At 38.2% G+C, this 138,360-nt stretch overlaps 17 protein-coding genes, 1 non-coding gene and 1 pseudogene across 28 annotated transcripts; 11 read left to right on the plus strand and 8 right to left on the minus strand.

Annotated features, from left to right (window-relative positions):
* Positions 1–7,110: 7,110 nt before the first annotated feature.
* On the minus strand, positions 7,111–8,635 carry LOC116188928. The gene is made up of 2 exons (XM_031518380.1): positions 7,976–8,635; positions 7,111–7,859 (listed from the first exon to the last, which is right to left on the minus strand). Exons 1-2 carry the CDS (start codon positions 8,238–8,240, stop codon positions 7,363–7,365), a joined length of 762 nt encoding a protein of 253 aa, XP_031374240.1. The 5' UTR covers positions 8,241–8,635; the 3' UTR covers positions 7,111–7,362.
* A 4,681-nt stretch (positions 8,636–13,316) lies between these two features.
* Positions 13,317–15,984, plus strand: LOC116188094 (very-long-chain enoyl-CoA reductase-like). The gene is made up of 4 exons (XM_031517235.1): positions 13,317–13,618; positions 14,067–14,106; positions 14,751–15,511; positions 15,636–15,984. Exons 1-4 carry the CDS (start codon positions 13,550–13,552, stop codon positions 15,702–15,704), a joined length of 939 nt encoding a protein of 312 aa, XP_031373095.1. The 5' UTR covers positions 13,317–13,549; the 3' UTR covers positions 15,705–15,984.
* A 179-nt stretch (positions 15,985–16,163) lies between these two features.
* On the plus strand, positions 16,164–19,279 carry LOC116188093 (actin-1). 2 transcript variants are annotated; one of them, XM_031517233.1, is made up of 5 exons: positions 16,164–16,534; positions 17,173–17,239; positions 17,339–17,732; positions 18,142–18,755; positions 18,968–19,279. In XM_031517233.1, the coding sequence occupies exons 2-5, from the start codon at positions 17,180–17,182 to the stop codon at positions 19,031–19,033; spliced, it is 1,134 nt and encodes a 377-aa protein (XP_031373093.1). In that variant the 5' UTR covers positions 16,164–16,534; positions 17,173–17,179; the 3' UTR covers positions 19,034–19,279. The 2 variants fall into 2 exon arrangements, with proteins under 2 accessions (XP_031373093.1, XP_031373094.1); XM_031517234.1 differs by lacking the exon at positions 16,164–16,534 and adding an exon at positions 16,577–16,662.
* Positions 19,280–19,381: 102 nt separating this feature from the next.
* Positions 19,382–21,135, minus strand: LOC116188095 (clathrin interactor 1-like). The gene is made up of 4 exons (XM_031517236.1): positions 20,833–21,135; positions 20,418–20,540; positions 20,114–20,275; positions 19,382–19,982 (listed from the first exon to the last, which is right to left on the minus strand). The coding sequence occupies exons 1-4, from the start codon at positions 20,961–20,963 to the stop codon at positions 19,574–19,576; spliced, it is 825 nt and encodes a 274-aa protein (XP_031373096.1). The 5' UTR covers positions 20,964–21,135; the 3' UTR covers positions 19,382–19,573.
* A 1,421-nt stretch (positions 21,136–22,556) lies between these two features.
* Positions 22,557–22,629, plus strand: TRNAK-CUU. The gene has a single exon. It is a non-coding gene; the product is annotated as a tRNA-Lys (tRNA).
* Positions 22,630–22,706: 77 nt separating this feature from the next.
* LOC116187054 (glucan endo-1,3-beta-glucosidase-like) lies at positions 22,707–25,408 on the minus strand. 2 transcript variants are annotated; one of them, XM_031515637.1, is made up of 4 exons: positions 24,596–25,353; positions 23,889–24,461; positions 23,045–23,381; positions 22,707–22,955 (listed from the first exon to the last, which is right to left on the minus strand). In XM_031515637.1, exons 1-4 carry the CDS (start codon positions 25,070–25,072, stop codon positions 22,930–22,932), a joined length of 1,413 nt encoding a protein of 470 aa, XP_031371497.1. In that variant the 5' UTR covers positions 25,073–25,353; the 3' UTR covers positions 22,707–22,929. The 2 variants fall into 2 exon arrangements, with proteins under 2 accessions (XP_031371497.1, XP_031371498.1); XM_031515638.1 differs by lacking the exons at positions 22,707–22,955; positions 23,045–23,381 and adding an exon at positions 23,514–23,718 and having other exon boundaries at positions 24,596–25,408.
* An 847-nt stretch (positions 25,409–26,255) lies between these two features.
* Positions 26,256–29,460, minus strand: LOC116187055. Its single transcript, XM_031515639.1, has 3 exons — positions 28,668–29,460; positions 27,796–28,012; positions 26,256–27,312 (listed from the first exon to the last, which is right to left on the minus strand). Exons 1-3 carry the CDS (start codon positions 28,887–28,889, stop codon positions 26,813–26,815), a joined length of 939 nt encoding a protein of 312 aa, XP_031371499.1. The 5' UTR covers positions 28,890–29,460; the 3' UTR covers positions 26,256–26,812.
* A 5,974-nt stretch (positions 29,461–35,434) lies between these two features.
* LOC116187156 (DNA replication complex GINS protein PSF2) lies at positions 35,435–38,228 on the minus strand. Of its 2 annotated transcripts, none has more exons than XM_031515758.1 (8): positions 37,946–38,228; positions 37,787–37,861; positions 37,472–37,586; positions 37,110–37,209; positions 36,990–37,020; positions 36,822–36,914; positions 35,973–36,062; positions 35,435–35,726 (listed from the first exon to the last, which is right to left on the minus strand). In XM_031515758.1, the coding sequence occupies exons 1-8, from the start codon at positions 37,991–37,993 to the stop codon at positions 35,706–35,708; spliced, it is 573 nt and encodes a 190-aa protein (XP_031371618.1). In that variant the 5' UTR covers positions 37,994–38,228; the 3' UTR covers positions 35,435–35,705. The 2 variants fall into 2 exon arrangements, with proteins under 2 accessions (XP_031371618.1, XP_031371617.1); XM_031515757.1 differs by having other exon boundaries at positions 35,973–36,125; positions 37,946–38,224.
* Positions 38,229–41,082: 2,854 nt separating this feature from the next.
* Positions 41,083–44,339, plus strand: LOC116189562 (triosephosphate isomerase, cytosolic). Its single transcript, XM_031519275.1, has 9 exons — positions 41,083–41,240; positions 41,757–41,832; positions 42,144–42,267; positions 42,525–42,609; positions 42,721–42,853; positions 42,985–43,079; positions 43,233–43,311; positions 43,890–43,972; positions 44,058–44,339. Exons 1-9 carry the CDS (start codon positions 41,202–41,204, stop codon positions 44,106–44,108), a joined length of 765 nt encoding a protein of 254 aa, XP_031375135.1. The 5' UTR covers positions 41,083–41,201; the 3' UTR covers positions 44,109–44,339.
* Positions 44,340–51,428: 7,089 nt separating this feature from the next.
* Positions 51,429–54,347, plus strand: LOC116187622 (receptor-like cytoplasmic kinase 176). The gene is made up of 6 exons (XM_031516461.1): positions 51,429–51,733; positions 52,221–52,540; positions 52,857–52,992; positions 53,113–53,255; positions 53,345–53,468; positions 53,680–54,347. The coding sequence occupies exons 1-6, from the start codon at positions 51,682–51,684 to the stop codon at positions 54,138–54,140; spliced, it is 1,236 nt and encodes a 411-aa protein (XP_031372321.1). The 5' UTR covers positions 51,429–51,681; the 3' UTR covers positions 54,141–54,347.
* A 4,292-nt stretch (positions 54,348–58,639) lies between these two features.
* Positions 58,640–62,162, plus strand: LOC116187621 (probable dual-specificity RNA methyltransferase RlmN). Its single transcript, XM_031516460.1, has 10 exons — positions 58,640–58,861; positions 59,323–59,398; positions 59,521–59,618; positions 59,856–59,957; positions 60,089–60,175; positions 60,332–60,448; positions 60,897–61,000; positions 61,092–61,231; positions 61,331–61,467; positions 61,569–62,162. The coding sequence occupies exons 1-10, from the start codon at positions 58,661–58,663 to the stop codon at positions 61,743–61,745; spliced, it is 1,239 nt and encodes a 412-aa protein (XP_031372320.1). The 5' UTR covers positions 58,640–58,660; the 3' UTR covers positions 61,746–62,162.
* Positions 62,163–62,430: 268 nt separating this feature from the next.
* LOC116187623 (serine/arginine-rich SC35-like splicing factor SCL30) lies at positions 62,431–65,870 on the plus strand. Of its 2 annotated transcripts, none has more exons than XM_031516463.1 (8): positions 62,431–62,566; positions 63,051–63,216; positions 63,395–63,472; positions 64,271–64,429; positions 64,510–64,565; positions 65,087–65,165; positions 65,243–65,350; positions 65,488–65,870. In XM_031516463.1, exons 2-8 carry the CDS (start codon positions 63,062–63,064, stop codon positions 65,582–65,584), a joined length of 732 nt encoding a protein of 243 aa, XP_031372323.1. In that variant the 5' UTR covers positions 62,431–62,566; positions 63,051–63,061; the 3' UTR covers positions 65,585–65,870. The 2 variants fall into 2 exon arrangements, with proteins under 2 accessions (XP_031372323.1, XP_031372324.1); XM_031516464.1 differs by having other exon boundaries at positions 62,432–62,566; positions 64,528–64,565.
* A 1,719-nt stretch (positions 65,871–67,589) lies between these two features.
* LOC116187092 (16 kDa phloem protein 1) lies at positions 67,590–70,231 on the plus strand. Its single transcript, XM_031515685.1, has 4 exons — positions 67,590–67,854; positions 68,312–68,377; positions 68,819–68,957; positions 69,825–70,231. Exons 1-4 carry the CDS (start codon positions 67,788–67,790, stop codon positions 70,015–70,017), a joined length of 465 nt encoding a protein of 154 aa, XP_031371545.1. The 5' UTR covers positions 67,590–67,787; the 3' UTR covers positions 70,018–70,231.
* Positions 70,232–70,273: 42 nt separating this feature from the next.
* On the minus strand, positions 70,274–76,529 carry LOC116187088 (AP3-complex subunit beta-A). 2 transcript variants are annotated; one of them, XM_031515681.1, is made up of 11 exons: positions 76,126–76,529; positions 75,885–75,961; positions 75,370–75,619; positions 74,433–75,056; positions 73,999–74,172; positions 73,545–73,671; positions 73,360–73,469; positions 72,810–73,010; positions 71,719–72,698; positions 71,054–71,323; positions 70,274–70,788 (listed from the first exon to the last, which is right to left on the minus strand). In XM_031515681.1, exons 1-11 carry the CDS (start codon positions 76,339–76,341, stop codon positions 70,428–70,430), a joined length of 3,390 nt encoding a protein of 1,129 aa, XP_031371541.1. In that variant the 5' UTR covers positions 76,342–76,529; the 3' UTR covers positions 70,274–70,427. The 2 variants fall into 2 exon arrangements, with proteins under 2 accessions (XP_031371541.1, XP_031371542.1); XM_031515682.1 differs by having other exon boundaries at positions 75,370–75,579; positions 76,126–76,178.
* Positions 76,530–76,687: 158 nt separating this feature from the next.
* LOC116187089 (protein INVOLVED IN DE NOVO 2-like) lies at positions 76,688–80,575 on the plus strand. Of its 3 annotated transcripts, none has more exons than XM_031515684.1 (8): positions 76,688–76,919; positions 77,447–78,058; positions 78,224–78,408; positions 78,645–78,725; positions 78,869–79,069; positions 79,280–79,492; positions 80,078–80,290; positions 80,393–80,575. In XM_031515684.1, exons 2-8 carry the CDS (start codon positions 77,464–77,466, stop codon positions 80,462–80,464), a joined length of 1,560 nt encoding a protein of 519 aa, XP_031371544.1. In that variant the 5' UTR covers positions 76,688–76,919; positions 77,447–77,463; the 3' UTR covers positions 80,465–80,575. The 3 variants fall into 3 exon arrangements, 2 of the variants coding, with proteins under 2 accessions (XP_031371544.1, XP_031371543.1); XM_031515683.1 differs by having other exon boundaries at positions 76,688–76,909; XR_004151974.1 differs by lacking the exon at positions 80,393–80,575 and having other exon boundaries at positions 76,688–78,058; positions 79,280–79,646; positions 80,078–80,200.
* Positions 80,576–80,719: 144 nt separating this feature from the next.
* Positions 80,720–83,533, minus strand: LOC116187091 (annotated as a pseudogene).
* A 9,765-nt stretch (positions 83,534–93,298) lies between these two features.
* On the plus strand, positions 93,299–97,382 carry LOC116188917 (telomere repeat-binding protein 3-like). Of its 3 annotated transcripts, none has more exons than XM_031518367.1 (10): positions 93,299–93,607; positions 94,243–94,360; positions 94,443–95,163; positions 95,268–95,444; positions 95,538–95,600; positions 95,697–95,776; positions 95,900–96,144; positions 96,232–96,561; positions 96,638–96,701; positions 96,841–97,382. In XM_031518367.1, the coding sequence occupies exons 2-10, from the start codon at positions 94,280–94,282 to the stop codon at positions 97,060–97,062; spliced, it is 1,983 nt and encodes a 660-aa protein (XP_031374227.1). In that variant the 5' UTR covers positions 93,299–93,607; positions 94,243–94,279; the 3' UTR covers positions 97,063–97,382. The 3 variants fall into 3 exon arrangements, with proteins under 3 accessions (XP_031374227.1, XP_031374228.1, XP_031374229.1); XM_031518368.1 differs by lacking the exon at positions 93,299–93,607 and adding an exon at positions 93,632–94,113; XM_031518369.1 differs by lacking the exon at positions 93,299–93,607 and adding an exon at positions 93,632–94,001.
* A 2,069-nt stretch (positions 97,383–99,451) lies between these two features.
* Positions 99,452–102,452, plus strand: LOC116188061 (scarecrow-like protein 9). The gene is made up of 2 exons (XM_031517177.1): positions 99,452–102,052; positions 102,153–102,452. The coding sequence occupies exon 1, from the start codon at positions 99,938–99,940 to the stop codon at positions 101,987–101,989; it is 2,052 nt and encodes a 683-aa protein (XP_031373037.1). The 5' UTR covers positions 99,452–99,937; the 3' UTR covers positions 101,990–102,052; positions 102,153–102,452.
* Positions 102,453–102,508: 56 nt separating this feature from the next.
* LOC116188060 (actin-related protein 5) lies at positions 102,509–107,550 on the minus strand. 2 transcript variants are annotated; one of them, XM_031517175.1, is made up of 12 exons: positions 107,310–107,550; positions 107,112–107,182; positions 106,481–106,605; positions 106,250–106,294; positions 105,858–105,963; positions 105,534–105,643; positions 105,279–105,388; positions 105,100–105,190; positions 104,264–104,707; positions 103,885–104,012; positions 103,446–103,770; positions 102,509–103,200 (listed from the first exon to the last, which is right to left on the minus strand). In XM_031517175.1, exons 1-12 carry the CDS (start codon positions 107,408–107,410, stop codon positions 102,694–102,696), a joined length of 2,163 nt encoding a protein of 720 aa, XP_031373035.1. In that variant the 5' UTR covers positions 107,411–107,550; the 3' UTR covers positions 102,509–102,693. The 2 variants fall into 2 exon arrangements, with proteins under 2 accessions (XP_031373035.1, XP_031373036.1); XM_031517176.1 differs by having other exon boundaries at positions 105,858–105,960; positions 107,310–107,549.
* Positions 107,551–138,360: the final 30,810 nt, after the last annotated feature.

The following is a 138,360-nucleotide window of genomic DNA, read 5'->3' on the forward strand; positions in this document are numbered from 1 at the left end:
AACAAAATTCCCTTATTTTCTTCTTGTTGGAAGACCGCCTTTTCTAATTACGCTTTTCTTTTTCACTTTTGATTTAATTCTGAACTATATATAAGAGTAATCAGCATAAAAAACAATATGTTGTTATTTTATTTTATTTTCTCTGTAGATATAACATAGTTGTTATTTCGTTCATGATTCAATACTTAGCTGTGGGCCTTATGGAAGCCTTTCAAATGATTAACTCCTTAAAGCCCAAATATGTCCGCTTATTAATTTATTTTTTTTGTTACAAGGAAGATGAATGAGCCTAGAACTCTGCTTATTAGTTTTAGTTTAACTTCGCTTATCCTCGTGGAATCCTGCAGGACTCAGGTATGTGACATGGAAATAATAATCTTCATTTTTCTTCGATTACGACGGAGGCTTATGGGTTTAATGCAATAAAATAGAATTCATAATAATTAATAAATGAGCATGAGTAGATAGTGCTATCGAATATCAAATATGGAACTTTTTGATTACCATGCGAGGGCTTTTCGCCACTGCTCTATACCTTCACTTTCCTTGTGTGGTTTGGGCTTCTTGGAGCATTAGCCGCGGCCCCTCATGGGTTTCATGCAGGCAAGGCAGTGTTTGACGTCATTACCGGAGCCTAAGCCATGTTGCAATTTTTCAGCACAGAAGATTTATCGGTCGGGTCGGCCCACAGTTGCTGCTGGTGACATGCGGCTGTGGTGGAGGACCCGAGCAGGCATAGGAGCTGGGGACGGACACTCCGCATGCAGGCGGACCGTGCAGTGCTCAGAGCCGCAGCAGGAGCCGAGAAGCCGAACTCCTGGCAGGCCGCGTGTTAGAACAGATCCTCGTTCCTCAACGGCTTGAGCTCACGCTCCGGGTGAATCGTTTGAGCAGAATCCATTGAAAGATGAGTAATTGATGAACATTGTGTATGTACGGTACTCTCAATGTATATATTTACGTAAATAGAAATGATCAAGCAGCAAAGAAGTGACAAGCTCTATATATAGCTAGCTTCAGTTAGACTACGACACGACCAAGATATCGACATGTTTGACCCGGTCTAAGCTCTTTGCAAGTAGCCCAATACCAAGACAACAAGGTTTCTTTGAGGTTACAATACGTCTATGATTGGAACTTGTAATGATTCATTTCGTCGAATTCGACAGGGAGTCAATTACAAATTGAGTAATGAGTATGATCAGTTACAACAATTTAATTTCATATGACACATCCATATCTATATATGATTATGCCCTATCATTATTTTTAGAGCGCTGTACTTTAGGAGAGGTGAAGGGACGATGCGTTGGCTTATAAATGTTCTCCTCTTGACATGCGCAAAACTTACATAGCTAGGCACGTAATACACATATAGATCATATAATAACACTTCAGGAATTCTGAGCAAATATTGGGTGTAATATCCAATGAAAATGCCTAAAAAAGAAAAATTGGCCCTACAATAGACTCATAGATTCTCATTTATAAATATTTTGATTAGTTCTTATTCATTCAACGTGAATAAGTATTACTCATTTAATATTTTCTCCAGAAATTCTATGATTTTGGAAAGTCTTCTAGCTATACATATATCGGAATTCGTCTTTCAGCAGCAGTGGCTCATCCCAAGAATTATTGAGGCCAGACATGGCATTCCACTATTTTCTCTTTTTTAGAAATTGAAATTCTTTGGTCGGTTTTTGAGTTGTATTGGTGAAGCAACTCTCCGATAATTTCACTATGAGTTCCTATGAACGTTCAGTTAGCTAAAATCAAAACCATGTGTGAGTTCCTAACTTCGCTCGTGCATCGACCCCGTTCTCCTCCTATCCATGATCTTCAAGTACCTAGCTAGCTCCTTAACTGTGTTCGCAAAGTTCTCTATCATCGACCCAGTCGACTTGAAATGATCAAAGAAAAAATTATTAATAGAGGCTGTTTTAGGTTCATTAATGAAGGGGAAAATTGGCATGAGTATGAGCTTAGTTGGAACGATAGATGAATGAGCTACGGGCCAATTTTTCAATTTTTAAGTATCTTGATTGATCCGGTTATAAAAGGGAAAGGAGAGAGGAAGAGACAATACGTACATGCATGCAGACATTTCCACTTGACGTAGGCTTTATTCTCTTTGATCACTTTCCCAATTAAGAGGGTCCAGGTTGAAGAGAGTATATCAACGTGACTTGGTTTAAGCGATTTGATACTTGTTCTGTTTAATTAATGTTTTGGATTCGAATACTTGTAAATGCAGAAAATTCACTGTAAGAAAATTTTACCCTTTAGTGAGCCGACCCGTCTCAACTGAATTAATTAAGAGCTCAATTAGGCTTCTAAATACCAAAATTCACACAAAAAAAAGACAATTTGAGCGTGTAAGTACAATAACACACGTATTTGTTTGATAATTAAAAATTTTTAAATTAGATACTTATTGTGGCACTTATTGTGGTTTTTTTTTAATCTATGCTATGGAATGCAACATGAATTTCCTTTGCCTTTCCACAAAGGACAATACGAGTACACCAACCAGTCATCGGATTTCGGATTTGGATCTAAACCATGCACCCTTTGTTTTTAAAAAGAAAAAAAATACAATGAAAATGATCCAGGCGCGTTTTCCAAACTACTCTAATATCTATATAATTTTATATGAATGAGAAACATATATCTATATCTATACTATATATACAAGTATGACAAGTTTGTATAATTTTTTGATATTATAAAAATATCCTTATATCCTCGTGACTTTTCCTCTTATATTTTCGACTCATAATTTTTGATCGTACATTTTTACTATATATATAAATCGACTCTTTCTATTCATTATTAATTTTCGACGCTTTATTGCCTCACATTTCTCTCAACCGAGTTAGCCCTTCATCACATAAAACTCAAGCTAAATAATATCAGGGTGGTGGCCAAGCGGCCCCGATAACTATCTTTTATTCTGTCCCTAGCTTTTTAGGTCTCTTCCTCTCTTTCAGGATGCTATGGGGATTAAAATTCCTCGGTTTGTGGTCGACTCTACTTATGCTTAATTTATGAATGATCTTTTTCTAGCCAAAAAAAAAAAGAAGAAGCTAAATAGCATCAAATGCAATTGCCGTGCAGTCGATAAATACGATAATTAACATAACATGCAAAGCCCTTTACAGAAAACATATAGATGCATATGCATGCGGTAGTTGTATGAAGTGTAGAGGGCAGACACAAATGGTTTGTGGAAAAGCAAAGGAAATTTACTTTGCATTGCATTTGGATTGCAGGCACTCTCTACGCGTGGGATATTTTCTATATTAGATAAATAAATAAATATATATATATATATATATATGTACATAAAATAGAACCGGCCGTTGAAATTAATACTTTGAAAGGTCATTTAATTGGTGTTTAAGGAAGCGACCGGAGACAGCATGAATAAAGTACAAAAGATAGAGAAATGTGATTTAGTACAGTGACATCACTCTCCACATGAGACTAATATGAGTCTTAGATTCGATCCTCACCGTGAGATGTGCCACCCCTACATTTGCTCTCTTCTTCTATCAACTTCCAAACTCGTGAATAAAAGTGGGTTGGTTCAAGTATCCGGCACTTATTATCCTAAATCAAGGTGTCCGATTCGAGTTTTGCACACAATATATAAATATATATGAATTTACATTTAAATATTATATAAATAGATGAAGTTTTGCACACAATATATTTCCTTTCAATTTGAACTTTTTGGTTGGATTTATAAGCTCAAGTACTCTATATTATGAGAATTGATCAACGAACCTCTGATAGAGTTCTATCTTCGTTGAGCATTGTTTTTGGGATAGATATGCTCGGTCATTATTTCTTTGTTCACGTTACGGTCTGCTTAGTTCGACAGATATTGTGGAGTTGGTGCGATTTAAAGTGCATCTCTTCCAAATTTTTGCTTTGAGGGTAACAAATCAGTGCCCGGCCGCTATATGTTTTGTTAAGTTGAGGGAATCGATGTAATTAATCCGTCATCGAACTTTTGTATGTATTATTGCACAGTTAATAGCACCAGCATAATTACCGATAAAAAATAAAATAAATGTTATAGTCGTCACTGATTGTGTATATGAATCAGAAAAAAGTTTAGTGTAAATTTATATATCTGAGCGTTTCGTGTAAATTTATATATATGAACCTCTAGCTCAGAGATATGTTACATTGACCTTTTTCATAATTAATTTTTCAATGATTGTTGTATTCATTAAAGAAAATAAATATGATTTTGCTCGTAATTAAATTCGTGCTCGATTATAGATTCACAGCTCTGGCTGTAGTTAAATTTGTAGGTGTAAGGAAGAAAAAGTTCCAAGTATATATATTAGCTATCTGATCAATTTATGCCAATATCTATACAATATATGTATGATCGCTATATAAATTAGTATTTGTTAATTACCGATGGCATGCATGGTGGGTATTAGTAATACCTTTTTGTTGAAAAAGCAATGGAAATTTATGTTGCATTAATTAATTTCATGCTTCATGCAATATCCATCGAAACCTTTATAATTACTTTCTTGTTAATAAATTTTCCAGAATTTTTTGAGAAGTTGATGAGGAAAATAAGGGAAATAGTTTATAGAAATTGCATGGAAAGAGGGTCAGTGTTAAAGTATATATATGGAATAAGTGCTTCCGAACCTCTTGCTCATTTTTTTGAGAAAATTGCACTATGTTTCCCAACATTTACATGTTATTTTAGTTTTATCTCAATGTCTATTTTTTTCTGAGGTATGCTAAAGTTAAAGGCTTGATGTCAAATCTATCCCACCGTAAACATCCCGTCTATTTTTAATGGAAATGATGACGTGGCGCGTTAATTGCTTGGCAATGCTAACGTGGAGAGTGTGTGGATCCCAATATAAGGAAAAATAACACTATGTATCCCAATCATTTAATATTTTCTCAATTATATTTTAACCTTTTTTTCTCAATTTTATCCCTATCTTTTCATAATTTCTCAAATTTATCCCAATATATTGGGATAATATTGAGAAAACAGTAAAAAATTGTAATAAAACTAAGAAATTGTCAAAATGTTAGGATAAAATTGGAAAAGCATCAAAAGATTATGGTAAAACTGAAAAACAATAAAAAAAATTGTGACACATGGTGTAATTTTTTCTTAAATTAGAACTCACACACTCTCTACATCAGCTCTGTCAATCAATTAATGCATCATGTCAGCATTTCCGTAAAAAATGGACGGAACTTTTACGGCGGGATAGATTTAAAACTAAATCATTAGCGTTAGGATACCTAAAAAAAAATTCGACGTCGGAATAAATATGAATAGATAAATATAGCATTATTTCCTTTCATTTGTCTACGTGTTATCACCCATCGACCCATCATCTAACCATCTATCTGTCTCCGTCTATATCTTATCTATACATGTATATATATGTATGTGTGCATATATATGGATAGATAAATTGCTGTATTGATCAACGACATTTGACAAAGGAGGAAACTACCATGGAATTTCTTGTATATGAGTTCGAAAGACCAATCACAAAATGCTATAATTAAAAGGAAATCATCACACCGGGCTTTGGCCCCGTCTTCAATAAATAAATAAATAAATCATTACAAATCTTCAAACTATGTGAAATTCATAATTAAATAGCAAAATTTTCCCAATAACATTATTCAAAATCTTTCTCTATCATGATCTCGGATTTGAGTTCTTATGAATATAGAAAACTCACGTTGGGAGAGTTTTATCCCTTAGTGGACAAATCCAGCTCGATTGAATTAGTCGGAGCCTAATTGACTTTCGAATACCATGGTTCACACCTAAATCTTTCTCTATCCAAATGAGAAACACATACATAGCTATGTATCATATATGCGAAACCTGGTGATGATCACATATGGTTACAAAGAGGTCCAAAACACATACATATTATGCGATATGTCCATTGCATTATTTTTAAAACGGAAAAAAATGAGGAAAGATTTGCACATAAGCAATATTAGAGAGGCATTCAATTTTGAATAATTCATAGGTTTATTTTGCTTCCGATCTAGGTTTATTTAGAAGACAATAAGAAGAAGTAATTTGTTAGAGGAAATACATAACAGATACAGATACATGTACGCTAACTAGTCCAGCAAACACCGTCCCAAACTATATATCAGAAAATCAATATATATATTATTTGTTAAATTTTTTTTACTATTCATCTAAATTAATTAATAATGAACTCTGCAACTGCAATTTCTCTTAACTGCTTTGGCATGCAAGTATGATATATTTCTACCAAATATTAGGTTGAAAAATGAGTCTCCGGCAATTTTCCCCAACTGTTTCGGTTGAATAGTATCTTTAGTTTGTCTTTTAGCTGTTCGCTGATATGTGATAAATTCTACGAAGTGAGTATCTTTTTTTTCTAGCTAACCGGAGCGTACAGGCGTTGCCCGACTAATCCCAAGACTCTGTGAACTCCTCGCGATGTACATGGCGCTCTTATGGCTCTAGCGGGTTTCGAGCCCAAGATCGAGTAGATACTTATACTCTTCCTTACCATTGGGCTAAACCCCTTGAAGTTTGCGGAAACATTTATCAAGTAGTTTCTTCCCCTTTACATTGGTTTTACGTCTCCATGACGTTTTTTTAAATTTTGACTCTGCAATATTATGTTGAATATATGCATGGAATAAAGAAACAATATTGCTGTGTGCATAGAGAGAGACATGTAAATTCAGTAGTCTATAAATATACTAATCGTGAAATCCGCGCGTTGCATGGGGTAAAATGTGATATGTTTCAATTGGATTATATATCATATATATGCTTATTTTAACAATAAGATAAGTAAAACTATATAATCATTCTAAAACTATATAATCATTCTATATATGAATATATATTTATTTTAATGTTAATATCTATATATTCGATTAGATATTAAATTCATCTTAAATAAAAAAATTCAAGATTATCAAATATTATATAGATGATAAAATTTTCTAGAAAGTTTATCATAATTAGGTTATGTCATCGGTACGGTCCACATACATGAAGATCAAGGCAAAAAGAAAAATATAGCTAAAAGGTAAAACCCCAGCTGAATAATATCAAATGCAATTGCAGTACAGTCGATGAATACGATAATTAACATAACATGCAAAGTCCTTATAAGATAATTTACAAGACAAACAGAAAATACGTGAGTACATACAGAAAACATATATATGATGTGGGAAGCGTACATACAAAAACAAGACAACTCACACAAACAGTCTCCACCTACATTCCAGAAATTCAGTTTACGGAAATGAAGCAATTGTCATCAGTTTGAACTGATCACTCGATCAAGCTAAGTCTAGAAAGATATCCGTGAATCCTATTCCAGCAACGTCCAGGCCAATTTTAAGAACTTCGCTTAATATTGATTCCAACTCATTTCTATCAGAACTCCTCCTCCGTTTCAAGACGATATGTATATTGTCATCGTCGTCCAACTGAGCAATGCTCTTCAAGGCCTCAATCACCATTTCTGTGTAGCAGTGCACATGAATGCGGTTCCTGCCCCCTGTCAACCTGTATGACCAACAGTAGAAATCTGTCGGGCCAGCTGGGGACGCTCCCTCAGGTCGTTTCTTGCCGCACCACACACAGCTATGTCTTTCCCCCGTTTGAAGCTCAAGGGGCACGCGGCTGTTGGTGTTGAATGTGGTGAGCTCAGCACAGCGCGGGTGCATGTTCAAGTCCTTGTTTCCCGTGGTCTGAGCGTGATAGCTGTAATGCCTGATCGGCATCCCGCACACCAGACAGTTCTTGGCCCATTTCTCATTTTTCGAATTCCTCCCTGTTTTTCATTTCAAACTTATAATGTTAGGTTTGGGAAAGGAAACACAAAAGGGAAAGGAAAAACGAAGCTCCAAGCAAAACTAGTTAATTATTGATACAGATTCAGATGACAACCTTTCTGTGGAGTATCAAAAAGCATGAACACGGGGCCCGTGCTGAAGATGTTCTTGGGGCCGGGGCCAAGTTTGATTTCATCAGCAAGTCGAATGCAGCCCATGTGCCGATCCTCGCCGCAGTGATTGCACCGATATCTTTCAGCATCGTAACTTTCGACCCTGCAAACCTGGCATGTGAACGCCGTCTTGTATTTCTTCAACTCAAACCTGCAGCAGTGGCTAGCGGCTGGTTTTGCATCCGGGCCAGTAACAACAGCAGCCATACCTCCCAAATGGAAATTTATCGAGAAAAGAGACGATGGCAAACTCTTTAGGGAATTTGTTTGGTTGAACCAAGCTTCGGCCGGAAGAAACTTAATTGGCCTCCGTAAGAAGGAATAAGGATTGTGAATTTATGGAGAGAAAAACTTTGGTTGCCCAAGGAGGAGAGGAGAACCCTCTTTAATATATATAGCGCAAATGCATATGCATGCAGTTGTATGAAATTTATGGGCAAACACAAATGGATTGTGGAAAAGCAAAGGAAATTTACGTTGCATTACATTGCAGTGCATTTGATTGCAGGCACTCTCTCTACGCGTGGATTTCTCTCTGCATTAGTTGGTAAAATATGTACGTAGCATAGAACCGGCCGGTGAAATTAGTACTTTTCAACGGTCATTTAATATTGGGGTTTAAAGAAACGACCAGAGACAGGATGAATAGAATATGAAAAGATAGAGAAATAGGATTGGTATATGACTCGCTCTCCATCCACCTAAGAGCATGAAGTCCTACCACGGGGATGTCCCTTCCCTACATTTTCTCTCTTCTATTTATTAATTTTTAGACCTATGAGACTCCTTTGTGAAAAAAAATGTAAAATTATATATAATATATATAAATAGTGCATTTTCGAAAAAATATGAGGAAAATGAAGGGAATGTTGATAGAAATTGTATGGAAATAACAGCCCTGATCGTTTAACGACGGGATAGATAACTGCTCCCAATTTCCCAAACACTTGTTCGATCAACGCGTACACACGGCCAAATGACCCCATAACCTATCAATGTACATATGCATGTATACATATATATATATATATATATATCTCTGTGTGTGTATACATATATCTATAGGTAGAAAATGGTGAAGTAGGCAACGGCATTTGATAAGGAGGAAAGTATTGCGGAATTTCTTGCTTATGAGTTCGAAATGTAGAATAAAATCATACACCAAAAAAAGAAGTAGAACGTCAACTTATGTTAGTTCAAGTAGTTTAGAGCTTATTCTTCTTAAATCCGGATTTAGTTCTTGAAATCCGGATTTTGGACATCAAGGGCGTGTCTCGACTCTTGAGGATACTCGTGGGTGTTCATTGGGTGTTGAAATCCGGATTTGGGTGCTCAAATTCGGATTTTGGGTATCCTCGAGTCATGTGGTGCAAAATTCTCTGAGCATAACTCGGGCACATCCACGAGCGTGACAGGGGCACGTCCAGGGTCATGACTTGGTCACATCCACAGGCATGTCCTGGGGACATCCATGGGCATGAGTCGAGCATGTCCACGGGCATATCAATGGACGTGATTTAGGCACATCAACGAGCGTCGAATCCGAATTTTGGGGTTTGAAATCCATATTGGGGTTCTGAAATCCGGATCTTGGGTGTGTCGAGAACATGTTGCAACTCTCAGGGACGTTCATGGCGCTCACAGGGCGCTGAAGTCCGAATTTTTGGGTGCTCAAATCCGAACATGAAATATGTGCGATACTGCATGAAATAAAGCCACTGATTCTACACAATTTAATTGTTTAAATCTAATTATAACTTTTTTAATAGTCCTTTACCTCTTCGCTATAGTAATTTTAATATGTAGTTTAAACAAATTTCAGAAGTATTATGATCCCGTAATTAGTAGCACAGGCACAACATCAAGTTCATATATAGCAAAATTTACCTTGTTCGAATTTGAGTCAATTGGAACTCCTTCTGGTTTTCTAATATTAAGTGGTCTATCTTATATATATATATATGCACATCCATATTTATATATATTATTAGTAAAACTTAGCTACCAGTATAAAATCAATGGATATCCTTCTTTTTCTCCAAATGAAAAATATTTCTGACGTATATAAACTTTATGTTGATGGGGTAAAGAGTCGCTTAATATAATTTTTCCTATACGCAGATTTAGATGTGATCGCGTGATGTGTCTCTCGATCATAAAGAGGTTTGTCATGCATGTAATATATACCATATCTTTTGTTTAAGGATATGATATATGCAGTCACGGTATAATTATGTTATATGCTTGTAAAGCAAGAAGTCTACGTCATGTGGAAAGGTTTGCATGTATACGTCCTCTCCCTTTCCCTTCTTCATGTCTCCATGGGTCCTTGACGTCGTCTTTTGACCCTAAATATTAAAAGTATTAGGAATAAATTGAACCCCTAATCGATATGACAAAAAATAAAACTTAATTATATGTTAAGGAAAACCGTGTCGGAGTCATTAAGGGCTTGTTTGGTTTGTGGATATAATTTTAAAATCACAATTTTAATTTAATTCTACCCATAACAAAACAAAATAACTCATACAAAGTCAAAAAGTGGACCTCATTTATACCACTTTTTTCCACAACAAAACAAAATAATTTATACAAAGTCAAACGGTGGATCCCATTTATAAAACTCTTTTTCAAAATCAAAATCTAATTTTAAAATCTTACTATGAAATCAAATGGAGCATAAGTAAATGGCAGATCCTACTTTTGGTAGCTGCCCTTTTCCTTTTTTATTTATTTTATTTTGTTTTCCCTTTTGCCTTTTCCTTTGGGTCAACTTGCATACAATATCGCCTAATACTTAGATAATCAATTGTTATCTGCATGTCGTATCCTGGACAAGGCTGTTGCCTTATAAGTGTCGGCGTTGACTTGACTTACGGGGAAACTAACATAGTATTTATAATTAATATGGCTATGCATATACATATGTATATATATACACACACTAAATATACTAAAATTGTTTTTTGTTTCAAAGAAATTGAATATTTCATGCTTAATATAACATGATGGTGTTTAACAAAAGTAATGTAATATAATAATTAATAAGAAATATATAATATAATGCTCATATATTGTAATCGGGTTGCCACAGTGAAGCGCGGCCTTCCCCCAGTATAGATAGAACTAAATGATCCAGCAAATTTATGGCAGTGTAAGCCATATATATATATATATATATATATATATATATATATAGACACACTAAACCGCGTACCAAATTATATCTCAGAAAATCAATATTATGTACGATTTGCTTGCGTTGACTGTCCGTCTATATTAATAGTGAACCTACAAGGATGCAACTGCAATTTCTCTGAATTGCTTCATGCATGTATTATATATATCTTTAATTTATCTTATATTTTACTAAATATTTGGTTGGAAAAATGAGTCCTTGGCGCAATTCTCCGACATTTTCGGTTGAATAATATCTTTAGTTTGTCCTTTAGCTGTTGCTTATATATGATAAATTTTTCTTCGTAAATGTGAAAACATTTTCCGAGTATTTATTCCCCTTTCCATTGATTTCACGTCTCCGTGACGTTGTTTTGACTCTACAAATATTATTTTGAATATATGCATGCAATAATGAAAACGATATTGCTCAAGCGTGTGTTGACCGCGTTAAGGTTGGAGTTTTAGGAACCACAAAAACAAATTCCACGAAGCTGTTACCTCATAAATGTTGCACCTCATACTTTCTCCCTAAGTCTTCTTGACTTACGAGAAAATTTACACGCGTAACGTGATATGCATAGATATAATTAAATGACACCTATATAAATGACGAGTATATATTGCAGTAATAAATGCTCTCATTCAACATATGCAAGAGGTTATGGATTCTATTATCACCGGTGGAACAAACACACATGCCTATTGTCTCCTTTCTGCTGCCTCTCTATTGAATCATCTTCGTAACCCCAAAAATCAGAATCAGGTGCTGGAATGGGCCTCAGCCCATGGGCCTCATGGAACTCAAATCAAATGATCAAAGCCTCAAGGACCAAACAGCTCTCTGGCCCAACATTAAGCCCAAACGTATAATTAATTTCGCCCAGCGGTTCTAATTTGCCAAATTGCGCGAGAGGAGGACTCTTGATTTTATTCCAAATCCATCCCTGATCTTTCCATTACCGTGCAAATCAGACCATAGAGAGTAAACGCTAAAATCAAGTTTGAGACCATTTCCGTGTTCTGTTGGAGAGCAAGAAGTCGCAAGCAAAAGAACTGCTCGGAGTATAGTATTATCACAGGATGAACAGGAAATTTGGTGGGGGAAGGCCGCCGACGGGAACGCCATCGCTCGCGTGGTCATCCGTTGTGGTCGTCGTCTCCCTACTCGCCGGCGCCTCAATCGTCCACAACATCTATAAGCCAAACTTGGTGAGACTACGGCTACCCTTTCTCCGTTTCTCCCTTCTAATCTTATCTTTGATTATATGGAGCACGAAAGGGCCGATTGCTCCATCTCTTATCTCGGTCGATGGACGTGACCCAGAGGTGTTCGACGGAATGCCTGAACAAGTTTTGTTCGAAAGAATGACGCGACTTTTTCGAGTGCTGTGACCGAATTTCGAGTTGTTTGTTTATGCAGACTCTGCCTCCGATTGAGAGTGTTGATGGAGACAAGAAGAAAGAGTCCTACGAGGAATGAATGATGATGGAGATCATGCATGCCTTCTAACTGCCAGCACAGTTGCATTGCCATCAGTCAATTTTGTCAAAAACTCCACTCGAGATCTATGTTCTTTGATCAGGCATTGTAAATTGTAATGGTATCCTCTCCTAAAATCGGCATTGAATGACCATATCAAGTTCAGTGTTTCCAACTTTTGAGCTCAATTCCATAACTTTCCGAAACCTTGTGGTTGAACTTTCCATCTCGGTGTCGTGGTATACCAACATATGGAGGCTCGTTGAGAATGGTACAAGGCAAAATGTGGTATTTAGCAGCCTGTTTAGACGAGAATTTTGTTTGTTTCGAATACAAGTATGTTTGAATTGAAGGCCGAGCTCGCTTCATCCAAAAGGACTCGGCCCTTCTACCATTACATGAAAAAACGAGTTTCGTTTCATTCTGCAATAATCCAAAATCTCGAGGCGCGACATACATGTACGACTGGATCATAGCTTATTCATGGTATATATGTGTCCCGATCCAACCTGACCCGTTTAGTCCCATCGGAAGAGGGACGGCTAGGCACGGTTCATCAATACATCATGGTTAGCTCTTCAGCCGAACCTAACCCCCAACCGTCGCTTTTACTAAGACAAGTAGCCCATGACATTAATATTGTCGCCCCAAAAAGGAGTTTCGTACTTCCTTCTACGCTTGAAACTCTCCAACCCGCTTATCCTCGTATCGCGGAGATCTCATGTACGCCCCATTTCTTGCTCTGGGTTCCTAGATTTCTGCGACCCCCATAGAAATCCGCCCCAAATCGGAAGGGTTCACAGAGTCCGACAAGCTTTTACATAGGATTTGGGTGTGTCTTTGATTCTTGCCCGTCATGAAGGTGACAGTGGTGTCCCGCGGTGGGAGAGAAGTCATCAAGGGAGGGTTCGACCTCAATGACTCGGTACCCTCTCACTTCCTTCGCTGCCTGCAGATTTACTTTCGGTTCTATCACTGTTGTTGTCTGTTTGTTTGCCTGTCCGGTTCTTGAGGATTTGAGCTGAATGAAAATGAGATTCGGTCGGCAAGATGATGTCTTTCAGATCTCGATCTGGCCCGAAGCTCAGCCTCAGAGTTAGGGTGCAGTCCGTTGTGGGGAGCTTTCTAAAGTTTTCATTTTCTGGGGAAATTTTAGTATTTTCCTTCTTCATATTACTGTCACGAAGCAAGTTTGAGCAGTGAACCCCCAACAACTGCAGAAGCCTTTGAACTTGAGGGCAATGCCCAGATAAGCTTTAGAATTTTTAGAATGAATGAATGCCCAACTTGATATCAATATGTATCAAGTTATCGGTGTCCCGGAATTTCATATGGCTCACATTGTCGTGCATGTAATCTGTTCTGATTTGCAGGCTACGGTAACTGATTTGCAGGAGGCAATACATAAGCGAAGTGAGTCTTTCTATTTACACATTCCCTTTTGGCTAGGAACGGATCAATCATCATTCACTGAGAGTTTAAAGCTTCCATTCAATCTCATAAATAGCATTAAATAGTTTTGATCTGATGGTCTGGAATTAATTTGCTTAATGAGATCGAGTGATCTCTGGCTACCATTTGTCAGTGTTGTTGATAGTTTGATGTGAGGAACATTTTATTTTGTTGGATTAGCTCGTCGAAGCTCCTGCTGTTCGATGAAGGAAGCCCCTCGATGAAACTCATGTTCATATCTGTCTGTAACATATGCTATTTAAGCAGTCTTCTAGTGAAAAGCATATGTTACTGTAAAGATAAGAAAATGGCCTGCACTATTTGCAGCAGATGGTATCCTTTTTTCTTTTTTTCTCACAATCCCCCTTTTGTAATAAATGATCTAAAAAGAATGCCGAAACTATGAAATTTCCACATTTGAATTTTTCGAGTAAGCTTTGTTCGAATTCTTGTTGTGGTTTACCCTGTAATAAACTGTGTCATTCTACTGGCAAAGGTCCAAATTCTTATAGCACAAACTATTCAAGAATTTATACTTGTCTCATCGCTGTTCAATTTCATGCAACTTTTTTGTTCGCATTCTCCCTCTGTCTTCCAAGCAACAGCCAAGAAGTTCTACCCATCAAGGCAGCGGCTCACACTGCCCATCCCACCTGGGTCGAAGGACCGCCCCATCGTCCTCCACTCCAAGAAGAGCCTCAAGGAATACTCTGATGGAAACTCTGGAAATCTAACAGTAGTCTTCAAGGACCTGGGCCCGCAGGTCTCATACCGAACACTCTTCTTCTGCGAGTACTTGGGCCCGCTGCTTCTCTACCCAGTGTTTTACTTCTTCCCTGACGTGTACTGCTTCTTCGGCTACTCAGTCAGTTCTGTGACCCATCACCCGGTTCAAACGTATGCCCTCTACTACTGGTGCTTCCACTACTTCAAGCGAATCATGGAGACCTTCTTTATTCACCGCTTCAGCCATGCAACTTCTCCTATCTCCAATGTCTTTCGAAACTGTGCTTACTACTGGACCTTTGGGTCGTACATTGCCTACTATGTGAATCACCCTCTTTACACTCCCGTGAGTGACTGTCAGATGAAGATCGGGTTCGGTTTCGGGATGCTCTGTCAAGTTTCGAACTTGTACTGCCATATCATTCTGAGGAATCTCCGGGGCCCTGACGGAAATGGAGGGTACCAAATCCCCAGAGGATTCTTGTTTAACATCGTGACTTGTGCGAATTATACGACGGAGATTTATCAGTGGCTGGGGTTCAATATCGCGACTCAGACCATCGCAGGATACGTGTTCCTTGTAGTTGCAACTTCTATCATGTCCAATTGGGCACTCATCAAGCACCGGAGGCTGAGGAAGGTAACATGATCTTTCTTTCGTACAATGGCATTTTCTTGTGTTCGATAATACTCCACTATATCTTTTTCCTTCTTATAGCCAGGCCTTGTTTCATCAATCTGTTACATTTTCACGACTTGTGCAGTTGTTCGATGGGAAGGAAGGGAGGCCCAAATATCCGCGCCGGTGGGTGATCCTACCACCATTCTTTTAGACACGAGAGTAGCTTTAAAGAAGAAGGACGAGAGGGATCCAAGGCTCTTCAAGATCTATGTTTAGTACTAGTTCTTCTCGAGCTATGGATGCCCTAGCAATTTCGAATCTAGCAATTTCTTTTAGCTCCAAACAGCATTCTTTTTGTTGTCGGATTAATTCGAGAAGTGCTTACAACCATCTACTTGTCACGCTGGTCCTTCAGTACTACTACAATTGGGATCTTCTGCAATGCGTCATGTTTTGCTGTGAAATGCTTGAGAATGCTGTGCAAATCTAAACAATCATCGGTCACCGCAATTGACTGCTGTGTGGGTCATGTCGGTTCCGCGATAACCAAACGGTTATCGCCATTATAGTGTCACGATAATGCGAGTCTCGGATGTCATGTTTTCTGCATATTCTCATGATCATGACGATATGAAACTCATGCTTTCAGAAGAGAGAGATGCAATGCAAAATGAGTTCTTCGAAAAATAAAAAATAAAAAATAAAAAATAAAAATGAAATCAATATACTATGATTTCATAAGCTATGTGGGACAACGTCTACCTGAGCTCAAGTTACAGTGGGGTCCCCTGGGGACCCGCTTGGGCTGTGTGGAGGGACCAGACCAACTCCAAAAGACGAACAAAGCGCGAGATGCGGCGCGTGAAGCGGCAATCCACCCATGGGCGCGCGAAGATCCAACGGTCCAGATTGATTTGATCTCCACAGAATGAGCTCCACCATCTCATTCCCTTCCCTTCCATTCAAAAGACGAAAGACTCAGCTCTCTGTTTCTCTCCTTCAATCTTCTCATTCCCTCCCACCATTTGCTCTCTCCGCGAGGTCCCTCCCTCTCTCTCTCTCTCTCTCCCCGCCATTCTTGATCGTTTTCATTTGCTCGTTCGTTCATTCAATTGGGAAATTCAGATTGTTGATTGCATTGTCAGTGGAATTGGATTCTAGTTTCTGTGGTAGTGGCTGTCACATTCATTGCTGTGATTCTGATTGTCTATTCCCTTTTTCCCCATGATTGCAATGAGGATTTGGGTTGATGGGTCCTGCTTGATTTTGTGAAAGAGACTGTCTTTCCATGAAAGTCTGAACCTTTGCCTGCATTGCCTGCTCTGTAACTCTGTCTGTTATCTTTTTACTCTATAGAACATGTCATGTTCTTGCAAAATTTCCAGAATTTATATTCGTAACTTTAGATTAATATTTAGATTTTACTCTCTTCAATTATGGATCGTCCATTTCGTATTTTGCATGTGAAAGGACCGTTGAATTGCCGGAATGAACCGTTTCTGTTAAACAACGCAGGATGTACTAGCAAAACTACTAGCTCTTTGTCATGATTGCATTTTCATTAGCTCTGTGAATGGGACTTTGAAAAGCGATTGAATGGAGCTGCTTGGACTGATAGTAGTCTGCATAACAAATTGTTGTCCTCGCTGTCGTGACTGTTTCATGTCCAATCTGTATAGGTAGAAGATGGCAGACGCAGAGGATATTCAGCCGCTCGTTTGCGACAATGGAACGGGAATGGTGAAGGTAGACTAAACTCTGCTCCTTCCAGCTGAAGCATCTTCAATTTCAGTTCATAAATTTATTTGGTTTTAAGAGTGTGATCCCAATGCTTTTCTCGTATAGGCTGGATTTGCCGGTGATGACGCCCCTCGGGCAGTCTTCCCCAGCATCGTGGGGCGTCCACGCCACACGGGCGTCATGGTCGGTATGGGCCAGAAGGACGCTTATGTCGGGGATGAAGCCCAGTCTAAGAGAGGTATACTGACCCTGAAGTACCCAATTGAGCACGGGATTGTGAGCAACTGGGATGACATGGAGAAGATTTGGCACCACACTTTCTACAACGAGCTCCGTGTCGCACCTGAGGAACACCCGGTTCTCCTGACCGAGGCCCCACTTAACCCCAAGGCTAACCGTGAGAAGATGACCCAGATCATGTTTGAGACGTTCAACACCCCTGCAATGTACGTTGCCATTCAGGCCGTGCTTTCCCTCTATGCGAGTGGTCGAACAACGGGTAAGCAGTTCTAAGCCAATGTTGGCAGGTCTGTCTTAAATCAATTCAAGAATATGCTGTTAGGGAATTAAAGTCACTTAAGTCGCCGATGGATTTTCTTTTCATTCGGATTGAAATCTAACGGATCACTTTGATGTTGGTGCGGTTTAAAGTTTCAAGTTTAATGTGATTCTCATAGTCTCTCTAGTCAATCCAAGTAAAATATGTTTGTGTTCAGTTGAATTCAATTGTGAGTGAGTGAAATTATTTGGATTTTGGATACGTATTGATTGTTGGGTTAATTTTCAACTTAATCGAATTCAAGGCATATCTATTGACTATGCTGGTTTCAGTTCAAAGGTAACTCTTGTAAGAGTAAGTCAGATTCTACTGAGTCATTAATTTCTTGTGCGATTGACACTTTTCTCAGGTATCGTGTTGGATTCGGGTGATGGTGTGAGTCACACGGTCCCAATCTATGAAGGGTACGCCCTTCCTCATGCAATCCTCCGTCTTGACCTCGCGGGCCGTGACCTCACTGACCATCTGATGAAGATCCTCACTGAGAGGGGTTACTCCTTCACCACCACAGCAGAGCGTGAAATTGTGAGAGACATGAAGGAGAAGCTCTCTTACATTGCCCTTGACTATGAGCAGGAGCTCGAGACTGCAAAGACTAGCTCTGCAGTCGAGAAGAGCTATGAGCTGCCTGATGGGCAGGTCATTACCATCGGGGCAGAACGGTTCCGCTGCCCTGAGGTCCTGTACCAGCCCTCAATGATTGGGATGGAAGCTGCAGGGATTCATGAGACCACTTACAACTCCATCATGAAATGTGATGTCGATATCAGGAAGGATCTTTATGGAAACATCGTGCTCAGTGGTGGTTCCACCATGTTCCCAGGCATTGCTGACAGAATGAGCAAGGAAATCTCTGCACTGGCACCGAGCAGTATGAAGATTAAGGTTGTGGCACCACCTGAGAGGAAGTACAGCGTCTGGATCGGAGGCTCGATCCTTGCCTCACTCAGTACTTTCCAGCAGGTTCGTTCATTACCTTAATTACATGCGTCCAACTTCTTTTCCATGCTCTCTGTTTAAATCACTGATACATTAACTATCCGTTCATTCGTTTTCAATGTGATTCCATCATAACAGATGATCCATTAGATCATCTAGCAAGTGATCATACAAAGTTTTAATGCAATTAACCGAATCATATTCTGACGGGCGGGCTCTGTTTATTCTTGATACAGATGTGGATTGCAAAGGCAGAGTACGACGAATCAGGGCCATCTATCGTGCATCGGAAGTGCTTCTAATGAGTACATTTTAAATAATGTTGTTGAGGGAAGAAACTACTGTGCCGGAAAGATGTGCATGATTCAGCAGCTCTTTCTTTCTAGCTAGCTTCTGTATCCTTCTATGTTGTTCTCATATCGGAGTGATCATTCTTTTACGAGAAGGCGAGAAATTGGTTCACTTTTTTCGATTCCAAGTTCTATTGAGAGATTTTCTATTGTTTAAACATGAATTATATATATGAAATATTGATGTTATTATTGTAATAGCTGGTCAAATAGCTTTTCCTATTGGTTCAGAACCTTATCATTGGCATTTTATCGACTTCCATCCCGTTTACGTAACGAGGTAATTCTCGCTTATGTCGAGCCCATACGAATCAATTAAATCTCAATGCAGTGATGGGAGACTGTAACAGAAACTATGTAACTATGTACCCACTTTCTCAAGCACTCCCAAGTCTCAGGTTCCCAACCTAAACCTGCCGAAACGAAACTGAAAATGAACAGAAATTACGAGCTGTAATCGACCATATAGAACGCATCGGTAACAAATCAAATCTATCTAAGTTTTTTCGAAAGAAGGGATTCGGTGCCCTGATGCCCATTGTCACAGAAAGGATGATCTTCCATCACTGCAAAATACTTCACATCTTCTTGTTTCCTCTCGGGTTCTGAGCTGTCATTCCTTGATCTTGTGCAGACCTCCTCCAAGTTCTTGACCAGTAACTCGTCTTCCTCGTTGTCATAAGCATTTCCATGAGAGTTCCATCTCCCGTACATTTTCCATACCGAAGGATTCTCGAAGTCTACATCCAATGAACATTGCCTCTGGCAAAAGCTCCCGAACCCTTTGATTCCTTGAGTCAGCTTCCGAGCTCTCGTACGCTCCTCCTGCCAAAAATGCCTCTCCTGGAGCAGCTTCAGTACCCTCTCTGACAGTTTTTGAACTCTCAATCCCCAATTGAAACTGTAATGAAAAATAAATAAATAAATACATTGAAATGCTAACAAAAGTTTAAAATGAATGTTAGCAAAAAGATTTTCCTAAAACCGACGTGTTTTTATTTGTAAGGAAAAAGAAATTATATGTAGAGCTACCCTTTCTCGTCGATGAACTGAAACTGTGTCATCTCCTTGATGACATCTTTATCGTCCTGAAACTCATCGACTGCACTCTGAGGTCCATGAGTTAGAAGATGTTCCAACAGAATAAGAGCATTGTATGAGATCCGCCAGTTCTTTCTGTCAAATTGCACCAACCTACACAAAGGTATGTAAACTATGATGTACGAGTCATTGCAGCAAAATGATATATACATATATATATATATATATATATATATTTTTTTTTTTTTTCAACAGTTCAGTTATTTACGACGAAGGAATTTATAGCGAAAGAAACCTTCTATGGAGTATCTCGACAATCCTCCAGAAATCGTCGACCTCGAAGGCGGCTCGGGATATTATGCCCATAGTTCGGGTGTCTGGTGGCCATGGATTCCCATTTGTAATTTCCTCTGTCAGTCTAGATTCAAGTCGCAAGAAAATTTTCAGGTTAGAAAATCCGCTTCCTCGGATTATCTCGAGAAAAAGGATGTTCAAAGTCAAGTTTTGCATTTCCAAATAATAAACTTCCGAGCTAGTTAGTCCGAAAACAAAACGAAAAGTCGCCATGCCTTGCTCTTTCAATCAAAAAATTACACCACAGAAAAGGCCGCCCAACACGTATCATCATATGGAAGAAAAATGAAATATAAGCGATCGAACAACCATTTCCATCGAAGAGGAAGAAAGACGGAGAAAAAGATATGGCATACAGTTGGGCATGAGTGACGTCGGTGAGCTTCAACCGAGCGGTCTTGATCTTGTCCCTAAGGAAGAAGGAGGCCTGCCTTTTGAACTCATTGAAAGAGCTGTTCGCCGTGCTTCTGCTCAACATCATCGACATCTTCGTCTCTTCGTTCCTCGGATAAATAAAATAAGAGAAAGCTAACGAGCAAGGATATATCCAGTTTACAAACGCTCCTTGATTGCGAATGGCAGAAATATATGAGTCAAAAGATCATTTTCACATGGACGTAAGAACCACAACCACTCCACTATGAAATACTTCAGACCAACTAATCTCTCTTCAAAAGGGAATTTGCGTATGTAATCTCACGCAATGGAATCAACCCACACGTAACGTTAATATATATGGATATAAATATAATATATAGAGTTTTGAGCCAAAAAAGAAAAAAAGAAAAAACAGAGAGAGAGTCAACGTGACTGAGGATTTGTGAGAGTGGCACCTGATCAGAAATTTGGGTCAGATGCAATTTTGTATGTTGTTTTTTCTCCCTTTTTCTGACCGAACTTCAGATAGCACATCAACTTGATTTGACCAATCTTTGAATGATATAATCTAATTAGGTTACTCTGATCAGCAAATAATATATCTTAGACATTTCGAGGTACGAAGTAGACTTCTCGGACTATATATTTGGCATCGTAATCTCGAGTCGTTTATATTAAAGAGATATCATTTATTCCCCGTAGTTGACGCATTTAGCCACCACGTAGCATATTATTTGTTTTCATATGCGCCCTTTCATCGTGTATATGTTTTATAATTAATTTGTCGCCTCCCTCTTTCTTAAGTCGGTAAATAGATGACGACGGCAAAGCATCGGGAAAAAATCATGTGGTTATAAGCCATCGGTAAGCGAAAATCGACTCTGATTTGGCTCGGCGTCTTTATCCATCGTAACATCAAGATCTTTAACGTTCCGTTAATTTTTTTATGTGAATGTTGAGGGAACTGTGTGATTTGATTGTTGACATTCTATTGATATTCGAATTGTGGAGAGGAGAGCACAATCAAGTGGCCGCAGTCTACGGGTTCGGCGTTGTATTTCGGAAATGACTAATGAGAGCATTTGTTATTACTAATGGTCCATATCGAATTATCATCGTCTGAATTGGAAGTCCCGGCATTGGTTTTCATTTAAAAGCCGTTGGTCCAAATTTTCAACTTGGAAGTGGAATTTTTTATTCGTCAAATGGCAGACGAGAACCCACTCAATACTAATTTCAGATCAATAATTAATAAAACATCATTTCGGTAAATTCAGACGACACCACACTTTTGAACAGGCGTTTATATATGCAAGTAATATTGAACTTTTGGTTGGGTGTTTGTTTCTGCATTCTTCATCTTTTTTTGGGGACTGTATGCGAAGATGCTTACGATCCTTTTTTGTGTATTTGTAATTGTGAATTTTCTTTTCTAACAATTTTATATTCTATACCATCGAATACTATTCATATTTGAGTCGAAACCTTGTGAATGGAGAAAATATATGTCGAGAGATTTTTACCCCTTGATAAGTCAAGTCGATTCGAATTGAATTATTGAGGCCCATTGGTCTTCCGGTTCCGGATGAATTAGTGAAGAAGTTCGTCTACTAGAGAGGCTGGCTAGTGCATCGATAATCAGCCCAAAATGAGTCTTGTCTCCGGAATAAATATGAGGTGCAACCGAGGTTGTCAGAACAAAGCCCGTCTAGCTCAGTCGGTAGAGCGCAAGGCTCTTAACCTTGTGGTCGTGGGTTCGAGCCCCACGGTGGGCGCTTTTTTTTTTTTTCTTCCAGTTTTGCACAATCTGCTGTCTCGGTTTGTAAATTCAACGTGCGAAATTTTACCACCATAGTCCGAAACTGGCTCTCTGTGGCATGGTACATACAATCTGTGATGTTCTAGACATGTCGCAATGCTGGACAAACTGAAATCATAAGACGATATGAAGTTTCATAAATCATAATCATCTATGGTGAATCATCAAATTATACAATTGATGGTACAAAGTTGCAGAAGCTGATCTCCCTGCACACGTCGCACTGTGCTTAAATTAGTTTCTTTTTCGACTGATCTCACATGAACTTACACCCACCGTAACCTGCAACAACAACCCGAATCTCAATCCATTAGAATTGGAATACGATGTTATCCTTGCAAAAATCATGTATGGCTGAAAGTAAAACTTACTTGGGTTAGTAGAAGTAAGCATTCCGGTGCCGGCAAAGTCGCAGTTGTAAGGGAAGAGTCCCTTAGTCTGGTAGTAGGAGTTCATGAGGAAGGAGGCGTGGGACCGCAGATTGTTGGGCTCAAAGCATGGTCCACCAGCCTGAACCGGCTGGCAGTTGATGCCCTGGCTGCAGATGTAGTTTACGTTGGACTGAAGCGCTTGGTCGCTTACTCCCAGTTTAGGGACGCACCACTGCTTCCCTGCTACTGGAACTGGTGCAGCCCCTCTCTTGTGGTGCCCTCCATGGCGAGGCCTAAGGCCGGGGGCTGGTGTTGCAGGCCCTTGACGTTGAGCTGCCTTTACAGCACGGAAGAGAAGAAAATATGATGTTAGGGAGGGTAAGTTCCATCAAAATCCTATGCCAATTTGTCAAAAGATCGCACTGCCCCTTCTTCTAAAATAGGACATTTTGCCCCTTTTTGATGACGATATGAAACCTAATACTAATTTTATTGAATGGGTGTTTCCACGGTGGCGGCCGGTATGCCGTCCTACGGTCACTAACTCAGCCAAGATCACCTTACTACGGTAGAAAGAATAGTAAGAAGTGCCATTTAGGCAACGAACGGGGCGGTGATCGTCCAGTTTTAAAAGGAGGGGGTGCTGGTATCTTTTGAGCAATCGGCTTAGGATGCTGGTGGAATTTACCCAACTACTAATTAGAATCTTAACTCATATCATCGTATATTTAATGCGGACAAAATAGTAATTCACCTAAGACATGGAAACAGAAAATAAAGTAACGGTTTTGCACATCCTGTTAGTGACATGAGAAACTTGGAAATACTGCATGGGCACATGTACCTGCTCGCTGCGTAGGATGCCAATCTTGTAGACGGGCGAGAAGTTTGGCCAAAACAGACCGAAGTTCTTCTCCGCGAGAGGACCCGGTTTCTGGTTCTCATTGAACAGCGCGAAAATGTAGGTCTCAAACCGTCGGTTCGGCATCAGCGGGGTGCCCGTCGACTGCACGTGCCTCAGCAGGTTCCCGTTATAGGCAATGGCATTGTCCATGCCCGGGGCAAGGCCTGCGTCACCCTGAGAGGCCCACCCGGTCTCACCCACAACGATCCCCAATTCACCGTACCCGTAAACGCGCATAGCAATGTGGACTGCATCGAGCAAGGAATCGAACATGTTGGTGTACATCTTCCGGGTGCCCCTGTCATAGACGCCACGGTTGGGCTTAAACAGGCAGTAGTTAGCCTTCTCGGGACTGTAGCCGAAGTACGGGTAAGGATTGACCATGAATGGCGACTTGGTTTCACGATGGAATTGAAGCAGCGGCCTAAGGACCCGCTCGTACATCGGCCTGAAGCGGCACATGCTCGGAATGTCGGCGTTCTCGATGAAGCCGAGGGAGTGTGCTGTTGAGACCTACCAAACGCGAAGCATGTATGTTTATATATAAAAACATAAACTATCATATTGCGAAACTACATAAATGGGATTTGGACCACCATATAGGCAAAAATTTAAAGAGAACAGTTCTCGTATGGTTAATTAATTACCTGAATGGCCCCGTAACCAGCTTGGTTAAGCGCATCGCGAAGGGTCCTCATTGCCGGGACAAGGTTCGAGACTTGGCTCTCGTCCCCCCAGTGCAGTATCTCATTGCCAACGAGGACCCTAATGATGTTCGTCTGCGGGTAGAAAGGCGCGATGTTCGTGGCGACCCACTGGCGAGCATAGCCGATCTGCGTGAGGGCAGGGATGTCACCGTTCGCGGCAGTGATGGTCATGGCGATCCCGCTGTTTGCGAAGCCGCGGAGGATGTCCGGGTTCGTGTCGAAGATCTTGACGCGGTCGATGATGGTCTGCGTCTTGATGAAGTTGGCGACCTGGGCAGGAGGGGGGAGGTTGTCCCCGAGGGTGCCGTAGTTGACGCCGATGGCGGAGGCAGCTGAGAGGTGGAGGAGGAGGAGGAGGAGGGCGGCGGCCGGGATGAGGCGGCCGGCCGGCGGTGCTTTTCTAGTATACCAGGCCATGTGTATTAACTTTAGGGGGAAAGGATAAGACAGGCAATAAATAGCAAAGAGGGGGAAGAGGCTGTTGAGGAGCTTATATACTAATGCACAAAGAGGGAAAGTAGGGGGGAGGTTAATGTTAAATGTGGGGCGGAGAGCACCTAAGCCATTATGGTACGTTAGTTTCTTTGTCCCATTCTTTTCTCAAACTGAATAAGCCGGGTTTACGTATAGAAACAGGTGTCTCGGTCGAACTATACCTCGTGTTAGATTTTGCGAATCGCATGAGCTCGGCGAAGGTCATCCCGAACCGGGATTGGCCGTTAGCTTAGTGTAAATTACTGGTAGCTGCAGTGAGATTAGCTGAGCATGGAGATCTGGAAAGGAGAAGTGGGAAAACGCCGTGATGAGTGGTCGGTTGGTTAGCTTTACCATGTGCCTAAGGAATCCAAAGTCCCTCGTTGTGCGGTGTCAGGTATAGTTTTGGAGGACAAGTCGACAAAGCAAAGGTAAGGATTCTGTCTTTACAGTCAAAAAAAGCACATGTCTTTTTCCTTCTTGGCAGCTTCAAATCAATAGACGCGTAATCGCATTTTCTTTTTTATTTTTCTTTCCCCCTCCAAGAGCGCGTAATCTGATACGAAATTGCGCGTCCTACAATAGTACACGTTTTTTTTTATGAAAGCAAGATGCCTTGAATTTTGTTCTCGCTATTTTTCATATTCTTTTATTTATATCATTTCGAATCGATTTCTTCTGAAGATTTAAAACAATCGTGTCAAAACGTGTTATAGATGTTGATAGCATTAATAAGGGTCCGAGAAAACCACTAATGGGTTAAAACAGTCCACGTGTGCTGTATTTCATTGAATACTGCACAATGGTTATGCTTTCATATGGGAGACCAACTTTTCTAGTGCAAGCTGTATCACCTTTTGTATTAGCCATCGTATCTGACCAACTTCGTTTCACAAATGTTAAGACAAACAGAATTAGACCCACCCGAATATTGTCATGAACAAATGTCAAGACACACAGAATAGACCCGCATCACGTCAACGACTAATGTCAGGGACTTCGGCTTGAGAAGTAAGAATTCATTGCCAAAGAGGGAACCTTAATCCTTAATACAAATTCAAATCTCTTAAGTATGTACCGTCAGAAGCTGCAGCAATATATAACTAGAACGTTAGAAGCACATCGGTATCAGTAACTCGCATATAAATCCTCATTTCTCATGTATTGTTCAATCGACTCTACATAAGAAGTGCACATATCACTTATTTCGCATCCGGAAATACCCAAAAACAAAAGAAAAGGAAAAGAAGAAAATGAAACATCTAAAAATTAAGAAATCCAAAGACAACAAGCACGGCAAAATTTCCCACCTCAACAAAATAAAAGAGGCACGGATTACATTCAGCGTGTCACTCACCCGAAAAAGAAAAAACAAAATACCATGTACCTCCCTCCAAGTATATCCCCCTTTCCATCTTCTTTTTTTCCTAAAAGAAGGCCAAAGAAACGAAACAAAAAAAAAATTGTGTATACAGGTAGACTCAACTTGTTATCGGGCGTATTATTGGTATATTACTTGTGCCGCGTATGGGACTCTCGTTATTCCTTCGGAGTCTGCACTTATTCATATTATCTTCCTGGGACTAGAAAGAAATTAATCCAAAACCAAAAGCCGCAAAAGAAGTCTGCTCTCTTTATCACAAGTAAAAGCCGCAATACCCTGTAAACCAGGTTTTTCCTCCTTCAAAGAGTTCTGAAGTAAGAGTACCTCCGCCTCTCGAGCTTCAGTCTTCTGCTACTATTATTGTTCTCAACTTTCTTTGGCTTCAACAGCCGCTCTGCTTCTATCTCGGACAAGAGGGCAGCGTGCAACATCTTCAAATGCCCACTGCACTGCTTGTGGTCTGAGATGTTTGTGCTGAGTATGTTTTCACTGTCTGGACAGAGCTGTCTCGTGCACTGAGAGTGCCACTTCGCCTGCAAGTATGCGAGAGATCTCCAAGGAGGAAGAGGCATTGAGTTCTGCTTCAGAGAGAATCTCGCAGCCTCAGCCATTACTTGGAGGAACTGGTTCAGCCTCGATAGGGATCCCACGTATACAACTGGAAGAGATTTCAAGATTCTATCGTACGATGCAACGGCTCTTGCTATCTCAAAGTGGCTTTGGAAGTCGATATCAATGATCAGGCGATCAGTAATTCCAGACTTCGTCACGTGGACCACATCGATATATTCGTGATCCCCTGAAGAAAACGGAAAGATGCAAGTATTTAATATACCAGTCGAATAATATCTACTAACAAGTCAACTAATAAAAATTGAGATAGAGATGCCTGCAGCAGTAACATGGATTGAAGCACGACCCAGTGGCACATGCGGTGCATGTCAAAATAATGAGATGAAATAGAATAATATGCTATAGCGACTGAGGTTGATTGATAACAATTTTACAGAATTTACTTAAACCAAAATAGATGGATATTTTGGAAGGAAATTATCATTTCAGTGACAAAATAAACATTATGAAAGATTGGTATGTCCCATTAAATGGCTTGCCACTACCCTTATTAACTGGGCCATAAATCTCAGACACAGTATTCTCGATGAAGAGCAATATGGAAAGGACCTTATGAAATGAACAAAATGAGATTGCTGCACAGAAATACTTAATCAGCCAAATGAATCTAGGATGATCTTTTACGAAGAATTTCATGGTAATCGCTTACCTCCAGGAACCTTGCCCGTGCCAGGCCACCTAGATGAACACACCGCAGCATCATATCCTGAACATCTGAGAAGCTTCACTAAGGTGAACCTGATGCAGGTTGCATTACATGGATGTGCCTTGACGAATTGAAGATCGTTCTCACTGATCGACAGTATGAGAGAATGAACAACTGACTGCAGATCACTCTCATGTTGATCCATTAAGCGCTTGTGGAACTGTAAACAACAATAAGACTATGTTTCAGCTCTGTGTTTAGTCCAATCCAAACAATGCCAAAACAAAATTTCAGAATTAAAGGGAGCCCATCAGCTCCAACAGAATTAAAGGGAGCCTAATCTCAGCTCACATTCAACCTATTTAACAAGAACCCCAATTGCGCCCTCATTCTTTATACAGGAATGCCTCCTCGAGCATCAAGCTATCAATCACCAGCTTAAAATAAGTCCAAGATCTAGCTCTACTTACATTCCACCATGAGCTAATTGACGCAGTGCATAGCCTAAAAGAACCACTTTTGTTTCATCAAGTGGTCTGACAGTAACCATCAAATTCATCCTTCCAAAAGGAATTGCAGAGACCAGCAGATTGACGAATTTACTAATTTTCAGTTCATATTAAACTTCTATAATTAAGGGGGGGAATCAGTTTATTCCATCATAAGCACAGAACCAAATTCAATACAATCTGTACATGAGTAAGCTCATATGGCAAGCAAGAACACCAACGGTTACCACTCAATTCTAATAAACAAGACCAGAGTAAATTATCCACATAAATAAAAATAAAAATCAAAGTTTTTTTTTTTTCACAAGAACGTATCAACCAAAGAATAAAAACATGGAGGGATGATAACGTAATTAAATCAATTACCAAGATATTATCAGCAAGTTGAGCGAGATCGCTGAACCCTGAATCGCTGTCGCTGCTGCACCAAGAATCCCTCCCCCCGCTCCCACCGTTCTCCAGAAAGTCGCTCACCATCACCGCCAAGTCGTGCTCGCTCTCATGGCTGAACCCACCTCCAATTTGGCTCAATCCACCCACCCTCGAGAAGAAGTTATTCCCGGCGGCCATGCAAACCGTGCAATCCATCAGGCACGGCCTTAATAGGGATCAGATCACAAAGGTTTCTCCTTCTCCCACTCTCCGCTGTTCATGCCCAAAACCCAATTAATTGGACTGACTTCACACAGACATAGCTGCGCCGAGCTCTAATCCAGCCAGAATTCCGAAGACTGGATCAAAATCGATACGTTTAATCGATACCAGGTTCCAAATTGTGAGAAGTCTTCCTTTAACTTGGATTTGCTTGTCTAATTCAGGTGGTTTCCCCAACAATTTTTCAGAAAAGATGGAAGGATCGAATTGTTCCGTCCAAAACCCTTGCTCAACGACCTTCTATTGAACACGTAACGTTCAAAGACGATCAAAATTGACTCCCTCCCGGCCGGCCGCGGAACATCACGGAATTCCCTAAAGACCAATCCGACCCAGAGCTGAGGACGAGAATTTTGATTCGAATCTATGGATGGGTAGAGAGAGAGAGAGAGAGAGAGAGAGAGATGGAAGAGAGAGAAACAAAAAGGGAAAGGTCTCTTCTTTGTTCGTTCTGTTGCAGAGAGAGCAAATGATAGGAGGAAGGAAGGAAGGAAAGGAAAATGAGAGGCAATTGGGGAGAAGCCCATATAAAAAGCGTGAGCAGGACGAAATAACGGTTATGCCCTCCTGTGATTTTGTTAGTAATAATCGGAAATCTCGTGATTTATGGATAAGGTGTCGCGGGTGAGTGGTCCAGTTGAATGGAGACGGTAAAGTAGGAAAGGTTCGTTGGATGCACGAGGGCTTAATTACATGCCCAAGCCGAATAAATGAGAATTGCCAGTAAATTAACAACTCTTTCCCCTTTCCCTTTCGCAAAACCCATCCTGTTATCTACAGATAGATTCAATTCATGTGCACATCCCATATGACAAGAGTCGGTTATGTATGGGGTTGGTTTGTCCAGTAGGACCAATCGACGAAAATAATATCACGACCGGTAGTGGCATTACATGCGACCAACCTCGATAATTCACGTACTAGCGAAACTGTTATGTGTATAGTAGGCTTCGCTTTGCGTAGGAAAAAGAAAGTCCCCGAAGTATATATATATATATATTAATGAAGATAAAATTTTTGAAATAAAAGGGTGAATTTTATAAATATAAGTCATATTCGCTAGTGTTTTACATTATTGTCATTTCAATGAACGTATGAATTTTATCTTTCTTTTGAAACTTCAAAATTTTCGAGAGAAATGAAAAGTCATTTTGTTTGAATGTGACATATATATTAAATGTTGTTGAATAAGTACATTTAATGGTTGTAATTTCAAATCAAATACTTAGATTCGGACGGCACAAAAACAAGTTAACGTATTTTTTCAGAAAAATGCTTATTAATTGGAAGATGGTGCATCTATCTTTGGTAAGCTAACAGTCACCGGCTAATTTAACAAGTTATTAATCTCTTTCCGTTCAAATTGATCCATAATTAAAAAGGGGCAAATTGGTCAGTGCGTGATCCCTCAGGGGCAACTAGGTGAATTCGAATTTTAAAAACTTGGAGACCAAGTGAGCAAGCAGATATGCTAAATTTTGACATAAAATAAAGGAGATGGAGTGGAAAGATGGGCCATAATATATGGAAGATGACGTGAGTCACACGCACAATTCCCTCTTACGTCAGTCATTCATTTTTATATTTATTTTTTTGGTATTATCATTACCATATATACCTTACGTAGATAATAATTCACCAATGACTAGGGAATTTTTTTCATTATTTTTAATCTTAAAATGGGCATATTTACAAACGAATGATTGAAGATAAAAAAATTTACAACTAAATGTGCATATGACTTGTTATCATCGAGAAATTCTTTGGTATTTCTACGTCGCCACGTGATGCAAGGAAAAATCAATTATAAAGTAATAAACTCATAAATGGGGTGCTAGTCACATGAAAAATGAGGTGCTCATCAAATGAATAATTGCAATGGTTGTTGCTAATTTCAATAATTTTATTGGTTGTTACTCAAAGCACCATTTTGAGGTATGATCATTTAAAAATTTCACGTTATTATTAGATAAATTCAAGAAACTCGCAGTCCGAAATTATTGCAAAATCAATTATCAATTAGAGGTATTTCCAATCGATTCTCACATCGAAAAAAAAGGTGGTCGCTTTTTTCGAACAATAAATTTAGTTTAAAAATATATAAGAATCTACGTGCTTTCATCCATCTGATATCTGAGGAAATTTATATATATATATATATGTATATATATATATATATATCTTTTACATTAGCACATTGGCGCAACGTCTATGTAGAGTTGATATATTGCATTCAAACATGATCCTAGCACAGTGGGCCAACTCAAAGTTCAACGTTCTATCATTTACTTCATTGAAATATCTCGAATTCGTCTTGTAAATATCATATATCCAGTCAATTAGGCTTCCATGTTAAGATATCCTAGACCTATCAGATTTCATGCGGCAAGCAATTCGATCCAATTGCATTATGAATTATCAATATCTTTACTATGGAAAAGATATGGTGGATAAATATTCCAAATTGCCACGAGAATTTCAAGGGAAGGAGTTCCTAATTGGAGGAGTGATTAGCTGATGTTATTCTTGGCGTGCATCAAATGCCAAAAGATAATCCGCAAAGACGTGTTCCAATTTGAATGATTTTAAGAGGGAAAGTAATTTAGAAATTAATTTTTTTTAAAAAAATGCAATTTTGGATCAGATAGGAAAGAATAATCTAAATGGAGTGGGCCCAAATCATTAATTATCTGATAATAAAATTTTTTTGGGGGGAAAAATATTAGGGAGGTGAGGTGCGTAGAAATTACTGGGAGCCGGGGGGGTGGGTCGGGGGGCCCACTGGCCGCTAACAGTAGATGTCTTGTACAGCATCTCTCTTTCAGAAAGCGGGGACAGACAGAGCGACTGACAGCCGTCCGATGCATCGCACCGCATCGCACATTTTAGTTGTCAGTACCTTTCCTTTTCTAGCTATTGATTGATGTTTGATTGGCTCCTTTTTTTTTAATCTTTTGTTCTTTTTTTTCAGATGAAATCGCGACAAAAATCAGTTTTAAGATATTATTTTATATAATCAAAAATCACTTCGAGCAGTAATACTTTTTATTGCTTCAACATAGAAGAATCACCGACGGTGCATCAAATGTAAAAAGGACCCCAACAAGCCGAGTAAATGCTCTCTCCGCCACTCTGCCAATACAATACATAAATAACGATAATATTAATAATAATAATAGAATTATATTTATGTATAAAATCCTAAACGATCTTGTCTCATAAGGATTTGATGAGAAAAAAATTCAGTGAAATTACTACGACAAATTACGCGATGATGTAAAATCATCGGAAAATATCTCTGTCTCTCTCGTTGATGTGGGTGATGTCTATGCGCGATGATGATTCATGGGGTTGGTCGGCCCAATTAATGGACTTTCGAGAATCCAGTGGTCGTGCTTCTATGTGCGGATTGTGGGCCCCCCCACCTTATCTTCTTTGTAGCTCAACTTCCACGTGGGTGACGCGTCGCCCTCCAGCCTGTACAATAAGGCTCGCATCACGGGTCAAATCAAAACTCTTTTTATCCGGTTCCATTTATTTTTTACTAATCCATCCATTCATTTATTTATTATTTTATACAAAAAAACTCCTCTTATGTTTTTCTCTTTCCTCTCAATTCGTCAGATTTATACCAATAAATCCAATCCCAGAGTGTTCTGAAGAAATGGAGAAACTGAAAATCGAAGAATTAAAGCTTTATTTGATTTCAAAATTTTTTTTTAAGTATATTTCATTTAACTTCGCTTATCTTCAATTCAATAACATAATAATTTTTTTTTATTTTTTAATCATTTAATTCAATTTTTAATACTAAATTCTCTTAACTATTTTTTTACAATTTAATAATACAATTATTATTTTCTCTCAATTACTCATTTTTTTTATATTTTTTCTTATAATTCAATAATACGATCATTATAAATCAATTAAAATCAAAACTCAACTTAACCTAAACTCTAAAATCAAACACAACATTAATGGCTCAAAATTGAAGTAGTATTGTAGTGGGGTTGGGTGTTAGGCTATTGATTAATGGGTTGAACTTGAACGCCAATTGTTGTCATTTGGTGCATCAAAGACTCCCCGTTGCACTTTTATCCCATTTGCCTGCCAACCTCCAGATGACTTCCTATGCTTTAGCTTATACATCCCTTAATACTCATTTTCAGTTTTGACCGCCATCTTTCGGTCTCCCTTTTCTCTGGGTCAAGAGTAAACACGTTAAGTCGTAACATCATCACGGTCAGGCATGTTAAGTTCGATTTTTCATGCGACGGAAAACTATTTCTTATTTGAGGAGAATAGACATTATTATTATTATTGTTGTCGTCATAGGTATAACAACCTAGGAGGAGGTGGATGAAGAGGAACGAATCTGTGACTCCAATTCATCAATGTGTCTCATGTTCACATGCTAGCAGCTTAAAAAAATCGAGCATTTCCTCTGCTATAATCTCAGGAATCTAATCATTACGACAGAGGTTGAATAATTATATATATATAATAAGAATCTAATTATTGATTTTCAAAAACTATATTTTTTTAAGAGGTCAAAATATGAGGCTTTTTTCTTTTGTTTATTTATCATCATTATCATAAGGATGTCATAGAACTATTATGGTTAGTTGCCAGCAAACTATGCCCCGTTTGAATTGTTATATCGATTTTAGAATCATGATTTTGATTTTAACTCAACACTATACACAACAAAAATACACGTTTTCCAAGTTAAATTTATAATACTATCTCATTTGTCTTTTTCCACAATCAAAATCAAAATCAAAATCATGATTCTAAAATCACACTAACAATTCAAATGCAGCATTCGTATCAATCTCCTAAAGCGTGAAACATTTCAGTTGTATTCTGTCACCATTGATCTTTGATCACGCCAAAATATCTACAACTTTGAATTGTCCGCTAAATTTACGCATTCGACGCAACCACGATATATGGAAGTCTTGCATCGTAGCACCCAACATTATACCGACATTTTAAGCCTATGATCGATTGGGTCAGCGTTTATAGTTCTGGCCCACAGAAAAGTTCATGGAGATGGATCAAACCAGAAAGAAATCAGCATCAACATCGGAAAAATCTACCACCCCAAAAGCAAAAGATGATATCGGGCAGAGGATCCAGATCGACTAGCATTCACATTCCAACCCCAGAAAGCAGATATTGCTTTGATAAGAATCTCTTCACAGAAATCATATATAGCTAGACTCTTCCATTCCAGGTTTATTATTGCTCACAAATCATCAAATCAAATCGTAAGAGTAATATGTGAATGAATTTATTATAGGAGTGAAAGGAGGTGGGACGACAGAGATGCAGGGGAGTACCTAAGAGGTGACATGGCATGTCTTGGTTAGACAGCCTTGAGAGCATTGTATGTATCTGCAGACAGGTGGGATCATTGCCAGCCAGCCCGACCTCATCCCTCTAACCGGGGAATGAGCTGTTACAATAATAATAAGTTAAAACGACAAAACCCTCATAATAATATAATATTCAATACACTTGATTGATTGAGTTGAGCAACATCATATTCGTCGACAGGACAGGTAAAAGGCAAGTCGTCGTCGCTGAACATAGAAGAGCACCGAACAAACTTTTCCTTGTATCATCTTTACCTCATTCGACCCTTTTCAAATTCAGTGTACTGAGGAAAACTCGGTCGGTGCACCTTACTCGTGCATAAACTCGTTCTCGACGATGCAGACTCACTGCCAAATATCGTAACGTTCAATTGCTGAACTTGTCGAGATCATGTCTAACCACAAGGACATACGTTTTGATGATAGGACTTAATACAGTTCCTCAGTAATGAGAAAGAAATCAGAGCACTGCTGAAGGCATTTACATGCTTGCAAAACTGATCCGACATAATTCTTGTAATATGTATCGACATAACAGATAGATTTTTATTTTACTCTCAAGTTATAAATCTTTAACTCGAGAAATGTAGATGTCCAAAAAAAGCAAACTAGTTTTGCTTCAGATTCGAAATATACACGAAGAGATTGCTATTCTAATAAAGAAATCAGTGTGCAGAAAAAGACCGGCATATTAGATGGGATATACAATGTGCAAGAAACAGATTATGTCCTCGAAGAATGACACAGGGATATCGTGCAAGGCCACCAAATCCTTCAAAAAGGGAGAGCTCTGCTCTTTACAGAAGGGTTGACATTGAGGAAATAATGAGAAAAAGTTGCAAGACTTCTCATGGTGAGGCTGAGGCCACGCTTTGTTATTCTCACCCTACTTTTCTGCTCTCTTTAGCCCCTTTTTCAGTCCCTTTCTTATATACGGGTGAGGAAGGTCCCATATCCTATTCCTCCAAAGTGAAGATGCAATTTTTTGTTCGGAGCTTCGTGTATCTACCAGCTTCAAGGATGAGTCGATTAGACCTTGCAACATACGAGGTCAATCAAGTTCATCTAAGATAAATGCATGTGCAGACATGGAATATATATCTCAAAGAGCTCGAAAGAAACCAGCAACCAGCTTCTTTCAAAGTTCTAGACCTTGTATTGAGCTATAAACGAGTAAGATACTCAGGGAAATATGTACCTAGAAACGATTTCATTCAACAAATGCAAAACACAAGAATAATCCATAAAAGCCAGCACAAGACTCTGAAGTTCATAAAGTCGACACTCCATGCAGGAGTAAGAACCTCTCCAACTTGCTTTTGCTCTGGCTTCAAGAAAGCAGACAATGACCTCCAACCCATGAATATTCTCACCGTCCCCGCAGAATCCGCTGCAACAAATGGAAAAGATTTGGTAAATCAAGGGAGAATCATATTTATGTTTTGTACTTCACCCGATAGAACAGAATCTTTCTTCACAAATAACCACTGGCAGAGTAGAAAGAAAATTGGAGGGCTGCCTATCATGAAAATCAAATTCATGACCAACCAAACTGCTTTTTTCTATATGTTAACTTTTCTTACCAGCATAAACACTAGATAAAGATTGAGAGAGCATGAGCCTTCCAAGAACTTACCCGACCTCTTGCTGCTTTATCAGTTCCTTGGGGCCGGGTGCTGGGCACTGAATCTGTCTCAGGTACCATATTCCCAAGCTTCTGAAATGCCTGCAGGGCTCTTGCAACAAATGGACGGACTATATTCACTTCCATTGCAGATAACGATCTTATCTGCTCAATCATAAATTCAAGATATTATGTACCCAAACACGTCTTACATACTGAGCAATAGGCAGAAAATAACTTGACTAGACTTGCTTTTGGATTAGCACATTTACATGGTGGAAGAAGAAATTCACAACTTCTGAAATACCAGTTTCTAATTCAACTCAAGAACCCCTTGCTAGTGGGAGGTAGATGTGCGTAGCTCTTTCATTATAAAGAAAGAACCTTTGCGTATTAGAGAAGGCGGCCAATGACCTAATGCTTCCGTTATTACATGCCTGCAACATCTGCAGATTGCAGTGAATTTTTCGAGAAGGGAAAAGGCTATTCGCAACTCCAGCCACCATTTCTTTCTTCTAAGAAAGACAGTCCACCATTTCTCTCAAACTCTCATGCAAAATCATTTCCTGGGGCTATATCCCTGCAGGATTTCTATGTTCATGACTGTTTTCTAAAAAAGATTATATCTTCTACTGCGCAAGAATGCACATAAGAATAGCAGAGATATACTCTAGTTGATTTTAAATCTAGCCATTCATAGAGAAGAGTATTAACAATCGCCAGATAAAGATTATATCCAAGTCTCTGGTTCCAAGTTTGCAGCCAAGAGATGCAAAGTACTCTGTTTTTGCGAAATATGAGACAGCCATAACAGAATTTGTATTTTGATTTAGTAAGATCTCCAGCGAAGGAAAAGCCAACCTGTACAGCAGATGTACGACCATCAAATGTCTCTAAGCTGGTCTCCACTTTATGAAACCTTACGTCTCTAATGTCCTCCATTAAAGACCTCACCTATAAAAATCACCATAATATAAGTTCTTCCTATAAGTTCAAACGCATAAATCACGAGAAAGCTAGAAGTCCTACCATATAAATGTCAGGAATGTCATCCTGTGCACTATCAATTACAAAAATTTTAGTCAGTATTGCCATCAAAACCCCCAATCTATACAAGTGCTCACTTGAGAGATATTTCTAGGTACTCACTGGTCAAAAAGTAGTCTTGAAATTTCCACATAATGAAATGGTAGCACTTGAAACTCTTTCTCGGAGTCCCGCTCAGCTTCCAGAACTTGTGTCAGTTTTTCTGGACAAAAGCATATTGTCATTATAAATCACGGATTAGATACAATACTTCAGGGTCTAAGATAGCTATTTTACACCCAAATGAACGTTAACAAACATGTAAATTCCTCAGGGTCTAAGGAAAGCGGCTATTTAGCAATCATTCAGCCAAATCAGCATAGAAATTGTTCAGTTCTCCCCATTATATAGTTAGTAATTATAGCTCCCTTTGATGATCACTGGAAAATGTGTATGTTGAAGCTTAATAGGGTGAAGTACTATACCCACTGACATCCACTCTGGAGGTCGAATTCTACACTTCCCCCTCTTCTTCAAAGCTACAGCAAGCCAAAGGGGTACTTCAGTGGCAATTTGAGGTAGAAATGGACCAAAATCTCCCTGTTCAACAACACAATTGAATCAACCACTATTCAAGCAAGGAGATATCAGCAAGCACCACGCATTTCCCGTGAATCGCAGTGAGATTACTAGTTCTTCAGCAAATCAGCTACGAAATCTCCATGAACCAAGTGAAGAATAAAATCGTGCGTAACAGTGAGCTGCTGAAGAGGACAGAGCAGAGAGAGAGGGAAGATTACCCGGATCAAATTGAGCTGATCCATTCTCATATTCGGCACAATCTCGATCAACTCATCTTCTGCAATAAACTCGATCTGAGATGGGAAATTTCGCGTTAGTGAGCCAGTAAACTAATCAAGTCAAGAGGATCCAAAAAACGCAAAGCAAATAAGGAGGACCTCTTCGGCGGAGAAGACGTGGAATTGGGAGCAGCTCTGAGCCGCCATTTCAGCTGACACAATCTAGGGTTTCAACCAGTGAATTGGGAATGTGGACGAACTCCAGCAATTAAAGCGGTTGAGCTCAAGTGGCCATGGAATCGGTTTGAAGATCGAGCGGAAGGAGAGAGAAGATGAACGAGATGAGTCGTGAGCTGAGACCGAGACGTCGGACAGGATTGCGGTGGTGAGAGAGTGAGACTGAGAGACGGCTGATTGCGCGCGAAACCTCAAAATGGTCAGACTGTTCCATTTTTCGAGCGGCGGGAAAAAGTGCTTTGGATATTTGCGAAATTACTCGAGACTTTGCATCCATTTAAAATATACCCAGAAAACTATCATTTTTATCTTTCTTACCCCCCAAACTTCTCGCTTGTAAACTAATTTTCCCCTATACTAATTTCGTGCCCGAACTATTTTCCCTATAGTTATTTTAACCGCGACATGATAAGAAAATTCGGGGTGTCAAACATACGGAGCCCATTAGAAAGACTTCATAAAACAAGACGAAAATCACTAAGTCAACGAGTCTAATAGAGATATTTAAGATACTTAAGGTTGTTACAGATTTTGAATTCAAATAGAATTAGAATCATTTCAGTTGTAGCCATATCTCTTTTGTTATTCAGTTAACTTATAATCTATACACTCCCTTTTATATATAATGAGAACATACTCACACCCTTAAGTGTGAAGGTTTACAGCCAATCTATCTTTCTCTCATAGTGTATTTATGGTATCAGAGCGGATTATGCTTCCGCATGCCTACGCGCGTATGCGCGTGGACTCACACCACGCCAGGCCCAGTATGTCCGAGTGCAGCCAAGAGCGCGCCTCGTGTTAGTATCCCCCCTCGCCCGAGCACGGAAGATGAGCCCGGCTCGAAGTCAATTGTTGAGGGCGGGTATTTAAGGGCACGTGACAACGTGTAGGCAGAAATAGACCACACATTGCACGTGAGGGCGGGTGTTGAGGAGTAAAATGGGATAAATCCCACATCGAAAAAGAAAATGAAAATCCATGGGTTAATATATGGCTTGGGTACCACCACTTATCAGCTTGAGCTTTTAAGTGGATATGGGCCTGAGCTCGTATAAGCCCAATAGAAATTTAATAGAGTCCAATACTATCTTTTTAAATTTAGAGCAAATAAGCTAGCGCGATATAATGTAGAATGGTCAGCTTGGTCGAAAGCTGACAAGCCAAGTTAAATGATCGAAAGAAGCAGGAACTTGCAAAGCTGATTTGTTACTCGATGTAATGTAATGAGCTTGTGGAGCGTTTAGCTTCGTTTAAGTTCGATCCATTGCCAAATTAATATATAAGCAAAAAAAAAATATTTGAAGGAAAAAAAGAAAATGGTATGGATGAAAGTGGTGGGTAGACACGAGGGGCCCATAGATTGAGAGGGTGAGATAACGTGGGCTCAGTTCAGCCCGCTCACTCTAATCTAATCCGCTTATCCCCTCAGAAGAAAAGCCGTGGGTTCCACCGCAAACCCGTGAGCCCTCACCACACTTCACCTGACCAAAATCTCTCCTGCGAATCGACCAAATTGCCCCTCCCCTCCTCTGGTTGCAGGTGGGCGAGGAGGGCGCGGTCCGTTCTTCCATTTGACCCGAAGATATTCCATTTTCCATCTTGACAACTCATTATCATCATTCTATACTCTATACACTCTTAGGTGACGTTTGGGGGGATTGCCGGTAACGTGATTACTTGTAATCCACATTACCTCGAGATATATTCTCGCCAATTAAATTACCGATTATCCACATTTATACCCCTTTCGTTGTAATGATTGCCATTCAAGCGGAAATGTACGGGCAAGAATGTAGATTGTCATGACTTAACCAAACATGAGAATTCTGTAAATTCGTGGAATTTAAATCAATTTTCCTAGGAATTCACAATAATTCTCACGTACCAAACTCCTCGGTGGATAATATTATTATATAATATGACAATAAAGCATTCTTTTGAGAGAAGACTTTATAAAAAAAAAAAAAAGCAAGACATTTTCTTTCTTTGAGAAAGAGCGATTGTTCTTTAAAAAAATGAGTGGTGATTTTTAATTTTATTTTAAAGAACTTGAGAATGAATGATAGCCAATAGATAATATAACTTAAAATTTAGCTACTCTTTTTTTTAAAATAATTAATACTATGTTTGTTTATAAAATTAAATTTTACTTAACTTTACTTAACTTTTCCGTCAATTTAACAATACAATCATTATTTTTCAATCTTTTTCTGCAAATTATCTCTCATACTTTTTATTATTTACTATTACAATTAATTTTTATTACTAAATTTCCTCAACTATCCAATACTTTTTTTCTTAACTTTAATACTTTTTCTCAATTCAATAATACAATCATTACTTTTTTATTTCCTTCTTAAATTCTCCCACATACTTTTTCCAACTAATTTTATTTTCATCTTTTCAAAACAAACTAAATCAAACTTAACTTCATTACCAAACGCAATGTTCATATTATAATCAGGAATGCACGCGGAGTGGAAAGTGTGAGGTGGCAATCGTTCCGTTTCCCCCAATAAAATTTTGACACTTCAAAAATTTTACATATCCTGCATCAATTCTCGATAATTGCTCTCCAATTTGAAAATCCTGGAGCCACCCCAACTACATTTTGAAAGAAAAATATGCATGTACTATCCCTGCTCTATATAACAATTGTATGAGTAGATGTAGAGTTGCATTCAACTGTTATTGTATCGAATCCTTCAACAATAAATTGACATTTTTAAACGTCATATTCAATCTTATGATTTTCAACGTAAATTTTTTAGAAAATCTTGTTATTTTGGTAATTGAACAGCCATATCTCAGTCTCTCATTATAAAAAAAGAGAAGAAAATAAACGATTATACCAATATATAAAGGGTAGATAGAATCCGACCTCCAAAAAGAAAAAAAATGCCCCACAGCAAAACTGAAAAAAAGAAAGGGAATATATGAATAAATAATTTTAAAACATATTTCCGTCATATGACGAGAATATTCGCATCCTGCGTGTCCATAAACGTCATTTCCCTGTATAATCAACAAATCAATATTTAATTGGACGATACTATCCACGGCATTGTTCACACACTTCTTCGCCTTTTGTCTCTCCTCTCCCTCACTCACAGATAACGAAGCCATAACTAAACGCCTCCGGAGCAAGAGCCAGGAAGTCCAGTCACTGTGAGATATGGCGAGAAAGTTCTTCGTCGGCGGCAACTGGAAATGCGTAAGCCTCCGATCCATGATCTGTGATTCGATGGCGGTCGTAGTCTTAGCTCGTTGATTTGTTTATCTGTTTGATTGCCGGGATAAAGTGTTCATTGCCGTGTTCATCATCGTGGGTGGATCAGCTGATTTGGAGCGATTGTCAGTTGATCTGCTCTTGAATGAAGCTTGCTTACATCGCTCGATTTCTTAATCTTCTGGTCATTTCCTTTGCAACTCAGCTGAGCACATATGTCGATCTGTCTGTCTGCGTCTCGATGTTTTCGATTTTGATGATTAATCGATGCTGTTGGTTGCATTATTGGGACAGATTTATTGTGTAGTGATGGTAGTTGGATTTTCTGGCTGTCAAGCTAAATCCGGAGCAGAACTTTGTGAATCTGTCTCCTGTATTCTGTTGTTCTTTGGAAAGCCAAGCCTGCCTTGTGTCATGGTCACTGTTGTATGTCTATGCTCGTTCAATCATACTGCGAATGGTTTACGCTTGACGGTTGTGAATCGGTTGACATGTGTACAGAATGGAACCACTGAAGAGGTGAAGAAGATTGTGGCTATGCTTAACGAGGGCAAAGTGCCATCGCAGGATGTTGTAGGTAAGTCGAGTTGTCAAGTTTGTACATTCTTGCCTTGTCATTCTCTGCACTGCTTGCTTCCATGTAATGCACTCAGCATCAGGGATGTGTCTAGGGGCTTTATATGTCCTGTAGACTCGTCTTCTTGTTAAACTCCTCTTAAGTGGTGACAAAATTTGATGATTTTGATTTTGCAATAAGTTGAACTGATTCCGTATGAAACCTGCCTTTTGTCCTTTGTTTTCTTCGGTAAGTTCTTAATTGTTTTTTCTGTTTTCAGCTTCACAAAATGGTCTAAATTCTAATACATTTAAATCTTGTGATTTTTTAAGAGGTTGTGGTGAGCCCTCCTTTCGTGTTCCTTCCTTTGGTGAAGAGTCTGTTGAGGCCTGATTTCCATGTTGCTGCACAAAACTGCTGGGTTAAAAAGGGAGGTGCTTACACTGGTGAAGTTAGGTACGTTATTCATCTGGCTCACATCATCGTTTAGTAGTTTGTTGTAAGAACCTGTCAGCACCATAGGAGTGAGAAAATTTCCTATGCTTGCCAAGCTGCAAATTGTATCAGCTGCATCACTTAATGCACATACTTCGGCAGATTGTATTCCCTATACATCTTAATGACTTTTGTGTGCACTTGCTCTTCTTGTAGCAAAATAATTGAGAAAATGTATTTTGCATGACAACCGACTATCTGATATGTTATGCATGCAGTGCGGAGATGCTTGTCAATTTGGACATTCCCTGGGTCATTATTGGACATTCTGAAAGAAGACTTATTCTTGGTGAATCAAATGAGGTTAGATTTATTTTCTCTGGCTGAACATCCATTGTTATCTAAGAGAGATGCTACAGGTTTCAGTATCTGTGTTTTAATCGACTGATAATGTGTTTCTATTGATTGTCACAGTTTGTGGGCGACAAGGTTGCATATGCCCTTTCTAAAGGTTTGAAGGTCATAGCTTGTGTTGGTGAGACACTTGAACAGCGAGAAGCAGGATCTACAGTTGAAGTGGTTGCTGCCCAAACGAAAGCAATTGCTGGTAATTACCTAAAGAGAAAACCAAATTGTCACTTTCTTCAGTTTAGTATCTTTATGGATACGCTTGTTAATGTTGTAGCCCACATCAGATAACTTGACACTTCATTGTAATTTTGTTGACTTGTCTTGCAGAGCGGATTACAAGTTGGGACAATGTTGTTGTAGCCTACGAGCCTGTGTGGGCAATTGGAACTGGAAAGGTCGCAACTCCAGCTCAAGCTCAGGAGGTCTGTCAATCCCTTTAACCTGTTATTTCACCCCGTCTTGTATAGTCATTTTGTACTGCTTGAAGCAAACTTTTCTCTGTTGAAACTTTTATTTACTGGATGAGATGAGATGGTCTTCTTGCGTGGAACTCATAAGATTTGACCATACTGCAGGTCCACTTTGAGCTAAGGAAATGGCTCCATGCAAACACCAGTCCTGAAGTTGCTGCCTCAACTCGCATTATATATGGAGGTATCTTCATAAATCTGTCAAACAAGTTCATAAAAAACTGATTTAAGTATCCATCTTTTTTACTGTTCCTCAACTCGCATTATATATGGAGGTATCTTCATAAATCTGTCAAACAAGTTTATAAAAAAATGATTTAACTATCCATCTTTTTGACCATTTCAATATGAGCTCTACCCCAGCTGGTTTCATAGCCTTTGATGTATAATCTCTTGTGAGACAGTTTTATGAAGGACAATAGAAATACTTCTCAGCTATACGTAATATGCTTAGGCAATCATAGCCATTGATGTATAATCTCTTGTGAGACAGTTTTATTAAGGACAATAGAAATACTTCTCAGCTATACGTAATATGCTTAGGGAATCATAGGGCTCTACAAACACTGTGGTTCTTTTAGGTTCTGACTGCAAGAAAAGAACGAGTGTTTTATTTTGCATGCATCACCAGAATGAGTGAACATTCATATTTTGATTATCATCCTGAATGATCAAGAGTGTATTTATCATTCTCACTGTAGAATTCACCTTCGCCTTCTGTCCAAAAAATTGGCTGATTCTTATTTTTACTTGCCATCATAGGTTCTGTCAATGGTGCCAACTGCAAGGAACTGGGAGCTCAGCCTGATGTTGATGGGTTTTTGGTTGGTGGTGCTTCTCTCAAGGTAAACCACTCCCTCCTCCCTCGTCCTCTTGATCTGTCTACTCATTCCGGACCTTTGCTTATTCTGCTTATTCTCTTATTTTCAGCCGGAGTTTATTGACATCATCAAGGCCGCCGAGGTGAAGAAAAATGCCTAAGCTTCTTGTGTCTGTAGTTTGTGATGCAGTAAGAATTTTCCTGGAGAGGCCGTGAATCCTTTATTACATAGAAATATTTTTCGAGTTTAATAATTTTGGTAATCATATCAGTCCCCCGGAACTGATCCCTGTATCAATAAAAACCTAACTCAAGTTTCTGTACTTACTGTAAGTCTCGAATTTTGCTTGGCTCAACTGCCTAATTTGAAATCAGTGTGTTACAAGCAGCAACCGTATGCAGTATAAGTCAGTGACAGCTTGCATTTTTCCTTTTCACGTGTGTGTTGAAATCTTGATTGAAGTTGAAGCATGTTCGCTTTGGGAAAAATGGGAAACCCGAAAACTCGATGCCCGGTATCTTGGAAGAAAATTCTGTCCTAATGAATTGGTAATGTTCCGATTTCCAAGTTACAATCTAAGCAGTGCCTTCTCAGGTACACTAAGATATGATACATGAAACTGTGACTAAGATCGACGGAAAATATCCGTTCTTTTTTACCAGTTTTAGCTATCAGCTTCATGACCACAATCAGTTGTTAGGGAATTCCATCGTAGCAGACCATCTACATACAATCTTCACTTTTCTGTTGTGACTTGTGAGCCCGAATTAGACCTGATCACTGGTCCAAATTTGTCTCATGGTAAGGTCCATTTATCCACATGTGCCCGTACACAGTGTAAGGTGGACATATTACTGCTTCGAGAGCTACTGTGGATCCTCTTTGTATGGTCTCTCACAGTCCACTTAAAGGGGTAAAATTCTACTCCATTATACACTTGAAATGTGTGTATGCTACATACATATATCTACTTGGAAAATTTTCGAGGAATTTACTTATATAAATAAACCATGCAAAAAGCAAGCTCATGTATGAGGTTACAATTTACTTGGAAAAATATAAGTAATTTACTTACATGTACCATAGTTATATTGTCAACTCTAAGTTGGAAAATTCTATGATAATGGCCCAGCCTAATAGGTAATGGCCCAACTTTAATGGATTGTATGGTTGTGGGTTACAAGATAATTTTGTATTATCCTCTATAATTCATTTCTCCATGACTCACTATCACCCGTAATTTAAACAAGCCACAAAAGTTCAAACTCAATACAGGCCCAGCCTGATAGGAACGGCTCGTGGCTAGTCTATCCTGAAGCAGTGCTGAAAGGCCTTCAGTCATACCAAGAAGTGAAGTATCTAATCACAGTGTAGTCCACAGAAGGGGTTCGGAGTTGAATACGGTTCCTTGGTCGATAGTCGCGATGTCTGATGCTGCTTCTAATCGATGAAGCTCTACTATCACGGCTGTATTATATAAACATATATACATTGAAGGATCTACATATATATCCCAGACCCCGGGCGCGGTTGACGAATATATAATTTGAGGGGCAGAAATAACAACGGGAAGTTGAATAGACATCGATTCGTCTGTCCAGCCTGGTGAAGCAAATATTTTATTTATATATATGGTCAAATTGTTAATGTGCTAATATATATATTTATATATATATATATATATATATGTTATACACATTACAAAAAGCATATAAAAAGACTTTCCTGTCTATCTGCATCGCACGGAAAAAGTTGGGGTAGGGAGAAGACAGACAGAGAAGTCTTCTCTCAATCTTTCATTGAACCCAACACATACATTGGATCACATGAATCAACTTACATGCCTCCATCAACTTGCGCATTTTTTATTGTTTATTAATCCTAACAATTAATTAGCTAGTCAGTATACTTAAATCAATTTTCTATATTATGTGTTTATTTGTTGGGAGAATACCATGAGGTTTTTTTGAACGACCCAAGATACGTGAACGCATTGTATGTATATGTACTTATTAAAATTGTTCAAGGTGTCTAGCAAAGGGCTTCCATATGAAGAACAAAAATTGGAGACATGGCATATATTAGAGAGGGATCCATAAATCAAACCTTCATCTCGAAAGATCTATTGACTAGTATACGTCATGGTTTATCACTGTCTTCCCAACCGGGTATATTAGGTTCTCGTATAGTTGACGGATTCATGCATGCAGAATGCGTATATATACTGCTACTCTATCGCTACATCGCAAACTATCACCTTTCGGAATGTCGAGACTCGAAACTAGTCAAGTTTTGACTGGTTAATTAATTAGCAGAGCCAGTAACATAAATTTCCCCAATAAATACGTATCCGACATATATTTATTGGGCTTTCTCGTTTTCATTTTACCGAATGTATATATAATAGATAATAGCAAAACGAAAAAACAAGTTTAACGAAGTTGTGCCATGTGTCATCTTATGATTGACAAGGTGGTGCCCTATGTCAAGTCCTCGGCTCTTTATTTACCTAAATTTCATTATTTTTCTCTATCCTCTTTAATGCATTAGTAATTAATGCACAAGTAAACAAATTGATTTATAGGGATAATATATTTATATCAATTCAGTTTGCTAAAATTATTTCCATTTTCTAATTCTCGATTTAACAAGTATAATTATGTTTACTAGAATATATAGGAACTTTTAAAGCTCCTATACAAATATTAAATATAATATAAATAAAAAATAATACAAGTGAATTAATCTAAAAATTCATCCAATTTAGTAATAAATATATATTTTGAATATCGATTATTTAAAAGTATTTTCTTTTCAAATTTTCAATTCTACAGATGATTTATTATATTCTTGGAACTATAATAGGGTTTTTATGTTTAAAAAGGATATGACAATATTTTTTTCAAAATTTTGCACACGAGTAATTACTTAGATAATTGAAATTATAAGGGGTTTGAAATATTCAAAAAACTATTACAAGTTCTATATTAATATTAAATATACTTAAAAATTAAAAATGATGCTAAAAGAATTTATTTATTTAAAAGTTCATAATATGAATGGAATAAATTTAGTCTCTCTTTTTATTGAATTTACTTAACGTTAAATTATTGAAGTTCTATGAGTAATTTATTATTGTATAAAGGATATAAATGCAAATATTTTCTGCAATTTCGATATTGAAAATTAAGAATTTTTTAGAAACTAAAAGGTATTAATTAATTACTTTAATTTTAATTAAAATAATTTTATTCACTTGGTTTTACTAATCTTATTTATAAAATATTTAAATTAATGCTTTTTAAGTGAATAATATAGTTTTTTATGTAAATAAAGTATTTAATAGAGCAAATCTAATACGATGAATTTAACATTCTTTGTTCATCATAATTTTGACGATTATCAAAGAATTAATTTTATAATTATAAACTAATCAGTATTTTTAAAGATAGTGTATAATAAATTATATAAATTTCTGTCACGAATAACACGTTCGCGCAGCACGCGGGTGAAATAGCTAGTAATATATATAGTCGAGAAGGTTAACTGTTGGATACGACATTAAACATTTAGGGGGCAGTAGGCATCACATCGACAATTTGATCCGCAAGCCTACTGTGTCTCTGTGTGTGTTATATTCCCTAATTTGAATTTTGATGCAAAATTAATTTGGGAAACCCCAATAAGAGAAAATTAATATTGGATAAGTGCAATGGAACATGCATGCAGTCACCCCACACGTCATACTGCCATCAATTCGTCATCAATATAACTATGTATATATATACATATACATATACATAAATTTTTGCAGTAGTCAACTGTTTGCCGAACAAAAAGAAATAATAGTGAACTTTGTACACCGAAAAAAGAAAGTACACCAAAAAATAAATATTGAACGTTGATTTCTTTGTTCTTTTTCTGGTGAGACCGTGACGAATAAATGTTGTATATTAATATCATTTGCAATCCGTACGTACAATTTTGTAATTTAATTTATTTATTTGGACTAGTTTCGTATATATAGATTCTATGAAAATAAATAATAAACGAAGAGATGACGCTGTGTATGGACACAACATATTGAAGCTATTCGGAAAGTCAAACGGCCATGAGATGGAGAAAGTCATAACTGTCACGAGACCACCTTCGTGTTGCTTCTTTGTTCCCACGTAGACACAATATTAGCAGGAAAGCGATCGTTAGCTGTATCAAAAGTAAGAGAGAATTTAATTGTCTTTTTCTTCATTGGTTCTTCTCCGCGTGTCGTTGTGGCAGCAAAATCATCGATTAAATTAATTAATCTCTTTGTTAGGCAAGAAATTTGAAAAAGGTTGCAAAATTGATCCGACTAATTTCTAGCATCCCAAAGATTATATATATCGCATCGATTAATTTATCTCGGCATTCACCCTTCAAATAGTAGTAGTTCAACGTTACGAGAAACTTATTGTAGAGTTTCCATCCTTAACCGTGTATCCTGTTCATGTCGTATTATCTTATTAGGATTATCTGATTTTGCTTGGCGAAGAAGTGATCATGAGTTAAATTCCTAGTTAGAGTTAGGTGACGTGCATTAGTTTATATAAATTTGGGTGGACTAATCATTAGTAATTTAATGAGAACATAATTAATGATATTTTAATAGATTATTGTAATAATACTATCCTATATACAGTCGAAACCCTAATTAGGGTCAAGTACGACCACCCAACCATATCGAGCATAAAAGCTTGAGATATTATTTCATTTCATGTGACAAAATGGAGCCCTAGATATGAGAGAGGAAGTAAACGATCAACTCATTTATTATCTCCCATTGACTTCTACGTCCAAATCCGTCTGATTGAATATCTAGGAGGAATAAAAGAAATATGTAAAACTTAATTTTCTCATGCCTAGCGATATATCTTGAAGTACATCATTTGAGACTCGAATTTGACGAAAGCATATATATTCATATTTAACTGACAGTACAAAACGGGTGATAGCTGTTGTATCAAATAATTGATGTATTAGAAAGATATATATAATATCCACCAAAAAGAGAAAAAAGCTATATATAAGGCCAAGTCAGACTCTATAATGCTTGAATCACAAGGAACTACGAGTTCAATGGATTCGATCATATTGGTTTGGTGTGTGTTATCTAGAATCATTCTGTTGACCTTATTGGACGATTAGGAAAATTGTTAACGTTGTACTCGGTTTGGGATGTGTTGATTAATCGTTATTATTCTAATTAAATTGTTTTATAAAATTCTATCAATTTGGTTCGATTCCAAAGCCGTATGTTCTGACTCTGGGGATTTGCTAGGCCTTGGAAAGTCTTTGGAGAGTTTGGTATTTAATGACCGGGCGATGTTTCTATATGAACAAATAACTTATAAATTGCGATTACTACAGAGTGCATAAAAAAATAATAATAATATCTCGCTAACTAAAGAGAAAATAAAAGAAATTAATATAGAAGATAAAGTAAAATTTGAAACATTCTAAATTGTTTTTCCTTTCTTAAAGTGTCGATGATTTTTATCATTGTCTATATAGATATTTACATAATGCTCGAGAGAATGAGAAATACAAGACTAGAAAACATCGGATCTAGAAGGGATCCTTGAAGAACCTTGTCAAAAAAATTTTATTATTCGATACAAAAGTCTTAGTAGTGTAATTTAAATTTGAAATCTCTTAATTCTGACTTAATGACTTATATCTCTGCACTAAGTTTTTTTCCCCCTATAATTAAACCTCGCGACCCTAAACTATAGGCGAGAGCTAAAAGAGTTTATTACATATTAAACCAATATTAATAAAGGCTGGTCAAAATACAGCATGTGTTATATATTATTGTGTATTTACTGATCCGTACACTTGTCCATTCCGGCAATTTACTCCTCTTTTTTTTTTTTTTTTTCAAATCTTTGACTAAAGATGTTAACTGTCCCGAAACTGTCATTCTCATTCGGGACTCGGAAGATGTCCATGATAATATTTTTTATTCTCGTTGCAATTAGATTGAAGCATAACTAATAAATTATTTAAAAGTGAGGATCGAGAAAAAAAAATAGAGATTATTAAAATAATTTAGCCTTTTTACTAGTCATAGTTAGGTTGATAGTCACCAGTTAATCTGTAATTTCTCGACAAGAAGAAATAAATTATTGCTAAATGATCGACGTGTCAAAGTTAAGCAAACAATCGAATCGAATTCGTATTTACATCTGTGAAGTACTTGCCATATATTAGTTCACGTATTGGACCGTTATAACAAACACTCTCCTTGTTTAAGCAAAACTACAATAAACTTCCACTTATATTAATAAGGAAAAAAAGTTTTGAGCCGAAAAAGAAAAAGAAAAAGAAAAAAACAAGAAACTTCCAATATTCCAAGAAAAATTGGGTTATACACTTTATACATTGTCTGTTTCTGACATGAGACATTGAAAAAACCAATTGCTGCTATTAACATCAACATAAGATAATGTTTTCTTTTTCGTATGCATTTATTGCAATTTTCCCAACCTCTTCCTGTTTCCTCTCCACTTGGGTGGAAAGAAACTACTTGTTTATTGATAAATTCCTACTTAATTTTAAGTTTACTCTTTTTTTTTTTTCATTTCAACACCACAATCAATATTTTTTTTAAAAAAATATTTTTCTTAACTATTCATCACTTATTTTTCTTAATTTAAATATTTTTCTTTAATTCAACAATACAATCATTATTTTATTTTATTTTATCTAAATTCTTTCACGTACTTTTTCAAATCACTTATTATTTTTATTCCCTCAAATTAAATTAAATTTGATATTAAATGCAATATTTAAGTATGAAAACGAAATAAATGAAGGCCAAGTCAACTCCTCTCATCACCTTTGTCTTTTTCTAAAAACTTAATGATACGAGGATGATACCTCTTTACCAAAACCAAACAAAAGCGCGACACACCAAACTCCCCCTCGAGTCAAATCGATAATTCACACCCCCTCTTGCAAGATAAGCACCATCAAAAGAATCGATGTGATTAGCAAGATCGAGCTTCTAACATATATTTTCACGCGACAGATAATCTAATGTTATGCTCTTTTTGTGTTATATGTACTCTTCGAACGCCGTTGCAAATGATTCAAAAGCAGCCAAATGACCGATCAACCTTGAAAAGTGTTCCGTTCCGGCATCTCTCAGCAATGAAGTCATAATCTTGAACAGTCTCGATAAATAATCAGTCACGTAAGAGTTGAATTCAAGCAGCTCCATTTTGGGGTAGACTACTTCAATGGTTTCATGCCGCTGTGTATGCAGGACTAGTCTTATCATAAGTAGAATTAATCGGATACTAAGAGACGATAATATCTCGGGTGAGAGTGAACATGGAGGGGATTCAATGCAATTGGACAGTTGACAGGTGCTGGGTCACAGCCAGCCCCCAATTTTTTTTAAGCAGCAAAAAAAGGCCTAACTTTCACACTCTAGAGAGAGAAAGGCAGACAAAGTTAGGCAGAGACAGAGAGGAGAGGAGAGGAGAGGAGAGGAGAGGAGAGGGAGACAACTTCCTTTAGTTTAACGGGCTTCACTTGTCTTTAATCGAAAGTTTCCTATTTTTAACACCCCTTCCCCAATCGGGTCCTCAGCCATCCCCAACCATAGCAGTAGCAGTCCTTCCTGGCTCTGTTCCCCTTCGATTTTCTCGATTTTTCTGTTGGAGGGCTGAGCTGAACAGTCTTGCTTGATGGGTTCTTGCTGGAGCTCTCGAATCAAAGCTGAGAGCCCTCTTCACCGAGGTAATCCGATCATTCCTGCTTTTGCTTCTTTGATGCATGAATTCCCATAAACCATTTCTCCATCTGTTCTTCTTTGCTTCTGACTGGTAAAACTTCATCTCTTGATTAACTGATCACGCGTCTGTGCTGACAGAAGTTGTTTTGACATGAAAATTTCAATTATTTTCTGTGTGTGGAGATTTGTCTATTTGTTTTTCCATTTGCTTGGTTTCGTTGAAGGGTATCCATGCCAAGATGAATTCTTCCCAGTTGAATTTCACTTTCATTTGCTATTTATAGATATAGATATGAATGGGATGTCAGTGAGTGCGGCAGAGTCCATTTTCTTTCTAATCAATCATCACTAAGCATATGCAGAGATGATCAGTGAGCCAGATTTTTTTTTTTTTGGGATAAATGATTAGTGAACCAGCTTGGTTGAACTAGCTTAGAAGAACCAAGGATTCTGCTTGGTAACTAGCTTAATACATCTAATTCCAAGTTGCAGGGGCGAGCTCGAGCAGTTCCAGGAAAGACGGGAACAACTCAGGAGACTTCAGCAGCAGGGTGTCCTCGATGCCCCAGACTCCTCGAACTGAGGGTGAGATTTTGCAGTCCTCCAATATAAAAAGCTTCACCTTTAACGAGCTCAAGACCGCGACCAGAAACTTCCGACCCGATAGTGTGCTGGGTGAGGGCGGCTTTGGGTGCGTGTTCAAAGGGTGGATCGACGAACAGACTTATACTCCCGCGAAACCAGGAACCGGGTTAGTCATTGCAGTCAAGAGGCTTAACACGGAAGGATTTCAAGGTCACAAGGAGTGGTTGGTGAGTGTATTAATTTCATTGTTTGCCCCCACTTAGACTATCTTAAAAACACGAAATTGGGATGATTCGTGCACTCTATAGCTTTTGAGGTGTAAGTTTTTTTATTTGAGATGAATGAATAGTGTCTATATTTAGTCTCCATAAACCTTTTCATGTTACTGCACGTATTCTGTCTTACTTTGGCCTGCGTTTCTCCAAATGCTGTCTGCACAGAGTCCTCATACTTGGTCGTGCACAAGGCATAGATATGATGGCTTGTCCTGAAACGTTTTTATGGAATGGTAAATTTAATCTCTCGGCGCTCTTGAACTCTTAGGCGGAGATAAATTACCTGGGGCAGCTCTACCACCCCAATCTCGTGAAGTTGATTGGTTATTGCCTAGAGGATGAGCACCGGCTTCTGGTATATGAGTTCATGCCTCGAGGAAGCCTAGAGAACCATCTCTTTAGGAGTGAGTATTCGACTATTTTTAGCAGCAATATTTCTTGTTGGATGGCTCCTGCTATCGTTGATGGACTCAAGTTTTTCCAGTAAAAATTTTGTGACTTAAGAAATTCTGGGGTTTGAATAGGGAGCTCCTATTATCAGCCAGTTCCATGGAAGATCCGTTTAAAGGTCGCCCTTGGCTCTGCGAAGGGCCTCGCATTCCTCCACAGTGACAAAGCGAAAGTGATATATCGGGACTTTAAGACTTCTAATATCCTACTGGATTCGGTATGCTCATGGCATTTACTTTGACTTGGTTATGTATCTGCTGATATCTGGAGTACTATTTGAACATCATCTTCCTTCAAATTTTGCAGAATTATGATGCGAAGCTCTCCGACTTTGGGTTGGCCAAGGATGGGCCTGCAGCAGGTAAAAGCCACGTCTCAACAAGAGTCATGGGCACTTACGGATATGCCGCTCCGGAGTATATGGCCACAGGTATCGGTCACTATACAGGATTTTTTCTTCAGAATTCGAGTAATTATACTCTGAAGTTGTGGACCTTGGGGAACATATTTGACGAGATTTCTGTAAAAAAAAAAAATGAACATGATGTGAATGTACTTCAGAACTTTGGGAACATCATACGGACAATCTAAGTTCACTTACTGTGGCTCTAATGTCCAATCTGATGTTTTCTTTGTATCAGGTCATTTGACAGAAAAGAGTGACGTGTATAGCTTCGGGGTCGTACTTCTCGAGATGCTCTGTGGCAGAAGGGTATTGGACAAGAACCGGCCTTCCGGAGAGCATAACCTAATCGAGTGGGCCAAGCCTTTCCTCTCAAGCAAGCGCAAGATCTTCCATGTGATGGACACCCGGATCCAGGGCCAGTACTCCCTCAACGGTGCCCTGAAGGCTGCCAGTATTGCCATCAAGTGCCTCTCGCCTGAGCCGAAATCCCGTCCCCACATGAACGATGTCGTGAGAGCACTGGAACAACTCAAGGAGTCCGAAGAGTTGGTTGTAGCAATCGAGTCCCAACAGAAAATGGGCCGAGACCTTAGTGCAGACCCCAAGTACCGTAGGAGAAGTGCGAACGATATTTATAATGGGAAATCTTCGGCTTCCTATCCTAGGCCGTCCTATGCCCCTGCAGTTCGCACTTGATTAATTAGGTGAATCTCAACCGGTGTTTTTGTAAGACACAACCAGATGTTCTGCATCGATGGGCATCCATCCATCAGATCGGTTGATTATTTGTACATATGACAATATTATTTATGAGCTTCTGAGTCAATATAATGTAACTTCATAGATTGTGAAAATTGAAAAATATGCAGAGCCTAATGAAAATACGATATCGGCCTTCTCTTCTCTCTCATTTTATTACATATTTTCCTGCCCTAATGTCCCGATTTATCGGTACATTTCCTGTTCATGTATCGACTGCTGTTGCTATTTATAAATTTATAAGGAAAAGGAAAAAAAAAAAACTTTTGCCAGTTAAAAAATGGAGGAGGACAAGTCAAACTGATGCTTGCATGAGATAAGTTATGTTAATAGATTGACAATATCTCGTGATATTTACATGAGATAAGCAGTAGTTCATAGATTAATTATATCTCGTGGTCTTTTCGAAAGAAGACGAGAAAATAATTTATTCATGGGAACAATTTGTCTAAGCATTATTTATCCATTTCAAGGGAAAAAAGAAACATTGCATGTCCGAATTAACAAAAACTTAAAAGGGGTAAAACCGTCTTTTCAAACTGAATATGAGGTTTAGCCTCCACCAGGCGCCAAATCCGATCTCCCATTGCCAGAGGCACGCAGTTGGAGACGCCGCGCGCACTCGCCTCCGTGCAAAGATGTTGGCGCCTCTGCACGGAGACCAATAAGCGGCCGCGGGGCAGCCATTGGCCCCCACGCGGTAGCCGCATTCTGCTTAAATTTTTTTTTTTTAATATAGCCTTTGGCAGCCACAATTAGAAATGTGGTCGATGCTTCCGACGGCCGAAAATTACCATTGGTCTCCAACCAGCTGCCAAATTCAATACATATGTATATTTGCTGTAATTTTTTCACAAATTTTTTCTATAAATACCCTCATATACTCCACTTCAATTTCACCCCAAATTACTCTCTATCATCATCATCTTCTTCTTCTTCTTCTACGAGCCGAAAAATTAAAATAAATGGTAGATCCAAATCAATTTCCACAAAATCCGAATGTTCTCGGGTTTTACATGCAAAATCCGAATGTATAATGTGAATTTCGATTTGTCCCTGAGAAGCTTCTCCCGTCCAAGGCAACACCGTCCCTGGAGGAGAGAGAAAGTATGGGGGGTGATTTTGCCGGTTCCAATTGGTAAAACCCCAACCCCCCATCCCCTTATTTTCTTTTATTTCCTCTATTATATTAATAATAAATATAAATATATAAAAATAAATTTATAAAAAAATTATGAAATTACTAGGAAGAAATTGCTCGGGTTGTTAATAATAGAAAATTTTAAAATTATTTACAAAAGGAGATTAACTACTAAATATGTTAATGTTTTAATAATATTTTCAAGTTATCATAAATTATAAATGGGTTATTACTATTTATGATAACTCAAGTCAAATTTGTGGGAACTCATCCAAAACGCATGTTATCACAAAATATATTGAGGTTATCACAACTTGTGACAACCAAGAATCAATTTCCGATAACTTGACAAATTATTACTAATTGTTTTAAGGTTATCACAAAATATATTGAGGTTATTTCAGTTAGTAATAACTAATTATCATAAGTAGTGATAACTAAATTCAATTACTGATAATTTGTTAAAAATAACAATCATCACAAAAAATATTAAGGTTATCACAAGCAGTGATAACTAATGAGTAACTTGAGATAACATGATAAGTTATCACTAAATATGCTAAGATTATCCCTATTCGATGATAACTAGTTATCACAAAATGTATATATATTATCATAAATCGAGATAACTAAGTTCAATTAGTGATAACTTGATGAAAAATGGCAGTATTAAGGTTATCACAAGGGGTGATAATTAATGAATAAATTATGAAAATTTAACGAGTTATCACTAAATATACTAGAGACAATCGGTGATTACCAGTTATCACACAATGTATAGAGTTTATTACTTGTCATGATAGGTAAGTTCAGCTAGTGATAAATTGATAAAAATGACAATTATCACTTAAGGTATTAAGGTTATCTCATGTCATGATAGGTAAGTTCAACTAGTGATAAATTGCTAAAAATGGTAATTATCACATAAGGTATTAAGGTGATCGCAATGGGTGATAGTTGAAGAGTAATTTGTATTAACTTAACGAATTATCATTAAATACACAGAAGTTATCACAATCGGTGGCAACTAGTTATCGCAAAATGTATAGAGATTATCATTTGTCGCGATAACTAAGTTCAATTAGTGATAGTTTGCTAAAAATGGTAGTTATCACAGAAAGTATTAAGGTTTTGCAATGGGTGATAATTGAGGAGTAATTTGTAATAATTTGTAATAATTTAACAAGTTATCACTATATACACTGAAGTTATCATAATCGACGATAACTACTTATCACAAAATGTATAAAGATTATCAATTGTCATAATAACTAAGTTCAATTAGTGATAATGTGATAAGTTATCACTATATATACTGAGGTTATCATAGCTAATAATAACAATCACAAAATGTATGATAATTAATCAAATTATCAATAGCTTCTCAAGTGATGACTAGGTTCAATTAGTGAGAACTTGCTAGATAGTTATCAGAAAAAAATACTAAGGTTATCACGAGCAGTGATAATAAAGGAGTAATTTGTGATAAGTAAGTTTAATTAGCAATAATTTGTCAAATTAGGAGTTAAAATTAAATTATATGAGGTGATCATTAGTGATAATTAATTATTACAGGATATATGATTTTATCACAAGTTGAATTTCTAACTGTTCAAAATATAAGTCATCATAAAATATGTTGAGTTTATCACAATTTATGATAACTAAAGGGTAAGTTATCACTAAATATACTAAAGGTTATCACACTTACTGATAACTAGTTATCACAAAAATATAGAGGTTATCACAAATTTTGATAACTAAATTCGATTAGTGATAACTGATGGAGTTATCAGAAAATGTATTGAACTTATCACCACTTATGATCACTGAGAAATAAATTGTGATCATTTGACTAGTTATCACTAAATATAGTAAGATCATCACAGTTAGTGATAATTTATTATCACAAAAATATATAAAGGTTATCATAAGTTCTAAAACACTAAGTTCAATTGGTCATATTACGTTTAATAATTTTTCTTAATTAATTTTAATAATTGTAAAATTGTTTTTTTGTAAATTAGCAAATTATTTTAATAAGTTATTAGCATGCTTTAATTAATTAAAAATAAATTAATATTAGTTAAGTTATTGAATTAATTATTATATTGAAAATATTTTGCCTTAGTAATATTGACACTATCAATATATTATTTATACAATTAATATCATCAATGAAGAAACTTCATTTTTCATTTTTAATTCATTTCCATAAAGAAGAAAATTCTAAATTTTTTTTAAAAAAAGAGAAGATTCGGCAAAGGGCTGGGACGTCATTGTCAACGGCATCCACCTCTCCGATGATATGTATGGTTATTTTGATTCAGTGAAAAGTCAATTGATACATATCACAGTCAACTGCATATGCATATATAAATATAGTCAATTGTTCCAATTAATGATACATGATTAATTTATATTAATAAAGTCAGCTTATCCAAATCACAATAAACTGCATATGCAACAATAGTTATTTTAGCGAAAGTTAGCCGATCCAAATCACAGTCAATTGCATATATGAATACATCAACTGCTCCTAAATATTCAACTGTACAATCAGCTATTCTTAACTATTGCAAATACAATCAAATTCTGAAGTTCACAAGATTGTCATATGTTGCTTATTACAAAGGCCTTTCCAAATATTTGCTAGGTGTTCAAGATTTAGTTGACGCCTTCAACTAATTTGGAGCAACTAATGTCACCAAACAATACCAGCATTACATAACAAAAGTCGCAACGAAATTTTTTTCCTGCATCAATAATAACATAACACAAAAATATCCAAACCATGTTACATCAATGAACAAATTAGTCACAACATGGGTTGATCAATCAACTAAATAATAGTCACACAGTAAGGGTCACTGATTTCCAAGGAACTGCACCAGCTCGTAGTAGCCGTGACAAGAGGAGGATTCTTGTCGGGGCTTGTTGTCGACGGTGAAGGACGAGCAATGACATTGTTGAGGTCACCTAGGGTGTTCGAACTGCAAAGTGAAGAAGAGAAAGCAACATTGTTGACGCCTGTGAAGTCATCTCGGGTTTTCGAAGAAGAGGAAGAGGTCAGTGGACATTTTTGTTTAGGGCGAAAGACATCAGCTTTCTTCAAAGAAAAATAATTATTTTATTTAAAAAAAAATAAGAGAGAAAGAAAATTAAATAGGGTAATCGGTGAAACTAATTATTTCTTTGGATGGCTCAGATGAGAGCGCTTCATCTAACGGTCGAGATAGCACACAGACGGCCCGCCCCTGGACTGGATAATTTTCCCTTCTTCTTCTTCTACGCTTTTCAGCTCATACTCAGAAAGATGATTGCCACTTCAATGGCGGTTCTCCAGCACACTTACGCGGTCCCCCTGGCGCGCGCCGCCGCCCGGTCTCGCTCCCTCTCGGCGTTCGCGGTTCCGACTAAGGCCGGCGTCTCCGTCCCCTCGAACGCGCGGGAGTCTCAGGTGCTTCTCGGCATGTCGGAGCCCGAGCTCCAGCGGCTTGCTCTCGACTTCGGTCAGGTAAGATCACAGATTTATAAATTTTAATCCATTTCAGAGTAAAAGGAAAGGGGAAGAAGCTCAATTAAGAGATGGTTACACGGATGGCCTCTATGCTTCATGGAAATTATTGAACTTCCCTGCATTTCAAGAAGCCAGAGCCTCTCTTCTGGGGTTCAGTTGAAGCAGGGCAAGGCTTTTCAAGCGGTTTTCAGTCTGGGGGCCAATTGTTCTTGCAGCTGCAGCTGCATTTGTTGAGTAATAGAAGAAGGATAAAAATGAAAGCTTTGATCCAATTCTGAGTTATTGCAGTCTTTCGAAGCACAGAGTGTCCTCGTAATTTTCAGTAGGTCCAGGGGCGGTTCGTTGTAGAAGCATGGATTCTTGATTTAGCATCTGAAGGAGAACGCGTTTTGATTTTATTTATAGAGCATATTGCCATGATTTGTGATTCGTCTATGTGATATTATGATTCTGACCAGGAAAAATATAGAGGGAAACAACTTCATCACCTCCTATACCAGAGAAAGGTTAAAGATATCCAGGACTTTAGTAACTGTGAGTGTTTTCACTTTTCAAGTTTTGTCGAACTTGCATATGTAGGAAACTCTTTCTGCAGCTTATTTTTGGGTCCTCATTTCATGTGATTGATTGCTTCGTCTGGTTTTGTTTACGAACAGTGCCTCTGGCATTCAGAAATGATCTCCAGGAATCGGGATGGAGGGTGGGCTGGTCTCCGATATATCAAACAGTCAAAGCAGCAGATGGCACTATTAAGGTTAGCTCAGGTACCCTCGCATGCTTCGTGTATAATAACGACCTTCTTGAAGCACGTGTCTTCTTGGTCCCATTTATTATGCATTTGAAATAACTTCTTAGAAAGCCGAGAGATACAGGGCACCCGTATATGTAAGCTGCAAGCTTAGAGTGTTCTTTAATTTATGCTCATTGTGTAACTATCTAGTCTTTGTAAACGTGGCCCTCAATATTCCATATGATCTTTTTTGTGTTGCAGCTATTGATAAAATTGGAGGATAACAGATTAATTGAAACCGTCGGAATACCTGTTGAAGATGAGAAGGGCTCGATGCGACTCACTGCATGCGTCTCATCCCAGGTAATATTTCGTTTATACTTGATTTACTTGTGGACGCATTTTCCTTTTAGCAATTAGCCTTCAACTATAGTATGCATGTATGAAAAAAGAAAACTTGTTCTATATTCTTATTCAGTATTCTCTTCCTTCAGGTGGGTTGCCCATTGAAATGCTCCTTCTGTGCTACTGGAAAAGGGGGATTTTCAAGAAACCTTCAGAGTCATGAAATCGTTGAGCAGGTATGCCTTTTCTTTTTCATCATCATCATCATCTTCCTTGTTTGTATGGGTAAATTTATTCTATATGAGTTCCTGAACTGTTTAGGTGAGCTGATGCCTTAACTTCAGATTCTGTTGCGTCATACATATGGCATCTGATCCAACTTCTGACTGCAGGTGTTGGCTATTGAGGAGGTATTCAAGCATAGGGTAACGAATGTCGTGTTTATGGGAATGGGGGAGCCAATGTTAAATATGAAATCAGTTCTTGAAGCACACCGATGCTTGAATAAGGTGCAGCTACTACAGATTCATTTACATTCTCTAGCTTCTTTATTATTACATTAATGGGTACTTTTGGCCCCTTATATCTATGGACTAAAATATTCAATATTATTTGTAAAATTCACTATAAGTAGGACTTCTAGGAAGTTATGAACTGAATAATTCATTATAGAATCAACTACGCTGTGGGGCATTTAATAAATGATACAAAACCACAAAATGACACAAAAAGCTTTCAATATCATGATTCCTCTACCTGTGTTCTTTACTGGTTTTAGTACTATTACGTTGTACTTTGTTTTCCTGACTTCATTTGTACAGGCAAATCGATCCCTTTCTTCCCCTTTTTTTTTTTTTTTTCCTTTTTTCGGTTACATACATGAAAATCAATCTTTAGATCATCCTTCAGTTCTCTTTCCCAGCATTTTTTAATATGCTGAACATTTTCTGTGTTAAGGATATCCAAATTGGCCAAAGAATGATCACAATTTCGACCGTGGGAGTTCCAAATACTATAAGGAGGCTTGCCTCTCACAAACTCCAGTCTACGCTCGCTGTCAGGTATGCTATTACACGAGTGCAGACTGCGTTAACAGTCATCTGATGTTTATATGTTTTTCACATTTTTTTTTTTGTATTTGATATGCAACAGCTTGCATGCTCCTAATCAGAAACTTAGAGAAAGTATAGTTCCAAGCGCGAAATCGTACCCTTTGGAAGCGCTCATGAAAGATTGTCAGGATTACTTCCAAAAAACCAGCAGAAGGGTTTCCTTCGAGTATGCACTGTTAGGTACACGAGCCTCCCTAGTTAAACAGCATCCATGTCTATCTACCATGAATTTAATAGACTGAATTTGACTCAACCTTTTGCCTCGTTTCATTTGGACAGCTGGAGTAAATGATGCAGAAGAGCATGCTGTAGAACTTGCGGATTTGCTGCGGGAATGGGCACGTGGCTCCCATGTGAACCTCATCCCTTTTAATCCTATAGATGGCTCTGATTACCGGCGACCCTATAAGAAAGCGGTGGGTTGACAACTCAGGCATCTTAGTTTCTCGATTTTAGTCCAATATTTTACTTCCCAAATAAGAACGTTATTGATATCTTCTGTAATATCCTCCTGCAGGTTCTTGCGTTTGCGAATGCTCTAGAGTCTCGTAAAGTAACAGTTAGCGTGCGCCAAACGAGGGGATTAGATGCGAGCGCAGCTTGTGGCCAACTGAGGAACGAGTTTCAGAAGAGCCCTTTGGTTGTTGAGTCCGAGGAGATGGAATCACAACCTGAATTTGCCGTCGCCTGTTAGTTTCAAGAGGTCGATGTCATTTCATTGGGTTCTCGGAGCTTCAAGCGGTTCACCCTATGAACAAAAAGCTGAATGAAGATAAAGCTGGGAGTGGAGACTAAGGTTAAGCTCTCAATTTGCATCATACAGCTGGAAGAGATACCGGTTGCGGTTCCGACCGCACTCAGTGTAACATCTTTGCTCTGCGGTGAGATCTGTCATGTAAAATCATGCATAGTGATATGATCGAAGTTAGATCACTATGTAGATCACTTGCCTACTCGCAAACCCCCGTCAAATGCAGGGAAAAGATACTTTCATAGCCCCTATTGTATAGGGAGAAATTTTGTCTATATGATACGTACATCTCGATTGGCTCTTGAACTGCTGAATTGATATCTGGTCGAGCGTATTACAGTTGAAATTTCGCATTATTCAGTCTTGCGACCTCCCATATGCATCTCTATACGATCTAGAAAGCATTTTTTGATCTCGTAACCATTTATCAGTGTCAGTCCATCTGGTGAATAATTATCCATGTCAATCGATCCGACCTGCCAATCAATTATAGTGGAATCTGCCCAGCTGCCACAGCCGAGTCTGTTGGGCTACATGTTGGGCCCATTAAGGCGGGAAATGCTATGTAGGCCCCCAGATCAGTGGGTGCGCCCATTAAGTAGGCCTAATTGGTCTTGGCCCATTAAGACAGCCCAGCTTCTAGGGCTTCTCTATATACTCCTGAGAGTGAAGGAATCGTCTCTCTCCTCGCCTTCGCTCCCTTTGAGGTTGTTCTTTGGAGTTTGGTTGCAGAAGAAAAGCTTTTCGGTTGCTTCCTCGAGCTGGTAAGTTGATTCCGTCGCAGCTGATTTTCATTTCTAGCGGTGGTGACATGATGCTGATCGTGGCTGTAGCAGTCGTTCCGCTTACAGTAGCGGCATTGTTTATGGTCCCAATATCATTTTCTGCTCTTCTTCTGCTTACATGTCGTTCACTCGTTGTTTTGAGAACGAAGATTGGTCGATTGCGTCCGTTAGTAGCTTGCCAACCTCTTCTTGGCCCGTATAAATTTTCCGAAAGAGCTGCGGTTTTCGTTCTTGAAAGATGTACATGAAGTCAGCATGATCAAAGCTGTGAACTTTAGTTGGAGATCAGTTCTTTCAAGTTGTGCCCTAATTTGGGATTAATGGACCATTGGCTGTCTGAGTTGTTGACTTTTTGTTTGTGTATTTTGAAGTTGTGGATGTAGATAGGTGTAGACCGTGGGGACAAGTGTTTGAACTGAAAGCTGTTGGTTAATTGGTCTTAAAAATGTTGATTTGTTTCCAGTGACTTGTGCAATGAGGAGGTATAGTCCGCCGCGTTATAGTCCTCCAAGAAGGGGCTATGTTGGATATGAAGGTCGAGGAAGGAGCCCTGCGAGGAGAGGATATGGGAGGCACAGGGAACTAAATCATGGAAGCCTCTTGGTTCGCAATGTTCCTCTAGATTGCAGGTACTTCTTGGCCTCTAATTTTGTTCAAGTAGTGAGTTATTTCATCCGTCAACACCAGCGGTAGGTGATGACCTGTCTGCATTGTTGAGACGCTGATTGAAGTAAATTCGTAAAATGCATGCATTGGGGTTTCGGAAGGTTGCTTTTGCCACTAAGCGGGCATATTACTTTCTTGCAGGTCTGAAGAATTGAGGGTGCCATTTGAGAGGTTTGGACCTGTTAGGGATGTCTACCTGCCCAGGGATTACTACTCTGGGTATGATCTTCATGACTGATGAGTTTTGTGAAGTGTGAAAGTCATTTTTTCGGGCTTTTCTTTGTCTTGAATCTCTTTATCTTGAAATTCCCGGGACAACTGCGTTGGCTCTTGAATCCAGGTTGCTTTTGCTTTTGAATTGATGAGAAATTAAACTATAGAAATTTAGTTTGTTTTTTTTGATAGACAGTAGAATGAAGGTAATTCTCTTACTCTTGTTGTGAATCACACTTTGACTGGTTTGTCAGGAGGATGTTAGTTTGAAGTTAAAACAAGGCAAATGCCCACATAAGATGAAGCCTTCTGTTTGTCATTGGCTTACGTGTTGGTTCTCCGAGGGGTTAAGAGTTATATCAATTGAAGAATGTTCCTCACGAAGAGAAATTATATAATTACACTACCAATAGGAGTTTCGGAGGGAGATCTACTCATGATCAAACGAAGGCTACGTGAAGAGAGTAATAGTATGGCAACAATGCTTTCAAGTGCTTAAAACCTACAAGCCTGTGAAGAAGTTTATTCAAGCCACTTTGCCCTTTGGAAGTGTGATATCATGCATCGATGTTAATGAAAGCTCAGCCAATATGCTTGGGTTTTTGCTGCTTTTCATGTATCTATTATCCATTCATGTGGAAGTTTCAACACGATGGAATTTAGATGCATAAAGGTAACATTCAGAGACAGAATGCAGCTATCCATGGTGACTTTGTTATGCCCATGTCATCACAGGTTATCTTTCTTTGTTTAAAATGAATGAACAGCAAGTCTCATTGTTGTCTTTGTGTACTCTTTCTCCAGGGAACCTCGGGGCTTTGCATTTATTGAGTTTGTGGATCCTCATGATGCTGCAGATGCTCAGTACCGCATGAACGGGGAAACATTTGCTGGCCGAAGATTAACTGTGGTTGTTGCTTCTGAGACAAGGAAAAGGCCACAGGAAATGCGCCGAAAGAACAGGTTCAATTTATTGCCTTTCTCTGACATAAGGGATGAGATGCTTTTGTTGTATTGACTGACTTGACTTAAGAGAATGATAGTTTCTTAACCGTTGACAGGGGAGTAGCGAGCCACGGGCGACGACAAGCTTATCATGGTGAGATCACATTGCAATGAAAGTTTATTTGTCATCATACACCTTTTTGGCTTCATCTTGCTTTGCCAGTTGCAGTTAATATCTGTTCTCCGCCGCACCACCCCTTTTGATGAGTGTGATGTCAGCTTCATAGTTTGTGAAAGATCCTTGTACCTCTGCAAGTGTTGGAGGAAGGACATTAACATTTTGTTTGGATAATGAGATGGGATGGGTTATAGAGAATTAGGTTGCAGCATATCTTTGGATAATGATGCAATGGCAAGGAAGGACCTGAGTCTTGTGTTCCCGTAAAAGTTAAACCTGCACAGGGATGAGAATTGATAGTTTTTACATGAAATATGTAGAGGTTTCTCTAGAATATAACCCTGGCTTTGTAGCTTCCGTTAAACCTTTTATCGTCTTTGTTGGCTCCGTATTAATAAGCTTATAATCTAAGTCAATTTAGTTTCTTCTCCAATAATTCATGTGCAGAGCAGTTTCTTTCACTGCAATTCATTCTTCTGATTTCTGTATTGAAACAGGACATTCCCGGTCCCGTTCGGTATCTCGTTCACGTTCTCCTCGTCCTCCCTCGGGATCCAGGGGCCGAAAACCATCGAGGTAAGCTTCTGCTTGCAGAAATTTCTGTCCTCTTTTGCATGTTGAATGAAGAGATTTGCAATCTTTGTTATCGATAGGTCATATTCTCCTGCACCGAGGAGGCATGGTGACTACCCAGTCTCACCGAACAGAAGCAGACGTGAAGAGCTCTCGAGGTACCCCGGGGGCCCTCCACTGGATAATGGGTATGTTGTCGAATCGTGAATAGGAGGCTTTCAGTATGACGAATATTCCTTCTACCTCGATTACGATTAGAATCTCTCTGTTTTGGGGGCCTAAATAGAAATTTCAGTTCAACTTGATCATCCCATGTAAATTGCAGGAAGCCGGAAGGAAAGGTGGAACATTCTCGATGGAGGTCTTCAAGATCGCCTTCTGGATCAAGGTCGAGGTCCGCTGACTTGTCACCGGGTCGATGATTGCAACCCCTCTTGTGTGGCTCGATTTCAGGTTTATGGCTGGCTTGGTTCATGCTCGGATCGGTGTACTACTGGGTTCTGGTTGTGACATTAGAATGGGATTCTGCATACTGAAATATGTATTTGGAGAAGGTACAGTTACGTGCTTGTTTCGGATTTGAGGGAAAGAAACTTTGCCAGAATGTATGTGGTACTTTTTTTAATGGGGGAAGTGTTTTTTTCTTGTGGAATTGTTTACGCTATGTTTAGCAATGTCGGAAGTGTCAATGAGAAATCATCTTATGCAGATCCCAGCCGTTTATGCTGCTCTTACGCAGCCACTCAATCGAGTCGACTTGTTTTCAGTTAGAACTGCTGGCTTTATACAATCATTCAAGAATGTATGTATTAATCTTTCTTACGAGGAGGTTAATAATCATCGATGAGTCAAACAGCTTGAACCTGACCCGAAGATATGGATCCTCGTCCCTCAATTAAATGCTTGTCTTAATTAAACCCACACGCGAAAATTGTTCGTGGAATTACCAATGCTAAATTGCTAAAATATATGTCATATGATATGGAGACGGGTCACAATGTAACATCCACAGATACATGTGTTTGCTCCATTTCTTTGGTCCAATATATCCCACTTGACCTTAACTTTCCTATTAATATTATATATATTTATTCCTTTTACCCTGTCTTCGGTCATTGGGATCCTGCTTGGCTTCAATTTTCAGTTTAAATATTGATAAATTAAGGACATGTGCACAAGTTGTCTCTCTGGGCAGTTTTTTTTTTTTAAAAAAATTTAAATGAAGGGTAAATTCATTAAAACCAGCAAACTATAAAGTTAATTGGGTCAGTTATATATATATATCTCAAAAGCCCTAAAAAGAACTTCAGCGGGTAAAGATGAGACATTACTGACCCAACAAAATTACATCGTGATGTCTCTTTGAGCAGTGACTTGTTACATCATGAACAGTTCATCATCCGTGACTATATATTTGGATTTATATTTGTACGTCAAATATATTAATCAGCATTCCTCGTTAACATCAAAAAGGTCCATGAGACTTTTTAGTTCGAACTTCTCTCCCTGTATCGACAGGTAATTTTTCTTTTATTTTCATTATTTATTTCAATTTTTTTTTAAAATATGAATCTAGTTTGATGTTGTTCAATTAGTATGAAAATAATTTATATTTAAAAGTTATATTTTATTGATTATGTTATATATAATTGACCATAATTATGGGATTTTGTAAAAGAGTATTATTCGCCGTCATCTACAAGTGCTTCAAAAGTGTAGTTAAATCTTGACATACAAGAAACTAATGGAATACTAACTAGGTATGTTATTTTCAATAAATTATTTGAATTCCAAACTTAACACAATGTATTATTTATCTATAGATTATTAATCACAAATTGCAGAATTTCAGGGCAATATCATGAAATGAAACTGCTTAAATCTCAGCAAATTTTAGAAGAATCAGTGGAAGAACAAAAGTGTAAGAACAAAATCAAAGAAATTAAATAGGAATCAGGTGTTCAGGTATTATTAATTGATATATTACAAAAGTGCACATTAAATTGCAGATGATATTATAAGTTCTTTGCTTTTGTAGGAGAAAATCTTCACGGCAAGGGCAATCATCAATTCAATTGATGATAACTGATTGTGGTTTTACTTTTTCATTGAGAATTTCAGCGGAATTTTTGGTTTTGTTAGTTCAATCTTTATTCTTTATAGCTTTCGTACTCTTTTAAATATTAATTCATAATTTCTCTTCATATTGGTGAAACTATCTCGTGCAACACACGGACTCGGACTCCACGACTAGTTATACAGAGACACACATCACGGTGTACATTCACGAATACATATAGTTGGCTCCATTTCTATGGTCAAATCTAACCCACTTGACCTTACGTTTCCTATTATTATATTTTTCTTTTGACTTCAATTTCCAATTTCAATATTGATAAAAAAAAAAAAGGGACGTGCAAAAGTTGTCCCTCTGCGCAGACCAGTTTTTGGTTGCATCATCAACAGTTCATCATCTGCAACTATATATATGCATTCATATACGTGCGTCAAATATATTAATCAGCAGTCCTCATTAACATCGAAAAAGGTCGCTCAGACTTTTCAGCTCGAACTTCTCACACACAGGAACAGAGAGGGAAGAAGAAGAAGAAGAAGAGGAGACAGATGGCTGTTGGGATTTTGGAGGTTTCGCTGGTGAACGCGAAGAGCCTCAGCGACCACGATTTCTTCAGTACGTTTCCTTTTCTTCCAATCTGATAACATACAAATCATATGCTGTGGGTTGTTGACTTGACTCTCTTGTTTTCCTGCATTTATGTTTCTCGAGCTCACCATGGTTTCTGTTCTCAATCTTCTGTTTTCTATTTCCATTTAAATTGATAAAAGCAAGACACCAGTTTTCCAAGAATTGCCAGTTGTTTTCCTGCAGACAGCTCTTCTCTCCCCTTGAGGCTGTAAAATCAACTCAACGGCAAGATTTCATGTAGCAGATTTCTGGGTTGTTTCTGTTGTTTTTGTTCGGATTTTGACAAGAATTTAACATTGTTTCCAGCAAAGGAAGCAAAAGGAAAACTGGTTTCTTTGTTGATAAGAGCTCAAATGTTTCTTTGAATACATAACCTTTATCGTGAATGTATAATTTGCCTATTGACAGCTCTTCTGGATTTGTTTCCCGATGATGATGACAGGTAAAATGGATCCATATGTCGTGATCAAGTACAAGAATCAAGAGCGCAAGAGCGGCGTGGCGCGAGGTACATTACATGTCTCTCCTTTTGATTACATCATGGAAAATGCAAGTGTAACACATATCTAGTAAGTTCGTAGCAAAAACTTTAACCTCATAACTTATGGGTCTCTATACAAACTACACGGGCAGACTGAATCGGTGATGGATCGATAGACATTTATGTTATACCGGCAGAGGCTAGACCATAACCATCGAGTCCAATCGTCTGGCAATGGCTGTGACAACTCTTCTGTTTAATTTGATTGAAGTCTGATTAGGGCAGCTAATGCCGGCCAACATAGAATTAGGAGGGATTATAATGACGAGAAACCGGTAGGTCTGAAGTCAAACGAACTTTCAACCACGGCCAAGTGAACGGTTGGCGAGTAGCAAAGTTTGAAGTTCTGTTATGAGATTGGGGCAGTGGCCATAATCAATGCGAAGTTTTGACGATGGCTTTGTGCAGAGGACGGAGGGAGCCCGACATGGAACGAGAAGTTCAGCTTCAGGGTGGAGTACCCCGGGGACGGCAATCAGTGCAAGCTCACTCTCACGATAATGGACAAGGACACTTTCACCGCAGATGACTTTGTCGGCGAGGCAACGTAAGCCCTAACAACCTTGCAATGGGGGATTTATTATGTTTTAAGGTTAATGAACTAAAAAACCATGAATTTTGATCACTTTTTCAATTTTGGTTCGAACTTTATTTTATGGCAAGAAAAGACACGAACTTTGATTTTCTTGTCAAGTTAGGCATCTGTATTATTTTCCATCCATTTTGCTTACGCGTCGAAAAACGGTGCCTACATGGCAACTGGTGACCCCGTGTTAGTAAAAATAATAAAAATTTAAAGAAAATAAAAACAAAGAGAGAAATGCTTTGATCGAAGAAAGGGTGAGTGGCCCGACTACCACCATAACCTCGATTAGGGTCATTGGTGACCTCAGAGAGCATTGTTCAGGGAATGATGGCCGGGATCAAGGCCCTACTCGCCGAAATAGGGATAATCCCTAAGGGTGGTGCATTGGATCGAGGCCCCACTCACCAAAATCAAGAGAATATTTAATTTGACGGTTTTCCCGATTCCGACAGGTAGATCCTTGATTTCGTCCACCACTCCCTTGATTAGGCTCATCGATGCCCTTTAGGGTAACTGACGACTTCAATTGGGGGCCGTGGCCCACCCTTTCTTCGACCAATGCCTCTCTCTTTTTTTCCTTTAATTTTTTAAAATTTTTGTTGAAGTGGCATGACATCATTTATCACGTAGATATCATTTTCCGTCAAGATGCCTAAATGACAAGAAAATCAAAATTCATGCCTTTTTTTTTTTGTTAAAAAATAGAGTTCTTGTCAAAATTTTAAAAGTGACCAAAATTCATACCTTTTTTGGGCCATTACCCCTATCCTTTATATATCGAACCAGGATACCGCATCAATGTTTTCTCCGAACCTATTGAATGTGCAGGATATTCGTGGAGGACTTGCTGGCATTAGGAGTCGAACAGGGAAGTGCTCAACTGCATCCTACCAAGTACCGTGTGATTGGAGCCAATCAGAATTACTGCGGTGAGATCCAAGTCGGAGTCTCCTTCCACCTGAAGGAGGAGGAGGAATACCGTGAACAGGAGTTCGGAGGATGGAAGCAGAGTGAATTTTAAATCACTCGAGTTGAATGACTCAACCCGTTTTCGCCAATTTGTGTGTAGTTCATTAGAACCTGCGATCGATCAGCGGTTACTTCTCGTGATTTCGGCCACATGTCTTTTCCAACTTCTGTTTGGGCAAAGAATGCTACGATTCCGTTAACAGGTTACCTGAATTAGATTTCCCACGCATCACTTTTTCATGAAAATTGGATCTTCCATCTCAAAATGATCAGATTCAAACTGGTATACGAGCTGCAAAATCTAGCGGTAAAGAATAAGCAAGTTACATCCCATCGACTTTGAGGAATTGCGGTGATGGCCAAGTGTCTCAAATCAGTAAATGCAATTGTCTACTATGAACAAGAGGGCAGCACAAAAACAATGACCAGTTTCCTTCAGTGTACAACAAAAGAAACAGGACATCATGGGGCTTCAGCTAGAAAATTCACCACCCTATTCAATAGATTCAACCCAAACACGGTTTCTTCGCAATTGACCTTCACGGACAAATTTAGTGGCTCGGAACATTTACCTTCTTCCACAGTGACGGAGATTAGGCAGGGGACTGAACTGCTGAGGATCTTGCAGCTGAACCTCAGGCACAATCCCTTGGCATCATCTAGTTTGGAATCAACTGGCATATCTGTGGAGACCAGGAAGAGGTTCGCATTGCTTAGCATCTTTAAGGCTATGCTCTCGCAGATTACTAGAAATTTGTCTTTCTCTATCGCGCCTTGGCTCTTGTCCTTGTTGAGCTCTACGAGGTGATCACAGAAGTTGCACCTGATTGAAGCCATTTGTGAGATAGAATATAAATTTAGTTTACTATTTTCGCCAAAGTCATGTTCCTGCTATTCCATGCATTTTTATCAGGTTACGGTTGAAAGTCAACTCGCATTGGTGTATCCATACTAACAGTCTCTATTAACGTTTTCACTGGAAGCTCAGTCATTATGGGGGAGACGAAGAGTGCCAAACAGTAATCTCCAAACTCAAAGATATATTAGCACGGAAATTATTTACGACTAAAGAAGAGATTATAACTGACCTCCTTATGTATTCAAACATTCCCGGGAGATGAGATTCCTTATCCAGGAACACTTCTATGCTCATATGAAGTGGTTTAACAAAGTATCCTATATCAGGGCGCAACTTCACGGGAATCCTCTTGCCATTAGAAAGTAATGCAAGCTTCAAGGGTAATAAATGGTGATGGAAACGAACTTGAATCGTCCTTTTAATAGCTTGACCTGGTTCCAATGATGTAACCTCTTCCAGGGGTACTAAATGAGGCACCTCGCTAAGTGATGGCACAGTACTGCCACAAAGAGGACGACAAAAGAAATTAGATTAATGACACAGTACTGCCACAAAGAGGACAAAAGAAATTAGACTAGAAAGCAGGAAAGAGAGGAGAGAAAAGGGGGGGAGGGAACGGTTAGATCATGACGGAATGAGTTCTTCAAAGGTGAAACAACAAAATGTTGCTAGACAACCAACCAATAAATGCAAATATTCAATAAGTTAGGGCCAGCTTCGACTACTTTAACTGAATTCACCCATTCAAGTAGAGAGAGGCAGGAATTAGAGCAACAGTCTTTTCATGCAAGAGATAGCTCATATTTTTTTAGATGGTTCATAGAGAACATAATAACAAGTGTAATTATGGCAATTGCTCGATCAGCAGCATTACAATTGACATAATTGACGCACCTTTCAGAGCCAACTACTAGTTGGTCAGCGGAATCCCTTTGGCTGTTAGAATCCTCGTCAACCAAAGTTATTTCTGGAACGACCTCGGCAGAACAGTTCTTGAAAAGCACTTCCACACACACAAGGAGAGGGGATATACTTGAAACCTCAGAAGAAAATGAATAGTCAACCTTCAATCCATTTCCATTGGCTGGATCTAAGAGTGTGTAAACTTTAGGTTTGACCCGACTTGCAATATCACCAATACTTATCCTTGCTGAAGTTCTACGAACTCGATTTGAATCTGATTGATCTTTGTTTGCTAAACCAGGGTGCTCATCGAGCCATGACTCCAAAGCGGTCTTTGACATCAGTTCCCCAACAGCCAAACTAGATTGAGGATCTACATTCTCGTTCCTAGGAGCTATTCCAACCTCTGAGATCTCAATAAGTGGTTCATTATTGCCATTATCTTCGCTGACAGAACCATTCTCATAACTATCACTGTTATTACTTGAGCCACTGATAGAATTCTGAGAACTATAATCTGAAGCAGTCTCTTCATCCAAAGATCCAGATGACGTATTTGAATCATTCATCTCATTCAGATCCATTCCTCGAATATCATTTGAAATTTGGTCCAGGTCATCCTGCAGCAAGCTACAAGGCTTTGGAAGAGGTTCATATCCTGGAGCTGCATGAAGAACAATCTGTGACAGAGATCCAGGAAGATAAAAGCGGCTATTTGGAGGTTCAGGTGATACTGGCTTCAGGTTGCCTCCAAATAAGTGCTCAAGGACTGCATGTTGCAGGTCCTTCTCTGCTGGTATGCTATTTTCAGTCTCCAGAATCCGAGGACCACTGTTGTATTCAAGAGTTTTTTTTAAAAGGCGAGCTCGGTCACGGACATCATAGCTTATGTCACACTCAGCTAGGTCAAACACATAGTTTACAACCTTTCTAACGGTCAAGTGATCATCTCCTTTAGCGTTATATAGGACCTGCAGTGAAGACCAAGAAAAGAAAAAAAGTAGAGTTTTCAAGAATTATAAGCAAAGTGGCCCTCCCTCCCACCCCCCCCCCCCCCCCCAAAAGTCCCGTCCTTTATGTACCTTAACAATAGCAGGGAGGATCTGAAGTTTTGCTTCCAATGCTTCAGATTTGAAGCACCACGCAAGATACTTAAGTATTGTGGTTAACATCTTTGGAATAATTCCACCCAAGGTGTTGTATTCGCCCAACATCCAAATAACCATTGCACGTGCGGCAGGAACTTTGATTGAATCCAGCTTACGGAACAATTGTATTATAACCTGTAATGGTAGAAGTAATTAAATAAACAGTGCAATGGAAGTGCCACATCAGAAACAAATGGACTAATAGAGAGAGTAAGCAACGCTATACACAACAATCGCATCATGTAAAGACAATACATAGTGGAAGTCCCATTCCCTTCAACAATCTTGACTGGATAAAGCATGCCTTTGTACTTCAGGTCAATTCTTCTTTTTCGGGTCAAAGAAATTTCTTATTACTTCTTAAATATCTTGTTGAAGGTTTGAGAACTCAGACTTAAAAGACAAAAAATGGGGAAAAAAAGAAAAGAACAATCTTAAGCCAACATAGACCAAGATTTTTAAGTAAAGCAAACGAAAGTATTACCTTCTCATGCCTTAATGGGTTGTGCTTTACAATTGACTTTATTGACATTATTATTTGAGTCAAAACTCTCGATTCTTCATCCACGGATCCAAATTCACTTGAGAAAATTTCTGTAAAGACCACGTTTAAAATAGATAGGAGATATATACTCAATAATCTTGCAATAGAAGAAGATGGAAACAAACCCTGTCTAGAAAGTGCCAGTAACCCATCCAAGCATGTCTCAGCCATTGCTGGAAGCCTTTGCGCGCACAAACCAATTGCACTGACAGTATCAGCAGCAAATCTCCTGTCTGGGTCCCTAATATAATCCTAGGCAGCCCATAATAATAATAACCGTCAGTCCTAGCCATATATTATCTAGTTTAGCTAAAATTTAAATGGAAAATTGCACATTATCATCTACTCAGAATACCGAGACAGAAAAGCAACTTAAATCATTAATAGATTGTGAAATACTAAGTATTACCAAGATGAATTACACAAGGGAAAAGCCAAAAAGTACATCAGGAACAACATATGAGCTAGTAAGAGTTAGGTTATTTTGCAGAGGAAAGTTGCCTACTTGTAGGTGACAAAATACGTGCCACTATAAAAGGATAAGTTACTGGAAATTAGAAGTGTCAAGGAAAAAGATACCTGAAACTCTCTCAAGATAGCTGATACAGACGAATCCATAGCAATGGATGATAGTATGTCAAGCTTCAAAGATCTGATTTGATACGTATCAGACGAACTTATGAAAAAGTCTTCATAGTATGGTGCAAAGAGAGAAGGCATTGCCTTCGCAAAAACTTGAATGTTATAGAGCACCTAAGAAAGACAACAAGTTTAAATAATTTGAGCATCTTGATGGGGAAAAGTAGTCAAAAATGAGCACAAATACAAAGGCGCTGTATAGATATCATGTCTGGTTCTTATAAGTTGCACAAATAGTGTACGTCAGAATAAATGCGACATGACACTACAATATAGCAGGGCCTCCGGAGATTCAAACATCTTCTGGAAGACATGTAAAGAAAATTACAGCGGAGAACATATTATTGTTAATCAGGCTCAGAAAAAGAAGTTACCACGTATCTTGTAGCATGAGATGATCTCAGGACAAATAAAAGCGGTTTGACAATTCTTTTTACATTCTCTACTGGAGCCATAATCCAGTGTACACCGGCAGCTGCAATTACTACTGCACTGTTATAACTCCACAACAACGGGGATGTACCCTGCAGCAGGAGCTTCACATCATCGTTGCTTTTGCTAGATGTGTACCTTGCAGAATCCAATGTGTTGGAACCCTTATTTATGTAACTTGAACGTGATAAGTACTCATCTGGTCCTTCAATATAAGACCGACATATCATATGAGTCAATTCAGAGTTCGCAGTATCCATCATGCCAATAGTTTCTTCTTTCATGAAGTTGGTAGTGGGATCATCTTCTCCCACATGGGGAGTCTCTGTGTGATGCAGAAACGACATAACGGATTCCTTTGCCAAGCCATGCTTTGCGATAACATAGCGTAAAAGGATACCAATTAACACAATCTGACCCCACTCCTCGACATCCGGAAGAATCTCGCACAATCTTCTATAGCTTTTACCAATCAAAGAAAAGTTATCTGGACAAACAGAAGCAAAAGCAGCAGCAGCAGCTCCTACAACTCCAGGTGAATTATCATTTAGCAGTATTCCAACAACCTGCATTGCACATTATTTACACAGATCAACAAACTATACTGTAATTCTTTGGATGAGTGAAAAACATGACCATAATATTGGGTAGCTCAAGGAGTTGACCCTCTCAAGAAGTTAAAATTGCCATCCATCCCCCGGCAAACACAAGATAAGTCTTAAAAGAAAAATCTAGGGAACAGCACTTGCACATGCGGAATTCTATAACAATTGATATCTTTTTAAAAAACAGTGGAAACCACAAAAACAGAGATGCATTGTAACTCAACCTGATTCGGGAAAGGAATCCACGAATTAATACAAGGGGAATTATTCAGACCTCTTCTATGCTGGAGTTATTATCTTCAATGCGCAGATCATACAACTTGGGCAAAGCACTAGCAGCACATTTTCTGACATAAACCGATGGATCTCTGGCACACTTCCCCACAGCTACAAGAACTAATGGTGCAATCACGTGAAGACGGATTCCCGCCATTGTGCGGAGTGCACATGCCCTCACCAGTGGGTTCGTATCTCCCAAGTCTTTCTGGAAACAATTAATGGAAAGCAATGCTTCATTTGGACGCCTATAAAATTCAAGAAAAGGAAGCATAAGCGACTTGCACCTACATAGCTGAGACAAAATGCCACTGAAATGGTAACCACAAATTATCGGTTTGAACATACAATTGATAGTTTGAGTCATCCATGAAGAGAGTATGCACAACTGTGTATGTAAAAAGCAATTAGGCGAAATTTTTTGCAATTTATTCATTGAGATGCCGAACAATCAGAACCGCAAGACACGGAGCAGACGAATAATTACGATATTCATTTCTCTAAAGCACATACTTTTCTGCATAATGCAGCAGGTACAAGTAGACAAGTTTCTTCACTTCCAAGGACTGAGACGCGACATTTTTGACAACCTGCAATTCCAGCATCACAGAGAAAGGAGTAAACTCCCGAGTTTAATTGCACTGGAGCTCGAATCAGAGCATAAACTACGAGAAAATGGCGCATTTTCATCGATCAATACGTGGTAATCTAAATGATTGCTGAGGAGCTGAGAATTGAAGCTGTAGAGGGAGACCTGAGGGAAGAAATTGGAGACGTCGATGCCCTGGGCTATGAGAGCGAGCAATCGCTTGAGAGCCTCGCACTTCTCGGAGTCAAACTTGCTTTCCAGAAGCTCAACGATATTGCCATCCTCCGGATCATCGTAGAGGTGGGCGTCTGTGCCGATCCGGAACACCAGTGTCGACGCCTTGCTCAGAGTCTCCGCCGTGGCGCCAAACTGCGGGAACATCTAGTACGGCCTGAAAGTTCTGATCTTCTCCTCCCTCCGCTGAGCTCTCGTATAAGAAGATTATGGAGATGAGAGAGAGAGAGAGGGAGAGAGGGAGAGAGGGAGAGAGGTAGAGATTGAGCTGTGAACGGAATTGCAGGCCGGAGGAGAGATTCTGAGCTGAGCTGTGGAGAAGACAATGGTGGCAAATCTCCTGTTTGGTTGCGGGGACATCCGAATTCTAACCTGGATTATCCGAACACCTCCTTTCCCTAGGATCTCTTTGGAAATATGTAAAAGTTATGGGCCTTATGGCCAAGAAAACTAGTGTTTTCAGTTATATAACTTCGTACATTCCAAGTAAAAAGATTAGGTCCTTCAGTGAAAAAATATTAAATTTGAGGGATCCCCCCTCAAAATCTCTGTCCTAACCGGCCACGCCTTCCTCCCTCTGCAGCTCTGCTGACGCTTCATGCCCCCTCCTCCATTGATCCTCAAACCGCCATTTCTGCAACACCGGGAAGAAGCTCGGAAGGATCACTGCCATTGCATTCTTCCTCCTTTTGGCCGTCGAAGGCGTTTCCACGAAGTCAGTTGTAGTAACTTTCCTTCCTTTCTGCTCTGCCCTTCAACTCATGTTCACCCATTCAAGCTGTAATGCAGATTTGTCTTTCAGTTTTCATGAAATGCTGTGCGTTCTTCCTGTAGCTTAAGGTTTCCTGTAGCTCTGTGGTCTTATGTTTTGGAGGAAATGAGCTCAGCTGCTCGATATGAGCGTGTTTGGTGCTCTATCCCGGTGCTCGGTTTTCTTCTCTTGATATGTATATCTCCGACGACTGTCAACGGCTTCTTTCGATGGAATATTCCAGCGATGAGGCCAACCTTCGTTGTAATATCTATACACGAAACAGAAAAGAGCTTCATTTCTTCCTTCTCTTGCCTTCCTTGAACATTTCATTTGCTAGCATCTCTCTGTTAAGTGGAGACCGGAGTATGAGGTCTTAGCGTCCTTCACATTATCCATCTTTCTAAACTTTAACCCATTCAGAATGATCTTCAGTGATGCAGGTGAAGCAAATTTTCTATATTCTATTGGATCAACATGTTTTAGTTGCTTTTTGCACAGGCGACAGTTCTTAAACCATGAATCGAGCAGACATGGATGTAGACATGGCAGAGGATGGCGAGAAGTTTGTTTGGCCTTGGACAGGAATCCTGGTGAATATAACCATCAGAAGGGTGAGAAATGGGCAATATGTCGGGATGAGTGGACGGGAACTGAAAAATGAACTTATGAGGAGAGGTTTTGATCCTGTGAGAGTTCGTCCTCTGTGGAACAAGCAGGGCCACTCTGGAAATGCGGTGGTGGAATTTAAGAGAGGTTGGGTTGGTTTTCATGATGCCTTGTTGTTCGCGAGGGCTTACGAAGCAGACAGTCATGGACGCTGGGATTGGTACGCTAGTAATGAAACAGATGCTGGGCTTTATGCTTGGATTGCCCGTGAGAGTGACTACAATTCCTATGGTATCGTTGGGGAGTATCTGACCAAGGCTGGAGATCTTAAAACAGTTTCGGAATTTATGGAGGAAGAGGCTCGAAAGCATGATATACTCGTATCACATCTTAAAAGAGTAATAGAGCTCAAGGATAAGCACTTACAGGAGATGCAAGAAAAAAACGACCAAGTTTCATGGGCTGTTCACCAATTTACTGTCCTGAAAGAAAAGCTCAATGCAGGTTTGTTCCTCGGCTTCTGATGTTATGTCTTATATATTACGAATAGATGCTTGATTAGGCGTTATGTTATTATTTGGCTGTCAAAATGTCGTGCTAGCAAGAAGGGTGGAGCTTCCTGCTTACTGTAGGAACATAAACGCATGTTTTTTATATTCCCCTTTACAGCAATAGATAACATACGGATGGCTACGGAAGATCAGTTGCAGAGAGTGCTCAACAGCCATGAAAAGTTCAAGTTGTGCATGGAATCTCAGGCAAAGGAGCTTGAGTTGTCTGAGTTTGAGCTAAAGGAGCGTCAGGCCCGGATTGATAGAGAAACAAACAACGTTGTAAAAGGGACCCAAAGGAAGGTACTATATACTTTTTTAGGGTCCCTCGTTCATGTTTTAAGATAATCCCTGTCTTCTCGCAGTGTTCTGATGTTTTCTTCGATATACGTAATGAAACAGATATTATGATGGTTGCTCTTTCATATTCTGTTAACTCGCTTGGCTTTTATCAGCCCTTTAATTATCATATGGAACAAACTCTAGGAACTACGTGTTTGCTGGACAAAACACCTGATTGACTCCTATTTCATCTTCAGAATTCCATACAAGATTGTTCATTCCAATCTTTGGACTGGCCCAGAGCTGATCAAAATGTAGCCACACTGGCGAAGGATCAGGTAAGTCAGTCAGTTCTTAGTGTACTTAAAGAGAAAGCACTACTTGCATTTTTCACATATTGATGTAGTTCTCATCAGTCAAGCTATTTGTTTAGTGAAAAAATGAGGTCCTTCATCCTCAAATCATCCAGTTGGTGTGGCAGGTTGAGGACAGAGGAGAACCGGAGTTGGAAATCGAACAGTTGGGATGGAAACTCAGAGTAAAGAGAAGGAGGCGTTCGGTGTCTGAAGAATGCACAGACAAGGAAGGAAGCCATACGAGCATACAAATACTTCAATCTCCTGTACTTAAGGAGCCTGAGGAACATGTTATACTTCATGAAGCTTGCCAAGACTTAATTAAGGTAATTGTATTTCTTCCGTTCATTTTTTCCTAATTAAAAAATTATAAATTCTTTCGTGACTACTTCTTGGATGATTTGATTTACATCGCAGTGCACGTGCATAAGCAAAGTTAAACCACGGGATTTCCTTTTCCATTGTTTCTCGATGCTTTTTATTTTCTTAATACATTCATTTGAAGATTAATAATGTGATTGTTACTCGCATTGTAGGTAATGGAAAAAGCAGCCAATAGTTCTTGGATAGGTACCATGAAAAATGAAGATGTCAAAACAAGACCAGTCCCTGAAGTATTAGAGCTGAAGTATAATGAAGAACACGAAGCAGAGAGGAAACTTTCAGCACTGTGCTACTTGTGGAAGGAATATTTGAATAATACAGCCTTGAAGCCTTTCCCATTGACATCGAATGAAGGAATGCATTCGGTATGCTCATCATAGATGCCTTGCTGTAATTTATACCCGAATTAGTTCCTCTATTAAAGCAGTCTAGTGTGATCAATTTCACTCGAGACGGACCCTCAAGATGGAAGTGCCCTCTTAAGAGGTTGGCAGCGCTTAACCTTCCGTGCGGATTGAGGTTCTCCTTTCATTATTACACTTTAGATATGACGCTAAATTATGACAGCTAATGATAAGTGTTTGACGAACTATGAGGCTTCTTTATGAAGTACAGAATTGAATCACGCAGTTCATAAAATGTGAATCTACAGAGATGAAGAGACACACAGTTCTTTTCCAGATTGGTATATGATACATATGGTTCAAGATGTATGTATGGTGCATGCAAGTAAATTACTTGGATATTTTCAAGTAATTTACTTGTTTTTTACATAATTTACTTCAGTTATAAGTAATTTTCTTGAAAATTTTCAAATAAATACTTGTACATACCATACATGCATTTCAGGTGTATGTATCATAGAATTTTCATTCTTTTCCTTTGTTTTTCGATGCTTTTCATTTTACAACATTTTAAGATTAATAATGTCACAGTTTCTTGCATTGTAGGTAATGAAAAAAGTAGCCAATGGTTCTTGGATAGGTCCTGAGACAAATGGAGATGTCGAAACAAGACTGGTTTCTGAAGTACTGGAGCTAAAGTGTAGTGAAGAACAAGAGGCAGAGAGGAAACTCTCAGTACTATGCTACTTGTGGATGGAATATATGAATAATACAGCCTGGAAGCCTTTCCCATTGACATTGAATGTAGGAATGAATTCGGTAAGCCTATTATAGGTGCCTCGCTGTATCATACCCGAATTAGTTCCACCATTAAAATAATCCCATGCGATCATTTTCACTTGAGATGGTCTCCTGTTTCAGGAAGTGATATGTGCAGAAAAGGAACAACTGCAAGGATTGATGAAGCCTGTGAGACTGCGACAGCAGCCATAATGGAGATCGATTCATGTTTAACTAAGAGGGAATCAAGTGTTTCTGTTTAAGCTTAATGGAGTAGTTGGAGTTCTATATCGGTCAGAAAGCTTCTGATGTGCTGCCACATGAATGACACAGAAAATCTGGACTCTGAAGATGGAAGTGCCCTCTTAAGAGGTCGGCAGCACCCAACTTTCCGTGCGGATTGAGGTTTTTCTTTCATTACTAGGCTTTAGATATGAATCTAAATTATGACAGCTAATGCGATAAGTGTTTGACAAACTATGATGCTTCTTTATGAAGTAGCAGAATTGAACCACACAGTTCTTATAATGTGAATCTACATAGATAAAGAGAAATGAATAGGCCAAGCTGTGGGCTATGAGTCTGCAGCCACTAAAGCTCCTCAAATTCCTTCCTCCTTTCCATCTCCTTCTCTGCCATCAACCCCTTGTAAAGAACTTAAAACACGCCTTCATATTCCATCGACTTTTCATTACTAAAATAGGCAAAAAAGAAGAGAATTTACTCGATGTACCCGCACTGAACTTAATTTCTTGCCTACACTGGGTGCGATATGGTTGAGTGGGAAAACTAGACTCGGAAGTTCTTGCCCGAGAAAGTCTGACCGAACTGCCAGTTGGATGGGACGATGTTCCACGAGGTGGAGGTGCGCCGGTCGCTCCCGGTGACCCTGAAGGAGAGCGACTGGCCCACCAGGACAGCGTTGGACTGCCAGTTCTGGTCCCAGTTCCGGCTCATGCTCATCCACCCGGTATTTGACCCCTTCACGCTTGCCCTCACGATGTCACCTGCACCCGCCACATTGGTGATCAGGACCAAGTTGAAGTATCTGAAGCCATTGATCGTGAATCTGATGCCTCCCTGCTTTCTGCATGGCACCCTGGAACATAACAAAAAAGCACATGCTATGAAGTTAGCCATAGATAGAATCAAGTCAAGTCAATGTTCCCACAAACTTCAACCTAATCGGGACCGCAACTCTTGGTCAGATCAGTACTAGCACTTTGAATCGAATTTACATCAAGTCATGCAAAAGATAAGGTTGGTAAGGTTTATTGAGGTTATATGACTTTCAATGGATACGTAATAAATCCACTTGGAGCCAGTAAGAATTCACCTAAACTTCCTAGCTATCGATCCGGCTGCAAACTAGAAAGATGAGACCGAGGAATATCATCGATAACACGTAAATTCTACTGCATGTAATATAGATCATGGAATCATTTGGTCTATGTCCATGGCTAGAGCCTCGGGCATAAGTATAACATGAAAAGCTGTTGACGAAGGGGACGCGGTTTGGACGGACGGAGATGCGATTCTGTTTCTTTTGCTTTTGTGGAAGATCGTGTCATTACGCGGGAATGGGACTGTTTGGGCCCATTACGGGCCCCCCGGGCCCCACTTAATTGGGCTTCTTCCGGCTGAGTTGTCAGAGGTCAGATGCTCCGATGCGGACGTGACCACGCAGGTGGGGACACCACCCCGCCCTCAAAAGGAGTCAGATAGAACCACGGACGGTCCTGTTCGTACCCCACCATGAAATCAATTTCCTACCTTCAGATGGACTTGTTTGGACAGCGTGGGAAAGAACAAAATCAAAAAGTCAAAGGACAGCCAATCAGGTCACTCGTTACCCCTCCTTGAAGTTTTTCCATAAATAGTAACATCTTCTAATGCAATTTATTCAATTGCATCCACTGATACTCGTGTCATCGGTATCAATGGTGGACTGTCGGTTTAAAGATCAAATTGTGCCAAAATAAGCAATACAAAAATTCCTCAAATAAAAAACAATACACACAAAAAAGAAATGCACTAGCGTGGGAAAAAAAAATCAAAATTCACCTTTTTAAAAAAAGCTTTATAATTGAAAAAAAATTGGAAGACAAGATAAATTTAATTAAAAAAAAGATTTTACTGACCAGGAACGAATCCAGATTAATTTTGCAGTACTAAAACTAATACCATTGCTGTTGCTTTTAATGAGGGAATTTAATTAATTCCTACTTAGGTAGCTCTATTTCTATTCCGTGATTCTTTTTTTTTTTTTTGTGGAGGGCCCAATTTTGGTCGCTTTATCTATTTTTGTCAAAGAATCTGGTTTATTAATTACCGTCTTCCAATTTGTACGATAAATCTTTTTCAAAAAGGAAAATGTGCTTACGATAAATCTTCATGTATGCATAACCTAATTGATCAGTGTCTACGGGCATTTACAGAAATCAAAAACTTACCGGCGATACGAGACGGGGACGATGCCGGCCCTGTACTCGGCAATCTTGAGGAACATGGGCATGGCGAGGTCGAAGTGGGGACGGGGAGGGTTGCACCACCCGCCGTTGTCGTTGGGGAGGGCGTAGTTGGGCGGGCAGAAGTTGGTGGCGGTGATGAAGATGGAGGGGCTGCCCGGGTGGCACCACTGCGGGTCGTCCATGCACTTGATCTAGAAGCACGCCCCGCAGCTGAACCCATCCTGGAACAGCGCGGTGCTCAGCGCTGCCGTGTTCACCCCGTATCCCTGGCTGTACAGGTTGCCATACCCGCACGCCCCACCTGCCAAAAAGAATGTCGCACTAGTCAGTTGACACTGGTTATTATGCGCGCCGGGCCTCAATAACTCTGCTACAAGTCACGCAATGGAGCTACGACAGAGGATCCCGATCGGCATTTTCACGCATCTACAGCCGGCATGAAGTTCGATCCCCGATGCTTAGTAATTACTCTAACAAGCTTAACATAGTTTAGAAAAAAGGGCATTATTCTCTACAAGGACGTACGTACGTACCCATGGTGCCGGAGGCATCGTTGCCACCGTAAAAGGTGGCATGGGCACTCTGCCATGGGCCACCGCGGTAGACGCCAGGGATTCTGGCCTCAGCCGCCACCAGAAACGCCGCCAAATGGACAATGCCGATGGCTATGCTTGCAATATCGGCCATTCTCCCTCTCCGATCTGTGTTGTATGAAGAAATTGAAGAGAGTGAGTGTGTGAAGAGAATGTAGCGAGAGGGCTGCTATTTATCGAAGAGAAGACAGAGAGTGAGGGAGTGAATATGAAGAGGAAACAGTATCAAAAGAAAAAGGTAAAAATTCTTATTTTGGGAGAAGAGTACGCGAAATTATTATCAGGGACATTACTCGTTATTGGAGTCAGCCACGGTTAAGAAATATTATCTAGCCACAGTTTAGAAATATTATCGAATAACATTCAACAGGTCGAGCATGGCATTTGACAAGATATAGTACATCCAAAGTTGAAAGGTAGAAGCCGACCAAAAATCGTGCTTTAGACTTTTACTATCCGATAGGTTCCGAGGACCCGGTTGGCCCATCTCGGGTGCTAACATGCTCAATTATTAGAGAAGAATGGTAATGGGTCTCTCTTGCTTAATCATGTTTGGTCTCATCTTAATTAGAAGAAATATATTCTCTTTAGAGCAGAATATTTGGGAAAACTTCAATTTTAGCCTTTTCCTTGGCAGTGCAATCCCATCCAATCAAATCCTTAAAAGCCTTTCTCCCTAATTATTTACTAGGATTGTGATTGTCTTCCATTTGAAGGAAATGGTAAGAGAATCTCAATGTTTACATTAATTTGCTGCAGGGTGAGAAAAAAGGAAACCAAGTGGTATATATTCTTCGAATAAAATAAAATAGTATTCGTGTTTATGATTTTAGAATTTTTCCCTTTTTAACACATAAATTTTTCCAATGAAACCTCAAGACATTCACATCCTATTGGTGAAGAGTTTGATACTCATATTGTGCTTTGTTTTAGAGTTAAGTAGATGTGAGTTTTTATTTTAATTGAGTTGTAATGATTGTGTTATTGAATTATAAGAAAAAAATGTGAAAAAGTAATAAATAGTTAAGAGAAAGTAATGATTAATTAAGAAAAAATAATGATTGTGTTGTTGAATTATGAAAAAAGTAATTAATATTTGAAAGAAATTAATAAATGTTTTATTGAATTGAAAATAAGTGAAATGGAGTTAAAATTAAAATTAAAATCATTTCTTAAAACAAACAAGCTGTCAAACTTTGATTTGACTCAAGACATAAAGTGCGTCCAATTGATTTTTTAATATTAGTGAAAGTGTAATTTTTTTGGGTAAAAGTGAAACATCCTTTAAGTTTTTGGTACAAGGCATGGGTTGGTCCCGCTTGAAGCAGCAAGTCTACCTCAGATGGACCTGTGAGTCGGGATATACAAAGTATTTATGCCAAAAATAATAGCTAGCTGGAAAGATTTTGCAACTCTTTTGAAATCCCAAATTTTCAAAAATTATTATCAAGATTGTCTTCCTTCAATAGATATCTCGATAATAGACCACCTCAAATCAAATCTTCTGGACCACATAATTCGATAAAATACTACAAAAGGCATAAACTGGTTGTTGAAATTTTTTTTTATAAAAAAATGGACAATTATAAAAGAATAAATAGGGGCAAGAAGAAGAAGGGAAAAAAAAAAGTAACACTAAAATCTAATTGAAAGGTGTGGGCCGGGCCTCGAGGCCCATAATGAATATACAAGAAATCACTATACTTCTGTTGCAAGTTCTGTCATTCAACAAATATATACAGGCTTTTTTGTCTCTACCAAACTATATGTCTTTCTTACCTTCCCTTCTTGTTGTTTTATATTCGGTTTGTGGTCACTAGACGATAAAATATAATGCATTATAGGGGCCGGAACATTTCGAGGAAGCGAAAATAGAAAACGTACAGTGCATGTAAATGATATTATTTTTTAGACAATCGTGACGCATAAAATTACATTACACAACTATTTATCATATTCGAACGAAGCTCGGCTATTTTCTCCTTTTTCTTTTTTAAGTTATGGAAGCATATAGGACAATAGGAGTAGAGAATCTAGAGACGTTAAAATTATGGCGATGCATGTGGTACAGTACGAAAGCAGTATCATTGCTTCTTACCTAATTGCATCAAATTATATATCCCGTGCTCCAAAAGTTTATACATCTAATCACCATAGAAAAGTTAATCATACTATCAAATCGAAACTCAATACTTTTTTCTTAACTTGAGATATCACATACACATATATATATACTTGTGTCTCCTTACATGCATATCTCGCACCTTAGTGAACAACAAATCGAAATTAGTCGTATTAATCATGGTTCAGAGAGGGGGCAAATTAATTGAATTGAAATTTTATGATTATATATACACATATTTCACAACCCTAATTAGGGTTAAGCACCATTGATCATAATTTCTCCCATTGCTTCAGAGCCTAATAACACTTCGTGGATAAGTTTGTGGAGCAAGCAATTCACCAAAAAAACAAAAAAAGAATCATTCCCAAAAAATAAAAGTTTGTGAAGCAAGCAAAGGCGCAGAATCATATTTCAACATACTCCTTCCCACATACAATCTCCCACAATATATTTCTTCAAATTGTATATCATATATGCTGATATATATATATATATATATATAGGCATATGTAGATACTAAAACAATTTCAGTGTTCACCTTTTCCTTCTAGAAATAGAAATTAATCGACAGATTCCTGAGGGGACCATCTAATAAATTAATTCCTTCTATTTGTTGATTCTTAAGAATAAGGTAATGTGCCCACTTTAGTCACAATATCAATATGTTTGGCTCTTGGCAGCTTTAGATATATATATATATATATATATATATATATTTATTTATTTATTTATTTATTTATTTCAAGCTTCACCGAAATAATCAACTAACTTAACTGCCATCTAGAAATAAAGTTAATAAGAACTGATCCAGCAAAAAGAAACAAAAAAAGTTAATAAGAACTATCTATTTTGTGCATAAATGCCTGATATGAAGATTGAATCGATAAAATCAATGTGATGATTAATATGATTATTAGTCGGGAATGTGACAGACAAAAGTATTTCGATTTCGATTTCGCATGATATGATTGTACAGAAGTCCCACAAGTTTGGTTTTTTTTGTTTTCTTTTTTGTCTTCCATTCATTTTGCACGATGGTTGATGGGATTGAAAGCAACCATGCATGACATGACCCCGTAATTGTCGGGTCTCATAATATTTCTTAGCAATAATTCTCACATTCAGCTTCCCCATTCATTTAATGATATTTCCATTGCTATAATATAATTCCCTCTTTAGCAGCACGCATTAGCACGAAGATGTTTACTTTACAATAAGAAGTTAACGGGCTGTGTTCTTGTGTCATTTTTCGGGAAAATTGATTTATATAATTAATCTTTTAACCACAAATTTGGTACTTTTCAAAAATCGTAAGTGATTTTATCATCGGACGTCGTTAGAAATGATATTGTAGACAGAATTTCAGAACTCCTTGCAAACAAACTGTCAAGCAATCTACTTGAAACACTATAGAATGGATATTTGCCACAACTCATAGATGACTTTATCATTTGTTGATGGAAAATGATTTTGTTCTATTGTATTTAGCAATACGGAGTTCTTTAAAAACAAGCCGTCAAACGACATACTCAAAATGCACAATACAGTTTTACAGAAAAGGGGGAAAAGAGAAAAAGAAAAAAAAAAGAGGTATTTTAGAATACCTCACTTCTTCTCTCTCTTCCTCCCTCTCTTCCAGACTCGATCCTCTGATTAAAGGGCCATAAATACCTATGGCTCACCATTAGACCAAAGGCGAGCAGGTGAATTTGGCAGCAAGCTTTCATGATATACATACAAAAAAGATATTGGGCCCTAACTTATGGGCTTGCTTGCTGACTTGTGAGTGTTCTTTTTGGGCCCACCACCCTCTCTGTGTATGTTGATCTGTTTTATTTGGAGTGCAAAAGAACGTTTAGGGACAAAAAAAGAAAAAGAAAAAAAAAAGGAGGTATTTTAGAATACCTCTCATGTCCTTTTCCCTGCCCTCACGTACGAGACTCAAACCCATGATCAATGGGCCATACAAGACTATGGCTCACCAATAGACCGAAGGCGAGTTGGTGAAATTTGCATAAGTCCCAAGCAAAATTCTGTCGGCATCTATGCTGTGGCTGGGCCCACAGAAAAAGTGTAGTGAGGCGGACGTATCCGATTACGTATAAGAAGGTGCAAGTCGGGCTTGATTCAATCTGATCGTTATTACGTATCGGATTGTCGGTACGAATGAGTGTGAAATCTCATAAATTCGTTTAGTTTATCAGTTTCGATGTCATTCAAGTAAACCAAATAAGCTCAATTTCGCAAAACGAAAGCGACCCGAGTTGATAAATTTTGTTTGTATGATGTCTTGTGATGTGATGATGCTTTCGCAAGTGTAAGTCCAAAATATGGCCATGAGGCGGTGGAACCCAAGATTCTTACATAAAGATCAAGATTTTCCTATCCATGGCAATGTGTTGAATTTGAATGATTACTTTTATCATTTTCAATCCCGCTTTTACGAGGCAACTTGTGATCCTTGTCTACACGTGTTACGTGTTTTTAAACATGATCATAAGTGTCTAAACATCCGCTTCAACAATTGACCGATATTATACAACCGCGAGTCCATCTCCAATTCAAAAATTTAAATTGTTGAGTGGTGATACCACGTTTCATATAAAATTTAAAACTATTTCCTTTGCTATCCGATGTGAAATTGCCCTTTATTTTAACTCTCGACAAAAATAGACCATTTACGTTGATTTGATCCAGATGAATTCATGCCCCTAGAGAAGTTGAACAAGAAAAATTAACTGCGGTTTGTTGTTCACGAATTTAGTTGGATAATATCCATTAGAAATTCAAAGTGACCGAGAGGCTGCTCCCGCGAGCTTCACCAGCTCCACGTGAAGAGCATTTGACTGTATCGACACGAACTCGACCCTAATCTACTAGTGTCGAACCTATAGTCCTGATTAATATCACTGTTTCTATGTGCTCAGCATGGACAAGATTATAATCTCCTCCTCCAATTAATCCTAATTGGACCTCCAACCCGTATGCCATAAATGGTTCTCCCCCTTCCTCGCCCCCTCTTCCTCCATAGCTGGCGGAGATAACATAGACAAGCTGTTAACCCACAACTCATCACATGCTATTTTAATTTTAATTATGCCTAATCATATTATTATAATAAAAAGGAAAATAAAGGGAGAAAAAAAAAAGAAAAGGCCAAAAAGGAAAAATGAGATAGTAGTAGTCTATCACATGCAATTTCGGCTGTGTCCAAATTCACAGGGATCCCACCCTGCTCCCCTGCAAATCTGACAAAAGGTTTTGTTGATAATAAATTAAACCGGTCGCCCTTTCCATCTTAATTAAATTAATTCGGGTTACCAACTCATCATTAGTACCCTCCATTAATCAATCTTTTTTATCCTGATCAGATCCCTTCGCATCCATCTTGCATGATTCCCAATCGAGGCAGTGAACAGCTTATGGTCGCGATGCCCTCGAGCCAGTAACTATCCCAACATACATGAAACCCCGCGTAGTTGTAGGCGTCAAAGACTGGAGGTTCAGTGAGTGATTTAAGGGTGCGTTTGGATTTAGAGTTAAAATAAATTTATTTTTTATTTTGATTTTGATTGTGGAAAAAGACAAATGAGATGTGATTATAAATTTGACTTAGGAAACGTGTGATTTTGTTGTGTAGTGTGTTGAGTTAAAGTTAAAGTTAAAATTTTTTACTTGGGAAATGTGTATTTTTGTTATGTAGTATGTTGAGTTAAAGTTAAAGTTAAAGTTAAAATTAAGTGTCTTTCGATCCAAATAGGCCTAAGTATCTTGAAAATCTATTAGCACAATTGATCGATGTAACCTTTTTCTTTTGTAGCTGGTATTTCTTTTTAATTATCCAAGAGCTTTAATTTCTTTTCCTTTTTAATCTTTTTTTTTTTTGGTTGGGGGTAGAAAGATTCTATTTCTGTTCACTGTGATTTATCATCAGAGTGGATATACTTGCCTTGTGGCACAAGTGCATATGTTATTCTAAGAACATGATAATGATGATTATCATTAGTTATTTAAGTGTTTATGTAATTATTATACTATAAAACACCGACAGATCGATTTAGCTTTTTTGCGTTATCACTCCACGCGGCCCTATAATTACATTCCTTTTCTTTTAATTTGATGAATAATCAAAACTTCAGGTCTGCATGCCCTTCTCCCCATCATTTACATGTTCATGTGTTGTGTGCGCTTGACAGGCACCCAACGTCATGTCTGTCCTATCTGCCCATTTGATCAGATTTCGTTTTCGGTTTCTGAAAATTCCGAAGTGTGACTGGGATCTATTTTTCATTTGTATCAAAGTTAAAAATATGAGAACTTTTCCAGAAAATTCGAAATCTTCTGCTGCATAATCCAATATTTTTGTTTTAACTTATAATTAAAGTGGATCGTTGTTTTTTTTTTTCGACTTAAGATTTTACAGAAGTGATTTACATGAAATTTGTGCTCTCATAGCACAACGTTGGACCATTCGTATGTAAAAATGAATAATATATTATATTGTCATGTGCACTAATCTATTATCTTTACCAAATACTATAGACTCTCTCTCATCTCGGCCAATAACCTAGGAGAAATAAATTATAATTAAAGTTTCTGAATAATAATCTAATAATATTCAAAGACCTCTCCTTAAAACATTTTTTTTGCCTATATATACACACGCGAGAAGAGTTAACGTAAAACATTCATATTAAAAATAGAACTATTATATTCTCGAGGTCTTTTGATATTTGCAACTTGGCATGTTAGAATTGTTATGTTATTTGGGTTACGAGGAAGTGAGTACGCGTAGCATAAGGAGAAGGAAAAATAAGGAATGCATGAAATTCCATCGAATAAGAATTTTTCGATATCAATAGATGGGTAGTCCATTTCATGATTAGAACCTCTTTCCTTTGTTGAATTGTCGATTTGCCACACGGATTTTTGTCGAGTTGAAGAGCCAAGACGGAGCCTTATTCTCACAATTTAGAGCCCCGCAAGTTATCTCTTTTTGACCGGAAAAGTGACGTTCGTTCTTCAAACGGAAAGAAGAAGCAGAAGAAGAAGAAGAAGGAGATGAGGAATTCCTATTGGCCGGTCCTTTTTACACGTGGCACTCGGACAAGTGCTTTATCTTGCTGATTGACAGAATTGAGGACATCTGGTTTTTTTTTTTTTGGGTGCGAGACAGATTTGCGGTGTCAGAGAAACTGACAAGACAAAAGGCAGACGACGCTTTTCATCCCGGGGATGAGAAGAGAAGAGAAGAGAAGAGATTGAGAATGAGATGAACTGCCGGAGAGAGAGAGAGAGAGAGAGAAAGAGAGAGAGACTGACAGACAGACAACATCTCCTTTCTCCGCCACTCGTTTCGGTGCTTCCGATGCTTCTCCATTCTTCCCTTCCTTCAAAACACACACGACGACACACGTAACAATTCTAAAATCTTCTATGGCAATGAATTCACCCAAAAACATACGGCCAAGATAATTTCTACCGGGATAATTATTCATTACTATTTTCACAATTAAAATAATAATTATTTTTTTTCGATTATTCGTTATTTTTTTTCATAATTCAACAATAAAATCATTACAATTTTAAATAAATATAATTATTTATAATTAGAATGGAGTGGAGTTCGAATTATGTTTTGCTCTTTGATATCTAGTTATCTAAATCGAACCCCAACAGCTGAGGATTTTTTTTATTTTATATTTTAACTCTAACGACCGAGACTCCATTTATTGACTATGCTGAATCATAAGATAAAATATTGAATCTGGGAGAGAATTAAATAATTAGTTTATCATCACTGTAAGCGACGCCGTCAAGTTTCTTGGTTCATCCGTTTGCCAGTGCTTGCCACCGGACAATATCCACAATTGATAGTGCAAACACCGTCAACTTCGAGTATAAATTTAAAGTATATTCTAGTTGTCATTTTCTTTTATCCACTTGTCCTACGACTTCTATAACATTTATCCACCATCAAATAAAAAAGCAAATATATATATCCACGGAACTGGGGTCAGCGACATTTTTATGTCATAATCAGTTCTTTCTTATCGTATTACTTAGAAAATGATTATTATTTAGAATTTTCACGTGTGAAATGGTATATATTTCATGTAACATTGAATTGAAGAATAATTCATTGTAATTTGCTGTTATTCATTCTTGTGTTATTGGTCATATTACATTTATTTTTTGGATCTAATAAGTGTTATTGAATTAACCCATATTTATCACGATCCAATTTTGAATTTCCTTTGTTCCGAACACTCCTTGTTTTGTTTGGTAGCCCAGGGAAGGAAAAACTCCCCCTGGGTTTGTTTTATTTTTCAAACTTGGCTATCTAATACCAATGAATAAAAAAAAACATATTTAAATATCTGAAGTTAGACGTTTCAAAAGTATTTTAAAATATTCACATATTCGGAGTCAAAGGTGGGAAGGATATGAGAAATATCGTCAATCAAAACTCAAGATGTATTGCAACTCTATTCCTCGAAAGCCATATACAATAGTCGAAGATTGATGTTCATTATCATATAATTCGAGCCTAACCATCTTATCAATGCATAAGAAATAATAAGGAGGAAAATGCAATTTAAAAGAAATAAAAGTAATAACTTGTACCTAGCTACCAATACCGATCAAATTCACTGGGATTTAATTACTTGGTTATTAATTACCTGGGAATTCAGGTAATAAAGATACATATGGTTCAACCATTAGACATGTTTTCTTCGTCCGGCAAATTACAGATGGCTTTCTAATCGTATCCTGAACTTTTGTATGGATAAAATTCTGTTTTTCGATAATAATTTATCCTAAAAAATTAATTGCAGAAGACGAAGATAGACTGAAATGTATATATCCTGCGTGCCTTTGTGTTTTCCTCTCAAAGATCTTTCAAATTTGAGTAAAACGGAACGTTCATTCAATATTATGATGTAATAAAGTTAGAGGAAGATGGATTGTCCCTAATCACATGCTCGGCCTTCGACGATGGGAGAACCACATTAAGACTTTCACGATTGTCAATTGGGTCGAACACTATTTTGGGCAGAAGTACCTTTATCTACGTAACGAGGATCTGTCAAGCATTAAGCTTGTAGAATATCTTTCTGTTGCTTATTCATATATGTCTTGCTAACAATAAGCTTGACCTTCTTCACGAGCCCCGGTGAACAGTCTAGTTAGGCCCATCATCGCAGTTCGGTGATTTACACCTAACAATTTATGTTTCCCTGGTCTGCCCATGTTTCCCGATTATGTCATAATCGAATAAGAACTCACGAGCAACAAGCCCGTCCCGTCCGCTGGCAACTGGAAAAATTATGGGGCAGTCAACTTTTTTTAATTAGGTAGCTGCTTTAGGTGGATTCTTTAAAATAATCGAGGATTAGATCTAACACGCATATTCTAATCCATCATCATTAAATTAACCCCACAATTATTTATTTAAACTTATAATTTTACTATGGTTAGTTTATCCTTGAATAAAGAAATATTTACATTTCAAAGTTGGGAATTAAAGATAAGTAATACTTTATTACCCCATATATGTATATTAAAAAAGATAAAAGGAAACACGCGAAAGATGACGTGGCAGGCGTTGTCCAATCATACGGACCACCACGTGGCGGGGAGCCAGTCCCCTCAAGAAAAGTAAAAGTGCGCGGGGGTTTTACGGTCCAAACCAAAGCCAAGAGATTAGAGAGGTTTATGTAAGGTTGGGGTTTACCGGGTGCAGCCGGTGGACCGGTGGGGGTCCACGACCGGACGGTCAGGTTGTGTGGTCAGAATGAGAAGGGGATATTGTTAATTATATATCCATATGGAGGTGGGTTTAAGAACTGTTCCTTGGATGGTTTCTTTTCGTACAGAAAGAGAGAGCGAAAGGCAAAGCAGAGGTTTTTGTCGTCTCTGTACCGAATTAGAGTAACAGAGGAAGGAGATTCATTTTTCATATTACATACATTTCAGGGAAAAAGGTAAAACTTTCCCAGCAGAGCGAGAGATTTCCCTGGAGGAGATCTCTTGTTGGGTTGATCGTCACGCAACGCAATTCTCCCGATCGGGTTCGTCGGAAGGCGCGGAATTCTGGTGGAAAGTCGTGAGCTTTGGCGTTAAATTTCAAAAGTTGGAAAGGCCCACGATCGTCATTTACGAGGTGAGTTGTTCTTCCTCGAGCTTTCTGGGTTGTCTTCTTCTGTTGATTCCTGGGACTGTTGATGTTGATCTGTCCCAAATTCTCTGCGAGGGAGAGATTTTCTTCAGAATTTGTTGGGTTTTTTTGAATTTCGGTTGACAATTGGGGTCTGATCGGCGGAGTCAACAGACTTTCTGCGCCTTGTGATTGGATCTGGTTGCGAGTTACAATCGCGAGATCATGAGGAATTGTTCGAACGAAAATTGGGTCCTCTCTGTCCATCATATTTTGAGGTTTATGGGCTTTGTTTGGTGCAGAAGTTCCAATTTTTAATGAAACATTCAATCAGAGGAAGCTCAAATGAGAGTCATCGTTAATCTTGAGGAGAGAAGAAGAAAAAAATTAGTTGATTTTGGTACCAAACTCTTCTCTAACCGGCAGTGCTCACGCTGAAGTCTTTTTTCGTATTAAATGAGCCTGTGATACAAGCACAATTCTCCAGTGATCGATCGATATATTGGGTCACGGTGATTATCCGGATATCTCTATGTTGTTGGATTTCCGGGATCCGCAAAACATTTTTATTTGTATTTTTATTAACCATTGCATTCAAATTCTTTTTAGATCTTTGGTTGATTTGAATTCTGGAATTACAGCGTAGAAGGACCAGCAAGGGTATGCATTTCCTCAGCTATGGTGCAGAAGAAGAGGCTGGACAATAGATCAATCGGCTTTCAGGTCTCGACCATACCTCGAGCTCCCAGATCAGCTAGGGTGAGTAGAACTTTCGGTTCTTTGGATGATAATTCATTGGTCAAAAACAGCCTTTTTGCTGACTCATGGATATTGCCTGTAGAGGAGGGGCTTGCACAAGAAGACAGCGGATAATAGCGATGTTTGCCCTATTGAATTGCTTGCCTCTTTAGCTGGCAAGTTGCTGCAGGAGACTGAAAGTTCTGCCTCTAATACTGCATCTGAAGAGAACGATCAGATAGCAATCCATAAAGATTCCCCTAAAGATCAAATTCGGGATGAGGATAAACCATTGAAATCAGAAGAGCAGGGTAGTTGTGGAGATGGTGTCTTTATGACAGAGCAGGCTTCAGAAATTAGCCAGCAAAAGGATTCCTTGAAAAGATCTCCAGAAGTTGAGAGCGATGCCCTCTGGGATTGCAGTTCAGTGTTTACCGGTTCGGCTTGCTCGGAAAAGGAAAGTAGTGATGCAAAGTCTACAATTAGCAAAAGCATCTTCCTTGATTCTGGGCCTTTGAAATTTGAGAAGCCGGTAGCTGTTGTCGAGAAAGTAGCTGATCTGCCCAATTTGAAGGATTCAATGGGAGATCATGTTAACATGCCATGTTTTACTAGTGCCTTTTCTCCCAGGCAAAACAATGGCATGAAATTAGATAGAAAAGATGATGACGAAAACTTTTCCCGTTTCAATAAGTCTCAAACCACCAAACCCAAACCATATCGGCACTCTCAGCATATTGTAGACTGCAGAATAAGGAAGCTGCTTAATTCCAAGCACTGGAATGTAGCTCCACAGTTGAAGGATTGCGAACATTCTAAAGCTGGTACCTGTCGATTAATGAGTTCTACCTACAATCCTTTTCTTCTTCATGAACTCTTTTGCAAGCAATTATCTTTTTACTGAGGTTTGTTCTGTTTCATCATATAGATGGAGGTAGGAAGCTTTCAAATCTAAAGAGGAGAACCTTTTACAGCCGTGAAAGGTACCATCGTGACTTTCTCCACAAGAGAAGGAAGCTGCTTCATGGAAGTTCCATTATGATCTCTGATGGCATCCTTAGCAGCGATAATGATTCCAGCTGTCATCAGAAGGTTAAGAATGGAGGTGCGTTTACCATTAACCTTGAGTCGTATTTTCTCTTTACCTTATGTTTTTAGAATTTCAATCTGATGTTCTTTTTTCAATTATTTCTGCCAGAATGTGGGGCTTTTTCTCCTCGATCAGGTGATCTAGCATCTTTTGATGCCAAGAATTCTCATGGTATGCAAACCTCTGATGAATTAATGTTCATTTAGTTCATGTTGCTTTCTCCTGCTAGTAAGAAACTCACATATACTGTACCATATTCTCATGCAGTTAAATTTAGCATCAAATCTTTCAAGATACCCGAGCTCTTTATTGATGTCCCTGAAACGGCAACTGTCGGTTCACTGAAGGTATGTGATATAGCATTCAGTAAACCTTTTCTCTCAAATAACCAATTTAGCGTTCTCTACTATGTGTGAGTTAGTGAGTCCTGCCTTCAATATGTACTTATTGGAACAAGCTACTTTTTGCAGAGGACTATTATGGAGGCTGTAACTGCTATCCTTGGAAGAGGACTCCGCGTTGGTGTCCTGCTACGAGGCAAGAAGATTCGTGACGACAGCAAGACTCTGCTTCAAACTGGAATCTCCTGTGAAGGGAATCTCGACACGCTTGGTTTCACGTTGGAACCTAATCTAACACAACCTCCTCCAACTAATATAGCTCCTGAAGATTCTCCTTGTACATTACCGTGCAGGGCTCCCCAGCAACTAACGGGGTACTTGAGAATAGCTCTGAAGAAATAGTTTTCGATCTGTTTTCTATGTGATCATCTGAACTCATTCTTGTTCTCTATCCGGTTCAGGTCTCTGGAAAAACCCATAGCAGACATGGGACTGGGGGCTTCTGATCCTGCATCTGACCCAGCTAACTTGACTGACATGTGCAATAACAACGTAGATAATAGCCATGAACTTATTGTTTCTTCAAATCCTAATATTGCAACTGACACACCCCAGTTGGAATCAAGAGCAATTGTTCCTCTTCCCGAGACAAATCTCGAGCCGCTAGCTATAGTTCCAGCTAACCAGAAGAATAAGCGTACTGAACTCTCTCAGCGTCGCATTAGGAGACCCTTCTCTGTCTCGGAGGTGGAAGCACTAGTTCAGGCTGTTGAGGAACTCGGAACTGGAAGGTAATATTGAGCCCCACTTTGGATTCCAAGTCTTGTTGAAAGAGAAGAGGATCTCTAAGAGTGGTTGATTTTGCAGGTGGCGTGATGTTAAGTTACGTGCTTTTGAGAATGCAGACCACCGAACTTACGTGGACTTGAAGGTAATAACTACTAACTGATCCTGAATATCGCGTTCTTTATTTATTTTTTATTTACTAGTATTATTATTATTATTTTGAGATTGAGATTGCCATCTTACTTTTTTCCCCAAAGTAATGTTTTCTCGTCATTAATTTTTAGGATAAATGGAAGACGCTAGTTCACACAGCAAGCATAGCTCCACAACAAAGGAGGGGGGAACCGGTCCCACAGGAGCTCCTGGACCGAGTGATGGCCGCTCACTCCTACTGGTCTCAGCACCAATCGAAGCAGAACGGGAAGACCAATGCTATCGCCGGGTCTCCTCTGAAGATCACCGATGGTTCTGCTGCTCTTACTGGGATTGGAGTTGAAGGTATTTGATTGACAGTAGCAACAGTTGCGGATCTGATGGCCTGGAAGTGTTGTACAAATTGTTCAAAAATTTCATGTACCATGATGCTCACTCTCTCTCACTCTCACTCACACGATTCTTTGCCGAGTTCCTCCGTCATAGGAGGGATGCCGGTGTTTTTTGTAAATAGTTGGTCGAATAAGTTCTTGTAACCGGAATTTATTACACCTTTCTGATTCATTTGTTGCAATTTCTGTAAAGTACATTTCAAATTGATGAAAACAGGTCATTTGTAGTATCAGCTTCATCAAGTTATTTATGAAATACAAGAGTTATTTTTTCAAGTGTATAATAATACATTGCTCTTCCTATATATATTGGTTTTTGTTGGAAATATCTAGTGAACTACACTATTGGATTGAACAACTACATGAGCTTGGTAATTCGATGAATTTCATCCGATCAGTCTCGTTTGGAAGCACCACGTATGTTGAGCTTGCATAATCCCCACGATGCATGATATGTTGTATAAAGTTATCACGAGCTAAATAAAATTACAAGCCCCATAACCTATCAGACCGCTGGCTACGAGAAGCTCTAGGAACTGTCTCCAGGCAAGGCAGGAATAGCAAGAAACAATCCATCCGTATCTTATCAAACACATGGTCGATTATTAAGGAGATTTGCTATTCATAACGAACGTCATATTTATTATTTAATTTCTGAGTTTTCCAAATAAAAAAACAAAGAAAATTTATTTTTTACGTCTTACTTTTTAAGATAAATATGCATATATATATATATATTATTAATTAATGCTGAAGGTTTAATTTCTGAGGGGGGGTATGATTTTAGGTGACCAATCATAAGAAGTGGAGAATCCCATCGTCCTTGGAAACTTCTTGGAATAAAAAATGGAGCGGTGGGTGTTAACCTTCCGGCCACGCTACGTCACGTGGTGTGTTCTTTAAGTCAAATCTGTTAAAGTTAAACTCCTTTAACCCCTCCTTCATCCTCCCCCCCTCAGGTTGGTTGGTTGCTCCACCTCACATTTTGTTCCGTGCCCTCCTACCCTTTTACTTTCTCCCCTATTTATCGGGTTTTCGTTACGCGTTTTTTTTAAATTAAAATGACAATGTCCCTATCGAAAAAAGTTCGACCTTCTTATTGCATACAGACTAATCACAGTCAAGAACTCGTGATATGCTAATTTATGTCCGATGCTATTTTATTCGCCAACTAAGAAGAATATATATATATATATATATTATAAAGTAAAAAGAGGCCAAGAAGCATGTGAGACCTCACATGGCTGCATGAGCATCATAGAGTTTTATACTGCAAGTAACCCGCTGGGCTGCCCGCCACTGTTACTCTTCCTTGTTCAATACCCTTTCTTTTTTTTTTTTCCTTTACTCCTTTTCTGTTTATTGATTTCTTTTTAATGGGCAGATTCTTTTTTCTGTTACGTAAATTTTTATTCCTATATATAAATGATAAATAATAGCCACAGAAAAAAAGATTAATAATAAACAAGTGAAGCAATATTCAAAGAGGGTTTGTAGCACAATTTAGTAAGTAAGGTCGATATCCTAGACTCAATAGTCGTGGTGAGATGATTTTACATTTTTATTAACTATTAAAATTTATATCTCATTGCACTAATTCACGATTTTTTCTTGTGATTAAAAAAAAAAAAAGCAAAGCAAGAGCCGTTCCAAGAAGATGACGGCTCTCAGATCCCAATCCAACTGTTCCTAACATTTGCTTATGCAACACTTTGGAAAAAGCAAAAATGCATGCCTGATATTGAAAATCCTCCGTTTATATTCAATTAAGGAAAGAGAGAAAAAAAGAAAAAAGAAAAAAGAAGAAGATATTTCTCTCATGCAAATGAATCTACTCCTCGAAGAATAGTAGATAGAAAAGAATATTCAGTGTATAATGAATGTGTCTCATGTTATAGTTACATGTGCATATCTCATATCATGTTAAAAGCATGTTAGGTACCAAATCCGTGCTCCATAGACGAAGTTGTTAGATGGGGGCTTCATACCGTCCTGATCACGAGCTCTCTTTATATCATGTAATCGTGTAATATAATATTCTCAGTATCAATAATAAGATCTATATATGGTCGGACGAAATTGAAGTCTTGAAAGTGAAGAGAGCATGACCCGTAACAGCGGCGTCTCATGTAGCATCTCGAGTGTATAGATGCTCGGCTCATATGGTGCAATCCTCCTATCATACATGACGTGGCAAATACGTATGTATATTTGTTTATTCAACGTCATTTCATGGGCCCCCGCTTGAAGTGTACTTCTGAACGCGGGCAATTGTCCATAGGCTCATGGTCTACTACTGGGCCGTGGACTGGTGGCATTGTTCCTCACCTTCGCTTATCATGGGCTTGAGGCCCATTAGGAGTCCACTGATGGGCCTCCAATCCCTCATGGGCCCATGTCTGTTCGCCCCTCAAGGAAACAATTCTAATGTCCCACGTCACAGTCACTCTATCATTTTCATGGGAACCTCTGACTTGACGACCTTCAAACGTTGGCCTCAATGTTTCATTCAACGTCGTGCCCTGTCCGAAAAGGTCAACCAAATCGCTGAGCTGAAGCTGAAGCTGAGTTTCCATTCTCCGGTGGAGCCCCGCGCCTTCTTGCTCCGGAAGGCTCCTTTGCTGTCTGTTGTTTCAGTTGCAGAGCTTTGGCGGGCACTGTTGTATTGGCTTCTCCCTCAAAAACGAAGTCCGTTCGTCTGTCGGGTCTGGTCGATTGAGGTACCTCATTTGCAACCCCGATACCGTTTCCTCACCAAAAGTTTGGATTTTGTGCTCTTAATCAATCCGCTTCTATGGTTTTTTCAAGTGGGTCTTTGAGTTCTTGCAAGTTTTAGATGTTCATCATCATGGATCAATCATTGGGTGCTTTTACTGGTTCCATCAATGGCCATAGAGAAAATGATGAGCTTGCCTTTGTCTTATCGGGTGAAGACCTCCGTGCACGGCTTAAGATAGATGATGCCCTCCAAAGCCGAAACCCGAACCTGGCGATGTTTACATCACCGAATTCGGGTGTGAGCTGCGAAAGGGAGTCGGTTGTCCATCAAGATTGTGACTTCAGTGATGTAGTGTTCCAGTATATCAGTCAGATGCTCATGGAGGAAGATATTGGAGAGAAAACTTGTATGCGTCATGAGTCATCAGCTCTCGAAGCCACTGAGAAATCGCTTTATGAAGCTATTGGAGAGACATACCCTCCACGAGATTACCGTCCAATCCCTCACATTAGTTCCGGCTCAATCAGTGAAAGCCCGAATAAGAGTTGTGTCTTCAGCAGTAGAAGTGATTCTAGCGGGTTAGGTAGTAGTGTTAGTTCAAACCCTGATTGGAAGTCGAATATTGAGTTGCATGAGCGTTTTGTCCCTGCAATTGCCTCTCCATCCGTAGAGTCTTCAGCTAGATCATTTGAAGTTTTTGACAAGAATGGCTCTGCTGGGCGGATTAAGGATGGTTTTACAGCGTTGGCGAGAACATTCCCTTCTAACAATGCAAGTGTTGATGTTTCTCGGGGGAAGAGAAATCCGTACTCAGAGCAGACGAGCTTAGAAAAGGAACAAGAAGGAAGGACTAACAAACAATCTGCTGTTTACGTTGAACCTGAGGTAACCTCAGAGATGCTCGATATGGTGCTTTTAAATGGCGCAAAAGGGGAGTCTGCACTTCGCCAAGCTTGGCAGAATGGGCAAATGAAAGGGTCAGATGGGTCGAACTCAAGAGGCCGCGGTAAGAAGAAAGGCCGTAAAAGGGAAGTGATTGACCTCAGGACTCTCCTGACGTTCTGTGCCCAGGCTGTTGCAGTGGACGACAAGACAAGTGCGAGTGAGCTTCTGAAGAAGATAAGGCAACACGCTTCCCTCACCGGCGATGGGATGCAAAGAGTGGCATATTATATGGCTGATGGGCTCGAAGCACGGTTGGCTGGCTCGGGTACTCAAATCCACAGGGCTCTCATGTATAAGCCCACTTCTGCTGTTGATACCCTAAAGGCCTATCAGCTTTTCCAGACTGCCTGCCCGTTCAAGAAGCTGTCAAACTTTTTTTCCAACAGGACAATCATGAATGTCGCTGAGAGGGCGAGCAAGCTCCACATCATTGAATTTGGTATTGGATATGGGTTCCAGTGGCCCTGTCTCATACAAAGCCTCTCAACCCGGCCTGGTGGGCCACCCAGCCTCCGCATAACCGGTATCGATCTTCCACAACCGGGGTTTCGGCCTGCTGAGAAGATTGAAGGGACAGGAAACCATTTGAAGAACTATGCAGAGAAGTTCAAAGTCCCATTCCAGTTTAAAGCTGTGGCGCAGAAGTGGGAAGCAATCTGTGTCAAGGATCTCGGGCTTGAGGAGGATGAAGTCCTTGTTGTGAATTGCATGTATAGGTTGAAGAATTTGCTCGACGAGACTGTGGTGGTGGAGAGCCCTAGAGACAGAGTTCTAAGCCTGATAAAGCAAATGAATCCGGATGTCTTCATTCAGGGCGTCGTCAATGCTGCCCACAGCGCACCCTTATTTATCTTGCGATTCCGGGAGGCTCTGTTCCACTTCTCGACTCAGTTTGACATGCTCGATATGAATGTTCCACGCAATGTTCCTGAGAGGGGGCTGATCGAGAGGGAGATCTTTGGGCGGCAGGCAATGAACGTGGTTGCTTGCGAGGGCCCTGAGAGGGTTGATAGGCCTGAGACATACAAGCAGTGGCAGCTCCGGAACCTTAGGGCTGGTTTCAGGCTGCTTCCATTGGATAGTGAGATTGTGAGGAAGGCAAAGGACCGAGTGAAGGCTCATTACCACAAGGATTTCGTGATCGAAGAAGATAGCAACTGGTTACTTCAGGGGTGGAAAGGTCGGCTCATTTATGCGCTATCCACTTGGAAACCCGAAAACTAAGATCGCACACGCAGCATGCGCTCTTCTATAATACGTGTTTGATTTTTCATACGTAGGATCAAGGTACATCTTCAATGGTATACAGTTAATGTCCTTGGTTAGGTTAGTATGGTTCAACCTCATTGGCCCCAGAACATCTGAATCTGTTTCATTCATGTCCCAGAGCATCCTTTGAGTTCAGGTGGTTGCAGCAGTATACATGGGCAAGTGGATCTACTAACATCAACTTGTTTGCTCGTGTGCTGCTCTATGCTGTCGGGAACAATAAGCTCAAGCGGTACTTTCTGGGTTTCCATCAATCCTCAGTTTCCCTTGCCTCTTCTTCACTTGCATTTTATGGGAATGCCGATTGCCCTTTATCGAAGAGGCAAAATACGATGTATCAATTAGGCATTCATTGTGGAATGTATAAGGTTAAGAATTGTAAATTTGATGGTATTGCAACATGAAATCGATTGAGAAATGCTATGGCTTGCAAAATAAGTTTGGATCAAGCCACCACAACTGGGGAACTTCATGTTTAGGGGATCTATAAAGAGTACTTTTCAAGCACATCATTCTGTACAGGGCGAAAACAAAATATCCGAGAGAACTATTCAATTATTGCCTTGTAGACAAAGCTCGTCTTCTAAATTAGAACTGGAATTACTCAATCGAAGTGGTGAATTATTCGTGAAAACCCCTATGCAATAAACATTCTCATCTCATATTGTGTACCTAAGTTGATATTCTCGAAGCCAATCTTCCCCCTTCTCATAATAATCCATCCTAGTGAAAGTTTGTGATGCAAATTGGTAAGCAGAAGCATAACTAGAAGCTCCTCTCCAAGCATCAAGAATCGGATCCGAAGCCCTAAACACACATATGGGGGCACCACAGGGCCGAATCATCCGAATTCCTGCTTCTAGTCGCTCGGTCATTCCTGGTAAAAGAGAGCTTCCACCCGTGATAAGGATGGACTTTGTTAATCTATCTTCAAATTCTTGGGTTTCACATGACAAACGTCTGATTGAAACCCCAGCCATCTCATCCAGCCCAACCTGATCCACTCCAATCAAGCTCGGGTGGAACAGGATCTCAGGGCACCGGAATCTCTCGACCCCGAGCACAACCTGAAAGTCTTCCTTCGTTAAGGGACGGAACTTCGGGACCTCAACAACAGGCTGAGAAAGTCCTAGCTCCAGCTTGGGAACAAATGTCGGGTCTACTTCCTGCCATAATAAAGATAGTCCATGAGAGAATACCCAATGACCCAAAGATGGAAAATGGCGAAACAAGCTTTCAAGAAAGTCAATGAATCGAGCAGATGTTAAACCTTTTGCATCTTCAAGCCAATTACGAGACTCGGGACCTCCTTATCGAGTTTTTCAAGGAGACACTCAGGTTGAGATAAATCTTTTTCTCACATTGAGATAAATAGATGTAGCCTAAGAGTAGAATAAGCATCTTAACAGACCTGAAGCCTTGAAGTGACCCGAATGAGCTCTGCTTCATCAGGGTCTACACCATCATCATCGTCATCATTGTCTTTGCTCATCAACTTGTAGAGTTGCCAGTCTTCATCATTTGCGCCAAATGTATCTTCACCTTTCCCTCGATCAAAAGCCGCTGTCGTAAGTAACCGCATCCTTTCTTTCTGGGCAGCATTTAATCTCTCACCACGACCCATTCCTCCATTTGTATGGTTACCATTCGTCTTTAGACGTTTTCGTTGCTCGACTTTCTCAGAAAGCTCTCTGTATCTAATGTTGAGCTGCTCTAAATATAGCTCTGGATTTTCCCTGCACAAAAAAAAGTAAATAAATTAATTAATTAAAAAAATAAAATAAGAGAAGGATGTAGACCAGAGTATTTAATTAACAGCTAAAATAGAACTCAGATCGAACAGAGCATACAATCGTTGTTCTTCATCTTCCTGATTTTTTCTTTCTCGTTCCAACTCCTCCTCGATGCGCTTCTGCTTAGCTCGCTGCCTGCCTTCAGTGGTAGTTTTGAGAAATATCTGCCGCCTCTTTTCCTTTAGCTGGAGAAAAATATAGCCTGAGATAAGTATTCAGAAGCATACCGTGGTGTTGTATGAGGAGAAATCATGGATATTCATCCCAACTTTCAGAGAGTTCAGCAACGTGGACTGTAAAGTAAGAGCATCTCAAGTAAAAGTTGCTGCAATCACGGAAATCTCAATTGTAATAAGAACTCTTCATATTCCAGTTTCTAGAGAGAAGGCAATTTACTCAGTCTATTTCAACAACTTTGGACAAGTGAACTCACTACCTGCTCAGGAGTAAGCATGTCGTCAGGGACATTGATAAGAGGAAACTTCTCATTCGTCGAGCTATCTATTTTCTCCTCGATACCCACTTGCTCACCCTTAGGCTCCCCTTTGGCTTTTCGCAGAGCCTGAGCTGCTTTCGCATGGGCAGATTCTACTTCCTGCTTGGATACGTAACCAGTCTCTTCCAAGAAAGAAGGGATATCTTCCTCTTCCACTCGTTCAAGCTGCCTCAGAAGAAATTCCAGCCCTTGCAATTCATTTTCAAGTTCATTTATCCTTGAAGACCTCTTGGCCTCTGCCATTTCTCGCAAACGCTGACCCTGTCTCTCCCTAATAGCTGCCTTTCTAGCTAGCTCTTCCTCTGAAGGACCTTCCTCAACTGCTGGTGGGACCCACGGCAGCTGCCAAGTTCGAGTTTTCTCTTCAGCTTCCTTGGTGCCATTCTGAACAAGGTAAATCAAAGTTTAGTTTAGCATCTTCCTGAACAAGGTAAATCAAAGTTTAGTTTAGCATCTTCCTGAACAACATACTTTAAGCAATTTACTGAAATATGACATAATTTAATCACAGACATGACTGATTACATTATATGCTGGCCAAAGCTTACATAAGTACGAACCAATTTACTGAAAACCTTGGCAATTCTCAAAAAGTGGGGAAAGGTTTTCCAACAGTGACAGCTGTACATTTACTATTATGTGTGATAATTCTTGTGAGCTGCTCATCAGATTTAGAGGTTTTCTCGTTTAAAAATTTTGAAGGCTGACATCACACCAAATGATTTAGTAAATGGTGGTATAGTTACCAAACATGGATTTACAACTGGACCTGTTACCTGAAATAGTCGAGCTTCTGCAGCATAATCTGGTGCAATGTAACAGTGCTCCATCTTCAAGTCTTCAACCTTCTCCCATGTAAATTTGGTCCTGATGTGACAGGTAAGTAAAATATGAGAAAGTTCCAGGAAACGAAGATTCAGTTGAAGCAGGGGTGACCCAGACGGTTATTTATTACATGTGATGAGGATATTTGAGCGAAAGAAGTTGCTTCAATTGGTCTGTGATGTGATATCCTCCAATATTTGTTCTGCAAGAGCCTTTGTAAATGGGTTCTCCATCTACAAACTGAAACACAACAAAACATATATAATTGAAACCGTAAGATCCTACTTTATCGAAATCTCCAAAAGTTGACAAGTATTGAGCACTACTGACCGAAATGAATATTTATTCAACAAAGAAGGTATCTATGAGGCCCGGGAAATCTTACAGGAATGACATGAGCAGTTGTAAACCCTGGGCAGATCGCAAGACCATCTCTAGCACAGATTCCAAGTTGCTGGTTATATTTATAGCTGAATGCAGCATCAACACCAAATGCTGTAATGATAGAAAATAAAATCAAATTCAAGCTCGAATGGCCAACACATCATTAACTCCATGCACAATGTTAAAATTGTTCAAAAGATTTTGAACAGAAAAGGAGAGTGGGGCACCAAGCTTCCAACAGAGTAAAATGAAATCCATCAAAGACTGAAGGTAAATTTCAGGATAGTTACCACTTAATATAGAAACTAGTAGTCAGTGCTTATACCTACTGATGGAACTCCATAAGTCTCAAATAGGAGTTCAGCCATTTTACTGCGAGAATACACAGGGTTGCACACACATTCCGTGATTAGGACAGGATGATCAATCTGCTGAGCACACATGAACAGTAAATCAAAATACAATTATTCTCAAGACATGAGTAATCAGATACACATGTCCAAGCAAGGCGATCACATGGACTCAACAAGTGATGGATCTTCTAATATACCTGCAAATAACCACCAAAAAGAAATAAACCTACATGTATCAACTGATTGAGACCTATAACTTCACTAAAATCCTCCTAACTGAATTGAAAGCTATAGATGAGACTCAGATGGTGCACACATACACAAACTGAGGTAATTGGAGGAAGAAACTGAAATATCTGCATACCTGTGAACCATTTGCTCCCATCCTATCGAAGCCAAAATCAAGAATCTGCAAAAATAAGAACTATGAACCCTGAAATTGCTTGTCAAATAAGCAGCAAAAACACAACTTGCATTTACTCTAAGCAGACAACCGTGCAGTAGGCCATGTAACAAGAATACAGATTCCAAAAATTGAAAAGAATGTTCCAATCGCTTAAAAGAGAAAATGTGACGAAGTCCAGAATAAGCTTACATATTCCATTATCTCAAACTGATAAACGACATTGCTATCAAAAGCTGAACGTGGTCCAGAGCGGGTGCAGTCAAAGTATTTCAATAGGGCAGGATCATGGTCCCCAACAACAGTAACAGTTTCACCTGGATCAACAAAAATAAGGCTCGCTCAGAACAATATTGCAAACTGTGAGTTCTTAATCTCACTTTAATACATAAAACAATTTAAGACTTCAACTGCTGTGGTTGACATGAACCATACTGCCCAATTTTTTAACATGGGAATACCGCAAAAACAAGGCTTGCTCACAACAATGTCGCAAACTCTAAGTTCTTAATCTAATTTATCCATAAAACAACGTAAGATGCCGACTGCGGTGGTTTACATGAATCGTACTGCCTGATTTTCTAACGTGTACCAATCCCAGAAACTAATTCAGCTTATTGCAAGTTCCATCTCAATGCAAAACTTCAGTTACTATGGTTCTTGACTTTGAGCTTTGCAATTAGACAGTAAAAATACAGTCTTATAGCTCTATCTGCGCCTTAGGAAGCCAAGGAAAAGCTGAACTTCAGCTTGGTAGCCCAGAAGTGTTTATACAACAAGGACTAAATTAAGGAGCAGGTGAAAGATAATCAAACCGACATACCAGTAGCTTTATGGCGAGGTCTCTGAACAATGTTCCGGAAAACAACCCTAGGATCATTCTCTCCAGCCCACCTGATACACACGGACCAATGCATACAACTTACTTCTCTCACATGTTCATACGAACAAACTCCTAAATGTGACAAGAAAACCAAATCAAATCAACAGACTGAGCTGAAATTAAAGATTTTGGAAGTACCCGATGCGGAAGTAGGAGGCGCCATTGTCGATGACGATGGGAGTGGCAGAAGGGAAGAGATTGTAATCAGACTGCCTCCGAGTCTGCGATATAAACGGCATTATCGAGTTCCTATCCGCAAAAGCGAGAAAAACGGAAGAACTCTGATGTCAGGGTCTGGGGTTTTGAGCTCCTGCGAGCGATTCTCCGATGGAGACGACTGGAGCTCGGCTGCCTCGTACTCTCGCGCCAAGCCACTGGAGGAGAAGCGGTTCGCAGTGGACCGTCCTTTCAGCCCCCCGACCGGACGATCGAATCAGAAACCGGTCTAGAGTGGACCAAGTGGAATAGATAGTTATATTTTCATCCCTGAACTTTGTGTGGTTTTACTTTCTGGCCCCTTGAGGACTGGACGATCTTCCTGATCAGGCCGAGTGTCGTTTAGAACTAGAAGTAGGAAAATTGAAAAGGTCTATATAGTTGTATATAATTGGAATAAGCTTTTTACCGAAAAAAATATTTATTTTTTTATTCATCACAATTCACAGTGCAAAAAGTGATATTGTAGAAGAATTGCCCGGAAAATTTTCATTTATGGGACAATTGGCAAGTGGGGGCACGTGACATGTTACCTAAAAGGCTACTTTTACACGTGCGATAGCTCACAGCCACAAGGTGACCCCACTGGGCATGGCCCATCGAGCCCATAACTCTATGGGGCCCATCAAAATGAGCATGCCATGAAGATAATAGAAAGGCCCTTCAAAGTGCACCCGAGACTTAAAAGAGAGGGAAAACTCCAATTCAATCGTGTGGCGTAGATTCAAATAATCCAATAATATTGAAGTTAAGGTCCCATCTCCCTTGTCCTACGCCCAAAGTTCACTCTCTATGCTTTTGACTACAAATGGATTACGGAACAAAAGAATGAACAGCTATACATTTGGATATGTAGTATCGATTCATCCGAAGCTGTACATATGTAAGGACAAGAAGACACGTGACAACTACATATGCCGAAGATTGGTGTAAGATTAGTAGGAAAATAATTGATAATTCAACTTGAGCTAAGACGAAGGAGGGTTGAGTAAGAGAGACACTGGAGTTCATGAAAGCTTATATGAGTTATGAATGCTACTTCGCTTGCTTAATGCGAGTCAATCAAAAAGTATATAGAGAGGAATATAGTGATTTGATTAAAAATGGCAAAGTGAGAACCAAAAAGTATATTTTTTTTTGTCGGTTACAAGAAAGATTCGTGGATCTAAAATAATAAAATAGTAGGAAATGATTTTGTTTGCTCAAGTGCAAGCAAGAGAAAGTGCGGTGTCATTAAATTCATGCTCGTTTAGAAATAGAGAGATTTCAAATATGATTTTCGTTAATGGAATTATCTAAGCCTATTTATTTAATTTTTTAAATTTTTTAAATTTTTTTATACTAAATTCATAATATTTTTTTTAAACAGAAAAAAGGGCCCAGCAATGTGGGTGGATGCCACGGGGAGAGTAGGCATAAGAGTGAGCTGCTTCTGCTTCCTTCCAGCGCAAGTTGGGATAAGTCTAAAATGGCAGCTTCCCGAACAAGCCACACTTCTCTTACTGGACATCAAAAGAAATGTGTTTTGGCTTCTTCCGCATCACACAAAGTTTGAACCAAGACTTTTCACTGACCGACAAGACACACACACACACACACACACATACATACAAGCATAATATGCTTTGCTCAAAAAGCCCACTTTTCTCCTATCCTACTAGCTAGCCAACTCCACAGCTTCCTTCTTCTTCTTCGGACCAACTAAGTGGAGAGATTTGTTATTGGTTATGGAGGTGGAGCTAGAAGAAGGGTGTATGACGCCGAGGAGTCAGATACGGGGAGCTCCGGAGGTGTGCCCGCCTCCGCCAAGGAAGAGACCCGCGGCTTGTAATGACAGCTGTGAGTATGCGAAGAAGAGGGAGCTGCCGAAGAAGGGTTTTTTTCAGCCATCGGACCTCGACCTCATCTTCACCATTGCGCCGAGGAGGGAAGCCCTTTGCTAATCCACGGACTGACTTTTTCACCATTACTTACATACACACATGCACTTTACATATATGTGCATGTGTTCCCTCTAGCTAGCTAGGAAAGATGTCGTCCTCCTTTTTGTATTTAGGCAGATCAACTATTGCTAATTCAATTAGGAAAAAAAAAAATGTGCCTCAGCTTTGTTGATTTTGTATCTGTACGTACGTCATTGAGTTTTGATGTAGATATTGTGGCTGTTGTTTTGATTTCCTTGATCTTCCTCGTCCTCCTTTGTTACTGATCTTACGCCAGTCCATGATGAATGTAATACGCCAGTAGTTCGGTGAGTTTCGGTTAAGCACATGAATGCATGGTCCATGATCCCACTTGCTCCTTTAATTAAGATTACGAGTTTGATCGGCGAATTTATCCCGGTCGATCAAATCTATTATGGCACGATATAGTATATTATCGGAGTGGCTTACAGCCCCGGTTGCTTGTGATTTGCGAATTGCCAGCATCAATATTCATGGTCTGACTGCAAGTTTTATATTGTCAGTGTGCATGGATTTGTTCATTTGGCCACCTATTACAGGCATGCTTACATGTAGCTCTATCAAGCACGGAAATGGCGGTTATTGTACTATATATCATCATGTTAACAGCATTCTCTCTTCCGTGGGAATGGCATGTTCAGCCAGGTAGCATTGACAGAGACCCTACATGCATGCCCGGTTTATTGTTTTGACATGAATGTCTAATGTCCAAAGAATGTTCATTATGTATCCCATCAATAGCGCCTTTTCATTGGAATGAACTCGTCCCATCGGTCGGGTATCTGGCTTATACTGTAATAATCAACAAATATAGCTAGTTTCATCCAATCTATTTTCTTACACTTTTACAGCTGGTTTAGGATATATATATAAATCTTCCCCAGGGGCAGGAAGGACTGCTTCATGGAAGTATATATACGATGTCATCCTCTCATATCAGCGTGTCATAATTTGCACCACAATGGCCCAGCAGAGATTTGCTACCCAGCCGGAGCAGGCAGAAGACAATATCGCCAGAAAGGCAATGAACTTGCTAGATATCAATATCGGGCTTAAAATGGGCCATGTCTTTAGAGATTCTTTATGGGCCCAATTTAAGCCCGTTTTCCTTTGGGCTCTCATGTGAAAATTTTGTTTTGGGCTCAAACCCGTTTTTCATTGGATCCAACGGGCCTTGCCTCCTTACCTTAGCACAGGTTCGAAAGATTGTATCGAGTAAGTGCAAATTGCCAATTTTCAATGCTTGAAACCGAACATGAACTGGATCCAAAGGTCTCAGTGCATCAAAATATGGTATTTCTCTTGCAATTTCCATTGAATTATTGAATGTCAATTTACGCAGACGACTAGAATCGCTAGTGATTGATCAAAAGATATGCCGAATCTCGTCCAATGTGTTATCGTCTTGCCAGGTCCCTGCGAGTTTGAATATTGTATTCAATCGGGAATTTACAACTGTTAGACGGTAGACCATATGAGCTGGAAAGAAGATTTTTCCTTTGATCTTATTTGCCATTCAAGAAGTTGTAATAAGTGAGGATTAATGATTGCATCCGTACATCTTGATTTGTTGATTGTCGAGAGAGGAGCGCACAACTCGAGCTGGAAGAGAGGGCAGTTTTCCTTTCGATAAATCCAAAGTATATATGATTATTTCTTCGTGGCGTAAATCAATCGAGGACACATTGCCTGGTAAAGTTCAAACGTGGTAAATTCATGTTTTTCGTACCGTGTCATGAGACAGAACGCCTAATAATTTGTTGGGTGCGTGGGTCCAATTCCGAATTCATCATTGTACGATCCGAGTCCATTTGACAACTAATCCATGATGCGAATCCTGAATCAAGGCTCACCTTGGCCCAACACTTGCTCAGTACGCAGTCTGGCCCAATATATGTATGTAATATATCATCATGAAGATATTTTTTCGGCTGAAACAAGTGATCTTATTATTAGTAACGAGTGTCACTATATTTTCCTAATAATTCATCTAAAAATTATACTTCCGGTAGCATAAATTGTAGAATTTCCAAGAATTATTTCATAAATGTGAGTATTAAAAGTTTTATTTGAGCATATATTTTGGGAGAGCATTTAACATTCTTTTTTATTGGTAAACATTGTGTAGAAAGAGCAATTGATTTTTATTTTGATGAATAAAAGGTCGGGAGGGGGAGACCAGAGTAGCAACCCCTCTCTGGAGATCAGAGGGGCTCCACAGCCGCCATAGAATGTTCTATTCGCCCGAATAGGTAAAGAGCTCGGTGAGACATAGCCCACTTAAGTCACCATGATTCTACCAAAGCGCACAGTGGACCAGAACAGCTTCCATAGGATAGAGGACAAGGGTCTACCAACGCAAGCGCCTTCGTGTTTAAGTCGAGTTTCGACCTCTTGACCTCCCCTTTGGAAGACGAAGTCCGTCACCAACTGGGCTACCACCTTGATGGTAAGAGCAATTGATTTTGCTTGTTCTACTTCCGTATTATATAGGCAAACACCAATAATTCATATTGTTTCGGTGTACACCATATGATATTGAAAGTCCAATGGGTCATGATCATTTTAGGTTTGAACCGAATCGACTTATTAAAAAACATAACTTTTCAATCGTGAATATATATTTTTTTCCATCACATGATTTTAATCTGAGACCTTTTCTATGAACAATAGGTGTTGAAATACCAATAATGTTTTTTCTTTTCTTTTGCCGATTGAGGGAGACACAATGATCACGTCAATGTGTTGAATGACGCCTCTCACCATTCATCAACATAATGAAACATCGTATTAAACCTCGAGCCTCCTTTGTAATCTAAAAAAAAAAAACGTAATGAAACCTTCGACCCTAGTCATCGCATTGTAGGATTCTGCTGCTATGCTTGCGGAGCGACGATCAATCCAACTTCTCAGCCAACAGACCACACCGGCCCTGTATATATGAAGACTGACCAAAACTTCTGACTTCAGATATATTTCATCCATTCGCACATGCAGTCCATCAAAATTAATGTAGCACGTAATATATATTTTGACACGGGTTTTCACTTTCAGTCCATAATATATGTTGCATAATAAGCTTATCTCTTTCAGCAAATGAATTCTTCATTCTTAGCTAGACTAATTAACGTGAAATAAATAAGATTCATGAATCTTGTAAAATGATAGATGGAGGAGAACTAATTACGTGATATATCTAAGTAATTTCGAGGCTTATTCTACCTAAATAAGATCTCGGATTCTAATTTTGTGAATGTAGAAAATTCACGTTAGGAGATTTTTATTTCTTAGGGCATGTTTGGTTCGCTGGAATCCAAACTCCCATCCCTACGTATTCCGTGCGGAATATGCATTCCTTAGTTTGGGAAGCTAGTCATGCAGAATAAGAATTCCCCAGTCGGACCTCCCATCAAGCTTTTATGTTGAATAACCATTCCTCCTACGGACATTGGCGAATAGCTACTTCCCGTTAATCTCTCATCAGAAATAGAGGTGAATGCCTGAAAACACCCTCCAATTCTTCTCTAATTACAAAGCACAAACCTAAAATCACGATCGTGTGTTTTCTCCACCATTCACGGCTAGAGCAAACTCTAGAGCACAATATACACAAAGACCTCCAATGGCCCTAATGAAGACTAGATCGATGTTGTGATCGTCGATCTAGCTAGTCAAATTGCCTGGTAGTCGAGATCCACAGTAGTATCATTGATGATACACTTTTGACGATCAAAATTGATGTTGGCATCGTCAGTCGTCTTCTCTTCTCATGGATCGCAATTTCTTTGAGAACCATCGTTCTTCCTCTCGCATCATTAACCACTCCTCCGATCTTATCTTGCTAATCGCCTGTCACGATCCAAAAGTTTGGCAGAGTTTCCCATATATTTATTCGATATCCATTGTCACATAAACCATTCATATATAACATGCTTTCCATAATTCCCAAAAAAAAAACACACATATAACTAATCTGGCAAGCTCTAATATGTATATACCCCTCAAGAGAGTTCTTTTTCTCGACTACATCATTAAATCAACTAAACAAAAGTTCAAAGTCGTAATATAATTACAACATTCTACAAGAACTTACTAGTTTGACTATGAGTGGGTCTAACTGTAAAAATTCTTCGCGTTGATCCCTGTTGTCTAAAAAGTTATTCTGTGCGGCTAGTCTAGCCCCTAACTCATTTAAAAAATATATATATGCAGGGGTTGTGAGTTACATCTCAGTGAGTACTATATTTCAAGATAAAATGAACTAATATACTCTCATAATTCACAATCAATCAATCATATATATATATATATATATATATATATATTCTACCACAATATCGAGTCTAATACCAACCTAAACCTTTCACACAACTAATTCGACGAACAATCTCAAGTAACAACAATATAGACACAAGGTCGCTTTTCTCGCGACAAAGTTGTGATGGTACCGTGACTCCGCACATCTCAAATAAATTATACGCATATCCTCATTAACATATCTCATAAGTGGTAGGGGTTATCGATTCCGGGTACCATGTATTTTTCATAATACCTGAATCCTATCCTGTAAGGGACATGTTCCAAGATTTTAGAACCGGACCCTACCCTGTTAAATCATGGAATCGGAACCTACCCGGAACCTGTATTATACCACAGGTTCCGGGTACCCTGTTGGAACCTGTAAATTTTTTCTTCTCGCTAAATAAAATCGAAAATATCACATACATAATCAGTAATCATGCTAAATAAAATATCAACAAAATTTAGATTAATCCACAACAATGAAATAATAATATGTCTCATCAATCCATCGATAAAATTGAACATCCATAATACAATCTCACATAACAAAGTGCCTATGTTCTGATTCATTAGAGGAGATAATAACTTTACTCTTTCCTCTTCTTTTTTTTTAATAAATAACCGGTTCCGGGTACCCTGTAGGCAGGAACCGGAACCGGAACCGGAACCGATTTTCACAGGTTCCTAATTTTAATACCCGGAACCTACCCTATTTTCAATACGAGCTACCCGGACCCTACCCGTTAGGGTAGGTTCCAACCGGTTCCGGGTATACCCGGTACCCGTGCACACCCCTAATAAGCGGGGCCCGCTTATTAACCTCTTGCGATAAGAGTTGACCTCAATTTATATTCCGCCGAGTCTAGGGACCATTTGAGTCCCTTTTTTATTCTGCTGGGTCCAGCAGCTTTTCGGACCTTTTTTTCTATTACGCCAAGTCCAACGGCCGTTCGGATCCCCTTTTCTATTCCGCTGGGTCCAGCGGTTCCATGGCTATAACCAAACACTGATACTAGCTTACTCAACACATATATCAAACTATATTCCTCAATCATTTAGCCACCTCTTCTTCTATAACAACACATAAATCTTTACTATCATTTTACGATAGAAGAAAGTACTCACAAAAACCCCTAAAAAAGATAACTTAATGAGTCGAACCTCCCAGGTGTATATTCTCGGTCTCCTCAGCCTCTATAAATTATAAATATGGTTAGAAAATCAAGTATAAATATGCATATGCATATATATTTTCAACTTAATCTATCCATGGATTTCTCATAGAAGATCGCATGATGAGTATGGGCGTATTTTTCAAACATCGCGGAGTTTTGTTAAATCGAGCAAACTGGATCAGTTTGTTTCTCCGAATTCTATTAAATGGTGGGTATTTATTCGCTGGGAGAAACCTAGAGAAGGCTGGCACAAATTGAACACTGATGGGGCATCTCAAGGGAATTCAGGGATTGACGGTGCAGGTGGTTTGATTCGTGAGTCATATGGAAATTGGATCGGTGGTTTATGCAAAGCATTGGTATAACAATGTCCATGGTGGCGGAGCTGTGGGGGATGAAATTTGGACTAGAATTGGCATGGCCTTTGGGCTGTCAGAAGACTAATTCTCGAGGTTGATTCAGCTTGTGCTCGAGATTGATCACTGCCCAGGGACTCGATGCCCCACAACTAAGGAACCTATTGTCTGATACCCGTAGCTTGCTTGCTCAGAATTGGGAAGTGTCGATCAAACACACGTACTGTAAAGGGAACTGCTGTGTAGACTGCTTGGCTCGGAGAGCTATTAATCATCCGTTAGAAGTTCACTTTCTCCAGTTGGTCCCTTATGGTCTTGCTCCTATTTTATTAAGAGATATTTATGGAGCTTTATTACCCCGCTTTTGTAATCTTTAATTTCTTATGGCTTTTCCCCTCAACTCATCGGAAAAAAAAAATGAAAGGGGAAGTCCTACTTACATGCATGCATGGCATGTAAGTATTTACACACTCATTATCAATTACGTAAAGATATTTTTACCCCAAAAAGAATTACGTTAAGGTATGCTAACATTCAAATTGCAAACCATCTAATCCCTACCCCACACGTAAATCTCTGTACATCAGTTTTAAGACATAACTATATATTTGTCTAGTAACCAAAAAACTAAATATGTGTCTATACATGCATTTTGTAACCGAAAAAAATAAAGACATATACATATAAAATTTATGGGCTGATGCATGCCTTAAATATTTATAGTTTGTATTTCTAGCCGCTGGTTTCAGCAAAACCAGCTTGGAAACCGTGCCTACGACTCTACGAGTGTCTTTGCTACGACTATGAGTAGCTATCGGGAACTGTGTGAATTTTATCCGTAGTGTATATAAAAATTAAAAATTCACTAGGAATATTTTATATTCAATATTAAGAACGAATCGACTTTCGAGTAAAGATTAGACTCATAGAACTCGCATCTCATAGAAACTTTTCCTTTGAAATTTGCCCGCGCGCTTGAGAATTATGGCTCTCAAGAAAGAGAGAGGGAGAGAAGCAATAGGAAATAAATTAAACAAATTAAGAAATGAAAGCAACAAAAGTAATATTACTTGGACTCCCCCACTCGTGGATGAAAAGAAGATCCTGCAGCAAATATAAAAGGGCGCAAAGTACGATACATCGTCGGTTTTCGGACATATCCACAGTATTTATTCTCGTACTAGGTTAATTAATTATTACAAATTGAAAGTTGCTTTTAGATATCTACCATACCCTGCTTCGGTTTTACCGTCGTAGTTTTCTGCTTGAACAATAATCGACCGTCATTGTTTTTTGCTTGGCCAATCACCGTTGTCGTTTGATTAATCACCGTTTTTTTGTTTGGCCAATCTCTCTTATAGTTTGATTAATCTAAAATGTATTTAAAGGATCGACTAATAATGAATGTATAGACATTGGACCGGCCGGTTTGATTTCGCTTAATCACAATTTTTCTATAAGCCTGTTCTGCACAAGATAGAGTATGAAATAAATGAAAACAACACTAGATTAGGTGGTTGAACGAAACTAATATCATTCATCCAGAAAAAAATCGATCGAAATGAACGATATCATAGGACACGGTGCATTCAACTCTTTTAGTATTTTTCCTTCTTGTTCAATTTAACCATTATGTACTTGATGGATGTTGGAATCAGTTCCAAATGTTACGGGGATGACGTACTATACCTACCTCGATATCAATCACATGATTAGAGAAATTGATGTACTAATACTATATATCTAGAATTATAATTATCATAGTACTCATGATTTAGGGATAATTTATAGATGTCAGTATCGATCGATCTAGCTAGCTAGACAATATATGTATAGTCATACAATATCGGATTCGAGGAGTTAAGCTTAAAAAGGAAGATCTTACTTGCTACTATTCCTAGCATCGATGAAAAGAAGCTGTGAAAAAGAAGAAAAAAAAATTGTACGTTCTCAAGGATGAAAGAGATTGATTAATCGATCGTTTGCTTTCATGGGAGGAGGAGAAGAGAACAATAGAAGGGAACATATGATATGGGGTGTGACGGAGATGGCAGCGAATGAATGGCTCCCACTTCTCCGTGTTCGGCGCTTGTCTCCCCCCTCCCCTTTCTTTCCCTTCCCCTGCCCATCTCTCTCAATCATCTGTGTAATTCAATCCAACACCCCGTATAGTCAACACAATAATAATGGCCGTGTGTTATTGCACGGTCTTAAGTATATCATAATGCACCAACCTAAATTGGTTCAAATAAAATTGATTCGACATCTTTTTTTATTAATTAAGTAAAATTTTGCATTAAAGAGAGTGCTTCTCTCTCTAGCTCTTTAGAGAGAGAAAATCCTTTCTAACAGTTTTTTGGTGGGAATCTCCATCTTTGCTTGTGATCACCATCGCTGGCAGAAATTGCTAAGTTTCCCGACGAGAATCTTCGATTTGCATTGGCTGAAATTGATTAGCTTCGATTCAGGTAAGCAAAAGAGTTGGCTAGAGAGGAATTGATGTTCTGCCCTCTGATTTTGCTTCTGATTTTGATCAGAAAGGGATTATGAAATAGGTTAATAATGCAACGTACACGTGAGTAACTGTCACAGATCTGTTGGTTTCGCAGAAGACGGGAACTATGACCTTCAATCTCCTATTGATTCTTCGAATTCCTGAGAAACCGGCATCAAACTCGAATCAAATCCGAGAATGGACAAAGAGCACAAAAGCTCCAATTTTTATTAATTGATCAAAAGACAACTCTCATAACCTAGAGTTTTACGATGCTTAAATAGAATTATAAACGCTTAAATTGCATGAAAGACATAAAATTTTCCTAAAATAATAAAAACACCCAAATAACATAAAAATGCCAATTTGAGGCCATAAACGATGGAATTCAGTCTAAATCTTGTCTTTTCACGGCCATGGGCCGTGAGTTGTGCTCCGGAGGCTGTTTTCCTTGAGATAGGGTCGTCAGAATCTATTTTTCTCGATGTACCGGTTTGACACCTCTTCTGCCGTATCACTCTCCCATAGATGGAGAGAATTCGCTCTCGAATTGTTATCGTCCGAACTATCACCTCTTTTTTTTTTTGTAGTCCCATAGAGTCTCCTTCTTACACATCAAACTCTTTTGACTCTTCACGATATTCAGGACACGAAGCTTCTCCTTGATACTGTAGCCCCCATTCTGATGCATTTTGAGAAAATGGTAATGCTCTCGTTTGTCAAAAGAATTTTGACCCTCGCGATAAAAGGCAACTCCAGGCTTGCACAATCCTCCCTTCAACATATCAAACAACTTCTTCAGAGGGCTACCAAAATGGAAATTACAGCCCTTGAAGAGCTCCATCATGGTGCGCATATACGTTTCCTGGTCCATAGTAGGCAAGATCTTCGCAAGACCCAGTCTTTCCTCCTCAGTAAGGCACTTACTCCACACATTGACATATAGCACATCTTCCAAGTTTGGGAGATCATAAAGCTCGAAAGGAACACTGCATGTAGAGCTACTCACCTGACAAAACTCAGCACCAATCTCCCATAATTCCAACAAATCGAAGTCGTCGGACCTTCACCCGAATCCGCTTCATCAAAATCATCATCTTCATCAGATTCAGGCTGACGAAAACCAAAATTTTCATTTTCCTCAATATGACGGGGAACAACATGATCCACAAAACTGGTGTCTCCATCACCTATATCAACATCATCATATTGATGGAAATCTCAGTTGCTCCCATTGTCAAATGAATCAGTAACAAATTCACCATCATTAGGCAAAACTGTATCATTTTGTCCTTCTGTCTCCTCCTCCTCGTCAAACTCGGCTCTCTATCGCCTCCCGCTAAAAAAAATGCATCATTAGACGGATCATCTTTGGTAAACATATTCGCGTACCCTTCAGAATAGGAATCATACTCGACATCCTCCAAGTCCGCAGTCGGATTAGGGACTCGTCTGCGCCTCGGGTCGATCTCCTGTTGGGCCTCCATCAACACTCCTATCCTTTTGGCTAGGCAATCCACAATCACGTTCGGCCTACGCTCCAACCGGGTATCAATGATTTGCTTGATCCTCCGATCTAACTCGTCCTCTTCCGCAGCACGACGTTGATTAATAGCTCTTCGAGGCGGCATCATTAATCCAAGAACGAACGCGGCTCTGATACCAACTGACGCAGCGCACACGCAAGTAACTGTTATAGATCCGTTGATTCCACAAAATACCGGAACTACGACATTCAATCTTCTATTGATTCTTCGAATTCCTAGGAAACTGGCATCATACTCGAATCAAATCCGAGAATGGGCAAAGAATACAAAAGCACCAATTTTTATTAATTAATCAAAAGACAACTCCCCTAACCCTAGAGTTTTACGATGCTTAAATAGAATTAAAAATGCCTAAATTGCACGAAAAACATAAAATTTTTCTAAAATTGTAAAAACACCCAAATAACATAAAAATGCTCGTTTGAGGCCCTAAATGATGGAATTCGACCTAAATCTTGTATTTTCACGGCCATAGGCCGTGAGTTGTGCTTCGGAGGCCGTTTCCCTTGAGACAGGATCGTCAGAACCAATTTTTCTCGAGGTACCAATTTGACACATCTTCTGCCGCATCAGTTAAGCTGTCAAAGATTCCCTTGGAACTCATGACACCTTTGAGATTAAGCTATATTACTAGTGCTTTGGAAAACCCTATATGTTTTGAGCAATCAGCTAGTGTTATTTCTCAAGCAAATTCAGTGAGAATTTGTGTAGAGGTGTCAGAGGAAGCTAGCAGGTCCGGGAAAGTGGAAGTGATGCTGGATGAAGATAAGTGTGTTGAAGTTCTGGTGGAGTATCATTGGTGAGGTATCAAGAAGAAGAATCATAAGGAAGCTCCTAAGAAGCTGTGGTGAATCACAAAGATATTGATGAATCTCGATACTCTGTCCTTAACTGAGGGGATTGAGGAAAGAGCTTGTTGGGCAGCTGGGAAGAAGGATAAATTTTCAGTAGCTAGTGCATGGGAGAGTCTGAGAAGGAAAGGTAAAAAAGTGAGATGGCATGGTCTTGTTTGGTTTCAGCCATGTGTTCCAAGGCACTCATTCATTAGCTGGCTTGCTCTCCACAAGAAGTTAGCCACTACGGATAGAGTTGCCTCTTGGTGTCCGGGAGTTGAAGTAACATGTGTGTTCTGTAATGAGAAGGCTGAGACAGGAAGTCACATTTTTTTCACCTGCCCCTTTACAAAAAGAATATGGGAGAGAGCTCTCGATGCTGTTGGACAGCACAAGGCTGTGGGTGACTGGTGTGAAGAAATTCGATGGCTGAAAGGCAATCTAAAAGGCAATTTAATTTTAGTGGCATATGGAAAGCAAGAAATGAGAAAGTCTTTTCTGAAGTTGTGCCCCTTTCAGTAGTCCTCATAAGACTCTCTGTGCAAGGGAGGTTGCTGGGAACTACAAGACTATGTAGGAAGGCACGGGACAACAATTACAGAAGGCTTTTTGAGAAATGAGGTGTTGATTAGAATTTTTTCCCTTGTTTCTCCTATTGTACTGAGCTGTGTGCTCTGCTCTGTAAAAATCTATGTTAGGAGTTACAACTTCTTATCAGGGCTTTAAGCCTATGTGGGGGTTCTCTTACTGAGACCTCTTTCTGGAGCTTCAATTGGCTCTTTATAATTTTGGCGATGTTTTGCTAAGTTCAATAAAGAGCATCCTTTTCAGAGCCAAAAAAAAAAAATTTGCATTCGAGTAACGTGAATGAAAAAAGTACATAAATGGGAAAGTTTTACTCCTTAATAGTTTGACTAAGCTCGAACTTGGACTATCGAGGTTTATTGCGTTTCCAAATACTAGACGGCTCACACTAAAAATATATTATAAGGAAATGACTATATTAGACGGCATATAAATAGTCAAAGATCAATTAAAGAGAGATCAACAAGTATTCGTCATATAAAGAGAGATCGATAATCTTGTGACCAAGCTAAATCAATGCCCAAATAGGAAGAGTCGCGGTCAATAAATTAAAAATATTTGTGATCTTTTAAAAAAAGATAATCTTATATATATATATATATATAATACTTTAAATCTTTAATACTTAGAAACGGTGTATACATTTATACTTGTGTATATTACCAATATCTCTCGATTAAATTCTCGATGGCATGCGTTATCAATTTTTAACTTTTTATTGAAATTGAACCTTATTCTATTAACATTTTTATTATATATGTGATCTGAAGGGATTAACTATACATACTTAAGGTACTTATAGAATTGATTGATTATCTAGCTAGACGCGATTGATCCCATGGATGGAGGCAATAAAAGACAAGTACGGAATGGTTTTCTTCGAGTAATGTGAATGGAAAATGTACAAAAATGTGAGAGTTTTACTTTTTAATAGTTTGACTGAGCTCAGACTTGGACTACTGAGGGTTTCCAAATATTATGCGGTGCACACTAAAAATATGTTGTAAGGAAATGACTATAGGCATATATAATAATAATAAAGATCAATTAAAGAGAGATCAACAAGTATTTGTCGTAAAAAGAGAGAGATCGATAATGTCTCGACCAAGCTAAGTCAATGCCCAATTAGGATTAGTCGCAATCAATAAACTAAAGATACTCGTGATACCATAAAAAATAATCTTTTTTTTTATAATACTCTAATATTTAGAAACAATATATACATTTATACTTGTGTCTACGACCAATATATCTTGATCAAACTCTTGATGGCATATGTAATCAATTTTAGGCTTTGTTTAGTTCTGGAGTTGGAATTCAACTCCACAACACTCCAGTTGCTAGGGACAAAATAGGTAAAAATATATGGATGAATTTATTATTAACAATTAATTGTAATAATAGTTAGAAAAAATAAATATAAGAATTTATTATTAAATGGAAGAAAAAGAAAAAATATGAATATATATATATGGATATAAAAGGAAATGGATAAATTCATTATTAGAAAATTACTTGTATTAATGATTAGGAAAAAATATGTGTGAGAATTTATCATCAAATGGAATAAAAAAAATAATGATTATGTTGAATTAAGAGGAGAGTAGAATGGAGTATGATTTATATTCTAAAACTAACCGGCACTTTAACTTTTTATCTAAATTGAACCTTATTTTAGTAACGTTTTTATTATATATGTGATGTGATCTGAAGGGATTAAATATACATAATTAAGGTACGTATGGAATTGATTGATTATCTAGACGCGAATTGATCCCAAAGATGGACGCCATAAAAGACAGATGCGGAATGGTTTTATTGAAGAGAACAAGATTAAGCAACCTCCCAAAAATAAGGTCACCTATTACTGCTTAAAGTGCTTTTGTCGTATGCAAATATCACTGGTTTTTTGGAATAGACTGAGATTGATGCACTATCGGATTTGTTTGTGCTCTTGAGGATCAACCCTAATCATGATTAACATTACATATATTTTTTTCTTAAGAAAAATCTTTCGTCTTCCCTTCTATCATAAGGTTAGACTTTAAATCAATTTAAGTTGATTTAAACAGTTTGATACTTATTTTTTTTAAAATAAAATCGTACATTCGAGTTTTGTGAATGGAGAAAACTCATGATATAAAGAGTTTTATCCCTAAATAGACTGATCATGCTCGAATTGAATTAATCAGGAACCGTTGGACTTCGAAATATTAGAGTGTAAAAAAAAAAAAACTCCAGCTAGCTAGTTGGTATTTTTCGTAATCTTACTCAAGCGATTTCCACATAAAATGATGACATAAGTTGAATTAATTTTTTTTTGTACGGTGAACATAAGCAGTTAATTTATTGATTTCGAGCATTGTTCGAAGTATATTGGTCTAATTTAGAACATTGTTAGATTTTCCATGCCTTCACAAATTTCATGAAAACAAATTGTAATAAAATTAACTCGTACACAAGTATAGTACTCTTCTTATGCTCCGCAATGCGGATTTAATAGAGACAAAAATGTTATGTAGTGTACAAATTTTTTTTTTTTCGATAATTATGTAGTGTACAAATCCTGAGAACACGTTATTTGTAAGATTTGATGGGTGGAAATCATTTTGAAACTTTATTTGTTGCCATCAATATGTCGGTTTTAGCTTTCACATGTATGTATGTGTATACATATATATATATAAAGAAAAAGAAGGCACAGAATTCATCCATATATGTTAAGAGCTCAATTTTCTATAAATTAAATAAAACCTTTTCTGAGTGGAAAAATAAAACTTAATATATCATATGGCCGTGTCAGATTTTCTTTATTAATTTAAGAAAAACTTATGATTTTAGTATAATAAAATAAAAATTTTTAATAACTAATAAATGAGAACGAGTAATCTAATAACAAATATCGAATATAAAACTTCTTTATTATCAGGTGAAAGCGTGTATCATTGCGCTATACTCTTTTTAATTGTGTGTCAGATTTTGAGGCTATATATTTAAGCAAATAAAAAAGAAAAAGATTTTCAGGCTATATAGGATGCCAGAGAATCTATGAAACTAGCATCACTACAGTAAAACTTCCTTTTTTCATTTTTCTTTTTAAAGGAAACAAAATAAACAGTAATTATTAAAACTGAAAGACTAAGATTACCTATGTTCGGATATGTATACATATATATATATATATGTATGGCATTTTCTAAAATGACACTAGGTAGGGGCGACACCGCATCCCCTCATCGTCAGATGTCACGATGCCTGCGAGTCCTACGTTTCGACATGAGGAAACTGCGTGTCAGAGTGACCTGGTGTCATTGTAGCCGTACTCATATGAATATATATATATATATATATATATTTGTAGAGTAAGCAAAATTTTCTCTAAAACCTGAAAGGAAGTAGCTTTTCTGATCAGAGACAAATGATGGGAGCTATATAAATTAATATTTCCGATGATAATTTATATAATTTTGGGTAAACGAAGGTATTATGTAGAGATTAAGGGGTGTGTGTAACAATATTGGATTATTAGTCATAAGGGTCCATTGCTTATAAGTAACTACACGTGCGTATCGTAAAATTATTCGGTAATTCTTTAGGCACATTGAAGTGAACTGTTTGACAACTCCATAAACCAAATGCACGATGTACACGAGCACACTAATTTTTTGTCATTTTAAAATTATAAATAATAGTGTCAATGATATTGAGGCTATATATTGATCGATTGTTTTACATATATATTACTTTTTTTTTGCCACGCGTATATATTATTTTCAATTTTCACTTAAATGTTTTTTTCGATTACAGGAAAGACCCATATATGTAATATAATGAAATAAAAATCATAGCTAATTTCCTAATAAAAAGGCACAGGTAATCCAATAACGAGTATTGAATATGATACCTCTTGAGTCTTGATCTTCATGCGAAGGTAGCGTCACTGCGCTACACCTTCTCTGATTGCTGTAAATGCTGTAAATAATTTTTCCTCGTGAATATCAAATGACAATTAATGCGCATACATATACCATGATTTTCCAAATCAGTTAATTAGCCATCCTCAGTACATAGCCGCAACCATATGAACTTGGAGTGGTTTATCTTGGTTCTGGGATTTACTGTGAGGCCAATGTACATACAATTTCAAACACAGAGAAAACTATGTCATCCACGTATCTTTTTTCAAAAGTGGTCTTACACCAAGAGCTACCGTGCAATGGAAGTCCAAAATCACGACTTTGTGGATCACGCACATTGAAGCATAGCATCCATATGTACTAACCCTTGGGAGTCACATGCACATGGATTGCACATATGTTGTGGGTCCAAACCCAAGCCTCAAAAGTTATATAAGACCTTCAATATTATCATAGCATCATGTCCATGGCCTTTCCTCTCTCCTTTCTCTCTATTCCATTCGTTGATATTCTTCAATCTTTTGTTTCCTCTTTTTTAGGGTTTTGATTGAGGATGGAGAAAATGAATATGTAGTTAATTAGGCAATTTTTTTTGGGTAAGAAATTAGGTAAAGTTAGCTCTCCTTATTCCTTTACACTTTTGCAATCTCCACTCTCAAGTTGGCCCTTTTTGCAGATCTAAAGAAACAATTAGACCGAACCGATTAATGATATATTTATTTATTAATGAAGCCTCCTTTCCGTTTTCATCGTCTCTTTCACTTTATTTACTGGTGGCATAGTTAGGGTTAGGGTTAGGATAACATAGCAAGCACCATCAATCAGTTCTATATTTGTTTTAATTTCTACCTTACGTCTCCTTCCATTTGCATGGACTATCATCCCAAAAGACCTCTCTCTCTCTCTCTCTCTCTCTCTCTCTCTCTCTCTCTCTCTCTTCTCTAAGCTCACGAAAACAGCCACTGTTTGCCGATGCAGCATCATCAAGATTCACAGTCCTCCTTCGAGAGGGCTTTTGCTTCGATTGAGCTTAATTTGTGGTTCATTCAAATTAACGCTTATGAGCTGAAGTTAGTCAGGCAATCGATCTTGCTTATATTGCCCCGATCTCAAGTATTGACCGATTCAAGCCCTAGTGAAAGGAGGGAAAAAGAAAAAAAGAAAAGAAAAGAAAGAAACAGAGCAAAAGCCCCATTTGATATGGGAATCTTGATGATGCTGCAACGGCAATGATTGGCTAATTCTTCTTGAGGTTCTTTCAGCAGCAACAATAGCAGAAGCAAATCGATACTCTTTCTCCCTTCGTAGAGAAGCTGCGTCAACAAAGGAGTGAAGCGATAAAACCAATCAGTAAGTTCATTTTGGTTTTTGCTATAAGGAATTCGCACTTATGTTTTGCAAACTTTCGGTACTATATATAGAGTAGTCATAAGTGTGAAAAGAACCAAAGCCAAAGGCTCCGGATGAGGGTTTTCTTTATTTATTTTTGTTTTTATTTTTATTTTCATTTTTATTGGGATTTACTTTGTTGAAACTTGGTTGGAACCTTTTTTTTTTCGCAGGCTTCTATAGGTGATGGATAGTTTATTTCCCACTTGATCCAGTTTTTCATTGTAGAATCTTTGAACACTCTTTCAATTTATTTATTTATTTGTTGAGTTTCTTCTGTTCGAGTCTTTCTCAAAAATAGATATTCATGATCAGGCCTAGAAACGTTTTATCTCTATTTGTCCTCATTATTATGATTAAACACTCTTAATCAAATACTGTACAATTCCTGATCGCATGGAACAATTTTTTGATTTGGAGAGACTTTGTTTAAAAGAAGGTTTCTTCCTACATAAAAAGAAGAAGTAAAGGAAAAGAGAATGGGGAGATACGCAGAGGATTATTTTTGTACGGAAGCCACCTGGGTGTGTCTGTACTATGATGAATCTAACCAGTGCCTAATGGAGAAAATCGACATGATTGGGGCGCCCTTTCTTGATTTACCTCCTCGATTTAATAACTATCTTTGAGATTTATGTTCTGTTTATCTTTTCTTTCCAATTTTTTTGGATTAAATCTCAGTTCACTTGTTTTATCGCTTGTAAAATTATTCCAAAGATAAAAGAACATTTTGTTTTTGTTCAGGGTTTTCCTCTCATATGTTGGGTACAGGACCAGTGTCAATTAGGTATTGACGAACATCGATCATGCTGCTTACATGATCAAGTTTGGGAGGATTAAGTCAAGCCGAGGTAGGTCTGTCCTTCTGTGTTCTTCAGTACTTAGGGAGACCATTCCAACCATATATTCAGGGTTTGAACTTTTGCATTTTCGACCAATTACATTCTCATGACTTGTTCAGTTAAGTTTTTTGAAATCTGAATAAAAGATTATTGTGTATGATTTACCATCTTGTTACCTAGTTAATTAGGCTATATGACAGTGTCCTTCCTCAAGGTAGATCTTTCTTTCTGTGTCATTAACTATTTATCATTCCATGGATGAAGCCGATCTAGCAGAGGGGATTACAAGTAAAGCACCTTCCCCATTTCTCTTTTTCATGTTATGATAATTACATGTAACGGTCTTTTTCAGGATATTAATATGTAATATCTGAAGTTGTGATGAAAGAACAACATTTTCCTTGATTTGTTACATTTTTTTTCTTATTGGAAAGTGATGGACACCAAAAATAAATTGATGCTGGTACATGCAAGTTAAATCAGAAGGAATGGATTATCAAGAGAGATATTCAACAGACATATATATATATGTATGGATCTTCATGTGGTTTTCAACTAATGGAGATTTCAAGCTGAGCTTCAAATGTCGTTTACACCAAACATATGTATTCATGGGACACGACGTACTCAATCAGAGAATTGGATTTCTTAGCAGACGTGCCTGAAGAACGTATTACACGAGATTGGGCCACAGCAGATCAAATGATAAATATTTTTGCTGTTAACCGATCAGCATGGAGATGTTGTTGGTCATGATATATATATGAGATTCAGTATCAATTTTATGTCTTACATTTTGTCCTATTGATTCGACAATTTTTATGCATTCTGCTCATTGATTTTGAGTTGTCAGGGAACAACTCTTTGAAAGAAGGCTGACCTACTTATATATTTTTACTTGAGAACTGTCGAGGGCGGGCATTTGTGCTACATGCTTTGAACTGAAAATGGAATTGTGCTTATACCAATCGAGATCAGTAATCACTAAGCCTTGTAATCAGAAAAGGCAGCTGGACAGAAAAACACTATACGTTTCACTCATAATTCTAATAATTTTGCCAATTATAATGGCAAATTCATATATTATGATCGATCTAACCGAGTTCTGAACTCATATTGAACTGATTGGATGAGCTGATGTATTAATGCTGGGTTGAATGTTTCTGCCATGCTGATCATATGTTATCTAACCAAGTCCGGAGCTCTTATTAATCATACACATAGTAATTGTCCAGGGAAAAGTAAAATGAACAACTCACACTCGAAATTTGCAATCACAAGAGCCGTCATATCTTCTAGAAGATCTAAACAAAGTGAATAAAATGAGAAGATCACACTTCTGTATCAATACAAAGAACGGACTGTAAATATAACATTTGGGAAATGTGCAATTCTATGGACTTTTTGACTCAGATGGAGGAAGAGACGTCGGCCTATGAGAGGTGTTCATGGGCCTGGAAGCCCGATGGACCCGATTGACCTGGAAGCTCCTCAGCTATTGGTAAATAATTCGACCCTTGAACAAATTCAGGAAAATCTCTATATACTTCTTCACTAGTCAAAATGCATAGATGATCGATCTATCACACTTCAACCGTTGAGATTAAGTTGAACCGCAACACACTTGAGCATATTGGTAAGTGATTTTAGCAATTAAGTGTACCTGTTAAAGATGAACAAATAAATATACGAGTAAAAATCTTCTTTAAGTTGCATGCATCCACCACTAATAAATATATATTACTGAGAATAAAAGGGCATATTAGAATATTTGCTTGATTCTATATATTTATAAAAAGAAAAATAGATTCTTTGTTTATTATTAATGTAAAGAACAGAAGCATGAAGCTCTCACATGGACGCCATGTGATGTTAAAGTGACTAGTTAGGTAAAATTGAATAGACATTCATGCATATAAAATGTTCATATCTATGGGAGTATTAATCTACGATTGATGAAGAATATACCACCAAGTATATGCAATTTCAACGTAGCTCTCTATGGTCTATACTATACTAATGAAATTTGAGCCAAGTGGAGTAGTTAGGCGTACATATATCAGAGAATATATATATACACACACATAGTGCCAAGTGGCTATGTAAATGTATATACAATGTTATCCCACCACAAAATTAAAACTAAGAAAGAACAATTTGCTTTAGCATTTGTGCCTTTTGGCCGGCTCTCCTCTCTTCTACTGTGTACCACTGCGATGTGATGTAGCTTCCGAGAAAGTATATTGCTTTTAACGGATGGATGCTAGCCATGCTCGATTTGAATATTATAGAGAATAATGTAATTAATAGTGAAACTTTTTTTTTCGGTGAAATCATGATGCATACACAATTTATTGGATGAGAATAATTTTAGTTCGAATTCTTCTCCGTAGTAAGTTGATTTATAAATTTCATAAAAGGCCTTGATGATATGGCATCACTTTCATTTATTTGATAATTAATTAATGAGATCAATTACAAATGCTTGATTCATTTTTACCCGAAAATGGGTTAAATTTAAGGGAAAAAATCTAAACTTTACTTTCCTTTTACTCTCTTTCCTATATATAACCAAGAACGAAAGATAATAGAAATCAAAACGCGTCTTTTCAAAATTGTTTTATTTATAGTCAATTGTGCATCTTTCATTAATTTTTTTCCGTTAATATTCAGTTTTCCATTTGGTTTTTTTTCATTAGTTATCCATTAATTTATCAAGAATTCAAAATTATATAATATTACAAACAATAAAATCATAAGAGGGAAAAAGTGAATAGTAATGGAGAGAGCGAGCAGAAGCCAGTGGAGACATGATGCTAAGGACGTCACAACTTTACTTAACCGATGAAAGCCGCCTTCACGTTCAAGGTTGCTGAAATGTGTTATCCCTCCACTGTCTCTTAACAAATTACCGATCCTAATGTGGTGATGGGTGAGGGCCCTACACCACAGCTCCTAACTCCTCTTCAAGTATTTTGATTTTGATTTATATTTTCTTTTCAAATTTCTCAAGTTTGCGTTTTTTTATAGATTAATTTTTTTACCTTTTAAAAATAAAAATTAATTTTCTAACGGAAAAGTTAACGGAAGTTAAAAGTGGCTATAAACACCAGACAATTTTGATAATATGTGCTTTAAATTTTTAAAAATTTCGTTTTTGGCTATATTTAGGGGGAAGAGAGTAAAGTATAATTTTTTTATTAAATTAATACAAAGAAAAAGAAAAAAGAATAAAAAGAAGTGCTTGATTATTGATTAACGGTAAATTTATTTATAATTGAATAAGCTAATTGAACCAAAATAGATACCTTTAACTAGCTAGGGGAACACCTCGAAATACAAAGATTGCTGTGCGCCCCATCCATAGAACACGGCATGCTTTCTGCTTATTAATGATTGGCAATTAGAATTATAATTCGGCGCATGAATGATCAAAAGAGTTCATGCATGGGGAAATTGCTTTCTGCTTAATCCAATGGAGTCTCCATATAAAGGCGAACTAATAATAATTATTATTGTTCAATTAAGCTTTTGGATAATAATTATGGAAATTCAATGGAAACATTGGCGTGGTCAATTTGTTTGATGATCGGAAATTCAAAAGATATCAGTCAATTTGCAACATACATATAATATGCTTATGTTTTGAGAATATATGTTTTAATTAATCACTTGGGCGTATTCTGGTCATTTTGGAATAGACCGATTGAGCTCGTTGGTGCACCATATGCAAATTGATTAAGGCCGTAGGTATGAGCTAACTACTTGGTGATGGTACCACAAACGAACCAAGATTAATGCAACAAGTTGACTTTCTATGAGTTACGTGCACATGATCATCAACCGTTCCATTTAATTTAACCGTTCAATTTGGCTCCACATGAATCTGAACAAACTTCAAATTCGGAATTCGGATGCATTTCTTTGTGTGGACTATTTTTAATCGAATGCAAACGTTGACTGGTCAAGAAAGTTCCGACAAAATTATTAGTAGAACCAAAGCTGCAAGGGCAATCCAAGGTATCATTAACAAATATTTTCCTTTACCTTTCACCCAGAAAAATATTTTTCTTGCTCCAACATGAAATTAATTAAAAGCTATAAAAATGAAAAAATTATGATACATAGCTCACATTCTGTTCTACGAAATAAAGCTAATCTCTAATTTTCTCACCTGAGTTTTTTTTTATATAAAAGAAAATTGTCCCTCATTTCATGTACAGAGAGGTGATGAGCGATGATCTTTTCAAAGCTTTGGCCGTCGATACAGTGGACAATGCGTATAAATTCAAGCTCCACTGTCCCACAGCCGAAAGAATGAAAAGATCATGTAATGTAGTTTGACTGACAAATCATGACATTTGATTTTTGTATTTATACATAAAGAGATCAATCCGAAAGGCAAACTGTATTGGGATTTATTCAGGAAAAAAAATACTATATTGTGATTTAATATATATCAATGGAAAAATTTATATGTTTCGGCCCTTGACTGTCTACGAGGTCGCCCATACTATTAATATTTGATGCTTTTATTTCTAAAATAAGATGCAAAACACTGTTTGATTTGATTTCTTGCCAATTTGCATGCAGCAGTTTCGGCTAGTCATGTGGGAGATTGATGGTCTATAATATATTAAATCATACCTTTCCTACAATGTTCACATGCTTCGTGTCTGCGTTTGGATAGAACTTAATTTGATTCATTAATTACCAAAGCATAATAGGGCAAATCTAACGGTTGACCTAAGTGGGTGAGGCCTTGCTCCTAATGCATGTAGATGTAAATGCATCAGTTGAGTTACATAAGAACTCCATGAGCCTAGTAGAAATCAGAAGAGATTTTATTGCATATATAGGAAAAAAGTTAAATAAGAAATCGGGAAAAAGATCAGGTGATAAAAATAAAAATGAATGTTGATTAGAAAAGAATATATATTAAGGAATCCAAGCAATTCAGATATGCCTTAATAGGAGAAAATGCAAAGATGAGACTAACACGTCAAGGTAGTATGTGCTAATTTCAATTAAATGTCAAGAAAAATATAAAAGATATAAGTAATGTAAGATTCAGATAATACATTATCAGACACTAAATGGAGAATTATACATCATATTATATGTGTCAAACCCATCTAGTATTTTCTCAATCATAATCGTGGACCATAAAGGGTGTCTCTTAGATTCAAAACAGAGAAAATCTTTTAAGAATTTTTCTCAAGCTTGGTTCATGGAAGTTTTGTTTACAACCAATTGGATTTAGACACAAACTATATATGTACTCATCTTCGAATATGCGTCCGAATTCTTTTTTTTTTTTCGGTTGCTTGCGTCCGAATTCATTCGATGGTAGATTATTGCGGTAAACGATAACCAGAGGCACTCTCAAATCTATCTCGATATTTCAGCAATATATCCTCTCATACATTGGGACGAACGTGCTTGTGTGAACGGATATAGTGATATTAAATGTGAAAATTTTATAACAGGCAGTGATGGTTCGTGTTGTGAAATCGATTCGTATAGTGGGAAATTTAATCTTTAATCGAAGACTTCTTTCCGCAGAACAGTTTCATCCATTAATGTTTACTGCTATATTAATTTTAGTAGATTTTGTAAATACTTACGCCTGGAGTGAGGAAAATAATTAATTTTCATCATTGTAGATTCATGCAACAACACATGCATGAACTAGAAATGTGTAGAGATGATTATGGTATCTAATGAACTATATATTCTTATATTCTAGGGAAAATAGCCCCGTATAACACAATTTTTATTTTATTTTCACTTCCTAGCACGTTTTTAAAAGTTATCACGATCTAGCACTAATCACCATTTTATTGCCGGATCTAGCACACCGTTAAACTCTGTCTAAAAACCGTTAAACAGAGTTTAACGGCGTGCTAGATCTGGTAATAAAATGGTGATTCGTGCTAGATCGTGATAATTTTTAAAAACGTGATAGGAAGTGAAAAGAAGGTAAAAACAGTGCTACATGAGATTATTTTCCCTTAAAAAGTATTTACCACTCTTTTCGGTGTTCTGATTTTGGTAGTTTTTGTGAACCGTACGATCTCAAAATGAGGTGAAATTTTTACCCCCATGTTCCTGATGTTATTATAAACCTTCACACTAATTTTCAGATTTTTCTGGGTGGTGAATTTTCAGATAAAAAATATTTACATCTTTTTTTAGTGTTGTGATTTAGATAGTTTTTGTGAATCGTCCGATTTCAAAACAAGATAAAACTTTTACCCCACGTTACTGATATTATTATAAAGCTTCACACAAAATTTCAAATTTTTCTAGGTGGTGAAACTTCAGATAAAAAATAATTACCCTTCTTTCTGGTGCTCTGATTTTGATAGTTTTTGTGAACCGTATGATCTCAAAATGAAATGAAACTTTTTTTCCATGTTCCTAAAATTATTATAAAGCTTCTCATAGATTTTTAGATTTTTCTTGGCAGTGAATCTTTAGATAAAATATATTTACTCATTTTTTTCGGTGTTTCGATTTTGATAGTTTTTGTTAATCGCTCGATCTCAAAATGAGATGAAACTTTTACCCCATGTTCCTGATATTATTATAAAGCTCCACACAAATATTCAGATTTTTATGGGTAGTGAATTTTCAGATAAAAAATATTTACCTCTTTTTTCGATGTTGTGATTTAGATAGCTTTTGTGAATCGTCCGTTCTCAAAACGATATGAACCGTCCGATCTCAAAATGAGATGAAATTTTTTCCCCATGTTCCTAATATTATTATAAAGCTCCTCACATATTTTCATATTTTTCTGGGCAGTGAATCTTCAGATAAAAAATAATTACCCTTCTTTTTGGTGCTCTGATTTTGATAGTTTTTGTGAATCGTCCGATCTCAAAATAAGATGAAATTTTTTTTTCATGTTCCTGATATTATTATAAAGCTCTTCACTAATTTTCATATTTTTCTGGGGAGTGAATCTTCAGATAAAATATATTTACCTATCTTTTCGGTGTTTCAATTTTGATAGTTTTTATGAATAATCTGATCTCAAAACGAGATGAAACTTTTACCCCATATTCCTGATATTATTATAAAGCTCCATACATATTTTCAATTTTTTCTGGATGTTGAATCTTCAGATAAAAAATATTTATCCATTTTTTTGGTATTCTGATTTTGATAGTTTTTGTGAACCATCTAATCTCAAAAATAGTTTAAACTTTTAACCCATATTCCTGATATTATTATAAAGCTCAACACTAATTTTCATAATTTTCTGGGCTGTGAATCTTCAAATAATAAAAATGAAAATAGCCCTATATAGTAAAGTTTTTACCTTATTTTCACTTCTTAGCACGTTTTTAAAAATTGTCACGATCTAGCACACCGTTAAACTCCATCTAACGGTGTTTAACGGTTTTTCGACGGAGTTTAACGATGTGCTAGATCCTGAAATAAAATGATGATTCGTGCTAGATCGTGACAACTTTAAAAAATGTGCTATGAAGTGAAAATAAGGTAAAAATTGTGTTATATGGGGCTATTTTTCCTATTCTTAATGCAGCATATATATATTTCAAATGCATAAGTGTGATATAAAATAAAGATGTACGAATTGAGCTTACACTGGGTTGATGCAAGGTTGCGCCTTACACAAACCAGCATGGGGCATCGATATGGACAACTTATGAATTACAGAACGGCGCCTACCGTGTAGTTAAATGTATGCTTCTCATAAAAACAAGAAATATGTTGGTTCTCATAAAAACAAGAAACTATATCGTAACATGTTGGTTTTTTTTTTTTAATCAACTACGATAGAATGAGGACTGTTGTCAATTTAGTAGGTATCGAACATCATATGTGACTTACATGTTTAAGAGGGTATGAACTTATGCATTATTGAACAATTACATACTAATGATGTGCTCATGTTTCTCGAGATTTGAATAAAACATTGTGCAATATATTTACATTCTTGTTACCTAGCTGGTCTATATAAACAATGTCCTTCGAGTAGATAGTTCGTCCTGTCATTGATCATCATTCCATGGATGAAACCGATTCAGGGGAAGTGATTACAATTAAGGCGCCTTCCCACTTCAACATTTTCATGTCATGATAACAACGAGAAGGATCTTTCGGAGAATATTGAATATGTAATATGATCAGGTTCTGATGATGAAGGAACAACCTTCTCGTTAATTTCTAAGTTAAAGAAGGAATGGATTATCGAGAAATACTACTAGAATTGCCGGATTTGTTGACGGAAATTTCCGACGGAATAAATCCGTCGGCAGTTTCTGAAGGAATATTCTGTCGAAAAGCCGTCGGAGAAAAAAAAGAAGCTATTGACCGTTTGACTAACAATAACATTTCTTCTCTACCACCAGCACGGTGATTTAGTAGTTAAACTCCAAGCGCTCCACTTAAACATCACAAGTTCGAACCTCACTGAGGACGTAGAGCTCGCCACTATGTGGGTGTATTATGGGATGGCGGTGACCGGCCTAAAATGCTTGATCCAATGGGCCTTGGACTTAATTCACTGGTGTGTTAGTGGGGTTGCAGTGACCAAGAGTATAATGTATGTCAACCTCTGTCGTATCTTCTAGATCTAAACAAAGTGATTGAAAAGAGATCAAGATCACACTTCTGTATTAATACAAGGAACAGACTGTATCCTTTTTCTCCCGACATACACACATGCATACGTGTATCTATTTATACACACACACATATATATATATATGTAACATAGAGGGAATTTGCAATTCTGATAGCTTTTGACTCTGATGGAGGAAGAGTCGTCGTCGGCCTATGAGAGGTGTTCGCCATTGGTGAATAATTCGACCCCCGAACAAATTCAGGAAAATCACACTATACTTCTTCACTAGTCAAAATGCATGGATGATACATCGTTAGCATTTAAACCGTTGAGATTAAGTTAAACCGCGACACACTTAAACCGATGAATGAAAAAATGTACGGGTAAAAATCTCATTTGCATGCATTATCCTTTTTCTTCCAAAAAGAAATTAGAAATGCCGGAATCAAATTATTCAAAGATTTGTACCTTATTTCACCCAAAAAAAAGGAGAAGAGAGATTCATGTCTTACCATACATGCATCATGCATAAAGGGTGTTCCCCAAATACTAGACACAAAGCTCATTTTAACGATTTTCTAAAGCTAGAATTTGTTTTTGTAGGAGATTGACGATAATCTGGGATTTGAACAAAGTATATATAATGTGGCAGAACATATATTATACATACATACGTCCCAATTCATTTGTTTGCTCTATAACAGAAACGATCATCGAGCATCCATAAATTGCAATAATTAATTTGTTGTATGTATCTACAAGTGCAATATTTGGTATTCAGAAGTCCAATGGGTCCTAACTAATTTAAGCCTAAATTACGTAAGCCCACTTAGGAGTAAATTCCCCCCCTATCGTAGATTTTTCTCATGCACCAAACTGGAACCTGATAATACACTTAAGGAAAAAAGGATGTCGAATCACTGTGGGCAATCCATATTGGTAGTAATGTAATTTATTTAATTAGAGCAATGGTTATTATTAATAATAAAAAGAAACTATTTTTCTTTAAATGACCTGTTTAATGTTTCCGGTAGGTGCAGTTAGTTGTTACTTCGCAAAATTAATTCGTTTTGCAGTCTCGAAAAAAGTATTTCACGTTAAACCTTTCCTTTTTGGTGTGTATTCCTCAACGATGTCATTCTAATACTTTTGACAATTTTCCTCGTATCTGGGGTGCTCTCTCGGATTGTAGCATGGGGTAATATGATGAGATCAGCTTTTAAAACACAATGGTTTATTTATTAAATGTCCATGGAGCAAATCGATATCGATCGATATATTCATGCAAGAGAGACTACATCGTAAATTGAACCCATTAGAGTGTATTATATTATACATATTGATATCGGTATTAGTCTTGCTTCTTGACGCAAGAACCCTAGATTGAGTGAGGATGAAGGCCAAAGCTAATCCCAAGAAGTCTCGAAATTCGTAAAGAAAAAGTTCCCATATGCCATTTTTAGGTCTTTGCAAAGGCCACTGGCACTTTGCTTTGTACAAGAAGCCTAACACGATCTTAATAACATGAGCTTGCTTGTACTTATCCGAATCGCCGCAATATGATTAGTATCGACGACTTAAATTCCCAATCATCCAAAGTAACCCATCCATCATGCAAAAGCCCCATGCATCCAAAGCTTCTTTATACTAATGTTATGAAATAAAATTGACACGCAAACTTGTGCAAAGTTTCTGCTTTCCCCATGTCCAAGTCATTGATAGATGATTTCTCCGTATAATCATTAATAAAAGATAAAATAATAGTTCTAGTGTAATATAAATATTATGTGTCACTTTCTCCGTAACTGTATATACACCTTCAATTTAATCAATTTTATGCAGGTGCAACGAGAAGTGAATATTTAAAATTTTAAGAGATGAATGCTTATGTCATATTGCACTTTCACCGTTGCTAGTTTAAGTGGTTAAATAATTATGGTTGTTAAATAGATTAGTTTAACCACAACTAATGGTTAGCCACTAAGATGCTTATGTGCGTGGTTCCCTCAAAGTTTAACAACCATTAGTTGAAAGTACTATTGGTTTTCTATGGTGATTCGTTACATTAATCCCGATTGTATAATCTATAGAGTATGCTTAACATACGTGTCACGACGCAAGTATAAACAAACAATTTTCCTACTAAAATTCTAATGGACTCAGAATAAACTACAAAATCCAGACACATGATGTTCACCTAACGGTTATGATTTTGGGATCAAACGACCATGGGCTGCCGTCAATTTGTTTATCTTCAGTTATATAACAAAAAAAATTCACGAGCATCTCTCCTAATCAAAATTATGCTCTTTTTTGTTTTTTTGACCTGTGCTCTGGTATCTGAAAGCTCATTCATCCGAACTAATTCAGTTCTAGTCGAGTCGACACACTAAAAAATAAAACTTTCTTAACATAATTTTTTTTTATTTACGATAATCGAATTTAATATTTTATTTAAAGAAAATAAGAATCGAATAATTTCATCCAATCTGCATTCGTCAAAATGCCTCTCCCGATTCTTGACCAAATTAAAAAAAAAATGGACACACGTGGCGGCAAGGGAGTGAGCATTCGGTGCTCATGTGGCACATTTGACCGGAGTAGGAAGCGGTGAGGACTTTCGGTCTGAATGACCGGAGACAGAAAACTTCCAAAGAGCCGACCGCCACGTGTGCAGAAGCCGGGCCCACTCCACGAAGTTGTGCACGTGCATCACGTGATAGTCCCTTGCCAGAGCAGCCGGACTCTTGTTCGGCTAGAAATAATTCCTAATTTTCTTCTCTCTATTTTTGGTGAATTACACCTTAAATCACAAATATTGAACTTCGTATCAAATATATCATCAGCTTTATTTTATTTTTTTTTCAAAAATCATAAAATCCTATGACTGGACCTCCACCGCTTCCACCTCTCCCCTAACTCACGACTCTTGCAAGTCGATCATCCTGAATTTTGTTCTATGAATCG

Source organism: Punica granatum, chromosome 8 (assembly GCF_007655135.1).
Source record: "Punica granatum isolate Tunisia-2019 chromosome 8, ASM765513v2, whole genome shotgun sequence".
Taxonomy (NCBI): Eukaryota; Viridiplantae; Streptophyta; class Magnoliopsida; order Myrtales; family Lythraceae; genus Punica; species Punica granatum.

Coding starts and splice junctions, on each gene's coding strand:
- LOC116188093 (XM_031517233.1), top strand. CDS start 17,180: ATGGCAGACGCAGAGGATATTCAGCCGCTCGTTTGCGACAATGGAACG. Junction 17,733..18,141: donor TGCGAGTGGTCGAACAACGG/GTAAGCAGTTCT, acceptor CACTTTTCTCAG/GTATCGTGTTGGATTCGGGT. Junction 18,756..18,967: donor CACTCAGTACTTTCCAGCAG/GTTCGTTCATTA, acceptor TTCTTGATACAG/ATGTGGATTGCAAAGGCAGA.
- LOC116187055 (XM_031515639.1), bottom strand. CDS start 28,889: ATGGATTGCACGGTTTGCATGGCCGCCGGGAATAACTTCTTCTCGAGG. Junction 28,013..28,667: donor AACTTGCTGATAATATCTTG/GTAATTGATTTA, acceptor TGTTGTTTACAG/TTCCACAAGCGCTTAATGGA. Junction 27,313..27,795: donor CACGGGCAAGGTTCCTGGAG/GTAAGCGATTAC, acceptor CGTTTTCTTCAG/GGGATCACGAATATATCGAT.
- LOC116188060 (XM_031517175.1), bottom strand. CDS start 107,410: ATGCCGTTTATATCGCAGACTCGGAGGCAGTCTGATTACAATCTCTTC. Junction 107,183..107,309: donor GCCTCCTACTTCCGCATCGG/GTACTTCCAAAA, acceptor CGTGTGTATCAG/GTGGGCTGGAGAGAATGATC. Junction 106,606..107,111: donor ACCTCGCCATAAAGCTACTG/GTATGTCGGTTT, acceptor TTGTTGATCCAG/GTGAAACTGTTACTGTTGTT.
- LOC116188928 (XM_031518380.1), bottom strand. CDS start 8,240: ATGGCTGCTGTTGTTACTGGCCCGGATGCAAAACCAGCCGCTAGCCAC. Junction 7,860..7,975: donor TTTTGATACTCCACAGAAAG/GTTGTCATCTGA, acceptor AATGAAAAACAG/GGAGGAATTCGAAAAATGAG.
- LOC116188095 (XM_031517236.1), bottom strand. CDS start 20,963: ATGTCGATGATGTTGAGCAGAAGCACGGCGAACAGCTCTTTCAATGAG. Junction 20,541..20,832: donor GACGTCACTCATGCCCAACT/GTATGCCATATC, acceptor ACTTGAATCTAG/ACTGACAGAGGAAATTACAA. Junction 20,276..20,417: donor GTCGAGATACTCCATAGAAG/GTTTCTTTCGCT, acceptor ACCTTTGTGTAG/GTTGGTGCAATTTGACAGAA.
- LOC116189562 (XM_031519275.1), top strand. CDS start 41,202: ATGGCGAGAAAGTTCTTCGTCGGCGGCAACTGGAAATGC. Junction 43,312..43,889: donor AACTCGCATTATATATGGAG/GTATCTTCATAA, acceptor TTGCCATCATAG/GTTCTGTCAATGGTGCCAAC. Junction 43,973..44,057: donor TTGGTGGTGCTTCTCTCAAG/GTAAACCACTCC, acceptor TCTTATTTTCAG/CCGGAGTTTATTGACATCAT.
- LOC116187623 (XM_031516463.1), top strand. CDS start 63,062: ATGAGGAGGTATAGTCCGCCGCGTTATAGTCCTCCAAGAAGGGGCTAT. Junction 65,166..65,242: donor AGGGGCCGAAAACCATCGAG/GTAAGCTTCTGC, acceptor TGTTATCGATAG/GTCATATTCTCCTGCACCGA. Junction 65,351..65,487: donor GGCCCTCCACTGGATAATGG/GTATGTTGTCGA, acceptor TGTAAATTGCAG/GAAGCCGGAAGGAAAGGTGG.
- LOC116187621 (XM_031516460.1), top strand. CDS start 58,661: ATGATTGCCACTTCAATGGCGGTTCTCCAGCACACTTACGCGGTCCCC. Junction 60,176..60,331: donor GTCATGAAATCGTTGAGCAG/GTATGCCTTTTC, acceptor TTCTGACTGCAG/GTGTTGGCTATTGAGGAGGT. Junction 61,232..61,330: donor CTTCGAGTATGCACTGTTAG/GTACACGAGCCT, acceptor TCATTTGGACAG/CTGGAGTAAATGATGCAGAA.
- LOC116187089 (XM_031515684.1), top strand. CDS start 77,464: ATGAATCGAGCAGACATGGATGTAGACATGGCAGAGGATGGCGAGAAG. Junction 78,726..78,868: donor CCACACTGGCGAAGGATCAG/GTAAGTCAGTCA, acceptor TTGGTGTGGCAG/GTTGAGGACAGAGGAGAACC. Junction 79,070..79,279: donor CTTGCCAAGACTTAATTAAG/GTAATTGTATTT, acceptor CTCGCATTGTAG/GTAATGGAAAAAGCAGCCAA.
- LOC116187156 (XM_031515757.1), bottom strand. CDS start 37,993: ATGGCGGCTCAGAGCTGCTCCCAATTCCACGTCTTCTCCGCCGAAGAG. Junction 37,862..37,945: donor ACGTCTTCTCCGCCGAAGAG/GTCCTCCTTATT, acceptor TTCCCATCTCAG/ATCGAGTTTATTGCAGAAGA. Junction 37,021..37,109: donor TCAAGACTACTTTTTGACCA/GTGAGTACCTAG, acceptor TGTAATTGATAG/TGCACAGGATGACATTCCTG.
- LOC116188061 (XM_031517177.1), top strand. CDS start 99,938: ATGTTCATCATCATGGATCAATCATTGGGTGCTTTTACTGGTTCCATC.
- LOC116188094 (XM_031517235.1), top strand. CDS start 13,550: ATGAAGGTGACAGTGGTGTCCCGCGGTGGGAGAGAAGTCATCAAGGGA. Junction 13,619..14,066: donor GGTTCGACCTCAATGACTCG/GTACCCTCTCAC, acceptor TCTGATTTGCAG/GCTACGGTAACTGATTTGCA. Junction 15,512..15,635: donor AGCACCGGAGGCTGAGGAAG/GTAACATGATCT, acceptor CGACTTGTGCAG/TTGTTCGATGGGAAGGAAGG.
- LOC116188917 (XM_031518367.1), top strand. CDS start 94,280: ATGGTGCAGAAGAAGAGGCTGGACAATAGATCAATCGGCTTTCAGGTC. Junction 95,601..95,696: donor TGATGCCAAGAATTCTCATG/GTATGCAAACCT, acceptor ATTCTCATGCAG/TTAAATTTAGCATCAAATCT. Junction 96,702..96,840: donor GAACTTACGTGGACTTGAAG/GTAATAACTACT, acceptor ATTAATTTTTAG/GATAAATGGAAGACGCTAGT.
- LOC116187054 (XM_031515637.1), bottom strand. CDS start 25,072: ATGGCCTGGTATACTAGAAAAGCACCGCCGGCCGGCCGCCTCATCCCG. Junction 23,382..23,888: donor GCATCCTACGCAGCGAGCAG/GTACATGTGCCC, acceptor CGTGCTGTAAAG/GCAGCTCAACGTCAAGGGCC. Junction 22,956..23,044: donor GCTTACTTCTACTAACCCAA/GTAAGTTTTACT, acceptor TTGTTGTTGCAG/GTTACGGTGGGTGTAAGTTC.
- LOC116187622 (XM_031516461.1), top strand. CDS start 51,682: ATGGGTTCTTGCTGGAGCTCTCGAATCAAAGCTGAGAGCCCTCTTCAC. Junction 51,734..52,220: donor TGAGAGCCCTCTTCACCGAG/GTAATCCGATCA, acceptor TCCAAGTTGCAG/GGGCGAGCTCGAGCAGTTCC. Junction 52,993..53,112: donor AGAGAACCATCTCTTTAGGA/GTGAGTATTCGA, acceptor GGGTTTGAATAG/GGAGCTCCTATTATCAGCCA.
- LOC116187092 (XM_031515685.1), top strand. CDS start 67,788: ATGGCTGTTGGGATTTTGGAGGTTTCGCTGGTGAACGCGAAGAGCCTC. Junction 67,855..68,311: donor CAGCGACCACGATTTCTTCA/GTACGTTTCCTT, acceptor TGATGATGACAG/GTAAAATGGATCCATATGTC. Junction 68,378..68,818: donor CAAGAGCGGCGTGGCGCGAG/GTACATTACATG, acceptor GGCTTTGTGCAG/AGGACGGAGGGAGCCCGACA.
- LOC116187088 (XM_031515681.1), bottom strand. CDS start 76,341: ATGTTCCCGCAGTTTGGCGCCACGGCGGAGACTCTGAGCAAGGCGTCG. Junction 75,962..76,125: donor TCTCCAATTTCTTCCCTCAG/GTCTCCCTCTAC, acceptor CTGGAATTGCAG/GTTGTCAAAAATGTCGCGTC. Junction 74,173..74,432: donor CTCATGCTACAAGATACGTG/GTAACTTCTTTT, acceptor TGTCTTTCTTAG/GTGCTCTATAACATTCAAGT.